Genomic DNA, 140,515 nt, shown 5'->3' with positions numbered 1-140,515 from the left:
GGTGTACATTCCCCTGTGATACTGTTTTTAAGATTTAGGGGAGGAGGAGATGATATTACTCCTAATATTGCAGGGGACGGAAACCCCCGTAATATTGTTGGTAATATTTGGCCCTAAATGTTATTAAAAGAGCTGGGCATGGTGGCTCACACCTGTCATCCCAGCACTTTGGGAGGCTGAGGTGGGAGGATAACTTGAGGTCAGGAGTTTGATACCAGCCTGGTCAACAAGGTGAAACCCCATCTCCACTAAAAATACAAAAATCGGTCAGGCGTGGAGGCTCACACCTGTAATCCCAGCACCTGGGAGGCCGAGGTGGGCGGATCACGAGGTCAGGAGATCGAGACCATCCTGGCTAACATAGTGAAACCCCGTCTCTACTAAAAATACAAAAAATTAGCCAGGCGTGGTGGTGGACTCCTGTGGTCTCAGCTACTCAGGAGGCTGAGGCAGGAGAATGGTGTGAACCCGGGAGGCGGAGCTTGCAGTGAGCTGAGATTTCCCAATTTCACTCCAGCCTGGGCGAGAGCGAGACTCTGTCTCAAGAAAAAAAAAAAAAATTCAAAAATTAGCTAGGCATGGTGACAGGCACCTGTAATCCCATCTACTCAGGAGGCCAAAGCAGGAGAATCACCTGAACCTGGGAGGCGGAGGTTGCAGTGAGCCAAGATCACACCACTGTACTCCAGCCTGGGTGACAAAGTGAGACTCCATCTCCCAAAAAAAAAAAAAGGCTATTAACGGAGATACTCCAAGGTAGGGCTTCCTCCAGTGGCACTTGAAGTTGGTCCTGCCTGCAGGAGAATCTGTAGGTGGTCCTCTGTCGAGGAAACAGGAAGTGACTGTGGAAGGACCCACATGTGGCTCTCTGGATCTCTTCACTCTCCCTGATGTGTTGAGTCAATGCTCCTGGCACAGCCATACTCCCAGGTGACCCTCCTTGTCAGGCCCTCTTACCCTCCCCTCTCAGCTGTCTCATGCCCACCCGTTAGGAACAATCTTTTGACCCTCTTGTTGGCAAGCTGTCCTAAAGGGTCCCATCGCTTCAAAAATCTCATACTTTGCAGGAAGTTTTCACTGAGTGTGTCAGTGGCTCTGTGCCCTCTCCTTCTCCCCGACACCTGGCCAGGACTTGGGTTTTTTGAGGTTTCCTCCCCCTTATCCACTTCCACCCACCTCTCCTGCTCTAGATGACACCAGGTGTCCCATGCCAATCTTCCTAGCTCTGACCTGCTCATCTGGACTTTCGGTTTCCTCACTGACCTGAAATGTTTATACTTCACTTTTGATTTCTCCAAGATATTCTCATATTTTAAAATATTGGCCGAGCATGGTCGTTCACGCCTGTAATCCCAGCACTTTGGGAGGCTGAGGCGAGTGGATCACGAGGTCAGGAGTTCGAGACCAGCCTGGCCAAGATGATGAAAACCTGTGTCTACTAAAAATACAAAAATTAGCCAAGAGTGGTGACATGCACCTGTAGTCCCAGCTACTTGGGAGGCTGAGACAGGAGAATCACTTGAACCCGGGAGGCGGAGGTTGCAGTGAGCCGTGATAGCGCCACTGCATTCCAGCCTGGGTGACAGAGTGAGACTCCGTCTCAAAAATAAATAAATAAATAAAATATTAATGGTTATATTTCTCTTTTTTTCTTCTTCTTATTTGGACCCTTCTGCTGTTTGAATGGCTTTCCCAAGAGAACGTGGATTTCATTTAGACAAAAGAAATAAATTTTCAGCTTCCATTTCCAAATTGGACCAAAGCGGAAAAAAATTTAACCTTCGGCCGGGCGAGGTGGCTCACGTCTGTAATTCCAGCACTTTAGGAGGCTGAGGTGGGCGCATCACAAGGTCAGGAGATCGAGACCATCCTGGCTAACATGGTGAAACCCCGTCTCTACTAAAAATACAAAAAATTAGCCTGGCGAGGTGGTGGGTGCCTGTAGTCCCAGCTACTCGGGAGGCTGAGGCAGGACAATGGTGTGAACCCGGGAGGCAGAGCTTGCAGTGAGCCAAGATCACGCCACTGCACTCCAGCCCGGGAGACAGAGCAAGACTCCACCTCAAAAAAAAAAAAACTAACCTTCAAATTTGGGCTTTCCTGAAAGATAAGATGATTAACCCAGAATTCTGCAGGCTGGGAATGACTGTTAAGGACCTCAGCTTGGAGGATGAATTTTGGAATAATAGAGAGTGGGAGGCTGAGCATAGGACATAAAGGAAGTTCTTGTCACACGGGAAGGAAAAGCACAGACACAGGCAGGTGAGACTTCATGAGAAGGTCAGGGTGAGAGCTCTGCTGTGTCTTTTGGGATTGAAACCTGTGCATGACAGTTGGTGACTCAGTTAAAGAAACTCACTCCCAGGGCCTCTACTCGGAAGGAGTCTGAGAACCTCAGGGTCAATTCCTGCTTCTTTGAGCTGTGCCCTGGGGAGCTGAGAGGTTTCAAATAAGCTCTGGCTATTTGGACCAAGACCAACATTGTGTGGAAATATGCAATAGCTTACGTGGAGGGCGAGGTCTCCCAGGAAGCCAAGGAGTATGGGGAAATTGAGGCACAGAAGAGGTTTGGGTTTGTGTGAAAGCTTGAAGAGTTCCAGCACCTCACAGCCAGAGAGGCCATGGCCACACCTATGTATGTCAGCACAGGACGCCTGAACAATCCCCAAGGGAAAGGGGGTTCAGACCACACTTGGGATTGCCCAGGTCAAAGTGCCCAGGAACTATGGCCTCCAGGGGAAACCAAGAGTTTCAGATGAACCCAGTGCTTGAGGGCAGAACCAATGAGAAAATCTAGTCACATTTCTACAGCACATCACCGTTAAAAATAGCATTCTCTGTTATGTTAGGCAAGGAGAGATGATTATTTATTAACTTCTACAGATTAGACAATGGGGTGGGGGTGGGCTCAAGGTGAGATGATTTTTTGGGTCCAGGTCTGCTCAGGACAGGGATCCCAGTCTTCGGTCTCCAAATCCACCTCCTGTCTGTCTCCCCACACTGCTCCTCAGGCCTTGTGGATCCATTGAGGGTGATTTCTGTGGTTCAGCTCCCATGTCAGGCAGGAAGGGCAGCTACTGGGGCTGAGATCCCACATTGCCTACAGCCCTTGCTTCCTACCTGGCCTCCCCGGGCACCACCAGGGGCTGGGCCAGGCTGCTGTGCTGCACATGGCAGGAGTAGGGGGCTGTGTCCTGCGGGGGCACGGCCACCACCACCCAGGACTGGTAAGTGCCATTTTCATTGTGAAGAACCTCTCCCCGTAGCTCAGGCTCCTGCACCTTGCCGTCCCGAGTCCAGTGCACATCAATTTTCCCTGGGTAGAAGTCGTAGGCCAGGCACTTGAGTTTCTTCTTTTCCCCTGGGGCCTGGTGGCTGGTGACTACCACAGAGGGAGGATCTGTGGAGGGAGAGAGCGTGACACCGCAGGCTTGAGGTCGACTTCTCCCGGCCCAGGTCTCTTCCCACCCCGACCCTTGGCTGTCAGCGATCAGCAGAGCTCTAAGCTCTGTTCCTGCCCACCCCACCCCACCCCCAGCCCCAGGACACGTTCCAGAATATCAGGGAAGGCTGACGCTTTCCCTCTTGCCCAGTCCCCCCCCCACCCGTGTATTGACTCTGACGGCAATAAGTTGTAAATGTTCCGTGCACTTCTCCACGTTTTCCCACTTCTCAGTGGGCTTTGGAGTTCTCCTCTCCCCCAGTCTCAGTCCAGCCGCACGGTTCAGCCCATGCCTCTATCCAGCAACCGCTTCCCTGCAGCACTGCACAATCCTGAGTCTCACTACGACTCCAATCCAAGTCTCAGCTTGCAGCCATCAGTCCCGCTCACACTGGCTCGCTCTTGTCCTTCCGGGGCTGACATTTTACACACCTCCCTTCTCTCCACCACCCAGATGGGAGGCATCATTGTAGAGAGAAACAACGATGGGATTTGGAATCTGAAATCTGGAATTTGAGTCCCAGCTCTGCCTCTTACAGTGTTAACCTCACCTCTCTGATCTCAAGCTCCTTGTCTGTCAATTGGAGATGATTTGGGGACACCCATCAAGAAAGAATAGCCTTCCTGACCCATTCTGAGTGAAATTTTGAGATGTTCTTTTTGGACCACAAATTACATCATCCCAGGGAAGGAATGAATCCTAAAAGATGAAAGCTGGGGGCCTGAGGGACATCCAGGAACAAATGAGACCAGACTAAGATGTTGCCTGAGCTCGTAGCCTGAGATCATCTTTTATTCTGGGCTCAGTACTGAGGAGCAGGAAGCAGTGAGTACCTTGCCGGTCCAGGATATTTTTGCTGTATTTCAGGTATTTCCGCAGAGTCGCAGGGCACTCCTCCTCCAGGTAAGCCTTGGCCCGCTGCACGTAAACTGGTTCTGCCTCCCACTTCTGCTTGGTGTTCTGGGCTGCTGGGTCCAAAGCAACCCAGGCTGGGATTTCTTTGTTGAATTCGATGTAGTCCTTTCCATCGTAATAATACTTCCAGAATGATCCACTGCTTCTGTTATTCTCAATCTCACAACCGAACCTTCCATGCAAGTTGTGAGACCCTGAAAACTCCCCCGACCCCACAGAGAGACAGTCAGCCTGGTGCGAAATTTATCGAAATAACTCTTGGTCCTGCACACTGGGCATCCCAAAAGAAATAAAAGTTTCTGCAATTCAAGCATGCAATCCCTTTATCAAGACAAATAGGTCATTACTCCAATATATACAGCAGACAGAGAGGGGCTAACTCAGTTTGGTTTGGCATTTCAGGTTTGTCTCAGATGAGATATGCTCCTGCTTAAGAGAACTACAGGCTGGGTGCTGTGGCTCATGCCTGTAATCCCAGCACTTCGAGAAGCTGAAGCAAGTGGATCGCTTGAGCAGGAGTTCAAGACCAGCCGGAGTGACATGGCAAAATTCCACCACTAAAAAAATTTTAAAATTAGCGCAGCATGGTGGTGCAATGCCTGTAGCCCCAGCTACTCAGGAGGCTGAGGTGGGAGGATCACGTCAACCTGGGAAGTCAAGGCTGCAATGAGTCAAAAATCACACTACTGCATTTCAGCCTGGGTGACAGAGTGAGACCCTATCTCAAAAAAAAAAAACCACTGGGCTCAGTGGCTCACACTTGTAATCCCAGCACTTTGCGAGGCTGAGGAGGACAGATCACCTTAGGTCATGAGTTCGAGACCAGCCCCACCAACATGGTGAAACCCCATCTCTACTAAAAATATAAAATTAGGCTGGGCACAGTGGCTCACGCCTGTAATCCCAACACTTCGAGAGGCTGAAGCCAGAGGATCACCTGAGGTTAGGAGTTTGAGACCAGCCTGGCCAACATGGTAAGACCTCGCCTCTACTAAAAATACAAAAATTTGCTGGGTGTGCTGGCACACACCTGTAATCCCAGCTACTCGGGAGGCTGAGGCAGGAGAATCACTTGAATCTGGGGGACAGAAGTTGTAATGAGTTGAGATGGTGCCATTGTACATCAGCCTGAATGACAGAACAAGACTCTGTCTCAAAAAAAAAAAAAAAGACAAAATTAACCAGGCGTAGTGGCACATGCCTGTAGCCTGTAGTCCCAGTTACTCAGGAGGCTGAGGCAGGAGAATCGCTTGAACCCAGGAGGCAAAGGTCGCAGTGAGCCGAGATCGCGTCATTGCACTTCAACCTGGGCAACAAGAGCAAAACTCCGTCTCAAAAAAAAAAAAAAAAAAAAGAGCTACAGAATATAGATAGATTTCTATCTCTTCTACAGCATCTCTTCTAAGGAGAATTAATTTGTTTTAATTTATGCTGAGTCCTGAGGAAGCTGTCACAACCACACCAAAGTGTACTTCCAAATTGGCTAGAAATTATTTGTGATTTCATATGAGAAAGGAAGACTCTCCTTTTCTCTCAGTTCTAGGAAGAGTTCATATCATCACCTAAATAACCCTAATCTGATCACTTCTTTCTTCCTTTCTGGTGTTTGATATCTTTTTTTTTTTTTTTTTTTTTGAGATGGAGTCTCGCTCTGTCGCCCAGGCTGGAGTGCAGTGGCCGGATCTCAGCTCACTGCAAGCTCCGCCTCCCAGGTTCATGCCATTCTCCTGCCTCAGCCTCCCGAGTAGCTGGGACTACAGGCACCCACCACCTCGCCTGGCTAGTTTTTTGTATTTTTTAGTAGAGACGGTGTTTGATATCTTTATTCCAAATCTCTAAAGTCCCAACCTTCTTGCCCATTAGCCACAACTCTCAGAAATGCATCTCCTTAGGGTGGGGGACACAGCCTCTTCATTCTGATTTTAAAAGCAGGTGTTTACCCAGCACTGGTTAGTGCTGTTGGCACAGACACTGACAGCTCTCAAGCTTTCTGGGCTCACGACCCGGGTCTCTCCCCGCCCCCACCTGGTGTGCTGCCTGAACCAGAGCCAGTCACCTCCCTGGGCCTCTATTTGCTCACCTCTGAAACGGCAATGCCAAGAGCACTGTTTCAGGGGACTATTCTGAGCATTATATATGCTCATAGATGGGCCTGGCACAAAGTAAGTGCTCAGTAAATGTCAGTTACTCTTATTTCCTTTTTTTGTTTTTTGTTTTTAGACAACATTTCGTTCTTGTCACCCCAGCTGGAGTGCAATGGTAGGATTTCAGCTCACTGTAACCTCTGCCTCCCGGGTTCAAGCAATTCTCCTGCCTCAGCCTCCTGAGTAGCTGGGACCACAGATGTGCGCCACCATGCCGGGCTATTTTTGTATTATTAGTAGAGATGGGGTATCACCATGTTGGCCAGGGTGGTCTCGAACTCCTGACCTCAGGTGATCCACCTGTCTCAGCCTCCCAAAGTGCTGGGATTACAGGTGTGAGGCACCGAGCCCTGCCTAATATTATTTTCTAATACCTTGTATTCATCTCTTCATCCTCCTTCCTCGTAATTATCCACTTTGACATTTCTATTCCTGTCCATCAAAGCTTCTCCCAGTGTCTTTTCTGGTCACCTGTGCCCCCTCCTCTCCTATTGCTGATACACAGCCCGGGCCATTTTCCTTACCAAGACCTCCCACCCCACATCCTTCAAACGTCTGCCTATCTCTTTCTTGCCTCCTTTTGGAAACCTTCAGATCCCATGTAGCACCTTGGGCATTTTTGTACTTAGTAGCCCACCTTTTGACACCCACTCTATGATAATTTAACACCAGCAGTTCACCAGGCCAGAGGTTGGCTGCCTTGGGGCTGGCAGTGTGGTTTAGCAGAAAAAGTGCTGGGCCAGGGGCACAGGGACCATCTCTGCGCGGGCTCTGCCACCAGCTCCTCCAGCCACAGTGCAGGTGGCCCTTCCTGGGTCTGCATCTCACGGTGAGGAGAAACTTTAGGGCTGCGGGAAACTCTAACAGCCCGCGGTTTTGAATCCAGCACTTCCTCAGCCCTCAGCATGGGCTACAGTCTGTGCTGGGTGCTTTTCTCTGTTCTTTCCACAAATTTCAATTGAGCCAATATTGGCTGCACCCTGTCCTAGGCAATGGAGCTGCAAGGGAGATTAGGACAGACTGTGACATCCTTCACAGAATAGATATAGTTAAATATTACAAACTTGTTTGGAGGTAGGTCTCAGTGCTCCAATGTTTGCAGATTGCGACCAGATATTTTGGGAACGTTTCATTGTCAACAGCTGGGACTGGCAGAGCCACCAGGTGAGCCCAGGTCTGAGTGACTTTGAGAGTGGCTCACTCTCCAGGCAACCTCCCTGGACAGGGGTGAGTCTGATGCCTTCTCACGGGGGGATCAGCCTCTGATGCATGAGGTGCGGAGGTGAGAGGTCAGAGGTGCCTGGATAGGAAGTGACTCTGCCATCACTTCCTGTGTGAGCTGAGGCTTGGGATGAGGATGGGGCAATCAATGGGAAAGTGGGGAGCACCTGTGCTGTGGTGTGGGCGGGATGTGGACATGTCTGCATTTCTGCTGTGTCTTCTGTTCCTTCTCTGGGATTGGGACTATTTCCATCCTGCTAACCCCTTGCCACTCACACTTGAGGGGCTGCCTCTTGGGTTAGACCTTCCTCCCCCGTGGTTTGTTGTTTACTGACCATTACTGTCGTTGTAATACTCCACGATGTCATTCAGGGTCTCCATAAAGATGTCCTCCCTGGCCTTCTGAAGTTGGCTGTCCTGCTTCCAATCCTCCATTCCTTCCACCTGTCTCCAGAGTCCCACAGGCTGAGACTTCCTGTCTTTACTGTTGTATCTAAAGAACTGGAGGTCATTGAGTGAGCCAAGGGCCTGAAACTGGGGGATGTCTTCAACAAGCTTGGACAGCCCAGTGTAGATATAGGTCAGAGAGTAATGACCTGCAAAAGAAAAGACAGTTGAGGTCCATGCAAGGGTCCCACTGTGGGGCTGCACAGGGCTAGGAGGGGAGGCCTGCCCACTGGCCTCTTCCTCCGTAGCTCTTTCTCCTGTCATTAACCTTACACCACTGGAGGCTCACTCAAGTGAATATGCTCTCCTTTCATGCTAAGGATGATATTTCAGAGACCATCCTGTGTCTTCACTACATTGTTTCCCCTGCTTGGCACATAAGAAGATAACATTACTCAGCCTCCTCGAAGATACATTGGGACCACGTGACTGAGTTTTGTCAAAAGAGAATGTGAGCAGAAGTGATGTCTTTCTTCTGGTCCAAGACCCTACCAGCTGGCTTGTCCTTTTTGTTTCTCATCCCTTGAGGTGACAACTTTGAAGGCCACAGGATAATATGAAAGAGTCTCAGTATGCAATTAGCCTGGATCCCTGAGTCACCCCATGGAGGAATAGAACCTTGCCCAATGTGCATGGAATCTGACGTGCGTTAGAAATTAACATTTCTAGGCTGGGCTCCATGGCTCATGCCTGTAATCCCAGGACTTTGGGAGGCCAAGGCAGGAGGATTACTTGAGATCGGGAGTTGAAGACCAGCCTGGCCAACATGGTGAAACCCCATCTCTACTGAAAATACAAAAATTAGCTGGGTGTGGTGGTGTGGGTCTGTAATCCCAGTTACGTGGGAGGCTGAGGCAGGAAAATCACTTGAACCGGAGAGGCAGAGGTTGCAGCAAGCAAAGATCATGCCACTGCGCTCCAGCCTGGACGACAGAGTGAGACTCTGTCTCAGAAAAACAAATTAACATTTCTAGCTTAACCTGACAAATACGTATAGTTACAAAGGGTAGAAAGGAGAATTTACTAGAAAATTCAAGAAATGACTCAGACTGAATTAGCACAGCGTAAAACTAGGATGGAGCTCAGAATTCCTGGGGTTATACCTTACATTTTGGTACAAGGTGGAATCTGGGAGAGAGGAACATTTCCATAATAGTTCCACAATTATTTTATGATACAATTTATATAGGTGCTAATAATGTTGGAGGTCATATGGCAGAATCCTAGTTCAATTACTAAAATTATTCTTGCTCATGAGTTTCTAAATGTGATTAACCTTTAAATCAGTAGACCTTACAATTGAATTCATAGACATAGAGAGTTAGGAGGCCGGGCGCGGTGGCTCACGCCTGTAATCCCAGCACTTTGGGAGGCCGAGGCGGGTGGATCACAAGGTCAGGAGATCGAGACCACGGTGAAACCCCGTCTCTACTAAAAATACAAAAAATGAGCCGGGCGCGGTGGCGGGCGCCTGTAGTCCCAGCTACTCGGGAGGCTGAGGCAGGAGAATGGCGTGAACCCAGGAGGCAGAGCTTGCAGTGAGCCGAGATCGCGCCACTGCACTCCAGCTTGGGCGAGAGAGCCAGACTCCGTCTCAAAAAAAAAAAAAAAAAAAAAAAAGAGAGTAGAAGGATGGTTACCAAAGGGTGGGAAGAGTAGTGGCAGGGGTGGGGGGAAATTGGGAGGATGGTTAATGGGTACAAAAAAAATAGTTAGAAAACTATGTGATAGCACAAGGTGACTCTAGTCAATAATGATTTAACTGGAGCCAGGTGTGGTGGCTCACGCCTATAATTCCAACACTTTGGGAGGCTGAGGGGGGTGGGTCACTTGAGGTCAGGAGTTTGAAAACAGCCTGGCCAATATGGTGAAACCCCATCTGTACTAAAAATACATAAATTAGCCGGGCGTGGTGGCAAACGCCTATAGTCCCAGTGACTCGGAAGGCTGAGGCAGGAGAATCGCTTAAACTCGGGAGGCAGAGGTTGTAGTGAGCTAAGATTGCACCATGGCATTCCAGCCTGGGCAACTCTGTCACCAAAAAAGAAAAAAAAGAATGAATAAGACCTACTATTTGATAGCACAACAGGGTGACTATAGTCAATAATAATTTAATTGGGGCCAGGTGCGGTGGCTCATGCCTGTAATTCCAGCACTCTGGGAGGCTGAAGTGAGTGGATCACTTGAGGTCAAGAGGTCAAGACCAGTCTGGCCAACATGGTGAAACCCCATCTCTATTAAAAATACATAAGTTAGCCATGTGGCAGTGCACACCCGAGGCAGGATAATTGCTTGAACCCAACAGGCGGAGGTTGCAGTGAGCCAAGACCACGCCACTGCACTCCAGCCTGGATGACAGAACAAGACTCCGTCTCAAAAAAATAATAATAATAATCGTAATTTAATTGTACACTTTAAAATAACCAAAAGAGAGGCCGGGTGCAGTGGCTCACGCCTGTAGTCTCAGCACTTAGGGAGACCAAGGCAGGCACATCACGAGGTCAGGAGATCAAGACCAGCCTGGCCAGCATGGTGAAACCTGTCTCTACTAAAAACACAAAAAAATTAGCCAGGCATGGTGGTGGGTGCCTGTAGTCCCAGCTACTCGGGAGGCTGAGGCAGGAAATAGCTTGAACCTGGGAGGCAGAGGTTGCAGTGAGCCAAGATCATGCCACTGCACTCCAGCCTGGGTGGCAGAGTGAGACTCTGTCTCAAAAATAAATAAATAAATAATCAAATAAATTTTTAAAATAAAATAAAATAACCAAAAGAGTATAACTGGATTGTCTGTAACACCAAAAATAAAAGCTTGAGGGGATGGATACCTCATTCTCAATGATGTGATTATTTCACACTGCATGCCTGAATCAAAACGTCTCATGTACCCCATAAATATATACGCATACTATGTACCCACAATTTTTTTTAATTTACAAAAAAATCAGTAGACCTTGAGTAAAGTGGATTATTCTCCATAGTGGTGGGCCTCGTCCAATCAGTTGAAGACCTTAAGAGAAAAAGCCTCGGAGGTCTCCTAAAGAAGAAAGAATTCTGCCTACAGTCTGCCCTCAGACTCAAGACTAAGACATCAGCTCTTGCCTGGGTCTCCAGTCTGCTGGCCTGCTCTGAAGATTTAGGACTTGTCACTCCTCCCAACAGTGTCAGTCAATTTCTTAAATAAATCTCTATTCTCACTCTCTCTCTTTTTTGCATATATATAATGTAAATCTCTTCCTGTGTGTGTGTATGCGTGTGTATACAGTGTATGTATGTATGTGTATGTACGTATATATGTATATGTGTACAACCTATTAGTTCTGTTTCTCTGGAGAACCTTGAATAATTCAGATTTTGGTGCAGAATGGGATTAACATTCCAAAGTGATTGTTATACAATGAACATGAAACACCTTTTCTGACAATTTGTAAATGTCACCAATTTTAAACTCACACAACTGAAAAGCCATTTGCTTCCATGTCTTTATCCTGCACATTCTCATGCCACAAACAGCCTCCTTCCCCTGTCCTAGAAGTGACTCTTGATCTCCCCAAGCTCCCACTGCCTTCTCTTCCGGCCACTCGCCTTCCAGACCTACTGCAGCTGTGTCTGAGTGTGGGTTGAGGGCACAGGTTTCCTTCTAGCACCATCCCTCCAGCCGACCTGCCTTCCCACTTTCCCCTTGGGGTTACTCTGTCTTTCCAACAGCATCAGGCAGGTGTACCCAGCCACCGGAAGGAGGGAAGGAACAGGAGCAGAAGCAGCTCCACGCGCGTGGTTCCTGCTCCGTCCTGGCTGTCTGATCCCGAGCAGGTGGCTTGGTCTTTGGAGTCTTTGTTTTCACTGTAAACTAAGGATTTTAGATTCAGATTCCTGAAGGTCTTATTTCGGGTGAGGGCAGAGGCTCCCTGAATGCTCCTGGAAGTGTGTGAGCTGAGTGAGTTGACAGCCTTGGGCACCCTTTCCTGCCATATGCCAGGGAATCCCAGCTGCATCTATCCCTTCTCCCAGCCAGGTGTGAGGAAGGTGTCCTGTTCCTCACCTTCTTCCAGTCCCCTCCAGCACCCATCCCTTGCTTTCTGCACTCACCATCTTGGGTCTCCTGAGGGACAGCAGGATCCAGAAGGAGCAGCAGAGACAGCAGGACAGGCACCATTCTTACCATCGTGTCTGCTTGGAGGGTTCTGGGCAGGAGGCACAGTATTATCCTGGGTCCTGGGGCCCTGCCCAGGGGAGGTGAATCTACAGGCCAATGGGAGTGCCAGGACAGGCTCCTCCCCTAATAGAGAAAAAAAAAAAAACATGATACATAAGCTAGGCTGGGCAGAGGTTGTGATGAATGAGTCTACACACACGTTATACAAATTCAGAGCTGAGACAGTTGATCTCTGGACTGAGGCTTTGTGTGTGCCTGGGGCGGAATGATGCCAGTGGATGGGAGGTGTGTGTGATGGGTGACAGGTGTCTGGGATGTGTCGCCCTTCCAGTCTATTATGACACCCTCTGGAATCACTTGGGTGTTGTCAAACCAGACTACATCCCTGCCTTCTGGAAAAACTCTCAACATGTCCAGGATACGGACCTGGTTAGTCCCAGCTGGGGCGGGACCCTCACTCTCCCTCACCCGATCCTGCCAGAGCTGTCTGGAGGACATTCCCATTCCCATCTCTCCCTCCTTCCTTTCGGTGCCTGTGGAACCCCAGCCTTCCATGATGGAAACAGAAATAGCCGCATCCTCCTTTTGCAGCCTCCCTGGCAATAGAACCAGCAAGTGTGCACGGGGTTTATGCTCAGCAAGTCGAAGCTACTACCGTGGACATCAGGTCAAGTGTCTGGGAAACAAAGAGGCGGGTGCAGTGGACAATGCCTTCTGGTGGTCTTGGCAGTGGTCGCAACTGCCAGCTCCTGGGGGCAGTGGGGCTGCAGTAGCTGTGGGGGCGTCTGGGTTCCAGTCCCAGGTGGTGTCTTCGGTCCACACTGGACCTCTAATGTCCCCTGCTGGCTGCTGTCGTGTGTTTACAGGGCTGGCTCCCACTGTGATTTTGACCGGTCTGCTTCTGCAAATTGCGAGCCTAGATTCCCAGTCTTGCGAAGGAAGCAAGGACTGGAGGCAGCATGGGGTCTCAGCCCCAGAAGCCATCCTTTATGCCTGACATGAGACAGATAAACCTCAGAAATCACCTTCACCAAGCTGGACGCAGTGGCTCACACCTGTAAGCCCAGTACTTTGGGAGTCCAAGGCAGGAGGATTGCTTGAGGCCAGGAGTTCAAGACCAGCCTGGGCAACAAAAGGAGACCCAGTCTTTACAAAAAAAAAAAAAAAAAAAAAAAAAAATTGTTTTAATTAGCCAGGCATGGTGGTGCACACCTGTAGTCCCAGCTACGTAAGAGGCTGGGGCAGGAAGATCGCTTGAGCCCAGGAGGTCAAAGCTGTGATGTGTTGGATTGCACTACTGCACTCCAGCCTGGGCAACAGATCCAGACCCTATCTCTAAACAACAAAGAAAGAAATTACCCTCAATGGCATCATCAAGGCTGGGGGAGCAGTGCATGAAGACAGACAGTGGTGGATTTGGAGACAGAAGTCTGGAATGCCTGCCCTCAGCTGACTGACACCCCAAAACTGCCTCTCCTTGAACACTTTCCTACTGTCTAAACTGTAGAGCCTTACAAGCAGTAACCTTCTTGCCTAGCACAACAGAGATCGTATTTTTTGTAATTTGATTTTTTCATTGGTTCTGCTCCCAAGCACAGGATTCATCTGAAACTCTTGGTTTTCCCTGGAGGCCATGGTTCCTGACACTCTGACCTGGGTAATCCCAAGCATGGCCTGGCCCCCTGGCCCTTGAGGTTGTTCAGACGTCCCCTGCTGTATATACATGATATACATAGGTGTGGCCATGGCCCCTCTGGCTGTGAGGTGCCAGAACTCTGGGAATGAGTTTCCTCAACTGAGTCACCAACCGCCATGCACAGGTTTCAACCCCAAAGGACACAGCAGAACTCTCACCTTGACCTTCTCATGAAGCCTCACCTGCCTATGCCCCTGCTTTTTCTTCCTGTGGGACAAGAGCTTCCTTTACATCCAAAGCTCAGCCATTCGTTCTGTATTACTCCAAAATCCATCTTTCAAGCCAGGTTCCTGAAGAAAATCATTTTCAGTTTTCAGAATTCTGAGCCAACCATCTCATCTTTCTTGAAAGCCCAAATTTGAAGGCTATACCTTTTTTTTTTTTTTTTTTTTGAGAGGGAGTATCACTCTGTCACCTAAGCTGGAGTGCAGTGGGACGATGTCAGCCGACTGCAACCTCTGCCTCCTGGGTTCAAGCGATTCTCCTGCCTCAACCTCCCGATTCACTGAGATTACAGGCGCCCACCACCACGCCTGGCTAATGTTTTATATTTTAGTAGAGATGAGGTTTCACCATGTTGGTCAGGCTGGTCTTGAAATCCTGACCTCAAAGGATCCACCCGCCTCTGCCTCCCAAAGGGCTGGGGTTACAGGCATGAGCCACCGCACTGGCGTTACCTTTTTTTTTTCTTTTTTTCTTTTTTTTTTCTCTGATGCTTTGACTTCCATTTGAAAATTAAACTTGATGCTGGGCTCAGTGGCTCATGACTGTAATCCCAGCACTTTGGGAGGCCGAGGCGGGCGGATAACAAGGTCAGGAGTTCAAGACCAGCCTGGCCAACATAGTGAAACCCCGTCTCTACTAAAAATACAAAAATTAGCTAGGTATGGTGGCAGGTGCCTGTAATCCTAGCTACTTGGGAGGCTGAGGCGGAGAATTGCTTGATCTGGGATCCAGGAGGCGGAGGTTGCAGTGAGCTGAGATTGCACCACTGTGCTCCAGCCTGGGCTACGGAGCCAGATTCCATCTCAAAAAAAAAAAAAAAAGAAAGAAAGAAAATTAAACTCGAAAAGTGACTCCTTTAGCCTATATGTAATTCACCTTCCCTTCTTCTGGGGTAAAAAGCTCTATCCGAATATAGAGAGTCCCAGGGAAGAAAAAAAACTGTCAAGAGAAGGAAATACAGAATCAATATTTTGATATATATGATGACAGCTTGGACAAATAAAATATAAAAGATAAACATTCCATATCAATGAGGAAATCAAAATCCATGTGAGCTGGGCAAGGCTAGCGAAGATTTGAATATGAGATCTGGCCTCATCTGTGACCAGAGAGAGGGATGGGGGTGGACAAGGTAGAGGAAACCCAGTTCAGGCCAGGTGTGGGAGAGGAGGAGAGGGGCTCAGAGCCATGAAGCAGTTGGAGAAAATGTCTTGCAAGAAGTCAGAGTTCAGAGGCAATGGGAAGGCCTAAGGCAGTTTGTCCAGAATATGTCGAAAGATTGTTCCTAACCAGGTGGGCATGGGACAGCTGAGAGGAGGAGGTCACAAAGGCCCAACAAGAGAGGCGACCTGGGAGTGAGGCTGTGCCAGGGGCATCAGCTCGGTACACCAGGGATGATAAAGGGGTCCAGGGAACCACAGGTGGGTCCTTCCACGGTCATTTCCTGTTTCCCCAACAGAGGACGACCCACAGGTTCTCCTACAGCCAAGACCAACTTCAAGTGCAATTGGAGGAAGCTCCAACCCAAAGAGTCCCATTACCATAAATTATCTCCTTCTTTAATAATGTCCCAGTCACTTTATTTTATTTTATTGAGACAGAGTCTTGCTCTGTCACCCAGACTGGAGTACAATGGCACAATCTCGGCTCACTACAACCTCTGCCTCCCAGGTTCAAGTGATTCTCCTGCCTCAGCTTCCCGAGGGCTAGGATTACAGGCACGTGCCACCACGCCCAGATAATTCTTGTATTTTTTCAGTAGAGATGAGGTTTCATCATGTTGCCCAGGCTGGTCTCGAACACCTGACGTCAAGTGATACAACCGCCTCAGCCTCCCAAAGTGCTGGGATTACAGGCGTGAGTCACCGCACCCGGTCCCCAGTCACTTTAGAATTTGGAGGGTCTCTCTGCAAATAGCCCATCAACCATGAGCGTACCTGGAAAGACCTGGTTTCCAAATAACTGGCTTCCTCTGTGTAAAACGAGTCTTATTGTATGCTTTAAAAATTAGCTTGGCTGGGTGCAGTGGCTCACGCCTGTAATCCCAGCACTTTGGGAGGCTGAGGTGAGTGGATCACGAGGTCAGGAGTTCAAAATCAGCCTGGCCAAGATGGTGAAACCCTGTCTCTACTCAAAATACAAAAAAATTAGCTGGGCGTGGTGGTGGGCACCTGTAATCCCAGCTACTAGGGAGGCTGAGGCAGAGAATTGCTTGAACCTGGGAGGCAGAGGTTGCAGTGAGCTGAGATTGCACCACTGCACTCCAGCCTGGGCAACAGAGCAAGACTTGGTCTCAAAAAATATATATATATATATATATATATATCTTGAGAAAAATTGGCAAAAGGGGAGATGGCACAGAAAGATGGAGAACCCCTGTCCGAGGGGAAAGGGGCAGTCAGAGAACACAGGCTGTGATGGAAAGGATACACTAATGGCCGTGCCCCATTCAGTGCATGGCATTGCATTGCCGGAGGGCTCAGGAGGGTCTCCAGATGCCAGTAAGACCCCAGCCTCAGCCAGTTTCCAGGTTCTTGACACCATCTAGAGAAAGAATTCAGGGACGAATCAGAATGAAGCGAAAGGCAAGAAGCTTTTATTGCAAAGTGAAAGTGCACACAGGCATACTCGTGAGAATAGTCACACACACAGTTAGTTTCTAATTTTACAGGTGTTTCTTTAATTAGGGAGTAGAATAAACATAGATATTCTGGCCGGGCACAGTGCCTCACGCCTGTAATCCCAGCACTTTTGGAGGCCGAGGTGGGTGGATCGCTTGAGCCCAGGAGTTTGAGACCAGCCTGGGCAACATAGTGAGACTCCATCTCTATAAAAAAATGAACAAAAATTAGTCACATGTCATGGAGAATGCCTGTAGTCCTAGCTACTTGGGAGGCTGAGCCAGAAGGATTGCTTGAGCCTGGGAGTTCAAGACTGCAGTAAGCCACGATTGCACTCCAGCCTGGGTGACAGAGGCAGGTGAGACCCTGTCTCAAAAAAATAAGAAAAATAATGAGATATTCTAGAAAAGGAGGGAAGTACAGGACACCACCCCCCCCATTACTACTCCCTTTCTCCCTTATTTAGGCTTGTCCAGAAGAGTCACGGACATGTCACCCTGGCCAGGATTTTGGCCATTTTCTCTCCATTATTTGCGGTTTTCTGTTATCCTGTGGTTTCTTTGCCTAGTTCTTATTTCAACTGTTGTTTGGGTTCTCCATCCTCCTGCACCCACCCAGTGCTATTCCTGTCTCAATTAGACACATCCACTGGACTAAAGCTCCCAGAACCTGATTTCAACCTCCCTTTCGCATTGATCGCCCCCACCTACTCCACACCTCAACTGTCTTCAGGAACTCTGTTTCCACCAGATTGGCTTCAATAACCCTCAAATATGTCTGGCACTGTTTCTTCTTGTCTTTGCTCATTCACCCGGAGATCTGTTTTTGGAAGTGTTCGTTGATTGTCTTCTTCCTGCCAAGAATTGGGCTAAGCCCTAGGGACAGAGAAAGGAGCAGGGGAAACCCCATCCCTGTCCTTATGAAACGTGTCCCTATCTGCCAGCAGAAATTCTATCCCTGTTCAAGCATCCTGCTCACCCACAACCCCTCCCGCAAAGCCCTTCCCAATTCCATTTCAGGTTTTCCTTCTTTCTCCAACAAAGCTCTTGGTAACACTGACCATCAGTACCAACAACAGGAATGTTGGAAGCCTAATTTGTTACTTGATTTATGAGGTTTTGGTAATTAGGTTACAAAACCCATTTTTTTGTTATTAGGTTTAATAATTAGGCATTATTACGGGTTTTGGTTTTTTTGTTTGTTGGTTTTTGTTTTGTTTTGAGACAGAGTCTCACTCTGTAACCCAGGCTGGAGTGCAGTACCACTATCTCGGCTCACTGCCACCTCCACCTCCCGGGTTCAAGCAATTCTCCTGCCTCAGCCTCCCAAGTAGCTGGGACTACAGGCACGCACCACCATGCCCGGGTAACTTTTGTATTTTTAGTAGAGAGGAGGTTTCACCATGTTGGCCAGGCTGATCTCTAACTGCTGACCTCAAGTGATCCACCTGCCTGGGCCTCCCGAAGTACTGGGATTACAGGCACGAGCCACCGCACCCAGTCTATTAAGGTTTATTTATTTATTTATTTATTTATTTATTTATTTATTTTGTCTGTTTTACCCTGGTAACTGCAAAAGATAAGGGAATTCTTTCTGCCCTATTACAGAAATTGCCTGATTTTCAGATGGTGCTTTGAGTCAATAATTTCTGCAATTGAGCTTATTCTCTTTTCTTTAAGCTTTCTACCACTTTTGAACTCAAACATTCCAGCCCTTGGTCCTGAAATTCCTCGTGCTCTTCACGCTATCCAGTCACTTGGGACATGAGGTGCTGCCTTTAAGTACCAAAATAAAAGTCCTAAACCCCTCAGACAGACTAACGAACCCTCGTGTGGGTAAAAGACCCCATAATTTTAAGTTCTGGCTATGATGAGACCGGAGACTGATCATGCCCCCATTAGACTTCAATGCCTTTCTCTTACTAATCATTACTAGATTTTCTCAAAAGCAAGCTTGAGAGAATGAAAGACCCAAAGACCCCTTTGCTTCCTTCATCCAACCACGCAGCACCTTCCTTCTATTTTCATGATTCCAACATGACAGTCTGGTCCAAAAAGAGTTTCCTCTTGATCAATGACTACCATATTCAGAGTAGTTTTGACCGGTTTCCCGAGAATGTACAGAAAGCAGATTTCTGCCAGGCATGGTGACTCACATCTGTAGTTCCAGCACCTTGGGAAGGCTGAAGCAGGAAGATTGCTTGAGCTCAGGAGTTCAAGACCAGCCTGGGCAACACAGTGATACTCCTATTTCAAAAAAGAAAGGAAAGAGAGAAAGAGAGAAAAGAAAGAAAGAAAGAAAGAAAGAAAAAGAAAGAAAGAAAGAAAGAAAGAAAGAAAGAAAGAAAGAAAGAAAGAAAGAAAGAAAGAAAGAAAGAAAGAAAGAAGAAAGAAAGAAAAAAAGAAAAAGAGAGAGAGAGAAAGAGAGAAAGAGAAAGAGGGAGGGAGGGAGGAAAGGAAAGGAGAGGAGAGGAGAGGAGGGGAGGGGAGGGGAGGGGAGGGGAGGGGAAGGGAAGGGAAGGGAAGGGAAGGGAAGGGAAGGGAAGGGAGGGAGGAAGAAAAAAGAAAGAAAGAGGACTTTTGCCCTACATTTTACCTTTTTACATATAGGACCTAATTAAAATGGATTTACATGTTCATTCTCCACCCTAAAGTGAACATGGGTTGTGTATTAGTCAGGATTCTCTAGAAGGACAGAACTAATAGGATAGCTGTATATGTAAAGGGGAGTTTATTAAGGAGTATTAACTCATACAATCACAAGGTCCCACAATAGGCCATCAGCAAGTTGAGGAGCAAGGAAGCCAGTCTGTGTCTTAAAGCTGAAGAACTTGAGTCTGATGTTCGAGGGCAGGAAGCATCCAGCTTGGGACAAGGAGGTAGGCTGGGAGGCTAGGTCAGTCTAGTCTTTTCAAATTCTTCTGCCTGCTTTGTATTTTGGCCACACTGGCAGCTGATTAGATGGTGCCCACCCACATTGAGGGTGGGTCTGTCTTTCCCAGTCCACTGACTCAAATGTTAATCTCCTTTGGCATCACCCTCACAGACACACCCAGGAACAATACTTTGCATCCTTGAATCCAATCAAGTTGACAGTTTTGTTTGAGACAGAACAATGGACTGCAACCTCTGCTTCCCACGTTCAAGCAATTCTCCTGCCTCAGCCTCCTGAGTAGTTGGGATTACAGGCCCCCACCACCATGCCTGGCTAATTTTTGTAGTTTTTTAGTAGAGACCGGGTTTTGCCATTTTGGCCAGGCTGGTCTCCAACTCCTGACCTCAGGTGATCTGGCCCTGGGATTACAAACATGAGCCACCATGCCTGGCTGACACTGAGGATTAACAATCACAGGTTGCATGTTTACTTGTATGCTTCATACATGTGAACCTAATTTGCATGCATGTGGGTCTCCTTCTTGAATATTCATAAATCCTCCTATCTTCTGTTTGACTATGAATACCCTACCACCACATCAGGCATACATACCAGCTGGGGACTACCCAGGTCCACGTCCTGGACATGTCGAGGCTTTTTCCAGAAGGCAGGGATGAAGTCTGGTTTGACAACACCCAAGTGACCCCAGAGGGTGTCATAATAGACTGGAAAGGTGACACATCCCAGACACCTTCCACCCATCACACACACCTCCCACCCATCACACACACCTCCCATCCACTGGCATCCTTCCGCCCCAGGCACACACAAAGCCTCAGTCCAGAGATCAACTGTCTTAGCTCTGAATTTGTATAACTTGTGTGTAGACTCACTGATTACAATCTCTGCCCAGCCTGGCTTGTGCATACTTCTTTCTTACTGTCAGGAGAGGAGCCCGTCCTGGCACTCCCATTGGCCTATAGATTCACCTCCCCTGGGCAGGGCCCCAGGACCCAGGATAACGCCTGTGCCTCTTGCCCAGAACCCTCCAAGCAGACACGATGGTAAGAATGGTGCCTGTCCTGCTGTCTCATTTACAAATTGTCAGAATAGTTGTTTCATGCTAGTTTTATAATAATCACATTTATAATATTAATCCCATTCTGCACTCAAATCTGAATTATTCAGGGTTCTCCAGAGAAACAAAACTAATATATATTGTATAAACATGCACATATGTATATATGAATATACAATGTATATTCATATACATTGGGCAACAGAGCAAGACTCCCTCTCAAAAATAAAAAAAAGACCGAGTCTCATTCTGTCACCCATGCTGCAATGCAGTGGCACCATCACAGCTGGGTTCCAGTGATCCTCCTGCCTCAGCCTCCTGCGTAACTGCAACTACAGGCAGATGTCACTATGCCTGGCTAAATTTTTATTCATATATGTATTCATATATACATTGTATATACCTATATACACTAAATATATGTATATATTTATACATAGATAATTTTTATACTTTTTATACATATATAAATATATACACTAAATATGTGTATATATGTATACATATATACGTGTATGTATATACAAAACAGAGAAAGGGAGGAGTTTTATTTAATATTTCTTGTGGCTCACACAATTCTGAGGGCTAAAAGTCCTAAATCAGCAAAGCAAGCCAGCAGGCTGGAGATCCAGGAGAGTTGGTGTTGCTGTCCTGAGTCCAAGGGTAGTCTCTGGAGGCAGAATTATTTCTTCACTGGGGTACCTCAGCCTTTTCTCTTGACGTCTTCCACCGATTGGATGAGACCCACTCACATTGTAGAGGGTAATCTGTTTTACTCAAGGTCTGATTTAAAGGCTAATCACATTCAGAAACTCATGAGCAATAATGACTTCAGTACTTAAATTAGAAATCTGCCATATGACCTCCAACATTGCTAACAATCACGTAAATTATATTCTAAATTGACTGTGGAACTAATTGTGGAAATGTCCCACTCTCTCAGCTTCCATCTTGTACCAAACTGCAAGGTACAATGCCAGGAATTCTGAGCGGTATCCTAGCCTTACCCTGTGCTGATCCATTCTGGGTCGCTTCTTGAATTGTTTAGTAAATTCGCCTTCCTACACTTTCTAACTGTATGTATTTGTCTGGTTAGACTAGAAATGTTTATTTCTTATGTCACATTCAATGCAGATTGGGCAAAGTTCCTCTCCTCCACAGGATGACTCAGGGATCCAGGCTGTTTGCATCTTGGGATTCTTCTGTTTCATCCTGTGGCCTCCACAGTCATCAACTAAAGGGATAAGAGACAGTAGGGGCAAACCAGGTGGTAGGGTCTTGGACCAGAAGAAAGACACCAGTCACTTCCACTCACATTCTTGTTTGACAAAACTCAGTCACATGGTTCCAAGGTATCTATAAGGAGGCTGAAAAACGTTATCTTCTTCTGTGCCAAGCAGATTAAACTCTGTAGTGAAGGCACAGAATGGTCTCTGAAATATCATCCCCAGCATGAAAGCAGAGTCTATTTCCTTGAAAGAGGCTTTGATGGTGTGAAGCTGAGAGCAGAGGAGAGAGCTGGGGAGGAAGAGGCTAGTGGCCAGTCCTCCCCTCCTGGCCCTCTGCAGCCCCACAATGGGACACCCTTGCATGGACCCCAGCCCTTAGAGTCTTTTCTTTTGCAGGTCATTACTCTCTGACCTATCTCTACACTGGGCTGTCCAGGCCTAGCAAAGACACCCACAGGCTGCAGGGCACTGTCTTCCTCAATCACCGTGCATTCTTCCACTACAACAGTGAAGATGGGAAGGCTGAGCCCTGGAACCATGAAGACACGTGGAAGGAGTAGAGGACTGGGAGAAGCAGAACCAACTTCAGAAGGCCAGGGAGGACATCTTTATGGAGACCCTGAATAACATCATGGAGTATTACAACAACAGTAGTGGTCAGTGAACAACAGACCGTGGGGGTGGAAGGTCTAACCCAAGAGGCAGCCCCTCAAGTGTGAGTCACAAGGGGTCAGCAGGATGGAAATAGTCCTAATCCCAGCAGAGGAACAGGAGGCACAGCAAAAATGCAGACATGTCCGCATCCCGCCCACCCCATAGCACAGGTGCTCCCCACTTCCCCATCGATTGTCTCATCCTCATCCCAGGCCTCAGCTCACACAGGAAGTGATGGCAGAGTCACTTCCTATCCAGGCAGCTCTGACCTCTCACCTCCACACCCCACCCGTCAGAAGCTGATCTCCCAGTGAGAAGGCATGAGACTCACCTCTGTTCAGAGAGGTTGCCTGGAGAGTGAGCCGCTCTCAAAGTCACTCACACCTGGGCTCACCTGGTGGCTCCGCCAGTCCTAGCTGTTGACAGTGAAACGTTCCCAAAATATCTGGTCGAAATTTGCAAACACTGGAGCATTGAGACCTACCTCCAAACAAGTTTGTAATATTTAACTATGTCTATTCTATGAAGGATGTCACAGTCTGTCCTAATCTCCCTTGCAGCTCCATCGCCTCAGACAGGGTCCAGCCAGTATTGGCTCAATTGAAATTTGTGGAATGAACAGAGAAAAGCACGCGGCACATACCGTTGCCCATGCTGAGAGCTGAGGAAGTGCTGGATTCAAAACCGCAGGCTGCTCCTAAAGTTCCTCCTGTCCATAAGATGCAGACCCAGGAAGGGCCACCTGCACTGTGGTTGGAGGAGCTGGTGGCAGAGCCCCCACAGAGACGGTCCCTGTGCCCCTGGCCCAGCACTCTTTCTGCTAAACCACACTGCCAGCCCCAAGGCAGCCAGCCCCAGGCCTGGTGAACTGCTGGTGTTAAATTATCATAGAGTGGGTGTCAAAAGATGGGCTTCTAAGTATAAAATTGCCCAAGGTGCTACATGGGATCTGAAGGTTTCCAAAAGGAGGCAAGAGATAAGCAGACATTTGAAGGATGAGGGATGGGAGGTCTTGGTAAGGAAAATGGCCCGGGCTGTGTGACAGCCATAGGAGAGGAGGGGGCACAGGTGATCAGGAAAGACACTGGGAGAAGCTTTGATGGACAGGAATAGAAATGTCAAAGTGGATAATTACGAGGAAGGAGGATGAAGAGATGAACACAGGGTATTAGGAAATAAGAGTAACTGACATTTACTGAGCATTTACTTTGTGCCAGGTCCATATATGAGCATATTTAATGCTCCAGAATAGCCCCCTGAAACCGTGCTCTTGGCATTGCTATTTCGGAGGTGAGGAAATAGAGGCCCAGGGAGGTGACTGGCTCCAGCTCATGCAACATGCCAGGTGGGGGCGAGAAGAGACCTGGGACATGAGCCCAGACAGCTTGAGAGCTGTCAGTGTCTGTGCCAACAGCACCAACCAGTGCTGGGTAAACACCTGCTTTTATAATCAGAATGAAGAGGATGTGTCCCCCACCCTATGAGGTCCATTTCTGAGAGTTGTTGCTAATGGGCAAGAAGGTTGGGACTTTAGAGATTTGAGATAAAGATATCAAACACCAAAAAGGAAGAAAGAAGCGATCAGGCCAGACGCAGTGGCTCATGCCTGTGATCCCAGCACTTTGGGGCACCGAGGCAGTCAGATCACCTGAGGTCAGGAGTTCGAGACCAGCCTGGCCAACACGGCAAAACCCCGTCTATACTAAATATACAAAAATCAGCTTGGCGTGGTATTGCATGCCTGGAATTCCAACTACTCAGCAGGCTGAGGCAGGAGAATTGCTTGAACCCGGGAGACGGAGGTTGCAGTGAGCCGAGATCATACCAGTGCACTCCAGCCTGGGCAACAGAATAAGACTTGTCTCAAAAAAAAAAAAAAAAAAAAAGATCAGATTAGGTTGATTTAGGTGACGATATAAACTCCACCTAAAACTGAAAGAAAAGGAGAGCCTTCCTTTCCTCGTATGAAATCACAAATAATTTCTATCAAATTCAGAAATGTACTTTGGTGTGGTTGTGACAGGTTCCTAAGCACTCCGTGTAAGTTCCAACATATAAAAAGAGATGCTACAGAAAAGATAGAAATCTGCCCACAGCCTGTAGCTCTCTCAACTTCCCTGGCTGGGAGGAACGCATATTTCGTCTCAAATTGGCCTGAAATGCCAATCCATATAGTCTTTGCCACTCTCTGCCAACTGTACATCCAGATAAAATCATATGCCGTGATTACGGAACTGCATGCTTAGATTGCAAAGCCTTTCCTCCTATTGAGGTGTGAAGAGTACAGGACTAAGAGTTATTCAGATGGAGTTGGCACCAGGCTGACTGGCTCCCTGTGGGGTCAGGGGTCATTTCAGGGTCTCATGCCTTGCAGGAAAGATTTGGTTGTGAGATCCAGAATAACAGAAGCACTGGAGCATTCTAGAAGAATGCCTGTGATGGAAAGGACTACGTTGAATTCAACAAAGAAATCCCAGCCTGGGTCCCCTTGGTCCCAGAAGCCCAGAACACCAAGCAGAAGTGGGAGGCAGAACCAGTCTATGTGCAGCAGGCTAACCTGAAGGAGGAGTGCCCTGCAACTCTGCAGAAATACCTGAAATACAGCAAAAATATCCTGGACCGGCAAGGTACTCACTGCTTCCTGCTCTCTAGTACTGAGCTGAGAAAAACCAACATGATCTCAGGCTGGGAGCTCAGAGAGCATCTCAGGCCAATCTCCTCCATCCATGTAAGTCATGCAGACCCCCAATTTTCAACTTCTAGGATTCATTTCTTTCCTGGGAGGACATCAAACTTTCAGGGAGAGCGGGCCAGGAAAGCCACCAATTCACTGGTAGGCTTCCCAAAATATCACTCACTGAGAGAAGAGGAGCTGGAGGTGAGAGAGGTGAGGGTAACACTGTGTGTAAGAGGCAGAGCTGGGGCCAGGCGTGCTAGCTCAGCTCTGCCTCTTACACACAGTAATCCCAACACTTTGGGAGTCCAAGGCAGGCATATCACTTGAGGTCAGGAGTTCGAGATCAGCCTGGCCAACATGATGAAACCTCATCTCTACAAAAATACAGAAATTAACCTGGCATGGTGGCAGGCACCTGTATTCCCAGCTATTCAGGAGGCTGAGGCATGAGAAACACTTGAACCCAGGAGACTGAGATTGCACTGAGCCAAGCTCATGCCATTGCACTCTAGCCTGGGCAATAGAGCAAGACTCCGTCTCAAAAAAAAAGAAAAAAAAAAAAAAAGAGGCAGAGCTAGGACTCAGATTCCAGATTTCAGATTCCAAATCCCATTGTTGTTTCTCTCTACAATGATGCCTCCCATCTGGGTGGCGGAGAGAAGGGAGGTGTGTAAAATGTCAGCCCCGGAAGGACAAGAGCGAGCCAGTGTGAGCGGGATTGATGGCTGCAAGCTGAGACTTGGATTGGAGACGTAGTGAGACTCAGGATTGTGCAGTGCTGCAGGGAAGCGGTTGCTGGATAGAGAGAGGCATGGGCTGAACTAAGCAGCTGGACTGAGACTGGGGGAGAGGAGAACTCCAAAGCCCACTGAGATGTGGGAAAACACTGGAAAGTGCACAGAGCATTCACAACTTACTGCTGTCAGAGTCAATACATGAGTGGGGTGGGGAATGGGCGAGAGGGGAGCCGGGACATTCCATGATCCAACAGAGAAGGATGAGGGAAAGCGTCAGCCTTCCCTGATCTTCTGGAAAGTGATGGGGTGGGGGGGGGGGAGGAGGGGAAGGGGGTGGCAGGAACAGAGCTTAGAGTTCTGCTGATCGCTGACAGCCAAGGGTGGGGGTGGGAAGAGACCTGGGCTGGGAGAAGTCGACCTCAAGCCTGCGGCGTCATGCTCTCTCCCTCCACAGATCCTCCCTCTGGGATGGACACCAGCCACCAGGCCCCAGGAGAAAACAGGACACTCAAGCCCCTGGCCTACAACTTCTACCCAGGAAAAATTGATGTGCACTGGACTCGGGCCGGCAAGGTGCAGGAGCCTGAGTTACGGGGAGATGTTCTTCACGGTGGAAACGGTACTTACCTGACCTGGTTGTTGGTGTGTACGGCCCGGTAGGACACAGCCCCCTACTCCTGCCATGTGCAGCACAGCAGCCTGGGCCAGCCCCTGGTGGGGTCCGGGGAGGCCAGGTAGGAAGCAAGGGCTGGAGGCAATATGGGATCTCAGCCCTAGTAGCTGCCCTTCCTGCCTGACATGGGAGCTGAACCACAGAAATCACCGTCAATGGATCCTCAAGGCCCAGGGAACAGTGTGGGGAGACAGACAGGAGGTGGATTTGGAGACCAAAGACTGGGATCCCTGCCCTGAGCCAACTCGGACCCAAAAATCATCTCGCCTCGAACCACCGCCTGCCATTGTCTAATCTATAGAAGCTAATAAATAATCATCTATCTTTGTCTAGCATGACAGAGAACAGTATTAACTGTAAAATCCTGTAGAAATGTGACTTGATTTTCTCACTGGTCCTGCTCCCAAGCACTGGATTCATCTGAAACTCTTGGTTTCCCCTGGAGGTCGTGGTTCCTGACACTCTGACTTGGGCAATTCCAACCATGGCCCGGACCCGCTGTCCCTTAGGGATTGTTCAGGTGTCCCCTGCTGACATCCACAGGCATGGCCATGGCCACTCTGGCTGTGAGGTGCTAGAACCCTGCAAGTTCTTTCACACAAACCCAAGCTTCTTCTGTGCCTCAGTTTCCCCACACTCCTTGGCTCTCTGGGAGACCCGGCCCTCCACTCCAGCTGCTCCACATCTCCACACCATGTTGGCCTTGGCCCACCAGCCAAAGCTTATTTGAAAGCCCTCAGCTCTCCAGGATACAGCTCAATGAAGCAGGAATTGGCCCTGAGGTTCTCAGACTCCGTCTGAGTCCCTGAGAGTGAGTGTCCTCAGATGAGTCACCAACCGCCACACACAGTTATCAACCCCAAACACACAGAAGAGCTCTCACCTCGACTTTCTCATGAAGTCTCACCTGTCTGTGTCTGTGCTTTTCCTTCCTGTGGGACAAAAACTTTCTTTTTTTTCTCTCTCTCTTTTTTTTTTTTTGAGATGGAGTCTTGCTCTGTTGCCCAGGCTGGACTGCAGTATCGCGATCTCAGCTCACTGCAAACTCCACCTCCCAGGTTCCAGCGATTCTCCTGCCTCAGCCTCCCAAATTGCTGGGATTACAGGCATCAGCCACTACACCCGGCTAATTTTTATATTTTCAGTAGAGACGGGGTTTCACCATGTTGGCCAGGCTGGTCTTGAACTCCTGACCTCAAGTGATCTGCCTGCCTCGGCCCCCCAAAGTGCTGGCATTACAGGCGTGAGCCACTGCATCTAGTGACAAGAACTTTCTTTATATTCTATACTCAGCCTCCCACTCCGGATTATTCCAAACCCCATCTTCCAAGTTGGGTTCCATAGAGGAGTCATTCCCAGCCTTCCCGGCCTTAAGATGATTCTGAGTTAATCATCTTATCTTTCACGAAAGCCTAAATTTGAAGGCTACAATTTTTTGTTTTAACACTTTGTCTCCAATTTGAAAATCAAAGCCGAGAAATTACTTTTTTTTTTTTTTTAAGTCTACATAAAATCCACCTTGTCCCATTCCGGGGCTAAAACATCCTATCTGAACAGTAGCCAAGTTCAGGAAAGAAAATACAAATAGTGGCCTGGCGCGGTGGCTGACGCCTGTAATCCCAGCACTTTGGAAGGCCCAGGAGGGCGGATCACAAGGTCAGGAGATCGAGACCAGTCTGGCCAGCATAGTGAAACCCCGTCTTTACTGAAAATACAAAAAATTAGCCGGGTGTGGTGGTGTGTGCCTGTAATTTCAGCTACTCGGGAGGCTGAGGCAGGAGAATAGCCAGGTTTGGTGATGTGTGCCTGTAATCCCAGCTACTCGGGAGGCTGAAGCAGGAGAATCACGTGAATTCAGGCGGTGGAGGTTGCAGTGAGCTGAGATCTCGCCACTGCATTCCAGCCTGGGCGACAGTGCAAGACTCTGTCTCAAAAAAGAAAATGCAAATAAGAGGGAAAAATACAGCATGTGGTGTATGAAAATATGAGGACACTTGGAGCAAATAAAAGATGAAAGTTAAACATTTCAGATCAATGAAGAAACCAAAATCCACATGATCAGACCAGGGCTAAGGAAAATTGGAATAGGAGATGTGACCTCATCTATAACAAGAAACATGGATGATGATGAAGGAAGAGCGAGAAGCTGCAGGATTCAAGTCCTGGTCAGGTGTGGGGCAGGAGGAGAGGGACACAGGGCTATTGAGATACCCAGGGAAAATTCCTGGAGCAATTCGGATTTCAGAGAGATGTGGAGGCCTAAGAGAGCTTGCCAAGTCGAGGTCAAAAGATTTCCATACAGAATGGGATTTTACATACCACGTTCTTTTGAGTCTCCATTGTCTACCAGAGAATCAAATATACAATAAGTCTGGGCACAGTGGCTCGTGCCTGTAATCTCAGCTCTTTGGGATGCCAAAGTGGGAGGACTGCTTGAGCCAGGAGTTCCAGATCAGTCTGGGCGACATAGCAAGATCCCGGCTCTACATTTAAAAAAATAAAAAATTATCCAGGCATGGTGGCACACACTTGTAGACCCAGCTACTTGGGAGGCTGAGGCAGGAAGATCACTTGAGCATGAGAGGTCAAGGCTGCTGTGAGCTATGATTGTACCATTGTACTCCAGCCTGAGCAACAGAGCAAGATCCTATCTCAAAAAATAAAAAATAAATAAATAAATAAATACACATATTAATACAATAGGTAATCAATACATAATTTCTGGATGAATCAATAAATGCATAAGCAAAGGCAATAGAAAACACTAAATATTTCTGATGAGCAAGAACAACCCCTTGGCTGGGACAGTGAATTCTACTGGGAAAGAAGGTTGAAAAAGCAAAGCTCAGAGAAATGGAAGAGGACCTTAACATATGTATACCTGGCTATACCTGATTGATGTATTTTGCCTGATTCAGTGTGCATCATTCTTCCAGGCTACCTGGGAACTATCCCCAGGAGAGTCTGCCAGGCAGAGACAAGATAGTCTGAGGCAGGGTCCCCAACCCCTGGGACCCATTCATGGCCTGTTAGGAGCTGAACCACACAGCAGAAGGTGAGCTGCAGGGTCGAAGCTTCATCTGTATTTACAGCCACCTCACCATTGCTCCCATTACCGCCTGAGCTCACCCCCTGTCAGATCAGCATCTGCATTAGATTCTCATGGGAGCACGAACCCTATTGGGAACTGTGCATGCGAGGGATGTAGGTTGCACGCTCCTTGTGAGAATCTAACGCCTGATGATCTGTCACTGTCTCCCATCAACCCCAGATGGGACTGTCTAGTCTCAGGAAAACAAGCTCAGGGCTCCCACTGATTCTACACCATGGCGAGTTGTAGAATTATTTCATTATACATTACAATGTAATAATAATAGAAATAAAATGCACAATAAACGAGATGCGCTGGAATCATCCCAAAACCATTCCCCTCCCTAATCCCTGGAAAAACTGTCTTCCACGGAGCCGGTCCCTGGTGCCAAAGAGATTGGGGACCGCCGACTTAAACAATAAGAGGTCATTTTCTCAGGCAGGTTCCAATCAGCTCTGGGCCGGATTCCCTATGGCTTTTGCCTGCCCCCTACTGGTCAAAGAAATAGTTGCAGCCAAGTGTTAGGATCCAGTCCTTGGGAATTTGGCTCAAAGCCTGGATGCAAAGGCCATGAGATAATGGTCATCCGGTCTTCCTCGCACAACTCTTACAATTCCCGCCTTCTTTTTTTTTCTTTTCTTTTCTTTTTTTTTTTTTTTCTTTTTTTTTTTTCTTTTTTTTGAGACGGAGTTTCACTCTTGTTGCCCAGGCTGGAGTGCAATGGCGTGATCTCGGCTCACTGCAACTTCCACTTCCCGGGTTCAAGCGATTCTCCTGCTTCAGCCTCCCGTGTAGCTGGGATTACAGGCACCCGCCACCACACTCAGCTAATTTTTTGTATTTTTAGTAGAGACGGGGTTTCATCATGCTGGCCAAAGTGGTCTTGAACTCCTGACCTCAGGTGATCCACCCGCCTCAGCCTCCCAAAGTGCTGGGATTACAGGCGTGAGCCACAGCGCCCGGCCAATTCCTGCCTTTTATTATGGAGAAAAACCTCCGCGGGATGACAGCACCCCCATTGGACGTCTGTTACCTCCACGAACTTGGGTCCGCCCACCGGGTGCTGCAAACACTGGATTCCAGTGAGAGAAACTGAGGCATTTATTGCAGGGTGCCAAGCAAGGAGAATCAGCCAGCTCAAGTGTAAGACCTGAACTCCCCAGTGGCTTGCAGGTAAGGGTTTTCAAAGGCAGAGAGGCGGAAGTTACAGGCAAAGTCATAAATCAATACATGGCCTTGTGCAGTGGCTCACACCTGTAATTCCAACACTTTGGGAGGCCAAGGCAGGTGGATCACCTGAGGTCAGGAGTTCAAGACCAGCCTGGCCAACATGGTGAAACCCCATCTCTACTAAAAATACAAAAAATTAGCCAGGTGTGGTGGCGCACGCCTATAATCCCAGCTACTCAGAAGGCTGAGGCGGGAAAATCGCCTGAAGCCAGGAGGCAGAGGTTGCAGTGAGCGAAGATGGTGACACTCTACTACATCCTAGGCAACACAGCAAGACTCTGTCAAGAAAAAAAAAAAAACCACTTGTAATCTGGTGCAACGGTTCACACCTGCAATCCCAGCACTTTGGGAGGCCGAGGCAGGAGAATTGCTTGAAGTCAGGAGTTTGAGACCAGACTGGGAAACATAGCAAGACCCCGTATCTATAAAAACATTAAAACTTAGCTGGGCGTGGTGTCATGCACCTGTAGTCCCAGCTACTCAGGAACCTGAGACAGGACAATTGCTTGAGCCCAAGAGTTGGAAGCTGCAGTGAGCTATGATCACACCATTGCACTCCAGCCTGGGGCAACAGAGGTCTTTAAAAACAAAAAATCAATAATGTATAATCACCTTTTTTTAAAGCTCCCTAACAGGATGTGTAGCAGGTTCCTGCGGCGGCTGCTGGCGGAGAAGAGCTGGCACTCTCCCCGCCCCCCCCCCGGGGGGCACCTCCTGCTTCTCCTGGGATTCTGCCTTGTGATGCTGGCTGCCAGTGGGCCTGGAGTCTATGGCGATGAGCAGAGTGAATTCGGGTGTCACACCCAGCAACCGGGCTGCAAGGCCGCCTGCTTTGATGCCTTCCACCCCTTCTCCCCGCTGCATTTCTGGGTCTTCCAGGTCATCTTGGTGGCTGTACCCAGTGTCCTCTACATGGGTTTCACTCTGTATCACGTGATCTGGCACTGGGAATTATCAGGAAAGGGGAAGGAGGAGGAGACCCTGATCCAGGGAGGGGAGAGCAGCAGAGATACCCCAGGGGCTGGAAGCCTCAGGCTGCTCTGGGCTTACGTGGCTCAGCTGGGAGCTCAGCTGGGAGCTCAGCCGGTCCTGGAGGGGACAGCGCCAGGGTTGCAGTACCACCAGTATGGGTTCCAGATGCCCAGTTCCTTTGCATGTGGCCAAGAGCCTTGCCCGTATAGATTAACCTGCACCTTTTCCCGCCCCTCGGAGAAGATCATCTTTCTAAAAGCCATTTTTAGAGTCAGTGGGTTCCGTCTCTTGTTCACACTTTTGGAGATTGTGCTTCTGGGTCTGGGAAGACTGTGTAAGCCCCTGCAGAACTTCCTGGGTGGGGCCTCTTCCTCCAGCCATGCCCTGGCCCTGAGCAGCAAAAGGAACCTCCAGCAGACACTGTGAGCCATCCATCGGTCTGGTCAGCCTTGTTCCATTTCAGAGACCATGTGCCCCACAGCCCCAGTGACTAGGGGTGACATCTCCTGACCTCCCTGACCTGTGGATATGGCCAAGTCAAGGTACCAGTTAACCAAAGGAGCTGAAGGGGTGAAGGACCTGCCATCCCCTAATACACAGGACAGTTATGTTGATTATGTCAATTGAAAACTTTGGAGAAATTGCTCTCTCAGAAAGCACTAACTGGGTCAGACACAGTGACTCACACCTGTAATCCCAGCATTTCGGGAAGCCTAGGCGGGTGGATCGCTTGAGATCAGGAGTTCAAGACCAGCCTGGCCAACATGGTGAAACCCCGTGTCTACTAAAACTACAAAAACTAGCTGGGCATGGTGGTGGGCATCCGTAATCCCAGCTACCTGAGAGACTGAGGCAGGAGAATTGCTTGAACCTGGGAGGTGGAGGTTGCAAAGAGCCAAGATGGTGCCACTGCACTCCAGCCTCGGTGACTCTGTCTCAAAAAAAAAAAAAATGCTGGTGTTCCTTAGGACTGTGTTGCGGTCCCTCTCTCTCCCCGTCCCACACCCTCACTCTCCCTGGATAACTTTCCCTCTATCTGTAGCTCCAGCCACCACGTCCTTGCAGATGACTTCCCAGTGCAGATCCCCAGTCTGCACTGCCTCTGAGTTCAGGCTTAAAATCCTGTTGTTCGGCCAGGCGCGGTTGCTCACGCTGTAATCCCAGCACTTTGGGAGGTCGAGGCAGGCAGATCACCTGAGGTCAGGTGTTTGAGACCGGTCTGGCCACCATGGTGAAACTCCGTCTCTACTAAAAATACAAAAAAGTACAGGCATGGTGCACAGCGCCTATAATCCCAACCCCTTAGGAAGCTGAGACAGGAGAATCGCTTGAACCCGGGAGGCAGAGCTTGCAGTGAGCCAAGATCGCACCACTGCACTCCAACCTGGGTGACAGAGACTCCGGTCAGAAGCCTCCTAGGCTCAGGCACTTGCTCTGGGAGCACTGGGCTTCTCTAGATCCTTGATCATTTAATCTTTATGGGCAGGATCCTAAAACACACTGTACGGATCAGTGTCAGATTTCCTTCTTAAGCTAATAGAACAGAAAGCAGCTTTCAGGATTCAGGAAAGATTTTTCTGCACAGGCAACTCAGTTGCAGTTGCATGTTATTGCCACCAGAGGACACTATGATCCTGCTAACATGATGAAAGGCTCTCCCCCGGATTTAATAACAATCTTAGCAATTATTTATTTATTTATTTATTTTTCTTGCTCTGTCGCCCAGGCTGGAGTGCAGTGGTGCCATCTCGGCTCAGTGTAACCCCCGCCTCCCGCCTCCTGGGTTCAAGCGATTCTCCTGCCTCAGTCTCCCAAGTAGCTGGGATTACAGGCGCGCACCACTATGCCGGGCTAATTTCTGTATTTTTAGTAGAGACGGGGTTTCAACATGTTGGCCAGGCTGGTGACCTCAGGTGATCCGCCCACTTTGGCCTCCCAAAGTGCTGGGATTACAGGGGTGAGACACAGCGCCTGGCCTTAATCGACTTTTTCCCTCTATGGTTTTGCCTTTTCTGGTCATTCCATTGAGGTTGAATAATACAAGACATGGCCTTCTGTGCAAGGGCAACTGGTTCTATGTTTAGTCCTACCGGATGAGAGATGTTAACCAATATTTACTGATAAGTGGGGGCCTCTCCAACAAGGAGACCAATGAGGCTGCCTCCCTTAAAAGCATCTCAGCTCTGTTTTGGGGCTTTGAGTTGAGTGAGTTTTTTTCGAGCCAGATTTTACGTTGTTCCCAGACACACTCACAAGCCCTTGCTGGACCAAAGAAAAAAAATAAGTTAGGCTGGGCACAGTGGCTCGCACCTGTAATCCCAACACTTTGGGAGGCCAAGATGGGTGGATGGCTTGATGCCAGGAGTTCGAGACCAGCCTGGTCAACATAGAGAGACTCCATCTCTAAAAATAAAATAAAGTACATATACCAGCAATGATGTATAACCAAGAAAATTAAATTAAAAAAAACAAGTTAACATTGAAATGTCATGTTCGCCCCCACCCCAAATAAGCACTATAACCTCTTGTTATTCACTTCTCATGCAACCAGTCTTCTGTTCTCTGTGAGTCTTTGAGAAATGAGGTGCATGATCTTCTAGCAGTAAAACACTTGTAGAGAGTCGCCCTATGTTTTTTGTTTGTTTATGTGTTTGTTTTGGTTCGGTTTTTTTGTTTTTTTTGTTTTGTTTTTGTTTTTGTTTTTGAGATGGAGTCTCGCCCTGTTGCCTAGGCTGGAGTGTAGTAGTGCAATCTCGGCTCACTGCAACCTCCACCTCCCTGGTTCAAGCAATTCCCGTCTCAGCCTCCCGAGTAGCTGGGATTACAGGCGCACACCACCATGCCCGGCTTTTTTTTTTTTTTTTTTTTTTTGTATTTTTAGTAGAGATGGGGTTTCACCATGTTGGCCAGACTGGTCTCGAACTTCTGACCTCAGACAATCCGCCTGCCTCAGCCTCCCAAAGTGCTGGAATTACAGGCATGAGCCACCACACCCAGCCTCCATGTTAATCACTCTTTCTGATTTCAAATAACTCATTATCTCCATGAACTTATGAATTTGTTTTTCCTCTTAATCCACAAAATTCTCTAGAGAAGTCTCCTTGTCATCTCTTGGCTGTACTTTCTATCTCACCAGTTATCTTTCTCCAAAGAGCTTCCTCTGCAAAGAAGCTTCGTGTATGAAGACCATGTGGGGGTTGAATCAAGACCAAGTTTCACAACCTAAAAGTAGTTCACAAAGCTTCCTTGCCTCTATTCTCTGCAAATCTGTAAACTCTTCAGCTGATCCAATTTCTCTCTTTAGCCTTCAGGTTTTTATTTTTATTTTATTTTATTTTATTTTATTTTGTGGGGGAGAGTCTAGCTCTGTCACCTAGGCTGGAGTGCAGTGGCACCATCTTGGCTCACTGCAACCTCCCCCCACAGGTTCAGGCAATTGTCCTGCCTCAGCCTCCTGAGTAGCTGGGATTACAGGCATGAGCCACCACGCCCATCTGATTTTTTTGTATTTTTAGTAGAGACAGGGTTTTGCCATGTTGGTCAGGCTGCTCTGGAACTCCTGATCTCAAATGATCTGCCTGCCTTCGCCTCCCAAAGTGCTGGGATTACAGACAGGAGCCATTGCACCGGCTGATTGTATTGTTAATTTTATTGAAGAAGCACTGTACTGTTTTCCACAGAAGAGGCGGGGTGCACCATGTTATGTTCTCACCAGCAGTGCACAAAGATTCCAATTTGTCCACATCCTCACCAAACACCTGCTATTTTGGTTTGTTTTGTTGGTGGTGGTGGGGTTTGTTTGTTTGTTTGTTTGTTTGTAGTGCAGGGAGAGTACCCCAATCCAAATAGCTGAACTCCGAAAGTTACAAAATCAGAACTTGAGGGCCATCATAGCGCTGAGAGAAAATGCTCATTGGAGCATTTCAGACTTAGGATTTTGAGATTAGGGCTGCTCAACCAGTAAAGCAAATATTCCAAAGAAAAAAATATATATATCTGAAATCTGAAACATTTCCGGTCCCAAGCATATCAGATAAGGGATATTTAAACTGTAGCCATCCCAACAAGTGTGAGGCGTCTTCTCGGAAGTCTTGCACACTCTATTTTGTCTGCTTTGATCTGTCACGTGTTTCCTACCATTTTGAAAGCATAACAAATTTTATCAGTGTTTATGTCTGATGAGAGGCAGTCCAGGCAGTGCAAAGGTCACAAACCACGGCCCCACAAATTCTGGCTTCTGAGCCAGGTCACGGTGAGACCCTGAGCAAGCAAGAACTTGCTCCAGGACTCAAGTTTCCTTGGTCTCTAGGGGAAGCCAGCATGATAATCAGCCATGCTCCAACCCCTCAGCTGAAACTCAGGCCTGGATGCATGGTAAATGGATTTCCTCTTCCCCATGTGAGCCGCTGAATTCGCTTCCTTCCTTTCTTCCTTCCTTCCTCCCTTCCTTCCTTCCTCTCTACCTTCCTTCCTTCCTCTCTTCCTTCCTTCCTTCCTCTCTTCCTTCCTCTCTTCCTTCCTTCTTTCCTTCCTTCCTTTTCTTCCTTTCTTCCTTCCCTCTCTCCCGCCCTCCCTCCGTCCTTCCTCCCTCTCTCCTTCCCTCCCTCCTTTCCTTTTTTTTCCTTTTTGAGACGTGTTTCCTTTTTGAGACTGTGTTTCTCAGGCTGGAGTGCAATGATGCAAGCACAGCTCACTGCAGCCTCTGACTCCAGAGGTCAAGTGATCCTTCCACTTAAGCCTCCCGAGTAGCTGAGACTACAGGTGCGCCCCCACGACACCCGGCTCATTTTATTAATTCTTGGTAGAGACCAGGTCTCGCTATGTTGCCCAGGCTGGTCTCAAACTCCTGGCCTCAAGCAATCCTCCCACCTCGGCCTCCCAAAGGACTGGGATTACAGGCATGAGTCACCGCGCCCAGGCTTTTCTCCCTTTTGCTTCATTTTGAGGCCCCTGTCGTAGGGTACACGCCGTGGGAGTCGGGGGTCTTCCAGTAAAGGGAACCACCGAGATGCTGGACCTCCGAAGTCCTAGAGAAGGCGCCTTGGCCGCAAACGCCAGCCGCACTTCCGGCCTTTGTGGGCCGCTGGGACGGCGGTCTGCGGCTGTCAGTGCTGTTTGTTCTTGCCAGCGGCTGGGTGTGTGGTCACTTGGCGTTTCCAGCACGAGGCCTCTGTCCCCAGGCACTCAGCGCCGGTCTCGGGCTGTTGCGCCCTGGGCGCCGCCTCTCTACAGCCCCACTTTGCTCCCCGAGCCAGCTGGGAAGACTAAAAGGGCGGGGGCTGGGAGCGGCCCATGGTTAGACCCCTCTTTTCAGGCGTCGTTGGAGCATGCAGGCTGCAGATTTCAGGCCGACCCCGCTCTCATCAAAATCCATGCCGCTGGCCGTGGCAGCTCCTTTCGAAAATGGCCTGGTAGAAAATCCAGGTTGTTGAACTGGAAAACGCACTCTGCATCTCTTGACTTGAAGTTTTCATTATTCTCCAATGTGCACTTACCCCCAGTAGAGGGCAAATGAAGATTCGGACAAGAAATTTTGCCTTTCCCAGAATGGCACACTCCAGCAAGGGTGCCAGTACTGACTTGGGTTCTCAGTTTACTCTGAGATAGCTTAAGAGAGAGATGCAGTTGAAAAGCTTGTCGGCAGGGATCAGGGAAGACTTCCACCAAATGGTGTGTATTCAAAGGAGAGGTAGGAATTGAGTAGGTGGACGACATGCTCCACCATCCAAGAACATTCTAGATGGAGCCCAGGCAAAAGCACAAAATTCGAAAAGTCAGAAGTGCAGGGGAAGTGGTAAATATTTCGACACCATCCAGATAAATGGTTGTTTTTTGTTTTTGGGGAGTGGGGACGGTGTCGCTCTGTTGCCCAGGCTGGAGTGCAGTGGCAGGATCTCGGCTCATTGCAACCTCTGCCTCCCGGGTTCAAGCGATTCTCCTGCCTCAGCCTCCCGAGTAGCTGGAATTACAGGCGCCTGCCACCATACCCAGCCAATTTTTGTATTTTTAGTAGAGACAGGGTTTCGCCATTTTGGCCAGGCTGGTCTCGAACTCCTGACCTCAGTGATCCTCCCACCTCGGCCTCCCAAATTGCTGGGATTACAGGCGTGAGTCATCGTGCCTGGCCTCATCCTGATAAATGTTTCTTCTCTGCCAGGGAGTGGTGATTAAGATCTGTGTGACCACAGATTCCTTCTGCTAAAAATAGCCAAGCCCCTTAAAAAATAAAGGTTAAGGCCGAGGCGGGCGGATCACGAGGTCAGGCGATCCGGATCATCCTGGCTAACACGGTGAAACCCCTCCTCTACTAAAAAATACAAAAATTTAGCCGGGTGTGGTGGGCGCCTGTAGTCCCAACTACTCAGAAGGTTGAGGCAGGAGAATGGCGTGAACCCAGGAGGCGGAGCTTGCAGCGAGCCAGGATCGAGCCACTGCACTCCAGCCTGGGCGACTGAGCCAGACTCCGTCTCAAAAAATAAATAAATAATTAAAAATAAAGGTTAAAACCTCTGGGTTTGTTTTCTAGAAATAGTATAGCAGAACTGACTGCCACTTACTGACCAATTTATTTAACCTTTCTGACTTTCAAATCCCTTGTTTCTAGGGGGATAGCAATGTTATCTGTAATAGAGAGGAATGGATGAGGTTAATTTGTGTAAAGCACCCACCACAGTGTGTATGGCAGGTAGTACTAATACTTCGGAGGTTTATCATTGTTTTTACTATTAATAATCATTTAAAATATGATAGTATCCCTTCCCATTATGGAGCCTCCTTCTCTGTACAGTAAGCAATGTGGAAAGAGGAAGAGAAGGAGTAAATTCCAGAAAGTGTTAAAAAGATGTATGCAGAAATGATAGTAACCTATTCAATTCTCACAAAATTTCAATGGGGCTTCATACTCTCTCTTATTATACCCATAAAATATCTTGTAGCATTTTTATCTGAGTGAAAGCAAGCATGACAATATATATTTTAAAAAATAATTATACTTTGCAAATCACTTTTTTTTTTTTTTTTTTTTGACACAGAGTCTGGCTGTTTTGCCCAGGCTGTAGTGCAGTGGCGTGATAGTCTCGGCTGACTGCAGCCTCGACCTCCTGGGCTCAAGCCTTGGCCTCCCAAAGTGCTGGGATTACAGGTGTGAGCCACCATGCCCAGCTCTCCCTTTCTTTTGTGTCTTCAGATTTATCTTTGTGGAGAGGGGACCAGTTAGGTCTTTTTTCCTCTGAGCAATTATTAAACCTCTGTTCTTTATGAACTGTATTTTTCTGTTTGAAAGCCCCTGCCTGGCACTCAAAACAAGACCAAAGCTAATAGAGTTGGGCAAACTACTCAAAATTATATATATTTGCAATCGAAACTTCAAGAAAAAGCAGTAACAATCCTCATTAAAGATGTTAGCACTGGCCAGGTGTTGTGGCTCACACCTGTAGTCCTAACACTTTGGTAGACCAGGGTAGGAGGATGGCTTGAGCCCAAGAGTTCCAGACCAGCCTGGGCAACATGGCAAAACTTCGTCCCTACCAAGAAAATATACAACAATTTGCTGGGCATAGTGGTACATGCCTGTAGTCCCAGCTACTCAGGAGGCTGAGATGGGAGGTTTGCTTGAGCCCAGGAGTTTGAGGCTGCAGTGAACTGTGACCACACCACTGCACTCCAGCCTGGGCAACAGAGGAAGACTCGGTCTTGAAAAAAAAAAAAAAAAAAAAAAAAAAGTCGGAGCTTTCCTCAAACATCTTCTCTGTCCATTCACATGTCTGTGTTGCTTGTGTTGTAACTGAATCCCAGGGTTCAGTCACTTGCCATTTGCAGAATCTGATTAACAAGAGCAAAATGTGGTATAAAGTGACTTTTTTTTTTTTTTTTTTTTTTTTTGAGACGGAGTCTTGCTCTGTCACCCAGGCTGGAGTGCAGTGTTGCGATCTCAGCTCACTGCAATCTTTGCCTCCCAGATTCAAGCCATTCTCCTGCTTCAGCCTCCCGAGGAGCTGGGATTACAGGCGCCTGCCACCACACCCGGCTGATTTTTGTATTTTTATTAGAGACAGGGTTTCACCATGTTGGCCAGGCTGGTCTCAAACTCCTGACCTCAGGTGATCCACCCGCCTTGGCCTCCCAGAGTCCTGTGATTTCAGGCATGAGTCACCACACCCAGTCAGTATCTGTAGCTCTTACCCCTGGGTCAGTTTCTCCAGAGGAACACCCTTCCGTCTCCTTCCTGAAAAGTCCAAGCCCAGCCACCACTCTGTACCAACAGAAGTAAGGACTTAACCACTGGATGTGGGAGGAGGAAGGCTAGGGCTGCCCATCCACGGTGGGTCTGAGATCCCACACCCCTCAGGCCAGCAATCAGACCCCACTGACCTGAGGAATACCGGACACAGTTAAGGATGTGGATGCTACAGAGAAAACAAGAGGATTAAATAGATATTTACCTCCTGAATGGTGAGACCCTCCCCGATCCTTGCTCAGGTGGCTACTTTTATCTAGAACAAGAGATGGCAAACTTTTTTCTGTAAAGGGCCAGATAGGCCAGGCGCAGTGTCTCACGCCTGTAATCCCAGTACTTTGGGAGGCCAAGGCAGGTGGATCACGAGGTCAAGAGATCGAGACCATCCTGGCCAACATGGTGAAACCCCATCTCTACTAAAATTACAAAAAATTAGCCGGGCCTTGTGGCATGCACCTGTAATCCCAGCTACTTAGCAGACTGAGGCAGGAGAATCGCTTGAACCCGGGAGGCAGAGGTTGCAGTGAGCCAACATCACACCACTGCACTCCAGCCTGGCGACAGAGTGAGACTCCATCTCAAATTTAAAAAGGCCAGATATAATGACTTAGGCCTCTTGGGCCACATGGCCAATGTTGCAGCCGCTCAATTCTGCTATTGTTTAAGTGCAGAAGCAACCATAGACAATATGTAAATGAACAAGTATAGCTGTGTTCCAAAAAACTTTATTTATGGACGCTGACATTTGAATATCATATAATTTTCATTTCATAAACAATTATTCTTTTAAATTTTTTTCAATATTTAAAGACGTAAAATTCTGGCAGGGCACAGTGGCTCACTCCTGTAATCCCAGCACTTTGGGAGGCCAAGGTGGGCGGATCACCTGAGGTCAGGAGAGCTTGAGACCAGCCTGGCTGATAAAGTGAAAACCCGTCTCTAGCAAAAATGCAACAATTAGTCGTGTGTGGTGGTGGGCGCCTGTAATTTCAGCTACTCAGGAGGCTGAAGCAGGAGACTCACTTGAACCTGAGAGGCAGAGGTTGCAGTGAGCCAAGACTGTGTCCCCGCACACCAGCCTGGGCAACAGAGCAAGACTCCGTCTCAAAAAATAAAAATATAAAAATTAACCTGGCATTGTGGCACACACCTGTAATTCCAGCTACCCAGGAGGCTGAGGTGGGAGGATCACTTGAACCCAGGAGGCAGAGGTTGCAGTGAGCCGAGATCATGCCACTGCCCTCTACCCCGGGTGACAGAGCAAGACCCCATCTCAAAAAAAAAAAAAAAAAGACAACTAATTTTTGTCTGTAGGCTTAAGGGTCGCTGGCTCTATCTCCCTCAGGCAGCCTCCAAGATGTACTGTGGAAATTTAGACATTTATGAATTGCCTTGCCATGGAAAAGGTAGTAACAGCAGCTCCGAGAGTTCCTGCCAAGCTCTGCCCCGAGTGGAACAAGTTGCTGATTCTTCCTTTCCCTGGATTTTAACCAAGGTGATAAATAAATACAGTGGGAGGTGGTATCTGGGAGAGGTAGAGGCTTTGACTCCAGACCTTGAGCTTACTTTTTTCTTTTTCTTCTTCTTTTTTTTTTTTTTTTTTTTGAGACTCACTCTGTCTTTTTGAGTCTCACTCTGTCTCCCAGGCTGGAGTGCAGTGGCACGATCTCGGCTCACTGCAACCTCCGCCTCCCCGGTTCAAGCAATTCTCCTGCCTCAGCCTCCCAAGTAGCTGGGATTACAGGCGCACGCCACCACTCCCAGCGAATTTTTGTATTTTTAGTAGAGATGGGGTTTTACTATGTTGGTTACGCTGGTCTCAAACTCCTGACCTCAAGTGATCTGCCTGCCTCGGCCTCCCAATGTGCTGAGATTACAGGCATGAGCCACCGCGCCCAGCTGATCTTGACCTTATCAAAGTCAGAAACTTTGTCCCTGAGCAATAAAACATAGTTTTTTGTTTTCCTTTTCTTCTTTTTTTTTTTTTTTTTCGCCTTTGGGTTCAAGTGATCCTCCCACCTCAGCCTCCCAAGTAGCTGGGACTACAGGTGCATGCTACCACACCCGGCTGATATCTTATATTTTGTAGAAACAGGGTCTTGCTGGCTGGGTGCAGTGGCTCATGCCTGTAAACCCAGCACTTTGGGAGGCCAAAGCAGGTGGATCACCTGAGGTCAGGAGTTCAAGACCAGCCTGACCAACATGGCGAAACCTCATCTCTACTAAAAAATACAAAAATTAGCCAGGCATGGTGGTACATGCCTGCAATCCCAGCTACTTAGGAGACTGAGGCAGGAGAATAGCCTGAACCCAGGAGGTAGGGCTCCAGTGAGCCAAAATTATGTGATTGCACTCCAGCCTGTGAGCAAAATTCTGCCTCAAAAAAAAAAAAAAAAGAAAGAAAAAGAAAAAGCAGGGTCTTGCTTTGTTGCCCAGGCTGGTCTTGAACTCCTGGCTCAAGCAATCCTCCCACCTCGACCTCCCAAAATGCTGGGATTACAGGCTTAAGCCACCACGCTGCCCCCACCTTTCTTAGTTGCCAGGGCAGAATGGGGATTTGGAATACAAAAGAGCTGTTGTTCCTGCTACTTACACATGCATATTTTTGAGCAAGTCAGTTCTCCTAGCTAAGCCTTAATGTCATTATCTCTAAAATGGGGATAATCCACCCTACCTCATTGGGTATTTGTGTAGATTAATAAAATAACACATAAAAAGTTCCTGTCACATCAAGGGTGTTCAAAAAATGGCAGATATTATCATTCTGATTTATCTAGGCAAAGAATCTCCGAGACATTAAGGCATCATCCAAAGGACACAGCTCATTAGGGGTAGGAGCAGGAATACCATTTGTCTTCTTGACTCTCCAGCTAGTATTCTTACTTCTACCCTGTACTACTTGAAGAGGAGGCTTTAGTTCTTTTTATTTTATTTATTTATTTTTTTATTTGAGACGGAGTTTTGCTGTTGTCGCTCAGGCTAGAGTGCAATGGCACCATCTGGGCTCACTGCAACCTCCACCTCCAGGGTTCAAGCATTCTCCTGCCTCAGCCTCCCGAGTAGCTGGATTACAGGTGCACACTAGCATACCTCTCTAATTTTTGTATTTTTAGCAGAGACAAGGTCTCACCATGTTGGCCAGGCTGGTCTCGCCTGACCTCAGGTGATCCACCTACCTCAGCCTCTCAAAGTGCTGGGATTACAGGCGTGAGCCACCCCACCTGGCCTAGTTTTTGTTGTTGTTGTTGTTTTGGGGTTTTTTTTTTTGTTTTTTTCTGGAGAAGGAATTTCATTCTTATTGCCCAGACTGGAGTGCAATGGCACAATCTCGAATCACTGCAACCTCCGCCTCCCGGCTCAAGTGATTCTCCTGCCTGAACCTCCAGAGTAGCTGGTATTACAGCACCCACCACCAGGTCTGGCTAATTTTTTGTATTTTTTCAGTAGAGACAGGGTTTCACCATGTAGGTGAGGCTTGTCTCAAACTCCTGACCTCAGGTGACCCACCTGCCTCAGCCTCCCAAAGTGCTGGGATTACAGGCGTGAGCCACCGTGCTCAGCCTCTTTTTTTTTTTTTTTTTTTTTAGCCACGTTTGAATTGCTAAGGTAAGAAAAGTGTCAGGGCTGTAGGATGTTAGGAAATGAAGGTTCTCCCCTTTTCTTTCTTTTTTTAGAGACAAAATCTTGCTCTGACACCCAGGATGGAGTGCAGTGGCATGATCACACCTCACTGTAGCCTCCAACTCTCGGCCTCAAGCGATCTTTCTGCTTCGGTCTCCCAAGTAGCTGGGACTATAGGCACATGCCACCATGCTCAGCTAATTTTTGTATTTTTTGTAGACACAGAATCTTCCCACGTTACTCAGGCTGATCTCAAACTCCTGGCCTCAAGCAATCCTCCCGCCTCAGCCTCCCAAATTGCTGGGATTACAGGTGTGAGCCACCATGCCCCACACCAGTTCTCCCCTTTTCTAACACCACCCTCCCTACCACTTTGGTTTCTGCTGCACACAACAGGCCCCTTCCTATCACGGCCAGACGTTGGGCAAAGGTGGCTTTTCTGTACGCATAGTACAGGAGGTACTGGCGAGCACCACTCCTGCTCCACCTTCACCCCTCCTCCCCACTCTTTCCCCATCCATCTCCTCCCCCAGTCTCACCCCCTCCGGATGCAGGCTCTCTTCGCCTGAGCAGAAGAGCTGCTCTGCCTGGGCAGTTACAAAGATTCTTTGTAATGTGTTTACAGGAGGAGGGGGTGAGAGCGGGGCCTGGCTGTACTGATGGGCCCACCAGCCCTGTTTACATAAGCAGAGAAGGAGCTGAAACAGATGACCCTGTAGCTCAGGGCCCTAGATTAAACACATAACCAAAGTCCAGAGCCCTCTGCCTCAGCTGCCCAGTTTCTAGGCTACACCACACAGAAGCAGCATGGAGGAACCTCTTGACCCAGGGAGGATTGTTGACTCGGCTGGGTGAGATGTTTGCACAGGGAGGGAGCTAGCAGGGCCATCTGGCTGTTCTGCTAAGCGCTGGGCATTTGCAGGTCAGGCACCCTCAGTGTTCCAGGGCCCCCGGGGAAGGCAGCCCCAGCCAATACTGTTTCTTCTTTGGGGAAATTTCTAAAACATTGTTATTTTTACATTTTTCGCCCAGTAATTACACCCAACCCAAATAAACTGTGAAGTTTTATTTTGCAAGGTGGTGAGAAATGCGGTTCTCCGCATTTAAAACATGGCGATGGCCAGCACCTAAAAGCCCTCTGCAGTTTACAAAGCATTGCCACCTCCACAATGTCATACCATCCTCAGAGTAGCTAAGTGGGTAGCTATTGCCCAAATCATCCCTATTTTACAGATGAGGGAGTCGAGACTTAGAGAGGTCAGGTCATTTGCACAAACCACACGCTGAACAAGAAGCAGAGGCTAGACAGTGACTCCAGATTTTACGCCCCTTCCACTCTGACACCTTCCTCTCCATTGGGCTGTAAAATAAGGTGAGAAAAGAGCTTCTTCCAATACATAATCGCCTTGCAGGTGGCCCCCAGGAGAGAGGGTCACATCTCATCTCAGACATGCTGGAAGCCAAAGTGGTCAGCCTCAGGGGGCACTGTTGAGGGCCCTGCGGTCCACCCAAGGACACCACCAGCGGGGCGTTCTCTGCATGCCACTCGAAGCCTTACATGGAGAGGCCAGGTGCGGTGGTGCACACCTGTAATCCCAGCACTTTAGGGAGGCTGAGGCGGGTGGATCACCTGAGGTCAGGAGTTCAAGAGCAGCCTGGCCAACATGGCGAAACCCCGTCTCTATTAAAAATATAAAAATTAGCCAAGTGTGGTGGCAGGCACCTGTAATCCCAGCTACTCAGGAGGCTGAGCAGGAGAATCGCTTGAATCTGAGAGGCGGATGTTGCAGTGAGCTGAGATCGCCCCATTGCACACCAGCCTGGGTGACAAGAATGAAACTCCGTCTCAAAAACAAACAAACAGAAAGACAAGAAAATAAATAAAAAACCTTACATGGGCCGGGCACGGTGGGTCACGCCTGTAATCCCAGCACTTTGGGAGGCTGAGGAGGGTGGATCACAAGGTCAGGAAATCAAGACCATCCTGGCTAACACGGTGAAACCCCATCTCTACTAAAAATATAAAAAATTAGCTAGGCTTGGTGGTGGGCGCCTGTAGTCCCAGCTACTCGGGAGGCTGAGGCAGGAGAATCACTTGAACCTGGGAGGCAGAGCTTGCAGTGAGTGGAGATTGCGCCACTGCACTCCAGCCTGGGCAACAGAGCGAGACTCTATCTCAAAAAAAAAAAAAAAAAAAAAGGCCGGGCGCGGTGGCTCAAGCCTGTAATCCCAGCACTTTGGGAGGCCGAGACGGGAGGATCACGAGGTCAGGAGATCGAGACCATCCTGGCTAACACGGTGAAACCCCGTCTCTACTAAAAATACAAAAAACTAGCCGGGCGAGGTGGCGGGCGCCTGTAGTCCCAGCTACTCCGGAGGCTGAGGCAGGAGAATGGCATAAACCCGGGAGGCGGAGCTTGCAGCGAGCTGAGATCCGGCCACTGCAGTCCAGCCCGGGCTACAGAGCAAGACTCCGTCTCAAAAAAAAAAAAAAAAAACTTTACATGGAGAGATTTAGCCCCTAACTGTGTGAAACTACATGAAACATACACAGAGCATCCAACCACTAGCTGAAATCATGGAGACAAGAAAGGGAACATGCTTAGAATCACAGAAACTTTCCTTCAAGTTTGTTTCCTCTTGTCTCCTCTTGGGCTTTGTCTCCCCACATTCAAACCTGCACAATTTACCTGAAGCCATTACCTGAGTCCCAGTTAGTGCTCCATCTACTTTCTCCCCATTCTTTATCCTCCCTTTTACAACCCAAAACACCAAACCTACCCGAAAGGCATCATCATTCCATCTTCTTTGCCGCCTTTGTCTCTCTGCCTTTTTGATTGTTGTTTTGTTTTGTTTTGTTTTGAGACAGGGTCTCACTCTGTGGCCTAGGCTGGAGTGCAGTGGCACGATCATGTCTCACTGCAGCCTCAATCTACTGGGCTCCAGCAATCCTCCCACCTCAGCCTCCTGAGTAGCTAGGACCACAGGCACGCACCAACACACCTGGCTAATTTTTTAGATTTTTCATAGAGACAAGGCCTCAGTATGTTACCCAGGCTGGTCTCCAACTCCTGGTCTCAATGATCCTCTCACACTGGCCTCCTAAAGTGCTGGGATTACACGTGTGAGCCACCACACCCGGCCTGTCTCTGTCTCTTAACCCCAACTCTACTGCACCATCCAAATAGCTTTGCTCAGTTTCACTGATTAGAACTTCTCTGACACCCAAAGTTCCCAGCTCTGCTCCCATCACCCTTAGTCTAGCCCCAGCATCTGGCTCAGCCACCAGGTCCTCCTGTGCTTTTCTTTCTTGTCACTGTCAAATCCGGGTTTCCCTGCCTTCTCCTCAATTTATGTATTTATTTTATATATATATACACACACACACACACACTCATATATATATATAAAATATATATATATTTTTTTTTGGAGACGGATCTCCTTCTGTCGCCAGGCTAGAGTGCAGTGGCACGATCTCAGCTCACTGCAACCTCTGCCTCCCAGATTCAAGTGATTCTCCTGCCTCAGCCTCCCAAGTAGCTGGGACTGCAGGCACGCGCCACCGCACCCTGCTAATTTTTGTATTTTTAGTAGAGACAGGGTTTCACCATGTTGGCCAGGATGATCTCAATCTCTTCACCTCATGATCCGCCCGCCCTAGCTTCTCAAAGTGCTGGGATTACAGGCATGAGGCACTGCGCCTGGCATTTTTTTTTTTTTTTTTTAGACAGAGTTTTTGCTCTTGTTGCCCAAGCTGGAGCAACCTCCACCTCCTGGGTTCAAGTGATCCTTCTGCCTCAGCCTCCCAAGTAACTGGGACTACAGGCCTGTGCCACCACACCTGGCTAATTTTTAAAATGTGATTAGTAGAGATGGGGTTTCATCATGTTAACCAGCCTGGTCTCGAACTCCTGACCTCAAGTGATCCACCCACCTCAGCCTCCCAAAGTCTGAGATTACAGGTATGGGCCACTGTGCCCAGCCTGTATTTATTTATTTATTTTGAGACAGAGTCTCACTCTGTCACCCAGGCTAAAGTGCAGTGGCACAAGCTCTCCTCCTCCCTGATTCAAGTGATTCTTGTGCCTCAGACTCCCAAGTAGCTGAAATTACAGGCATGTACCACCACGCCTGGCTTTTTTTTTTTTTTTTTTTTTTTTTTAGTAGAGACAGATGGGGTTTCGCCATGTTGGCCAGGCTGGTCTCGAACACCTGAACTGAAGCGAGCCACCTGCCTCAGCCTCTCAAAATGCTGGGATCACAGGTGTGAGCCACCATGCCTGGCCTCAATCCCAATTTATTCTTTAGTGATGACCTTTCTGTAACAACTGTGTGCTTGTGTTTTGCAGCTTTTAAAATAGTTTTACACACATGTATATAGAGATACCTTCATACAGAGTCTCGTTTACAAGTTAACTTCGCCTTCCCATAGGATCTGTGTTCATTTCCTGCCTTAATCGCTAAACGGGACTGTTTTGTTTTTTCCGTCTTCATCTTCAATGTGCCTGGATTCTTCCTGCTATCATGCTTTTAACCAACCAACATTCAGACCTTTCATTACCTTCCTGATAAAGTGCTACTTGTAAGTTTTCAGTACTCTTTCTACTTTGAAGCCCTAACTTCTCTTCCCCCCACCAAAACATTTTAAGTAGCCCTCTCCTTTATCCTTCTTTATTCTCTTTTTTTTTTTTTTTTTTTTTTTTGAGACGGAGTCTTGCTCTGTCGCCCAGGCTGGAGTGCAGTGGCCTGATCTTGGCTTACTGTACTCCAGTGAGCTCACAAGCTCCGCCTCCCGGGTTCATGCCATTCTCCTGCCTCAGCCTCCAGAGTAGCTGGGACTACAGGCGCCCGCCACCTTGCCCGGCTAATTTTTTTTTGTATTTTTAGTAGAGACAGGGTTTCACCGTGTTAGCCAGGATGGTCTCTATCTCCTGACCTCGTGATCCACCTGCGTGGGCCTCCTGAAGTGCTAGGATTACAGGCTTGAGCCACTGCACCCAGCCCCATATCCTTCTTTATTCTCTCTCTACAGTCACTGTTTTTTTGTTTTGTTTTTGTTTGTTCGTTTGTTTGTTTTTGAGATGGAGTCTCACTGTGTTGCCCAAGCTGTTCTCAAACTCCTGGGCTCAAGTCATCCTCCCACCTCGGCCTCCCGAGTAGCTCGGATTATAGACATGAACAACCACACTGGCTCTCTTCTCTCTCTACATTCAGTACCACCACGGATTGGTTTTTGCATTTTTTTTGGGGGGGGAGGGGAGTTGTTTTGGGTTTTTTTGGAGACAGAGTCTCTCTCTGTTGTCCAGGCTGGAGTACGGTGTACAGTGGCGCGATCTTGGCTCACTGCAACGTCTGCCTCCTGGGCTTAACCGATTCTCATTCCTCAGCCTCCGGAGTGGCTGGGAATACAGGCGTGCACCACCACACCTGGCTGATTTTTGTATTTTTAGTAGAGATGGGGTTTCACCATGTTGGCCAGGCTGGTCTCAAACTCCTGACCTCAAGTGATCAACCTGCCTCAACCTCCCAAAGTGCTGGGATGACAGGCATGAGCCACGCACCTGGTCCACCATAGATCATTAAAATCAGACCGTGACTCCTGGAACCAGATGCTGGAAGGATCATGTTGCAGGTAAATGACAGCTTACTTCCTGGCCACCGCCCTGGGCTGCCTGGATATGTTTGCACATCCACCCTGCGCTGCCGTATGCCATATGCCCTTTGGAGCAATGACAGTTCTTTTCCTTTATAAACTATTCAGATGTTTAGAGGAAGTTTCAAGTTGATCCAACTGCTGTCCAGATTCCAGCCCAACTCTGAGATGTGTCCCCACACTGTGTGTTCTCTGTGCTCTTACATTTGTCCTGTACCAATGGCAAAACTGGGGAGGCCCTGCTAGAAATGACCCAGTTTGCATGTGATGGAAACCCCAGGGATCAGAGAAGCTTGAGCATTGCATCCTAAATGGAATCCCAGGATTTCAGAGAGTCATGCAAAATGTATAGAGTATGGCCTTTTTTTTTTTTTTTTTTTTTTTTTTGAGAGAGAGAGTTTTTGCTCTTGTTGCCCAGGCTGGAGTGCAGTGGTGCTATGTCAGCTCACTGCAACCTCCACCTCCCAGGTTCTCCTGCCTCAGCCTCCTGGGTAGCTGGGACTACAGGTGCATGCCACCACACCGTGCTAATTTTTTTTTATATTTAGTAGAGACGGGGTTTCACCATGTTAGCCAGGACGGTCTCTATCTCCTGACCTCGTGATCCGCCTGCCTCAGCCTCCCAAGGTGCTGGGATTACAAGCATGAGCCACCGTGCCCGGCCTCATAAGTCAGGTTTATAAGCATAGGGTAATGAGAGTGATTGGCTGTTGAAATGAGGTGATGCCAGGAGGTGTGATTTGACTGTGTCCTGTCTTGGGATGATGCCAGCACTCAATCTGATTGGATCCTGGATCCTGCCATGTGATGTCCACTTCTTAATTCAGTCCCCTCTTCAGTTCGAGCACTTAGGTTCCGCCCTGTGGTTGCATGCTTGATTCATCTGGACATGCTCAGGTTACCTAACTTTCACCTAGGGATCCGTGGCAACTGAAAAACAAATCACAATTTTGTTACATAAAAGTCGAATCAGATTGATCTGATGCATTTACTTTGTGTACTGTAGACAGAGGATGCCCTCTTATTGGCCCTGATGAAAAGTAGGCGAGTCCCAAAATGGGACTTAGCCCACAAGGTTTCTTGGCTTTGCCCAGGAAAAAAATCCAAGGGCAAGCCAGAGGGGGAAGAAAATTGCTTTATGGAAGAGGCAGTGTTACAGCTTCGGGGGTGTTATAGCTCCGTGACTGCTCCTGCAGAGCAGGGAGTAGTATCTCAGGACAGTTTTGCAGTCATATTTATACCTACTTTTGTTTTTGTTTTTGAAACTGACTGTCACTCTGTCGCCCAGGCTGGAGTGCAGTGGCACCATCTCTACTCACTGCAACCTCCGCCTCCCAGGTGCAAGCGATTTTCCTGCCTCAGCCCCATTAGCAGCTGGGATTACAGGTGCACACCATCACACCTATCTAAGTTTTTGTATTTTTTTAGTAGAGATGAGCTTTTGCCATGTTGGCCAGGCTGGTCTCAAACTCCTGACCTCAACTGATCCACCTATCTCGGCCTCCCAAAGTGCTGGGATTACAGGTGTAAGCCACCACACCTGGCCTACCTACTTTTAATTACACGTAGATTAAGGAGCAGTTAGTGCAGAAATTACTAGGGAAGGGGTAGGAACTTCTAGGTTGTCAGCTCATTGCCATGGAAAGGGGTGGTAACCCCCGGGTGTTGCCATTGCAACAGTAAACTGACATGGCACACTGGTGGGCATGTCTTATGGAAAGCCGCTTCTACCCTGGCCCCATTTTAGCTAATCCTCAATTTGGTCCAGCGTCCAAGCCCCACCTGCAGAGTCAAGTCCCTCCTCCCACCTCAGCACTGCTGGAAAAGAGCTTCAGGATGGAGCCACACATACCACTCAAGCCCAAGGGTCAGTCAACAGCCCAGAGCCCTAACCTCATCTGTGTCCAATGCCAGGTTCTGCGACTGCTGATTTACATGAATTAACTCCATCATGCAAGCCTCATGACAACCCAATGAGGTAGGTGTTGTTTGAATCCTCATTTTACACACAGAGAAACTGAGGCTCCAAAAGTTCAAGTAACTAGACCAACAGTACACAGTACAGACAAGATGAGAACCAAGGCCATCTGAGTCCTGTACCCCACTACTACACACCATAGCTAGGAAGGATATGGCTTGGGCTGACTTGAGAATGAGGCCACAAGGCTGGGGGTGGGGGGGTTCTTTTGATTTTATTTGATTAGGCACGAAGGTTCTCATAAACATCCTTATTCAGATGCAGGTGCTTTTGCAGTCGTGTGACTGGACATGGGCTAGGACTCTGTTGTCCGTGGCTGGAGTCCAAAGCTGAGAACAAAGAAGGAAAAACTTCAGGAGGACACTCCCGGCCCACAGCACGGCACATCAAAGATCCCAGATGCCACCTACGTGACAGGCAGAAACGCTTGCGTGCTTTGCTTGCTCAGCCAGTTTTTCTGCTCCTTAAGTCTGGATGAAAGCAGCAAGAAGGAGAGACAGGACTTTGTAGAAGCCAAATGCCTTCTGCCTATTGGTGGGGGCTTCCCTCTCCTCCTCCATGACTGGTTCCCTCACCCCTCACCATGAAGACAAGTGAGAACGTCTTCAAAACCTAGGGACAGAGGCTGGGTGCGGTGGCTCTCGCCTGTAATCCCAGCACTTTGGGAGGCCAAGGTGGGCAGACCACTTGAGGCCAGGAGTTCAAGACCAGCCTGGCCAACATGGTGAAACCCCGTATCTACTGAAAATACAAAAAATTAGCTGGGCGTGGTGGTGGGCACCTGTAATCCCAGCTACTGGGGAGGCTGAGGCAGGAGAGTCATTTGAACCGGGAAGCAGAGGTTGGAGTGAGCCGAGATTGCACCACTGCACGCCGGCCTGCACAACAGAGGGAGACTCCATCTCAAAAAAAAAAAAAAAAAAAAAAAAAAGGCCTGGGGCAGGGTGGGCAGGAGTCCCAGTCACTAGGAAGACCCCATATCTACAAAAAACCTCATCCTCGACCGGGCACAGTGGCTCACACCAGTAATCCCAGAACTTTGGGAGGCCGAGGCAGGCAAATCACGAGGTCAGGAGATCAAGACCATCCTGGCCAACATAGTGAAACCCTATATCTACTAAAAATACAAAAATCAGCTAGGTGTGGTGGTGCACACCTGTAGTCCCAGCTACTCAGGAGGCTGAAGCAGGAGAATCACTTGAACCTAGGAGGCAAAGATTGCAGTGAGCCGAGATCACACCATTGCATTCCAGCCTGGTGACAGGGTGAGACTCTGGAAAAAATTAAATAAATAAATAAACTCAGCCTCTAGTTGAGCATTTTTTTAAATAGCAGACTCTCCCACCTAGGCAGGTGGTGGGTGATTCAACAATCCACTCAGAGGGGAAGGTGGCCAGGGAGGGGCAGCGGCACCGGAGGAGGTCCACGTTCCAGCCATTTGAGTGGCCAAAGGTGCCTGAGTTTCTCACAGATCAAATGGACGCAGAAGCAGGGAGCTGGGCTTGAGCAGTCCAACTGGTGCCCCCACCCAAGAATCCCCACAAAAGGAGGTTGTGCAGTGCCCTGCTGGGGTAGAAGACAGATCGACCGGGACAGGGGACTGAGTAGTAAGCAGGCCCCCAAGGCCCCCTGAGGGTTTCATCCCTGAACTCCACAAGCCAACGTTTGTGTGGCTGACGCACAGTAGCAGTAAGACTGTGTTTTCCAAAAGTGACCATGGCAGTGTTTTTGGTCTCACATGCAATTCCAGAACCACACCACTTCCCATCAAAAGGTGGCATCTGGCCGGGCACCGTGGTTCATGCCTGTAATCCCAGCACTTTAGGGAGGCCAAGGTGGGTGAATCACCTGAGGTCAGGAGTTCAAGACCAGCCTGGCCAACATGGCCGTCTCTACTAAAAATACAAAAATTAGCCGGGCATGGTGGCAGGCACCTGTAATCCCGGCTTCTCAGGAGGCTGAGGCAGGAGAATTGCTTGAACCCAGGAGGCAGAGGTTGCAGTGACCCGAGATCGTGTTACTGCACTCCAGCCTGGGTGACAAAAGTGAGACTCTGTCTCAAAAAAAAAAAAAAAGGTGGCATCACCAGGCATGGTGCCTGTAAAACCAGCACTTTGGGAGGCCAAGGCAGGAGTATCACTTTAGCCCAGGACTTTAAGAGCAGCCTAGGCAACATAGTGAGACCTCATCTCTACCAAAAGATAAAATAAAATTATCTGGGTGTGGTGGCATGCACCTGTACTCCCGGCTACTCAGGAGGCTGAGGTGGAAGGATTGCTTGAACACAGGAGTTTGAGGCCAGCCTGGGCAACATAGTGAAACTCCCATCTCTACAAAAAAAAAAAAAAAAAATTAAAAATTAACGGGGCATAGTTGCTCATGCCTGTAGTCCCAGCTACATGGGACGATGAGGTTGGAGGATCGCTTAAGCCCGGGAGGTCGAGGCTGCAGTGAACCATGACTGTCTGGGTGACAGAGTGAGACCCTGTGTCATAAGGAAAAGAGAAAAAAGGTGTGGGGGGGAACCTATTTTCCCTTCCCTTGAAACTAGGTGTGACTTTATGACTGCCTCAAGGAATTGAATACAGTGAAGGGGATGCTGGGTGCTTCTAAAATTAGGTTATAAAGGAGATGTGGCCTTCATTCACCTGTCCCTTCTGTCTCTCTCTGTCTCCCACTCCACTTCCTTCCTTCCCTTACCTCCTTCCTTCCCTCCCTTCCATTCCCTTCCCTCTCCTATCCTTCCTTCCTTCCTTCACTCCCTCCCTCCCTTTCTTTTCTTCTTTCGCTCCCTCCCTCCCTCCCTTCCTTTCCTCCCTCCGTCCCTCCCTCCCTGCCTTCCTTCCTTCCTTCCTTTCCTTCCTCCCTCCCTCGCCCTTCCTTCCTTCCTTCTTTCCTTCCTTCCTCCCTTACCCTTCCTTCCTTCCTTCCTTCTTTCCTTCCTTCCCTTTCTCCTCTCTCGCTGGATACTTGTCCTTGGATCCCAGCCACCATCCTGTGAGGAAGCCCAGACCACATGAAGAGACCACTTGCACGTGTTCGGATCCACAGCCCCAGCTAAGATCTCAGCTGACAGCCAGACCAATCACCAATCTTAGGAGCTGGCGAGCCTTCAGGTGGTCCAACCTTCGAGGCCCCCCAGAGGAGCCAGGTGGAGCGTAGATGAGCCATCCATGCGGATCCCTTCGCCAAATGGAAGATTTAGGAGCAAAATAAACAATGTTTTCATTGCTTTCACCCACAAAATTGTTGAATAATTTGTTTTGCAGCTTAAGTAGCTGGAACACTGTGTTACCGAGGGAAGAATAACAACCAACAGAGAGAATAGACTCACAGCCAGTTAAGAGATTTTTGACCTTTTCCCTGTCCGTCCACTTTGCTCAACACAACAGAGAAGCCACAGCTTCCAACAGGAAAATAGAGGGGGAAAGTGTCTCCGAGAGTCAGATCACTCACTCCTGCCACCCCAGGGAGAAGAAAGGAGAGGAGGAAAAGCACGGATCATAGTACCCTTCCCACAGCAGTTCCCCAGCCACAGCCCTAGCCGACAGTAAAGAAGAAAACTCAGGCCGGGCACAGTGACTCATGCCTGTAATCCCAGCACTTTGGGAGTCTGAGGCGGGTGGATCACTGGAGGTCAGGAGTTCGACACCAGCCTGGCTAACATGGTGAAATCCTGTCTCTACTAAAAATACAAAAACTAGCCAGGCGTGGTGGCACACACCTGTAATCCCAGCTACTTGGGAGGCTAAGGTAGGAGAATCGCTTGAACCTGGGAGGCAGAGGTTGCAGTGAGCCGAGATCATGCCATTGCATTCCAGCCTGGGCAACAAAAGCAAAAACTCTGTCTCAAAAAAAAAAAAAGAGGAAGGAGAAGGAGAAGAAGAAGAAGAAGAAAACTCAGCAAAATGGGACCTTGGGAATCAGATATAAGACTTGGGTTTTATTTTTATTTTTTTTATTTTTAGACAGAGTTTCGCTCTTATTGCCCAGGCTGGAGTGCAATGGTGCAATCTTGGCTCACTGCAACCTCCGCCTCCTGGGTTCAAGTGATTATCCTACCACAGCCTCCTGAGTAGCTGGGATTACAGGCATGTGCCACCACGCCCGGCTAATTTTGTATTTTTAGTAGAGACGGGATTTCTCCTTGTTGGTCAGGCTGGTCCTGAACTTCTGACCTCAGGTGATCCGCCCGCCTCAGCCTCCCAAAGTGCTGGGATTATAGGTGTGAGCCACCATGCCTGGCCTAAGACTTGGGTTTGAAACTGGGCAGAATCTTAACTAATAGTAGCTAGGAAATATGGAATGTTCTCCAGGTGTCATTTAAAAATCCATTACCTGGCGGGGCTCAATGGCTCACACCTGTAATCCCAGTACTTTGGGAGGCCGAGGCAGGTCGATCACCAATCTGAGGTCGGGAGTTCGAGACCAGCCTGACCAACATGGTGAAACCCCGTCTCTACTAAAAATACAAAAAAATTAGCCGGGAATGGTGGTGGGCGTCTGTCATCCCAGCTACTCAGGAGGCTGAGGCAGGAGGATTGCCTGAACTGGGAGGCAGAGGTTGCAGTGAGCTGAGATTGCATCATTGCACTCCAGCCTGGGTGACAAGAGTGAAATTCCGTCTCAAAAAAAAAATGCATTACCCAGGGAAATGGGAGATTCAACAATACAGAGGGGAGCAATCATGGGTGAAAAATAAAACTATTTCATGTATGAGCATCTCTGAATTGAGACTGCCCAATAAAGTGATTATATTTGTCATGTAATCAGATTTATTCCTACCCAACAACTAAGTATGGGCACCATGCTTAGGGGCAGTGGGAATGTTTATTTCAAAAGGTAGATTACGTAAGATCTGGCTGAAGGAGTGAGAGTTTGTGTTCTCTGTTCACCTGGATCTTCAAGCTATGTATATTTAGAGATTGTCAGCCAGGCACAGTGCCTCACACCTGTAATCTCAGCACATTGGGAGGTTGAGATGGGAGGATTGCTTGAGCCTAGGAGTTCAAAATTAGCCTGGGCAGCATAGCAAGACCCCGTATCTACAGAAAATCTTAAAATTAGCCAAGTGTAGTGGCGCATGGCTGTAGTCCCTGCTACTCAGGAGGCTGAGGCAGAAGGATCACTTGAGTCCAAAAGTTCAAGGCTGCAGTGAGCTGTGACCACTGCACTCCAGCCTGGGAGACAGAGTAAGACCCTGTCTCAAATATATATATATATCTGGAGAGAGAGAGAGAGTTAATATCCCTTCTTTCCTGAATCTTCTCTCTATTTTTTTTTTTTTTTTTTAAGACAGAGTCCTGCTCTGTTACCCAGACTGGAGTACAGTGGCATAATCTCAGCTCACTGCAGCCTCCACCTCCTGGGTTCAAGTGATTCTCCTGTCTCAGTGTCTCAAGTACCTGGGGTTACAGGTGCACACCACCATGCCCAGCTAATTTTTTGTATTTATAGTAGAGATGGGATTTCACTATGTTGGCCAGGTTGGTCTTGAACTCTTGAACTCAGGTGATCTCCCGACCTCGGCCTCCCAAAGTGCTGGGATTATAGACGTGAGCCACCACATCCAATCTGAATCTTCTCTCTTATTGATATTTTAAATTTTTTTTTTTTTTTTTTTTTTTTTTAGACGGAGTCTTGCTCTGTCGCCCAGGCTGGAGAGCAGTGGCGCAATCTTGGCTCACTACAAGCTCTGTCTCTCAGGTTCACGCCATTCTCCTGCCTCAGCCTCCTGAGTAGCTGGGACTACAGGCACCCGCCACCACGCCCGGCTAATATATATATATATTTTTGTATTTTTGGTAGAGACGGGATTTCACCGTGTTAGCCAGGATGGTCTCGATCTCCTGACCTCGTGATCCGCCCACCTCGGCCTCCCAAAGTGCAGGGATTACAGGCGTGAGCCACCACGCCCAGCAATATATTTTTAAATTCTTATTAGGCAACACTGAAATGTCCATGAAGATGGTTCACCTATGGGAATGAAGATTACAAGCTGTTATCTTTTGAGGATAAATGGAACATATTCCTTAGTTTCCTACAAAGGGCCCTTGTCTCTTACTGTGAGACTTTTTCAAATACGTATTTTGGACATTTCTCTTTCATTATCAGACTGTGGCAAGGAGGAAATTGCATGTGGAAATAACTCTCTAGGATAAGCAGAGCCTGCTCTATCCCTTTCCAAGCCTTCTGTGACCTCCCAACTGGAAGTGATAGCAGCAGCACCCCACCTGGAGTGGCCACTGCCACGATGCTGGCTGCAATGGGGGAGCCACAGCTGGGACCGCAGCACTCCACGGAGCTGGAGGGAGCTGGGAACACGTGGAAGCCCCCATTCCTTCCAAGTTGGGGGACAGGAGACCCTCCCTCCCAGGAGTAGCTGCAGCAACCCAGTCACAGCCACAAACCTGGGCTCCCCTTCAGCAGTGACTCCACCAGCTTTCACAACACGGAAGTCAAACTTAGGCACCCATAGTTTCTAGGGTGCCCTTCAGGAACTTTTATTTGTTCAGGGCAGCCAGCCAATTTTTAAGCGCAGTGTCTCTTTGTAATCATAAATCATTATGTTTCATGATTCTTTCAACACTTTCGTCTTTGAGTTCTTTCAAAACTCTTGGGTGGATACCACCTGATCTTGTTGGCTGAGCTTGTTTGCTGACAGGTCTAGAACCTTGGGGTTACCAACGTTATTGCCTACATTCCCTCTGACTATCTGTGGGACCAATAACCTCATTTCTTGGAATCCATCCTTAGGAAGTAATCAAAGATGTTGAGGCCAGGCGCAGTGACTCACACCTGTAATCCTAGCACTTTGAAAGGCCGAGGTGGGTGGATCACTTGAGGCCAGGAGTTCGAGACCAGCGTGGCCAACATGATAAAACCCTATCTCTACTAAAAATATAAAAATTAGCCAGGCATGGTGAGTGCACACCTGTAATCCCAGCTACTTGGGAGGCTGAGGCATGAGAATCGCTTGAGCCCAGAAAATGGAAGTTGCAGTGAGCTGAGATCATGCCATTGCACTCCAGCATGGCAACTGAGGGAAACTGTCTCAAAAAAAAAAAGAAGAAGAAGAAAAGAGGCCAGGTACAGGGGCTCACACCTGTAATCCTAGCACTTTGGGAGGCTGAGGCTGGCGGATCACTTGCTGCCTCTGCCACCCCTGAGACAGCACGAACAACCCTTCCTCTCCCTCAGCTTACTCAATGTGAAGACGGTGAGGATGAAGACCTTGATGATGATCTATTTCCACTTAATGAATAGTAAATATATTTTCTCTTCCTTAAAAAACAGTGTTCACATGAGATGAATGTAGCAGATACTTCCAGGATACCAACCTCCTTTTCAATACAACTACATCTATGGCTTTGAACAGTGTTTAAAATAATATCAATAAATATGTATTTGTATATGAAAACAGGAAAAAGGTAAACTAAAGCCGTGGGGGTTGTGTTAAGGTAGAGGGATTACAGGTAATTATTTTTCTCCATTTTGCAAATTTCCTTTAATGGTACTGTCGTTGCTTTTTTTATATATATACGGAGTCTAGTTGTGTATAAAAGAGCAGTGGCGCGATCTCGGCTCACTGCAACCTCTGCCTCTGGGGTTCAAGTGATTCTCCTGCCTCAGCCTCCCAAATAGCTGGGACTATAGGCATGCGCCACCATGCCCAGCTAATTTTGGTATGTTTAGTAGACACGGGGTTTTACCATATTGGCCAGGATGATCTCAATCTCTTGACTTTATGATCCACCCACCTTGGTCTCATAAACTGCTGGGATTACAGTCATGAGCCACCGTGCCCGGCCCTTTTTTTCTTTTTTGAGATGGCATCTCGCTCTGTGGCCCAGACTGAGGGGCAACAGCGCAATCATAGCTCACTGCAGCCTCAACTTCCTGGGCTCAATCCATCCGTCTACCTCAGCCTACCAAGCAGCTGGGACCACTGGCACATGCCATCATGCACCCAGCTAATTTTAGTATTTTTTGCAGAGACAGGGTCTCATTACGTTGCTTAGGCTGGTCTCCAACTCTTGGGCTCAAGAATCCTCCCGTCCCAGCCTCCCCAAGTGCTAAGATTACAAGCTTGAGTCATCATGTCTGGCCCTGTCATTGCTTTTTAGTTTTCAAACATTTTTTAAAAGGTAATTCTGGCCGGGCGCGGTGGCTCACACCTGTAATCCCAGCATTTTGGGAGGCTGAGGTGGGTGGATCACGAGGTCAGGAGATCAAGACCATCCTGGCAAATATGGTGAAACCCTGTTCTCTACTAAAAATACAAAAATTAGCCAGGCATGGTGGTGTGCGCCTGTAGTCCCAGCTACTCAGGAAAATCGCTTGAACCTGTGAGGTGGAGGTTGCAGTGAGCCAAGATCTTACCACTGCGCTCCAGCCTGGGTCACAGAGCGAGACTCCATCTAAAAAAAAAAGTAAATCTCTCCAAGCCGTAAGAGTCATGCAACCAAGCTACTGAGTTCAGTTTCTCCCATGAACTTGTCTCAGAACGTAGTGGAAGTCACAACCATTAAAGCCTGTAGTCCCCGCGACCCTTGCACAAGGTGGCCCCCTCTTATGCGTGCCTTACCCTGCAAGGCTGTAATTGTGGTAGGTTAGTTGTGAAAGCACTTTGAAGGTCAAAGTGTCTGTTGATACTCCGAAAACTGCTTTTAAACGGCTACAATAGCATATGCCACGTGAGCAAAGCACAGAACCTTGTAACTATGCTTGCTTGTGGAAAGACATCCCTTGTCCACAGACCAAGTATTTGAAACTACCACTCCATACAGCTCCAGGGCCCTGAGAGAAGCTACCGTGGCAGCTTTGGGAAACCAGCCACCCTTGGCTTCACTTTGATCTTCCTCTGTCTACAATCTTGTTTCATTTCCTCTGCCACAGACGTTCAATTACCAGGTACTATTATTGCTTGATAATAACTATAATTACTACAAGGACTGCCTGAGATGAAAAAGACAGGTGAAATCGAACTTTCACATGGACTCGTGTCTGAGCTGGGGAGTCGGTTTGAGTTTGAGTCAGGGAAAGCCTGAAACCCCCCACCACCCGCTCCCGTTGGTCCCCGCATTAACTGTGGGCGAACAAGGACCGGACCTTCCAAGCTGGAGGCTTGAAAACTCAAGGGCAAGCGCCTGGTCCAGCGATTCGGAAACCGAGATGCAAAGTCCTCCCGCGCTCCTAGAGAGGACCCGGAAGCGCAGCGCGGTCCCGGAAGACGAGTTGGTGACACACTTCCGGCCTTTGTGACTCATTGTGTCTGTGTCGAGGCGTCGGGAGGGCCTAAATCCGTGTGCGGTGCCCTTCGGCCGGCCTGAGCCCCAGAGTCAGCTCCCCTTTCTCGCCCAGCGCCCCCAGGCCGCTCCCGGGGCTCACGGTGAGACTTGGGGCCGGCCTCTGGGGTGGGCGGGCGGGGCCGCAAGGGTGTGTGCGCGAGGGTGGGCTCCGCAGCTGCGGCCCTGGGACCCCCTCCAGGCGGCCCCGGTGTTGTGAGAAGAGAGTCCATGCCCCTGCCTCCTGGCCGGGCCCGGCCGTAGGAAGCATCGCTGTCCTTGGGAGACGTCCCCGCCCCACCTCCGGGACCAGGCTGGGAGGGGGCGAGGGTTTCAGTGGCCGAGGGTGCCCGGAGACGTGGGGAGAAGCCGTCTGCGGGCCCCTCTCCCGCAGTGTCGTCATCGCCCTTTGACATTTCTGCAAAGGGGGTCGCGAGCGAACCGACCCCGGTCTTGATTTTTCTGCTCTCCTTTCGTCGCCATTTGCTTTGATTCCGGTGAGGTGTTTTTTTCCCCCCTGGTTCCTTCGGGACCTTGAGGTGAAATGAGCGGAAGGATGAGAGATGGACACATTTTGAGGTGCCGCATACGTTTCCAGACCTGCCTTTCCTCCTCCTACCCTCATCACTGAGCGGTGATTAAACAGTATTTGAAGCCTAGTCATAGTGGATAAAGAAGTGATTGGGATCTAGTAGAGATTATATACACCCCACTCCTTCAGCTTGATGGAATGCTTTGAAGTCTTTGGAAAAGATCTGTCCGGGACGTTGGGTGGATTTTTCAATTCTGGATAGTTGCTCTGTTTGACATGGAGTCGGGTGAGAAGTGCAGGGAATTTGTGGAAATTGCACTATGTCACTAGGAGACTGATTAGCTAAGTGACCTTGGATAAGACGAGACACACCAAGTCTTAATTTCGCCATCAATAAAACTAACTGGATTTTCTCAAAAGGCCCTTCCGACTTCGAAATGATTTGGTCAATGTAATTGAAAAATTAACTACAGTTTAGCTTGACACTCCTCCGTCCCTCCCCTCCCTTTCCTGCAGTGCCCCCGGTACACAATAAGATACTTTCATTATAGAGAGTGGCTGTTCCATGGCCTGCGACCAAAGAAAGCATTTATTGTACGGGCCAGTGCTAGGCGGATTGGAGGCGGTCAATAAATAGTTGTTGAATTGAATTGTGGAGAATTCATTGTAACCACATCAACAAAGCACTGTTAGTATATATGCTGAACAAATGTGGGGAAATCGCTGTGTTACATAGGTTACCATGGTGATTTGCCCCAGAATGTGTATCCAGGTTTGTATCTTCTCTAAATTACCATATAAGATTCTTGTTTCTTTCAGGCAGTTTTCACCACTCTTAAAATACTAACGGGGAAGCTGGCTACTTAGTCTTTTGCTCATTCTCGATTTAAAAGCATTTAAAATACAGATGAATAGCGTATTAAATCTAACATTTTCATTCTGTGGGAGTATCAATATTCTTTGAATAGCTACATGTCTTTTAAGGTAACTTTTTCATATTAAAACATTTGATAGCTCTTTTAAAAAAATGAATGTAAAGAGCAAAGAGCAATTTATTTAAACTTTTTTTTTTCTTTTTTTTTTTTTTTTTTTTTTTTTTTTTTTGAGACAGAGTCTTGCTCTGTCGCCCAGGCTAGAGTGCAGTGGTGCAGTCTCGGCTCACTGCAACCTCTGCCTCCCGAGTTCAAGCGATCCTCCTGCCTCAGCCTCCCGAATAGCTGGGACTACAGGCATGTGCTACAAGGCCTGGCTGATTTTTGTGTTTTTAGTAGAGATAGAGTTTCGCCATGTTGGCCAGGCTGGTCTCGAACTCCTGATCTCAGGCAATCCGCCCACCTTGGCTTCCCAAAGTGCCGGGATTACAGGCGTGACCCACCGTGTGCCCAGCCTTTATTTACACTTTCAACACTATGCCCTGGAAAAATACTGGGCTGTTTAGAAAACAGCCTTTGAACTTGTAACTTCAAGCCCTTGTTTAAGAAAATCGTTTCTGTTTATCCTAGATGAGAACTGAGGTATCCTTAGCTGCTGGGGGGAGTTTTATTTAAAGTGGATGGTATGTCAGTATGTTTTTCAGCGCATATTGACCCAGAGGTAGTTTCTTACTATCTAGAACCCCCACCCTACCCCCATTTGACTGATAAAAATACAAAATGCCAGAGAAGTTAAATACCTCACTCAGGGATGTGCCATTTATTTGTGGGAGACTAGAATTCAGTTGACGCCTGTGCAGCTTTCACTATTACCGGAGTTGTCCCATTGCTTAATCTTTTAAACAGGCTGAAAATTGGAATGTACAGTTACATCTTTTAAGCTTATTGAAAAAAATTAGGACATTTCTGTAGTGCCTAGTAAATGCCAGGCACTATTTTAAGTGCTTTATATCTGTTACCTCATTTAATCCTCACAGCAACTTTATGGGACAAATGCTGATTTTTACTCCCATTATATAGATGAGGAAACTGAGGCATAGAGAAGTTAACTTGTTGACTTGCCTAAGGTCGTCAACTAGTAAGGGGTGGAGCAGCTTTAATGCTAACCTGAAACTCATCCAGCTAGCCCATGGAACAAATTTGAGGGCAACATTGAATGTAGAATGAACGGGCTTTTAAAAAATAGTAACATTTGGCCAGGCACGGTGGCTCAAGCCTGTAATCACAGCACTTTGGGAGACTGAGGCGGGCAGATCACGAGGTCAGGAGATCAAGACCATCCTGGCTAATATGGTGAAACCCCGTCTCTACTAAAAATACAAAAAAAAAAAATGGCCAGGCGCAGTGGCTCACGCGTGTAATCCCAGCACTTTGGGAGGCACGAGGTCAGGAGATCGAGACCATCCTGGCTAACACGGTGAAACCTTGTCTCTACTAAAAATACAAAAAAATTAGCTGGGCATGGTGGCGGGCGCCTGTAGTCCCAGCTACTCAGGAGGCTGAGGCAGGAGAATGGCGTGAACCTGGGAGGCGGAGCTTGCAGTGAGCCGAGATCAGGCCACGGCACTCCAGCCTGGGTAACAGAGCAAGACTCCATCTCAAAAAAAAAAAAAAAAAAAAGTAACATTGTCAATTCAGTCAAGGGTATTTTTAAAACAGGCTTGCAAGGAATCATGCTAAGTGGTCTAAGAAGTACAGAGAGGCATGCTTTTGATAATCTAGTTGAGGAAGAAGGCAAGAAAAATTACAGAGAAAGAAACACCATGAGAAATTACCTAGCAAATGTTTAGTAAAGAGTATTAGGGCCTTTTAGAGACAGTAGAGAAGACTCTGTGCTCAGATCATCTGGCAAACCTAAAATAAAACCCAGCCTTTCCACTGCTGTGATGGGTCTTCCCTGGACCCCAGAGTAGGAGCAGAGTGATACTGAGGGTGAGGAGGACGACCTATCCCAGTTGGGGGCAGAGGGAATGTGCCAATATCTGTGTCTATTTCCCCCAGACTCATATCCTCCTTAGAGTTGTGTCCTATTGATTCCCACTGACCCAAGAAATGTTCTGCTCAATAGCTGAGGCAGGATAAAACTTGCACAGAAGTAGGGATTTCTGGTGGCTGGACTCGCTATCACACGAGTTCTGCTCAGTTACCATGTTTGAAGATTCCACCTGGTTATGTTGTAGACAGTCCCCACTTGAATCTTCTGCTGTGTCTCCTCCCTTTCCCAGGAAGGGCTTCAGTCACAAAGTGACCCTCCAGTGAAAACTGGGTGGTAGATGAGCCCCGTTCCTGAGTGATTTTTTATTTTTCTTCTTCGAGAAAGAGTCTGGCTCTGTCACCCAGGCTGGTGTGCAGTGGCACGGTCTCGGCTCACTGCAGCCTCCATCTCCCGGGTTCAAGTGATTCTCCTGCCTCAGCCTCCCGAGTAGCTGTGCTTAACAGGTATGATCCACGCACCCAGCTAATTTTTCTATTTTTAGTAGAGACGGGGTTTCACCATGTTGGCCAGGCTGGCCTCAAGCTCCTGAGCTCAGGTGATCCACTCTCCTGGGCCTCCCCAAGTGCTGGGATTACAGGCGTGAGCTACCGTGCCTGGCCCTGATTGATTCTTCATTGTCAGCTTCATAGGCCTTCATTTTAGGATCTCTATGCCCCACATGTTAGGTACAAGATAAATTTTGTATAATGGTTAAAGAGTTTAAATTGGGGAGTCACTTTTATTTCAAATTCTGCCTCTACTATGTACTTGCTGGGTGACCTTGGGTAGGTTATTTAATGGCAGTATACCTCGTTTATTTTTATTTTTATTTTTATTTTTGAGATGGAGTCTCGCTCTGTTGCCCAGGCTGGAGTGCAATGGTGCAATCTTGACTCAGTGCAGCCTCCGCTTCCCAGGTTCAAGCGACTCTCCTGCCTCAGCCTCCCAAGTAGCTGGGACTACAGGCGTGCACCACCACACCTGGCTAATTTTTATATTTTTAGGCGTGCACCACCACACCTGGCTAATTTTTATATTTTTAGTAAAGACAGGGTTTCACCATGTTTTCCAGGCTGGTCTTGAACTCCTGACCTCAGGTTATCTACCTGCCTTGGCCTCCCAAAGTGCTGGGATGACAGGCATGAGCCACTGCGTTGAGCCTCTCAGTTCTTTACATAGTGAGATAAGCGTAGCTAACTCCTAAGATTGTTATGTGGTCAAGTGAAAATGCTTAAATACCCGGTACCTAGAAAGCACTCAGGAAATGTTGGCTCTTACTGTTATACTTATGAGAGGGTTCTTGAACAGCGAGGAGAGGCAAGTGGTGTTTTAGCTTAGCTTTAAAGGATAAGCAGGATTTGAAAAGGCAGAGAGGACTCAGTGGGAAGTCCTAGGTGTGGAGTGTGATGTGAGGAAAGGATGGCCATCAAAATACAAGGCATATGTAGGAAATACTGATGAGAGTGCTTTTGTTGCATAGCGAAGGTTTGTGGGGGGATTGATGGGAAAAGAAGCTTGAGGGGAAGTTGGGACTGGGCACTGGAGAGTATTGACTACAAGGCCGTAGAGTTTTAGAAAGAGTAATCTGAGAGGTGGATCGTGGTAGAGAAGGGAGAAAATGAAGGCAGGGAGCCAAAGAAAGGAAGCTGGACTTCATGGAACTAGATTAAAAAAATAAATATGGCCTGTAATCCCAGCATTTTGGGAGGCCGAGGCAGGTGGATCACTTGAGGCCAGGAATTTGAGACCAGCCTGGCCAACATGATGAAACCCTGTCTCTACTAAAAGTACAAAGATTAGCCGGGCATGGTGGTTAGTGCGTGTAATCCCAGCTACTCGGGAGGCTGAGGCAGGAGAATCACTTGAACCCGAGAGGCGGAGGTTGCAGTGAGCTGAAATCATGCCATTGCACTCCAGCCTGGGCGATAAAGCAAGACTCCGTTTAAAAACAAAAAAAAAGATAACTTTTGTGCTGTTATATGTACACGATCCCCTTTTCACCAAAATTAAGAATATGGTTAGTGAGAGCCATATAACTAAAAATGCTTTTGCTAGTTTAAAACTCTTGGTTTAACTCATCATGATAAAGCAGTCGAATTGTCTGTTTCTGAAACTTCAATTTGATGCTTAGTTTTGATGGCTGTAGAGGTGAAAAAGATAAATTCAGAAAGATTTGTAGCTTCAGATGGAAGAATCACAGTGTCAGTTCTGCTTAGTAACTTGTGATTGATCCAACCCATCAACCATGCTAAATTTTTGTTGTTGAAATTCAAAGAGTATATTCTTACAAACTAATCATGTGGTGGCATTTTATATTTTTAACAAATAGGCTTAAGACCCACCTGAAATTCTTCATTTGAAAGATTTTTAAACAGGTTAGAAAATATTTCCGAGTCTCACTTTGTTGCCCAGGCTGGAGTGCAGTGGTGCGATCTCAGCTTACTGCAACCTCAACCTCCTGGGTTCAAGTGATTCTCCTGCCTCAGCCTCTCAGATAGCTGGGATTACAGGCACCTGCCACCATGCCCAGTTAATTTTTTGTGTTTTTAGTAGAGACAAGGTTTCACAATGATGGCCAGGCTGGTCTTAAACTCCTGACCACAGGTGACCCCCACTCCCCCACCTCAGCCTCCCAAAGTGCTGGGATTGTAGGCATGAGCCACCTCACCCAGCCCCAAGTTCCTAAAATGTGAACATAGATGGGTTTTTCCTGGATACTTGGTATCATTTTTGGCAATTAAATTGCATAACAATGGAACCATTTCATACAGCTGTTCTTGTAATTGCTCTTTCTTCACACTTTATTTGAAGAAGCTACTTTCTCACTCATTGGTGACTTTTTCTTTGATTTAGATTGATACTGGTTTTTACCTCCTAATGTGGCTAAAACGTTGCTCTAGATAGAAGCTTCATCTGTGCCATTTTCTTGTTGTTCACGTCTGTTTATATTACTAGTGTGTCCTGCAATTGCGGTTTCTCTACAAGAATCTTTTTTTTTTTCCTGATAGGGCCTTGCTGTGTCACCCAGGCTGGAATGCAGTGGCGTGATCATAGCTGACTGCAACCTCAAACTTCTGGTCTCACACAATCCTCCCATCTTAGCCTCCTGAGTAGCTGTGACTGCAGACACGGTCCCCATGCCCAGCTAATTTTTTTCTTTTTCATAGAGACAGGGTCTCGCTATGTTGCCCAGGCTGGTCTCAAACTCCTGGCCTCAAGCATCCTCCTGCCTCATCCTCCCAAAGGGCTGGAATTATAGGCATGAGCCACCATATCTGGCCACAAGAATCTTTAAAGCAGCTTGTCTCTTTTATAAGAGTAAGATTAGTTAAAGCTGGATTTTTTTTTTCTTTTTTCTTTTTTTGAGACAGAGTCTTGCTCTGTGGCCAGGACGGAGTGCAGTGGCACGATCTTGGCTCACTGCAACCTCAGCCTCCTGGGTTCAAGTGATTCTCCTTCCTCAGCCTCCCAAGTAGCTGGGACTACAGGTGTGTGCCACCACGCCCAGCTAATTTTTGTATTTTTAGTAGAGATAGGGTTTCACCATGTTGACCAGGATGGTCTCAATCTCCTGACCTTGTGATCCACCCGCCTTCGGCTCCCAAAGTGCTGGGATTACAGGCGTGAGCCACCGCACCCGGCCAAAGCTAGATTTAGAAATCCATTATTTCACATAACTGGTCTCAGATAAACCGGGCTACATCACAGTGTCTAAAATGAACACCTGTGACAGGTCAGCACAGACTAAGTAAGGGTATTAGTGTCAATTTGTATGTTAAATATGGCTTCATTTCTCTCACTTTTAAGATACAGATATTCTGATTATTTTCTTTCTGTATCCCTTGCAGATCATCTTGTTCTTTGGAAACCACAATTTAGACTGCCCAAGGCACCCATAAAAATAGCAACAGTAGCTGGATGGTACAAAAGTAGGTCCCAGGGCTTCAAATTTGGTTGAATATTGACTCCAGTAGGCAGCCACCTGCTACTGAGCAAACCTAACCCCAGTTATGTCACCTGTAAAACAGCACTTAACAGTTTGGCCGACCTGCTAGGGCTGTTGTGGGGACAAAAGAAGATGGTGCATGTACTGCTTTAAGCCTGGCACCTGGCACTCTGTTAACATTCAGCTCTCTGGGCTGGGCACTGTCAATGCTCCGTTTCATAACCTGCTGTCCACCTGCAGGTAAATCACTCTGACTCCAAGCAAACACCCTGAGGGTGGAGTTGGCCTGTTTGAGGTTTCTGTTTGCAAATCTTGTTATATGAAGTGACAGTGGAGACTGTAGTTTTTTCCTCTATTTTTTAGGATTTTTTTTTTTTTTTTTTTTTTTTTTTTTGACAGAGTTTAACTTCTTGTCTCGCAGGCAGGGAATACAGTGGCATAATCTCGGCTCACTACAACCTCCGCCTCCTGGGTTCAAGCAATTCTCCTGCCTCAGCTTCCCGAGTAGCTGGGATTACAGGCACCCGCCACCACACCGGCTAAGTTTTGTATTTTTAGTAGAGATGGAGTTTCACCATGTTGGCCAGGCTGGTCTCGAACTCCTGACCTCAGGCGATCCACCTGCCTCGGCCTCCCAAAGTGCTGGGATTACAGGCGTGAGCCACCGCCCCTGGCTTCAGGAGCGTTCTGATAGTGCTTCAATGTGCTGCCTCCTATGAAGTGTTAGCAGCACAGATCACTTTTTGTAAAGGTATGTACTAATGACTTTTTTTTTTTTATACTTCAGGAATAGTACAGAAACACATCATAAAACCTCCCAGGACATAAAGGTGAGCACAGACCCTGTTTGGATCAAGTCAGTTCCTGGAGCCTGAATGATGACTGCTGAATCACGGGAAGCCACGGGTCTATCCCCACAGGCTGCACAGGAGAAGGATGGTATCGTAATAGTGAAGGTGGAAGAGGAAGATGAGGAAGACCACGTGTGGGGGCAGGATTCTAGCCTACAGGACACGCCTCCTCCAGACCCGGAGATATTCCGTCAACGCTTCAGGCGCTTCTGTTACCAGAACACTTTTGGACCCCGAGAGGCTCTCAGTCGACTGAAGGAACTTTGTCATCAGTGGCTGCGGCCAGAAATCAATACCAAGGAGCAGATCCTGGAGCTGCTGGTGCTGGAGCAGTTTCTTTCCATCCTGCCCAAGGAGCTCCAGGTCTGGCTGCAGGAATACCGCCCCGATAGTGGAGAGGAGGCCGTGACCCTTCTAGAAGACTTGGAGCTTGATTTATCAGGACAACAGGTAAAAAGAGGTGAAACCTGTTATGTGTGAGCAGGGCACAGACGTTGAAAGTGGAGCCAAAAATATTGGCCGTCTTTAGGTCATTAGGTGGTTACTCTGTCTAAAAAATGTTCTGGCTTTCTCCCTGCATCCACTGGCATACTCATGGTCTGTTTTTAAATATTGTAGTTCCCATTTACAGAGTGATTTACCCACAAGCCCAACCTGTCTGTCTTCAGGTCCCAGGTCAAGTTCATGGACCTGAGATGCTCGCAAGGGGGATGGTGCCTCTGGATCCAGTTCAGGAGTCCTCGAGCTTTGACCTTCATCACGAGGCCACCCAGTCCCACTTCAAACATTCATCTCGGAAACCCCGCCTCTTACAGTCACGAGGTAAGAAGCAAGGTTTCATTTGGGGGAAGGGAAATGATTCAGGACGAGAATCTTCTTCGTGCTGCTGAGTGCCTGTGATGAAGAAGCATATTAGGCCTGGGCAACATAGTGAGACCCCATCTTTACAAAAAATAGAAAAATCGGCCAGGCACGGTGGCTCACGCCTGTAGTCTCAGCACTTTGAGAGGCCAAGGTGGGCGGATCACGAGGTCAGGAGATTGAGACCATCCTGGCCAACATGGCGAAACCCTGTCTCTACTAAAAATACAAAAAATTAGCCGGGCATGGTGGCGGACGCCTGTAATCCTCAGGAGGCTGAGGCAGGAGAATAGCATGAATCTGGAGGTGGAACTTGCAGTGAGCCAAGATCACACCACTGCACTCCAGCCTGGGTGACAGAGCGAGACTCCGTCTCAAAAAAAAAAAAACAAAAAAAACAAGAAAAATTAGGTGTGTATTGTGACACACACCTGTGATTCCAGCTACTCATGAGGCTGAGGTGGGACGATTGCTTGAGCCCAGGAGGTTGAGGCTGCAGTGAGCTGTGATCACACCACTATACTCCAACCTGGGCAACAGAGCAAGGACCCTGTCTCAAAAGCTACTTATAGAAAAGAATTAGGCTGGGCATGGTAGCTCACACCTGTAATCCCAGCACTTTGGGAGGCTGAGGCGGGCAGATTACTTGAGGTCAAGAGTTTGAGACCAGCCTGACCAACATGGTGAAACCCTGTCTCTACTAAAAATATGAAAATTAGCTGGGCATGTTGGTGCATGCCTATAATCCCAGCTACTCGGAGGCTGAGGCAGGAGAATCACTTGAACCCGGGAGGTAGAGGTTGCAGTGAGCCGAGAACCCACCACGGAGCTCTAGCCTGGGTGACAGAGCGAGACTCTGTCTTATTAATTAATTAATTAATTAATTAATTAAAAATTTTTTAAAAATGAAAAAAAGCTGCATGCTTGTTTTTTGTTGTTAGTTATTCTATATTGTTGTCATTATTCCCAAATATTGGGGAAAATACAACTTACAGACCAATCTCAGGAGTTAAGTGTTACTACGAAGGCAAATGAACTATGCATAATGAACCTAGTAGGCATTATTTATTGAATTATCAGCATTCCAGGTGTCCAGCACATTTTTAATAGGAAAGTTTTGGGAACAGATGTCATTATTTCCAGCCTAGGTTTTAAAACACTCTAGTATGTCATAAATTATCTTCAAAAGGTTCATAAATCTTGTTTAAAGATCTATTTTATTGCCGGGCGCGGTGGCTCAAGCCTGTAATCCCAGCACTTTGGGAGGCCGAGACGGGCAGATCACAAGGTCAGGAGATCGAGACCATCCTGGCTAACACGGTGAAACCCCGTCTCTACTAAAAAAATACAAAAAACTAGCCGGGCGAGGTGGCGGGCGCCTGTAGTCCCAGCTACACGGGAGGTTGAGGCAGGAGAATGGCGTGAACCCGGGAGGCGGAGCTTGCAGTGAGCTGAGATCCGGCCACTGCACTCCAGCCCCGGCGACAGAGCGAGACTCCGTCTCAAAAAAAAAAAAAAAAAAAAGATCTGTTTTATTTAAAATATATAAAAATAATCACTGCACTCCAGCCTGGGTGACAGAGTGACATTCTGTCTCAAAAAAAAAATATATATATATATAGCATCAGTCTTCTCTAGGTTATTTTCAGAAATTTCAAACAATGGGAAAAGAATGAACTTTTAAGGGGAGTTGAGGAACACGAAAAAAAGATCAGTTCACAGTCTTTTTTTTTTGAGACGGAGTCTCGCTCTGTCGCCTGGGCTGGAGTGCAGTGGCCGGATCTCAGCTCACTGCAAGCTCCGCCTCCCGGGTTTACGCCTTTCTCCTGCCTCAGCCTCCCGAGTGGCTGGGACTACAGGCGCCCGCCACCTCGCCTGGCTAGTTTTTTGTATTTTTTAGTAGAGACGAGATTTCACCGTGTTAGCCAGGATGGTCTCGATCTCATGACCTCGTGATCCACCTGCCTCGGCCTCCCAAAGTGCTGGGATTACAGGCTTGAGCCACCGCGCCCGGCCGGCCCACAGTATTATAAATAAAAAGTCATGTTGTTTTTTCCCTTTGATGGAAATATGTAATATCTTTATCCGATTTTAAAATCGAAGTGTGTGCATAGAATGTCTGTAAAAACAAGGAAATGCTAAAAGTACAGTCATTTATCACTTAATGGCAGGGATATGTTACAGTAAGTGCAATGTGAAGTGATTTTGTTATGCGAACATCATAAAGTATACTTACACAAACCTGGATGGTCTAGCCTACTGCACACCTAGGCTACAGACCTGTACAGTATGTTACTGTACTAAACGCTGTAGGGAATTGTAACACAGTGATAAGTGTTTGTGTATCTAAACATAGAAAAAGTAAAAACAGAGTATAAAAGATTTTTAGTCCAGGCACGGTGGCTCACGCTTGTAATCCCAGCACTTTGGGAGGCCGAGGTGGATGGATCACTTGAGGTTAGGAGTTTGTGACCAGCCTGGCCAACAGGGTAAAACCCGGTCTCTACTGAAAGTACAAAAATTGGCTGAGCACAGTGGCTCACACCTATAATCCCAGCGCTTTGGGAGGCCAAGACAGGTGGATCACCTGAGGTCAAGAGTTCGAGACCAGCCTGACCAACATGGAGAAACCCCATCTTTACTAAAAATACAAAATTAGCCAGGCATGGTGGCACATGCCTGTAATCCCAGCTACTCGGGAGGCTGAGGCAGGAGAATCACTTGAACCCGGGCAGCAGAGGTTGCAGTGAGCTGAGATTGCGCCATCATTACGCCATCGAACTCTAGCCTGAGCAACAAGAGCGAAACTAGTCTCAAAAAAAAAAAAAATATATATATATATATATATATATACACACACACCTGTATGGAACACTTATCCGTGAACAGAGCTTGCAGGACCGGAAGTTGCTCTGGATGAGTCAGTGAGTGAGTGGTGAGTGAATGTGAAAGCCTAGGACATTACACTACCGTAGACTCTAGAAACACTGTACACTTAGGCTACACTAAATTTATCTTAAAAATTTTTGTTTCTTCAATTTCTAAAAATAAAATCAGCCAGGTATGGTGGCTCATGGCTTAATCCCAGCACTTTGGGAGGCCAAGGCGGACGGATCACTTGTGACCAGGAGTCTGAGACTGGTCTGGCCAACATAGTGAAACTCCATCTCTACAAAATACAAAAAATTAGCCAGGCGTGGTGGTGCACGCCTGTAATTCCAGTTACTCAGGAGACTGAGGCACAAGAATCACTTGAACGTGGTAGGCATAGGTTGCGGTGAGCCGAGATTGCACCACTACACTGCAGCCCGGGTGACAGAGTGAGACTCTGTCTCAGAAAAATAAATAAATAAATAAATAAATAAATAAAAATTAGCTTACTGTAACTTTTTTACTTTATGAACTTTTTGGTTTTTTTTAACTTTTTGACTGTTGTAATAACACATAACTCAAAACACAAACATGTTGCACAGCTGTACAAAAACATTTTTTATTCTCCTATAAGGGTTTTTCTAGTTAAAAAAATTTTTATTTTATACTTTTTAAACTTTTTTGTTAAAAATTCATACACACTCCAATCTGGGCAACAGAGCAAAAGTCCATCTCAAAAAAGAAAAAAAAAAAGGCCAGGCGCAGTGGCTTATGCCTCTAATCCCAGCACTTTGGGAGGCCAAGGTAGGCGAATCACTTGAGGTTAGGAATTCGAGACTAGCCTGGCCAACATGGCGAAACTCTGTCTCTACTAAAAATACAAAAATTAGCTGGTTTTGGTGGCATACACCTATAATCACAGCTACTCAAGAGGCTGAGGCACAAGAACGCTTGAACCCGGGAGGCGGAGCTTGCAGTGAGCCGAGATTGCATCACTGCACTCCAGCCTGGGCGACGGAGTGAGACTCCGTCTCAAAAACAAAACAAAACAAAAAAACACGCACCGTGATGTTTAACTCCACCACTGTTGATGTCCTTATAAGTTTTCTCCACACTCCACAAGCAGAACTCACAGGGGGTGACCTCAGGAAACTGGAGAGGATATTCATGGTCTTAAGCACTTGATTATAGAGTTTAGGTTGCCAGAGTAACAATTTCAAAGACCCTGGCACACACAGTTACTCTTTAGTAAATAGTTCTTAAATGAACTGAGACATGTACATTTATTCTCAATTTCCTCTTTGTCTTGTTTTTCAGAGTGTTTCCTAACTCTCAGAAGGTTAAAAAATTAAGTACTTGGGACCAGGCACAGTGACTCATGCCTGTAGTCCCAGCACTTTGGGAGGCTGAGGCGGGCAGATCATAAGGTCAAGAGATGGAGACCATCCTGGCCAACATGGTGAAACCCCGTCTCTACTAAAAATACAAAAATTATCTGAGCATGGTGGCGGGTGCCTGTAGTCCCAGCTACTTGGGAGGCTGAGGCAGGAGAATCGCTTGAACCCAGGAGGTGGAGGTTGCAGTGAGCCAAGATCGCACCACTGCATGCCAGCCTGGGTGATAGAATGAAACTCTGTCTCAAAAAAAAAAAACTGTACTTGGTTGGGTGCAATGGCTCACATCTGTAATCCCAGCATTTTGGGAGGCCAAGGTGGGAGGATCACTTGAGCCCAGGAGGTCAAAGCTGCAGTGAGACATGTTTGAGCACTGCGTTCCAACCTGGGTGACAGAGAGCCCATTTTATTGTTGTATGGTTTGAAATAGGTACAAAGTTTGGTCATTCAGTTTCAAATTCATTTCTCAAATATACTTGTATCTCACTAACATCATCTGTCTACCAGTAACATTTCCAAATCTAATAGTACTTGGCAAGAGGTGGGGAGGGGGTTAAATTGTACAATTTAAAATTTTCCTAATTCTTACACATCACAGTTATTGTGATCATATGATAATGTTAAACTTTTGTCTCTCAGCATTTGAACCATGCATACATCTTATCAAAAAACAAAACAAACAAACAAAAAAAACAGTATTTATTGTGGCCAAGTGAGGGAGAAAAGTAGAGGGACAAAAAGTGGCAAAAACTTAGCCAGAGGTGGCCGGACGCAGTGGCTAACACTTGTAATCCCAGCACTTTGGGAGGCCGAGGCGGGCAGATCACCCAAGGTCAGGAGTTTGAGACCAGCCTGACCAACATGGAGGAACCCCGCCCCTACTAAAAATACAAAATTAGCCGGGCATGGTGGCGCATGCCTGTAGTCCCAGCTACTCTGGAGGCTGAGGCAGGAGAATCTCCTGAACCCGGGAGCCGAAGGTTGCGGTGAGCTGAGATCGCATAATTGCGTTCCAGCCTGGGCAACAAGGACAAAAGTCTGTCTCAAAAAAAAAAAGAAACCTAGAGCTAAGGAGACCTCCTTACTTCCCTCCTTTTCTGGATATTGCTACTAAAGTGTTTTTTTTGGCGGGGGATTTTCATTGAGTCATTGAGACGGGGTCTCACTGTCATCCAGGCTGGAGTGCGTGATCATAGCTCACTGCAGCCTCGACCCCTTGGACTCAAGCGATCCTCCCGCCTCAGCAGCTACTGAAGATTTTAAAGCTGTGTTGTGTTTTCTACAAGTGTAGACATAAATGGGATTCTCATATCCTAGTATCGTTCCTTGGACTGGAGGAAATTAGGAGCCAGACTTGAGTCATGGGCTGAAGGTACCCACTTTCATAGCTGAGAATAGGAACGTGGGTTCCCATCCTGGCTCTGCCACTGGGAATGTGACATTAGGGAAGTCATTTGCACTCTCAGAGACTCAGTTTCCCCTTCTTTAAAATAAAAGGGTTGGACCAGGTGATTAGGACCCTTTTATGACTCCTGGTCAGGAGTAGAGGTCTTGGGAAAACTGAGGCCCTGTGTTCTCTCATTTGTGTTGTCTGGAATTCTGTGTTTGGGACCTAAACGTTGAACAGTGGCTGGTGCAGGAAGGAACGTGCCCCGAGCCCTTCTTTGAGAAAGGCTCAGAGCAGAGCTGATTTACTCACAGCCCCTTTCTCCTCCCTCAGCTCTTCCTGCTGCCCACGTTCCTGCTCCCCCTCATGAGGGTAGTCCCAGAGACCAAGGGATGGCATCTGCACTATTCACAGCGGATTCCCAGGTGAGCTGTGGCCCCTCTGCTCTCCTGAGTCCCCAGCGTCTGCCTCTGTTCCTGAGCTCTCTTCGTGGACTCCACAGGCCACTCTGGATGCCTCTGCTCTCAAAGAAGCCCCAACCCTGTCCCCTCCTTTTAGCATCTTTCTACCACAAACTTCCCCCCACCCCCAGGTTCTGGCCACCCTTTTCTTCCCAGCATCCTGTAGCTTTGCAGCCACCTCTGTTCCTGACTCCAGGTTTGAGCAATGGGATTGTCCCTGAGTTTGGGGGGAAATGACTGTTTGTCTCCTGTTATTTCAGGCAATGGTGAAGATTGAGGACATGGCTGTGTCCCTCATTCTGGAGGAATGGGGATGTCAGAATCTGGCTCGGAGAAATCTCAGCAGGGACCACAGGCAGGAGAATTATGGGAGCACATTTCCCCAGGGTAAGACGGATGCAGGCTTACTGTCTGGTAAGATGGTTCTGTCTCTGTGTGTTAGCTGTGGAATCTCGGATGTGTTCAACTGGGTGTTGGTGAGGAGTTAGAGACTACCTACCTCCTCTTTTTTTATTTTTTTGAGACAGAGTCTCACTCTGCCGCCCAGGCTGGAATACAGTAGCCAGATCTCAACTCACTGCAAGCTCCGCCTCCCGGGTTTACGCCATTCTCCTGCCTCAGCCTCCCGAGTAGCTGGGACTACAGGCGCCCGCCACCTCGCCTGGCTAGTTTTTTGTATTTTTAGTAGAGACTGGGTTTCACTGTGTTAGCCAGGATAGTCTCGATCTCCTGACCTCGTGATCCGCCCATCTCGGCCTCCCAAAGTGCTGGGATTACAGGTTTGAGCCACCGTGCCTGGCCCCTACCCCCTTTTTTAGACCAGATGGAGAGTGAGAATGTTTGTGTTCATTTAACTCCAAAAGCATGGTACTGTGACCCTGATTCCAGGTGGGTTTTTTATCGCTAGGTAGTTTTCGCTCCTTAGAATCAGAAATAATTGCATTCCAAGTCCTCACCTCTTCAGCCACTCAGTTGCCTGGAAGGCAGTTCTGCTCCGTTCCCATGGATTACAGTTTAGGTGCCTCCGTCGGGGGAATATCTCTTTCCTAGCAGAGATGACCAGGCGAACTGATCATCCGTCTAATCCTAACCCATTGTCCTGGTACCACATTCCCGAAACTACCAAGCATCCTTCTGTTGGCTTTCTGTCTTCTTCCATCCTGTGTGATTAGTGTGATTCCAATACACTGCTTTGTATAATTCCACGAACTTGCACCTGGACTGTCCTTGTGATGAGGATTCCCAGCTTCCAAACTTAATGGTGATTTTCTATGAAGAGCTCTGGGTCCTGGATGTGTAGTAAGAACAAGGAAGTTCAAGGGGCATCAGCCAGATAAGACAAGGTGACACTGTTGGCAGACATTTCCATTTGTCTCTGCTGGATCTTAACCCCTCAGGACAGTGCTGCAAGGAAGCCCTCACCTGAGTACAGTAATAGGGAGGTCCGCAGCGAGCTCCTACCTGGAGAGGGCAAAGGGGGTGTGAATACAGCGTGAACATGAAAGATGTTACTAATGAAACATCAAGTTCTGTTTTTGGTCAGGCATACATGGGGCTTATAATTTCTCTTGGTACTTGCTCTTTGTACTAGATGAATTTTTGTTTGTTTGTTTTTGAGACAGGGTTTTGCTGTTTCCCAGGCTGGCATGCAGTGCTGTGATCACAGCTTGCTGCAGTCTTGACCTCCCAGGCTCAAGCAATCCTCCCACCTCAGCTTCCCAAGTAGCTGGGACTACAGGCATGCATCACCATGCCCAGCTAATTTTTGCCTTTTTTGTAGAGAAGAGGTTTCGCCATGTTGCCTAGGCTGGTCTGAAACCCTTGGGCTAAAGCGATCCACCTGTCTCCGCTTCCCGGAGTTCTGGGATTTAACAGGATCGAGCCACTGCACCTGGTCTCCAGCATTGTTTTCTGTTTCTTTTTCATTCTCAGTTATTCTGTGTCAGTCAGAGAAGGGTTTAATTATTTATGCTAATATTGTAACCACCCTTTTCACCTACTCCTCTGTTACTTGAGCACTGTCAGCTCTGTGCTCCTCTCCCTGGTGGCAAGAAACTATTCCATGTGTCTGAAGGTTCCTGTAGCCTGCCAGGTTCAAAACAAGTTCCTTGGCCAGGCACACCGGGTCACACCTGTAATCCCAATACTTGAGGAGGCTGTGGCAGGAGGATTGCTTGAAGCCGGGAGTTCAGGACCAGCATGGGCAATATAGCAAGACCACTGTCTCTACAAAAAATTTTAAAAATTAGCCAGGCAGGGTGGTGCAGGCCTGTAGTGCCAGCTGCTTGGGAGGCTGAGGCAGGAGGATCACTTGAGCCCAGGAGATTGAGGCTGCAGTGAGCTGTGCTCATGCCACTATACTCCAGCCTGGGTGACAGAACAAGATCCTGTCTGAAAAACAAAAACAAAACAAAACAAAGTTTCTTGACCGGGCGCGGTGGCTCAAGCCTGTAATCCCAGCACTTTGGGAGGCCGAGACGGGCGGATCACGAGGTCAGGAGATCAAGACCATCCTGGCTAACACGGTGAAACCCCGTCTCTATTAAAAAAATACAAAAAAACTAGCCGGGCGTGGTGGCGGGCACCTGTAGTCCCAGGTACTTGGGAGGCTGGGGCAGGAGAATGGCATAAACCCGGGAGGCGGAGCTTGCAGTGAGCTGAGATCTGGCCACTGCACTCCAGCCTGGGCGACAGAGTGAGACTCCGTCTCAAAAAAAAAAAAAACAAAGTTTCTTGTTTGCCTGTTAATCGTCAGCTTGTTGATAGAAAACTCACAGAATTGGAGAAATATTTACTTTTCCTTTTTAAACTGTATTCCTTTCTGTTAATACCATTAATCATTTTCTATGAAAGACCTGTTCTTTTTTTGAACTTACGAATACTTGTTAGAAATGGAACATGATGTTTTAAACGTATACATAAACCTTCCAGTTAATTATCAGGTGATCCAGTAGTAGACCTGTGACCTCTGAAGGCTCCTGCTTCTCATCCCTTCCCTCCTGCCATGACTTGTTCTCTTCCCTCTGCTCATTCACCTTGTGTCTGTTTCTTCCCGTCCTCTCCCCATGTTCCCTCTGTTGTCATTTCCCCTTACTCTCCACTCTTTACCTGCACTCTCATTTTCCAGATTTTTGTTGTTCCAAAACTAGGACAACAGATCTTCCTGTTGTCCCAGTTTTTCCCCTTGTTTTTCTCCTGTTTTACTCCAATTAACATGGTGAAGTCAGGCCGGGTGCAGTGGCTCACGCCTGTAATCCCATCACTTTGGGAGGCCAAAGCAGGCGGATCACCTGAGGTCAGCAGTTTGAGAGCAGCCTGGCCAACATGGTGAAACCCCGTGTCTACTAAAAAAATACAAAAGTTACCTGGGCGTGGTAGCATGCACCTGTAGTCTCAGCTACTTGGGAGGCTGAGGCAGGAGAATCGTTTGAACCTGGGAGGCGGAGGTTGCAGTGAACCGAGATCGCGCCACTGCACTCCAGCCTGGGCGACAGAGCGAGACTCTGTCTCAAAAGAAATAAACATAAAAATATTGCAAAGTCATTTTGCAGCCGTGTAGAAGCTTCCCGGGAAACTGTCACTTGATCCACCTGTATATTGAAAAGAAAAAGGTGCGATTTGAATTTTCTATGTATTGTGTCAGGTGGTGAAAACAGGAATGAGAACGAGGAGTCAACCTCAAAGGCTGAAACCACAGAAGATTCAGCATCACGCGGGGAGACAGCAGGAAGATTCCAGAAAGAGTTTGGAGAGAAACGTGACCAGGAAGGCAAAACAGGAGAAAGACAGCAGAAAATCCCTGAGGAGAAAACCGGGAAAGAGAAGAGAGATTCAGGGCCAGCCACAGGAAAGGACAAAAAAACCACCCCAGGAGAGAGAGGTCCAAGAGAGAAGGGGAAAGGATTGGGAAGAAGCTTCAGTCTGAGCTCCAACTTCACCACCCCTGAAGAAGTTCCCACAGGAGCAAAGTCTCACAGATGCGATGAATGTGGTAAATGCTTCACGCGAAGTTCAAGCCTTATCCGCCATAAAATCATCCACACTGGAGAAAAGCCCTATGAATGTAGTGAGTGTGGGAAAGCCTTCAGTCTTAACTCCAACCTTGTCCTGCATCAGAGGATCCACACAGGAGAGAAACCTCATGAATGTAACGAGTGTGGCAAGGCCTTCAGCCACAGTTCCAATCTCATCCTCCATCAGCGCATCCACTCTGGAGAGAAACCTTATGAATGTAATGAGTGCGGGAAGGCCTTCAGCCAGAGCTCAGACCTCACCAAGCATCAGAGAATCCACACGGGGGAGAAACCCTATGAATGTAGTGAATGTGGAAAAGCTTTCAACCGAAACTCGTACCTGATTTTGCATCGGAGAATTCACACTCGAGAAAAGCCCTACAAGTGCACTAAGTGTGGCAAGGCCTTCACCCGCAGCTCCACCCTCACTCTGCATCACAGAATCCATGCCAGAGAGAGAGCCTCTGAGTACAGCCCAGCCTCCCTTGATGCATTTGGCGCATTCCTGAAAAGTTGTGTGTAAAGGAAGAATTTGCCATCGAGCCATTTCCCCCTTTTGTTTCTAAAATTATTTCAGAGATGTGTGCCCTTGGAGGGAAAAAGAAATACAGCCTCCACGGATTAAAAAAGAAAAATCACACTTAAGGATCCTTCGAGTCACAGCAGCAGTGTTCTGCCTTTATGTAGTAGTTTGGCATATAATCCTTCCACACAGCCCCTGCAGGGGAGCGCTTATCTTATGGATAATCCACGTGAGATTTCCACACAAGATAAAAGCACACGCAGAGTGAAATGTCCAGCTTTTCAGTAATGAGGATACCTTTAAGGCACTCTTGGACTCTCGGCAACCACAACATAATAGTTCAAAGATCAAGATTGGCTCCACGAACATGATACGGAGGTTAGGATGCTACTTGCTGCAAACAAGCCCTACTTTGGCCAACATCCTGCTTATTCCTCAAAAAAGAAGGACAGTGAAAACAAAAACAACATTGGGACATGCTGCTCAAGCTAGTTATATATACAGTATGTTATATATATGATCACTGGTAGCCTACCAAAGCTGTAGAAATCTAGGACTGTGCTAATCAGTATCAAACCAAAGATTTCTATCTCTTCCCGAAAGAGAGGGTATGTGCACCAGTCTACAGTTCCAAAGGACTGCAACAAATGTAGATGGTTCTATCCTCATCCCTGAGATCAGTTCGATTGAAACGGCAACAACAACTCAAAATACACCTCTCCCTTCTTGAAATCCCTAAAGCACTGTCGCACTCCTAAATGCGTTTCTCCACAAGTTAGCACTTGATTGTATACTGCCTTTTAATCCTTCATTGTTTCATGTATGAAGTTTTTAACCACCCCCCCACCCCCAAAAAAGATTAAGTTGTCAAGGGATATATTTCTATCCCTGCCAGCACAGTGCTGGACATAGTGAGTGCTGAACACCTAAGAGGCACTCATTCAGACTGACTTCTACAGGACCTCTACGTCTGTGATAAAGGTCTGTGAATCATGAGTTCCTGAAATACGGTAGCCTGGCCCAGCTTCTAAAGAGGACCTTCATAGCCACAAGGCATGCTGAACCTCTAGGGTCTGATGCTGTTTTCGTTCCAAATATAAACGAAAGGCACTAGTCAGCCGCCTGCATAGACTTTCTAAACAGATCAGTGAGTAAATACCATGGAATGTCAGAAATGACTTTTATCATTGTCATCTTGAAGAAAAATATGAACACTGATGAAGTTCTTTTTTTTTTTTTTTACATCTTTCTGTGGCAAAGCTCTTAGAATTCTTTTCAGTTAGCCGCTGAACAGGATGATGACTTGGGGATTTTCTGAATCATTTGTAACTTAGATACTGGAGTTCAGAAGATGTGATTTTTGTTGCTTTTCAGAAAAAGGAACATGGTAGGGAGTGTTTTTTCCCACGCTTTTCCAGTAACTTTGCAAAAGCATTAGTTGTTTACTGGCAGTTACTAAATGTACATTGTTGCTCTGAGAAACTCAGCAGTGTACTGAGATGTGGCTGGTTGTGTCACCGTCATAGTGCACAGCGACTTTTCTGTTTCTTGTCACTAAAGACTGAGGTGAGGTTATGAGACTTTCACTGGTCCGTCGTCTGTGCGCAGGGTGCAACTGGCTACCTAGAAGCTGATGGCAGGAGACTGTTTCACACACAGGAGATTGTGAGCTGTGTAGGTAGTCATCGCCACTCGAGTAGGACAAGGGTCCTACCCAAGGCTAGGACAGCCCTGTGGAAACAAACGTAGACTGAGAACAAACCTCCAGACTATCAGTGTGACCTTCCCATAACAAGAGAACACCATTTATAGTTTGAGACTTTCCCTTGAGAAATTTATACTAAAACTATTACTCATCAATCATTCACCGATCAGCAGCTAAAGTCCATGAGACCAAATGGTTTTATATGGAACCAACGAAGTGGGAGCTAAAACTCTGCACAGTGGTCATTCTTTGGCCTCTCCTTGGCTTTATGACTTAAACCAACCACAACTTCCCCGTAGCTTCTAGGCAGTTTCGTCAGCATTACTTGGGGAAACGTTGCAAGTCAACCAGTCACCAGGATATTTCTACCCATGCAATGGAAGAAAAACCTGTTACTCCAGAAAAGTATATCTAAGTAACTTTTTATAGTAAAATGGAGGCAGAAAATATCTTAAGGATTTTCTTCAAAGAATAAGCCACAGCAGTGGTTATGTAGAAAACTGCTGGTGCTTTTGAGCAAGGACTTGTGCCCTCTAGAAAGCAACTGAGGCCAGGCGTGGTGGCTCACACCTGTAATCCCAGCACTTTGGGAGGCTGAGGCGGGTGGATCACCTGAGGTCAGGAGTTTTGAGACCAGCCTGGCCAACGTGGTGAAAGCCCGTCTCTACTAAAAATACAAAAATTAGCTGGGCGTGGTGGCGGGCGCCTGTAATCCCAGCTACTTGGGAGGCTGAGGCGGGAGAATCACTTGAACCCAGGAGGCAGAGGTTGCAGTGAGCCAAGATTTCGCCACTGCATTCCAGCTTGGGTGACGAGCAAAACTCCGTCTCAGAACAAAAGGAAAGAAACTGGAAGTGAGGTGTGGAACTCTGGGCAATGACCCAAGCACTTATTTTTTAAGAGAGAAAGGACTTTGGTCATGTTTACATTGGCCTTTTTTTTTTTTTTTTTTTTCTTCAGCCACAACTACATGCTGATATAATTCAGCCATCATTTTTGAGTTTTGTTTTTAAATGAAAGTTAAATGTGACCTGTGCCCTCACATTTAATTCTGTTTCATGGGGACATCTTCCTGACTTTATTGGATAGCTGCCACTAGGGTTGCTTTGAATCTTCAGCACATGCTCTCCTTGAAGCAGCTATTTGAAGATGTGTTTTCTGAGGAAAACAGGCTACAACTGTTGATTAAAACCACTTGCAGTGCATTCGTTTATCAGATGCTCAGTGCAAAGTGTAATTGGGTCATGGTCAAAAACGCTTGCAACATCTAATTGGCATTCAAGATAGTCATTCAAAAGTTCTTGGCCCACTGAAGTCTAATAACAGTTGAAACATTCTGCAGCTAACCATTAGCATGCTAGTTGTCCTAATGGAAATTTTTGAAGAGTTTTTTAGTATATAACCTACCTTTGCCAGGAAGATAAGTCAAATCCTCAGGTTGTTGGGTATTTGTTTCTACTCCAGCCTGGCAGGCAAGGCTAAAACCTTAGAATATCGATGTATGAGACATCTTGATATGTAAAGCACTTATTATTAAAGGCATAAAAGTCAAACTGCTAAATATGTGTAGAGAGATTGACATGTGGTACGTGGGACAGTTCACATAGACATCAGAGAATTTATTCCAGAAAGGAACCTCCTGAATGTGATGAATATGGCAAAGCCTTTAATCACATCTCAGCCCTTAGCATCAGAAAGCTCACACTGTAAATAAACGATGAATATTATATGTGAGGAAAATTTTCATGTATAGCACTCATTGCTTCAGACAGAAAATTCCGTCAGTATGTTCCAATAATCATGTGATGAATTTGAGAAATATTGCAAGAGGGAGCTCAATCTTGGCCGGGCACGGTGGCTCACCCCTGTAATCCCAGCACTTTGGGAGGCCGAGGCGTGCGGATCATGAAGTCAGTAGTTCGAGACCAGCCTGGTCAACATGGTGAAACCCTGTCTCTACTAAAAATACAAAAAAAATTAGCTGGGCGTGGTGGCACGTGCCTGTAGTCCCAGCTACTCGGGAGGCTGAGACAGGAGAATTGCTTGAACCTGGAAGGCAGAGGTTGCAGTGAGCCGAGATCGCGCCACTGCGCTCCAGCCTGGGTGACAGAGCGAGACTCCGTATCAAAAAAAAAAAAAAAAGGGAGCTCAATCTTAACTGCAGAGAATCTACAGATGAAAAAAAAATGTGGGGAAATGCTTTAAAAAAAAAAATAACAAAATGTGCAACTTCTTAGAAAAATTGTTAATGTTAGATACTTCTTTATATTTTATATGACCATAATGTCCGTGTGTGTTTTGTACCTTCAGTCCGTTATTGTTCTGTGTATTACCTGTAAGCAGATTCTGTATTTTATTTTAGCCTACTTGACAGAACACATCACTCAGAAAAAGTGAAGTTTCGGAGCAAACAGTGAAGAAATCAAGTGTGGTTGTAGACAAAATGTCGGTTCACAGAACAGAGCAGCAGGGAGATGAAGGGAAAAGCTTCATAGTTCGGTGCTTATCACATCAAGAGATTGGTAAATTTCTGAGGAAAGACAGGCTAATGGGGCACTGAAATGGAACAACTCCTTTAAACATGTGCATCCTTTTGAGTTTTTCCTCAAAACCAAGAAGTTGACCTCTGAGCTGTCAGGTGACCATTGTGTGCAAAGGGGATGGATTCTCTTGTCAGTAGAGGGTCTTCTCCATGAAGCGAGAGCAGGAAGTGTACTGGAATCACCAATTGGGACTGCTTCAGCTGACCAGGTTCTCTAAACCGTAGTCATGCTTTCCCACTAACTCACTCTTAAATCCTTGTGCTTAGAAAATTGGGGGAAAGGCGGGCGCAGTGGCTCAGGCCTGTAATCCCAGCACTTTGGAGGCTGAAGCGGGTGGATCACGAGGTCATGAAATCGGACTATCCTGGCTAACATGGTGAAACCTCGTCTCTACTAAAAGTACAAAAAATTAGCCGGGCATGGTGGCGGGCACCTGTAGTCCCAGCTACTTGGGAGGCTGAGGCAGGAGAATCGCTTGAACCCAGGAGGTAGAGGCTGCAGTGAGCCAGGACGGCACCACTGCACTCCAGCCTGGGCGACAGAGAGAGACTCTATCTCAAAAAAAAAAAAAAAGGTATAGAACTGGCCGGGCATGGTGGCTCACTCCTGTAATTTCAGCACTTTAGGAGGCCGAGGCAGGTGGATCACTTGAGGTCAGGAGTTTGAGACCAGCCTGGCCAACGTGGTGAAAGCCCATCTCTACTAAAAATACAAAAATTAGCCGGGAATGGTCGCGGGCACCTGTAGTCCCAGCTACTCGGGAGGCTGAGGCAGGAGAATCACCTGAATCTGGGAGGCAGAGTTTTCAGTGAGCCGAGATTGCACCACTGCACTCCAGCCTGGGTGACAGAGTGAGACACTCTGTCTCAAAAAAAAAAAAAAAAAACCAGAAAAGGAAAGACAATTGGGGATAGGAGAGCAGCAAGGTGGGCTTTGTCCAGAATTGTGTGCAGATGCATCCAGTCGCAGCATTGCAGGAAGTCTGTCTGATGAAGCTTGGGAAGCATTTTGCAATATTCCCTTTGTGTTCCTGTGTTCCCTGCTCCCACTTTTCTTCCCCTGGTCTGTGATTGTTAGGAGAGAGGTTTTGTGAAGACTCATTGCTGTGAAAGCATCTGTTTTTAAATTTTTATCCTAGAGTCAGTCACTTTTATTCCAGGTGGTCATGCTGACCTACTTATCCAAAACCAGCTAACCAGGTTCATCCTACCATCCTCATGGAAGACTTTGTGTATGAATTGGAATAACAGTGCTGAAATACACTCAAAACAGTGCCAGCAATACTTCCCGGGGGGGCCTACCATCCTCATGGAAGACTCTGTGTATGAATTGGAATAACAGTGCTGAAATACACTCAAACAGTGCCAGCAATACTTCCCGGGAAGGGTATATTTCTCTGTGTGCTACTCTGAGCGACTTCTCAGAAATAAGAGGGGGCTGAGGTTTTCCCATCTGGGAAATCGGGTGAAAGTCTGCAGATTGTTAAATATAGTATCAGAGAAAAAGAAAAGTCAGTGATAGAAATAGATCATTTCGTAGACGTTAGGGTAGATTTTTATTTCAACTACTACTGGAGAATTTAATAAAAAGCATTATTGTTTGAAAAGTTTTTCTAACATAGATTTAGGGTTTTTTTTTTTTTTTTTTAGAATGGACACACTACTGTACATTTAAAAGCAGTTATTTTGCTATTCAGATTAATTTTTTATTATCTGAAAATGAGATTTTCTGTTTTATTTTTCAAAGTTTTGTGAAACAAACTTGAAGTTATAGGGAGGTAAGCCATCTCCAAGTCTGCAGGCCAAACAAAAGTTTGGAAAATACTTTTGACATCCCACAATACAGAATGTCTTAACACAAGATTTGAATTTCACGATGTGTGGTTCCATCTAATAGCAGACACCACCCTGATCTCATGTTTTCCTATTACCCTAAAACAGTGGGAGGAAACTGGGTGTTTGGTAGACTTCTAAATCATGGTCTCCGACGGTTTGAATCTGAGATTCTCACCTCCATTTACTAAAGAATCATGACTTAACTCGAACTGCACAGTAATCAGTAAAGTGAATACGTCTTTAAAATGGAATTGTCTCCCTTCAGCAAGCACTCATTAAGGAGTGAGACTGAGTATTTTAAGATAGATCTGTGAGTGATTGAAAGGTGATATTTTAAAACTTGGATTTCATTCCAGTGTCAGGTTTTGAGTTTTAAGTTCCTTTGGTCTGGGGAAGGGTCCAGGCAGCCACAGTTGCCCTAAATCACCATCATGTAGTCTTCCAGCAAGGTTAAGTGCGGTGCGGAAGGAGAAGGGGGACGAGGACGGTAACAGCCTCGTACTCTGTGCTGAGAAAGAGTAATTAGGAGACCTGAAGAGGGGCCGAGGAAAGGCTGTTGGAGCGTGCCGGGGTTGGTACCCGAGCACCTTCCCCTCACCTCAACCAGGGAAGAGCATCTGGCTGCTTTTTAAAGTTTTTAGTCTGCCCTTGCAAGGACAAAGCATGTTAGATTAAAGATGCTTCTGCTGATTGCAGGGGTTCTTATTTGAGAACATATATGAGGGGGGTGGGGTGGGAGGAGACAGGTTGTGGTTATGCAGGAAAATCTTGTCCTAAAAATATATGAGTTTGGGGGTAAGGGGTGGGATAGCCAAGCAAAATCGGTATTTTAAAATTAGCATATGTATTTTTATTAACTTTTAGTTAAATACAGATTTTACAACGAGGTCAGCATAAGCCTACATCTATATAGAAAGTTAACTCAGGCATTGTCTTGTTTATTTGTAGACTGGATTAAAAACAACCTGTACTGTTTTGTCAGTTCCCAGCTTCTTCGTTTAGAATAAATTAGACCAAAAGAAGAAACGTACTTGTCTCTGTATAACCACAGAATGAAGTTACTGTTGTTAAAACTGGATTTTTCACTTTACTAGGTTCCGAAGAGTCCAGATGCTTGGTTAAATGTTCAATATGTGATTTTTTTTTAATTGAATTTGTTCATTTAAAATCCTCCTTAACATTTCTAGAAAGACTTCTTTCAATAAATAATGGAATCTTAGAGGAAAAGTGATTTTTTAAAAGCTAGGGAACTCCTCCACTAAAAGTAACCATTGGAAACCTCGATTGAGGGCTAAAGTTTTAATCGTAAGAGAAATGGCAGCATAACGAAATATGTACACATGCATAGTGGTCCATTTTAGGAGGCCAGTGGTGTCTGATAAAGAAATGTTAGAGTAGTGAAGTCGGGGAAGGAAATTGTGGGGATTTGTAATCTCTTTACGTTGTTTCTCTTCTGAGTCATGGTAAAACAATAAATTATCTTCTCTAGGTGGCAGTGCTTGTGCTGGTTTGTTTTTTGTTTTCGTCATCCTTGGTTGCATAAATACACATTGGGGGCGAAGAAAAAAAGTATTTCAAAGTTAAAAGACTGGAGCTGCAACCCACAGACAAAATTCTCATGCAAAACTATTTGTTTACTTTATAAACCAAAATTAAATTTCAAAGGCCTCCCAGTCACCTGAATGGACATCTCCTCTCAGCCAAAGGCATTCCAAAGTTAACCTGAAAAACTAGTTCAGGCCATGATGGGAAGGGGAAGCCAGACATGCCTCATTATACCCTCTCCTCTTATGGAATTACTGATACAACAGACCCTAAGACTGATAGACATGGCCGGGCATGGTGGCTCACACCTGCAATCCCAGCACTTTGGGAGGCTGAGGCGGGCAGATCACCTGAGGTCAGGAGTTCCAGACCAGCCTGGCCAACATGGTGAAACCCCCTCTATACTAAAAATACAAAAATTAGCTGGGCGTGGTGGCAGGCGCCTATAGTCCCAGCTGCTCAGAAGCCTGAGCCAGGAGAATTGTTTGAACCCAGGAGGTGGAGGTTGCAGTGAGCCGAGATCACGCCACTGCACTCCAGCTTGGGCAACAGAGTGAGACTTCAAAGAAAAAGGGTGAACTAGGAGGATGTGAGATTGTGTCCAGGAGGCATCCAAACACATCTGTGAACTGTTTTTACTCACACTTCTGGCACAATGTGTGATTTTTTTGATACACCTACCAATTATCTAACTCTCTGGACACCAACTGGGTGCCCTGTGATTCAGTTCAATTCTGACACTACCTATGGCTGGTGCAGGCTCCAGCTACACACACACACATTTTTTGAGATGGGGTCTTACTGTCACCCAGGCTGGAGGGCAGTGGTGCGATCATAGCTCACTTCAGCCTGAACTCCTGGATTCAAGGAATCCTGCTGCCTCAGCCTCCTGAGTAGCTGGGACCACAGGGAGACACCATCACGCCCAGGTAATTTTTTGTGTGTATTTTTTGTAGAGACTGTCTGGCTATTTCCCAGGCTGGTCTTGAACTCTTGGGCTCAAGTGATCTGCCTGACTTGCTCACAGGTGTGAGCCACCACACCCAGCCCTATTTATTTATTTATTTTTTTGTAATTATTTTCTTTTATAGAGATGGGGTCCCTCTGTGTTGCCCAGGCTGGTCTCAAACGCCTGTCCTCAAGCAATCCTCCCACCTTGGCCTCCCAAAGTGCTGGAATTACAGGCGTGAGCCAGTGTCCGACCCAGAACTGGATTTTATTTTTCTTTATTTTTGTAAGACAGGGTCTCGTTCTGTTGCTCAGGCTGGAGCGCAGTGGCAGGATCACGGCTCACTGCAGCCTCAACCACCTAGACTCAAGCAATCCTCCTGTCTCAGCCTCAGCTGGGACTACAGGCATGCACCACTACACCTAGAATTTTTTTTTTTTTTTTTTTTTTTTTTTTTTTTTTTTCAGAGACAGGGTCTTGCTCTGTTGCCCAAACTGGTCTCAAATTCCTGGGCCTCAAGCAATCCTCCCACCTCAACTTCCTGAAGTGCTGGGATTACAGTCATGAGCCACCATGCAAGGGCCTAAAATCCAGTTTTAGCAAGAACCCTGCTAAGTCAGTTTAGCAAAAACCTCCCACCCTCCATATCTAATTACTCTTTTTTCTTTTTCTTTTCTTTCTTGATTTTTTTTTTTTTTTTTTAAGACAATCTCTCTCTGTTGCCCAAGCTGGAGGGCACGGTCTTGGCTCACTGCAGCCTCCACCTCCTGGGTTCAAGTGATTCTCCTGACTCAGCCTCCCGAGTAGCTGGGACTACAGGCGCACACCACCACACCCAGCTAATTTTTATATTTTTTTTAGAGTCAGGGTTTCACCACGTTAGCCAGGCTGGTCTCGAACTCCTGACCTCAAGTGATCCACCTGCCTCAGCCTCCCAGAGTGCTGGGGTGACAGGCGTGAGCCACTGCTCCCAGCCCATATCTAATTACTCTTGATATTTATCTGATCGGGTTCCTTGTCTTCCACCATCTCCCAGGCAATGTCTGATCAGCCTGGCCTGTCTTCAGCAAGAATACCCCTTCCCTCTGATGTTTCCTCTTGGTCATTTTCCATCCACTGACTCCCATCCTACTCCTTGGCTATACATTGCCACTTGTCCATGCTGTGTTCAGAGCTGAGCCCAATCTCTCTCCCCTCACTGCAAGACCCCACTGCAGTGGTTCCTGTGTTTATTAGGATGGTCCTGAATAAAGTCTTCCTTACCATACTTTAACAAGTAGCGTTGAATAATTTTTTTTTCATTACGTTTAACTCCACCATTCCACTTTCATTCCTTTTTTCTTTCAATTTCTTTAGCAAATGTCTTCGCAGCTTTCCAACATGCTGTACATGTCTTCTGCTTCCTGGAAGAAAAAGGACATGTTCAGAGTTGTCATGGGCCAGAGGCTTGCCCAGCCTGCTCTAACGGAAGTCAAGGTTTGGTTAAACTCTACTGGCCAGCTGATGGCAGCAAAAATAGGTGATGATGAGAATGAGCGAGGAAGATCCAGAAAGGCGCGTTTTTAGAGAGAACCATGAACACCTTCCTGGAAATGGAAAGAAGGCGCCAGAGACAACACTAAACGCTGGAATCTTTTCCTCTCCTGGATTTCTGCTGTAAAGGGCACTGGAATTATTTTTCTTTTGTCATGCCAATAATCTGCGAGGCATAGTGGTGTGCATCCGATCCCAGCTACTTGGGAGGCTGAGGCAGGAGTATTGCTTGAGCACAGGAGTTCTCGACCAGCCTGGGCAACATGGCGAAACCCCGACAAAACATTTTTTCAAAAAATAGCCTGGCCAGCCGGGTACAGTGGCTTATGCCTGTAGTCCCAGCACTTTGGGAGGCCGAAGTGGGCAGATCCTGAGGTGAGGAAATCCAGATCATCCTGGCCAATGTGGTGAAACCCCATCTCTACTAAAAATACAAAAATTAGCTGGGTGTAGTGGCTCGTGCCTGTAATCCCAGCTACTTGGGAGGCTAAGGCAGGAGAATTGCTTCAACCAGGGAGTTGGAGGTTGCAGTGAGCCGAGATGGCGCCACTGCACTCTAGCCTTGCGACAGAGCAAGACTCTGTCTCACAAAAACAAATAGCCCAGCATGGTGGCGTGCATGGGAATTATTTTTCTTTTGTGGTCCTAGCTACTTGGGAGGCTGAGGCAGCAGGATTGCTTGAGCTCAGGAGTTCTCTACCAGCCTGGGCAACATGGTAAAACCCCTACAAATAATTTTTTTTAAAATAGCCGGCCGGGCGCGATGGCTCAAGCCTGTAATCCCAGCACTCTGGGAGGCCAAGACGGGCGGATCACGAGGTCAGGAGATTGAGACCATCCTGGCTAACACGGCTAACCCCGTCTCTATTAAAAAATACAAAAAACTAGCCAGGCGAGGTGGCGGACGCCTGTAGTCCCAGCTACTTGGGAGGCTGAGGCAGGAGAATGGCATAAACCTGGGAGGTGGAGCTTGCAGTGAGCTGAGATCTGGCCACTGCACTCCAGCCTGGGCGACAGAGCAAGACTCCATCTCAAAAAAAAAAAACAAAAAAATAGCCAGGCATGGTAGCATGTGCCTACTTGGGAGGCTGAGGTGGGAGGATCACTTGAGTCCAGGAGTTGGAGGCTGCAGTGAGCTATGATCACACCACTGCACTCCAGCCTGGGCAACAGAGTGAGGCCCTGCCTCAAATAAATAAATAAAAATAAAAAATCTCTTGAGACATAGCAGGCACACAGGATTGGAGAATCTGGCTTGTGCTCTCAGCTTTGATACTAATTAGCTAACTAGTGTACCTTGGATCTGACTTCTTCAGGCACTGGTTTCTTCATCTGAAAACAAGAGTTTAACCAGATTGTCCTTAAGGTCTCTTTTGACATTAATATTTTACAGCATCTCAGCCCTGGAAAGGACAATGGGTTTGGAAATAGACGGATTTTCTTCAAGCCCCAACATAACCACTTAATGGTTTCATAACTAGACAAAGACCTGTTGACCAAGAGGCTGGATGGAGCCCTGCCAAAGCATCAACACAGGTGTGGCTCTTGGAATGTGTGCAGATTTCCTGGCTCTTCCCTCTGTCCTGGTGATTCTGTTTCCATTTCCCATCTCTTTCTTCCCCGTCTAACTGACAGGCAGTAGAGCACAGGCTTTGGAGAAAGGGGGCCAAGTTTCACTTCTGACACTCCCACATATCAGTTGTGTTATATTGGAAAAGTGACTTTTCTGAGCCTGTTTCCTGATCTATAAAATGGAGATTTTAGGGCCAGGCACAGTGGCTCACGGTGGCTCCCAGCACTTTGGGAAGCTAAGGCAGGTTGATCACTTGAGGTCAGGAGTTCAAGACCATGGGGGAATGAATTACAAGGACTAACCATGTGATAATTGTTAAAGCTGGCCAATGGGTAGGTACATAAAGGCTGTTTTTGGTTTTTTGTGAGACAGAGTCTCGCTCTGTCACCAGGCTGGAGTGCAGTGGTGCAATCTCAGCTCACTGCAACCTCTGCCTCCCAGGTTCAAGCAATTCTTCTGCCTCAACCACCCAAGTAGCTGGGATTACAGGCGCGCGCCACCACACCCAGCTAATTTTTGTATTTTTAATAGAGACGGGGTTTTCAGGATGGTTTCAATCTCTTGACCTCGTGATCTGCCTGCCTCAGCCTCTTAAAGTGCTGGGATTACAGGCGTGAGCCACTGCGCCCTGCCAAGGCTCTTTTTTTTTTCTTCTTTTTAAGAGAAAGCAAGTTTGTTAGAGAAGTAAAGAAACAGCCTGGCGCGGTGGCTCACGCCTGTAATCCCAGCACTTTGGGAGGCTGAGGCAGGCAGATCATAAGGTCAGGAGATCAAGACCATTCTGGCCAACATGGTGAAACCCCATGTCTACTAAAATACAATAAACAAACAAACAAAATTAGCCGGGCGTGGTGGTGTGCACCTGTAGTCCCAGCTACTCGGGATGCTGAGGCAGGGGAATCACTTGAACCTGGGAGGCGGAGGTTGCAGTGAGCCAAGATTGCGCCACTGCACTCCAGCCTGGTGACAGAGCAAGATTCCTCAAAAAGAAAAAAAAAAAAAGAGAAAAGAAAAAGAAACAAAAGAATGTACATGGAGGCTCATTTTCTCTAATTTTGCATGTCTTTAAACATAAAAAAATTTTAAATTATCCTGGAAAACATCAGGGAAGAATTATGTTGAGTATCTATGAATTCATGACTCGTTTGGACAGGGAATTCCACGTGCAGGCAGCCATGTTGGTGCTACTCAACACATGTGAGTTTTGCAGGACCAGACAAAAGTCAACTCACTGGGGGCCAGACGGAGTCGTGCTGGGGTCGAAAATACAGAATCTTCAGTCCAGAAACCTGCAGCTGAGCCGGAGCAGCAGGAGGAAAAGACGGGCAAAGACATCTTCATCAAGTTCTGCAGCATCGGAAGGAGTTCAGCCCCTAGGTCTTCGGCTCCGAAAGTTTAGGACCCACAGAAGGGCAAGGCTACTTCTGATTGATGTCACCGTGACTCTGGTCTACAAAGTTGAGGACTAAACTCTGACCGTTTTCTTCTTTTGTCCAAATTCCTATCTAAGGATCCTGGAGAGTCACCCCCTTCAAACCATAAAGCCTCATCAGATGGGTTTTATTTAACCTTACATAACCTGGCTGACTTTCCAACCAGGCTCTGGCGTAACATCACATGGCAGATAAAGGAAACCAAAATATTTCCACCCCAAATTTTTTTTTTTTTTTTTTTTTTTTTTTTGCCATATCTTGAAATAGCCCTGCAAAGCTGTCTCTTGTGGGAAAAATCTACACTCGGTAAAGAATCCCCTTCCCTTTCCAGCCAGCCTTTTTCCAGATCCAGGAGAGAATCAGCTGGGCAATTGGCACTTTTTAAAGTCTGTTAAGAAATATTTGCAGTCTGTTCTCTTTGAAGCCTGCTGCCTGGAGGCTCCATCTGCATAATGAGAATCCTGGTCTCCACAACCCCTTAGTTCAGTGGTCCCCAACCTTTTTTGACACCAGGAACCAGTTTTGTGGAAGACAATTTTTTCCACAGATGGCAGGAGGGGAATGGATGGTTTCACGGTTTCAGGATGATTCAAGTGCATTACATTTATTGTGCACTTTATTTCTATTATTACGTTGTAATATATAGTGAAATAATCATACAACTCATCATAATGTAGAATTAGTGGGGGCCCTGAGTTTATTTTCCTGTAATTAGAGGGTCCCATTGAGGAATTACATGATACAGCGACAGATTATCAGGTATTAGATTCTCATAAAGAGTGCACAACCAGGCCGGGCGCGGTGGCTCAAGCCTGTAATCCCAGCACTTTGGGAGGCTGAGACGGGCGGATCACGAGGTCAGGAGATCGAGACCATCCTGGCTAACACGGTGAAACCCCGTCTCTACTAAAAATACCAAAAACATTAGCCGGGCGTAGTGGCGGGCGCCTGTAGTCCCAGCTATTCCGGAGGCTGAGGGGAGAATGGCGTGAACCTGGGAGGCAGAACTTGCAGTGAGCCAAGATCCGGCCAGTGCACTCCAGCCTGGGTGACAGAGTGAGACTCCGTCTCAAAAAAAAAAAAAAGAAAAAAGAAAAAAGAAAAAAGAGTGCACAACCTAGGTTCCTCTCATGCACTGTCCGCAATAGGGGTTTGTGCTCCTGTGAGAATCTAATGCTATGGCTGATCTGACAGCAGGCGGAGCTCAGGGGTAATTGGAGCAATGGGGAGTGGCTGTAGATATAGGTGAAGCTTCGCTCCTGCAGCTCATCTCCTGCAGTAGGGCCCAGTTCCTAACAGGCCATGGACTGGTACCTGTCTGTGCCCCAAGGGTTGGGGACCCCTGCCTTAGGTAACGCAGACATTCCTTTCTATTGATTATAGGTCTTTAGACAATAACTTTGAGCCAGTTGCCAATTAGAAAATCATTGAGTCCACCTATGACTTGGAACATCCCCGCCTGGAATTGTCCTGCCTTTCCCACAGAACCAATGTTCATCTTACATGTATTGATTGGTGTCTTATGTCTCCCTAAATTGTATAAACCCAAGCTGTAGCCCGACCATCATAGGCACGTGTTCTTAGGACCTCTTGAGACTGTGCCTCAGGCCACTGGTCACTCATATTTGGCTCAAAATAAATGTCTTCAAATATTTTACAGTTTGACTATTTTCATCAACGAAGTATTAACTCAATCTCTGACTTCACGGGCCAAGCACGGAGTTCCATGTCCATAAACCTGGACCGAGGTGCTGGGCCCAAGGGTACCCAGTGACCTCGGTCCAAGTTTATGGACAAGGAACTCTGTGCTTGTCCCAAGGGTACTCAGGGACCTTGGGCTCTGAAGTCCACGAGGGTGACCAAGGTGGCTGCCTCAGCCCATGCCCTCCCTGCCCCGGGGCATCGGGGTTGGGTGGGAGAACCGCCGAAGCCTTCATCTGGTCTGACTGTCTTTGGTAAAAACAGAAAGAGTCCGTGGCTTTTCATTTTGGGGGTCGACTCAGCGCCTCCCTGATGTCTCAAGGGCCAGAGACACAGAGAGGACCTCCCGAATTTCTAGAGGGACCGCTACGGCCTCGCACGACTTTCCCGTGGGGCGGGGCTATGACGCACTTCCGGCTGCGCGTCCGGAGGTGCGCAGTGCGGTTTCCCGGTGTCCGGAGCTGCTCTGATTCACGGTGAGCCTGTTCGTCGCGGTTTAGCGAGGCGGACAAGAAAGGGAGCGTTGGCTGAGTGGTTTGGGGAGGGAGAAGTGGATTTAGCAGCTGTGGCTTCCGAGGACCCCACCTAGACCGGTCCTAGCAGAGCTGTGGGGAGGAGCTCCCCGTCCCCGCCCAGCCCCAGCTAGTGGAGGCGCTGGCTCCCTGGAAAGCCTTTCTTCCACTTGGGGCTTCAACAAATGAAAAGCTGGAAGAACAGATGTTCTGGAAGTTCTTTCGCATTCCAGAATAGTTTTTTTGTGCGCTCCCCAAGCCAAGCAGTCTGTCAGTCTGACCGTGGCCGCCTTTTTTCACTTTCTGTGAACTGGAGGTCGGAACGCAAGGCTCATTGATGGGAATACGCCCAAGGGGTTGGAAACCTGTGGGAAGCCGAACGTCATTAGAAGTCTTGGGTAGAATCCAGTCCAAGGGAAGAAATAGTCCCCTCGGGCTTTGTTCGGGCTGGAACGCACACACAGAATAGGGATCTGCTCAGGTTTAGAAAAACTTTCTTAAAGAACCATGTATAAATAAGAGTATCAAGACAAAGTTGATTTGGGCCGGGCGCGGTGGCTCACGCCTGTAATCCCAGCACTTTGGGAGGCCGAGGCTGGCGGATCACTTGAGATCAGGAGTTCGACCAGCCTGGCCAAACCCCGTCCCCACTAAAAATACAAAAATTAGCTGTGTGTGGTGGCGCGCACCTGTAATTCCAGCTACTTAGGAGGCTAAGGCAGGAGAATCGCTTGAACTCAGTAGGCGGAGGTTGCAGTGAGCCGAGATCATGCCACTGCACTCCGGCCTGGGCGACAGAGCGACACTTGGTTCCCCCACTCCCCAAAAAAAAAGGAAAGTTGATTTGGTGGGTGAGGTACTTGGAAACCCACGAAATCTAAGGAACGGTTGAGCTGTGGCAAGGAAAAGAGTTAAGAGGCAAGACAATTGTTTTCAACTATTGGAAGGCTGCTATAGAGAAAGTGAGTATTGGTTTTGGACCAACCTAGGATTTTTGAAATGATGCAGAATATGGTTCGGGTTAAAGAAGAACTCGTGTGGCCGGGCACGGTGACTCATGCGTGTAATCCCAGCACTTTGGGAGGCCGAGGCAGGCGGATCACGTGAGGTCGGGAGTTCGAGACCAGCCTGACCAACATGGAGAAACCCCGTCTACCAAAAATACAAAATTAGCTGGGTGTGGTGGCACATGCCTATAATCCCAGCTATTAGGGAGGCTGAGGCAGGAGAATCGCTTGAACCTGGGAGGCAGAGGTTGCGGTGAGCCGAGATCGTGCCATTGCACTCCAGCCTGAACAAGAGTGAAACTCCGTCTCAAAAAAAAAAAAAAGAAGAAGAACTTGTAACAATTAGTGGAATTCTGTGGCTCAAGAATTATCTAATTTGCCTGCCTAGGGATTTTCTTTGTTTTTGTTTTGTTTTGTTTTGTTTTGAGATGGAGCCTCACTCTGTCTCCCAGGCTGGAGTGCAGTGGCGTGATCTCTGCTCACTGCAAGCTCCACCTCCCGGGTTCACGCCGTTCTCCTCCCTCAGCCTCCCAAGTAGCTGGGACTACAGGCCCCTGCCACAATGCCCGGCTAATTTTTTGTATTTTTTAGTAGAGACGGGATTTCACCATGTTAGCCAGGATGGTCTCGATCTCCTGACCTCGTGATCCACCTTCCTCCGCCTCCCAAAGTGCTGGGATTACAGGCGTGAGCCACCGTGCCCGGCTGCCTAGGGATTTTCAGGTACGGGCTGAGTGTGAAGCATTTTAGCACAAGTTGGTAAATGCTGTTCTGCTTTTAGAATCTATGGTAATTTGATTTTTTTTATGCCTCGTCTTGTTACAGAATGGACTTGGGGCCCTTTCATAAGAGCATATAAGCTTTGGGAGATTGGCATAGAGGAGGAGGGAAAATGGACACAGAACAAAGGCCTTCTGTTTATGATAGACCATGAAATTTTGCTTGATGGGCTTCTTGAGATAAACAGTCTAGATAGCTTTTAAAAAGTCACTGTGATTGTAGACAATGTGAGTTAGTAATGAAGCATCTGATTTCTAGCCTCATGCTTTATTTTTTAAGAGACAAGGTATTCCTTTGTCACCCAGGCTGGAACACAGTGCCACAACTCTGCAGCCCCGAACTCTTGAGCTCAAGTTATACCTCAGCCTGGGCAACAAAGCAAGACTTCGTTTCTACAAATAAATAAATGAATATTTTTAATTAGCCAGATATAGTGACACACACCCGTAGTCCTGGCTACTTCGGAGGCTGAGGCAAGAGGATTGCTTGAGGCCAGGTGTTCAAGGCTGCAGTGAGCTATCATGGCACCACTACACTCCAACCTGGGCAACAAAGCGAGACCCTGCCTCTGTAATTTAAAAACAATAAAATAAAGACCTGGTGAAGTGGTTCACGCCTGTAAACCCAGAACTTTGGGAGACCAAGGCAGGAAGATGGCTTGAGACCAGGAGTTCGAGGCGTCCATGAGCTGTGTTTGCACCACTGCACTCCAGTCTAGGCAACAGACCAAGACACTGTCTCTAAAAAAGAAATATTTTAAATTTAAAAAAAATGTGAAAGAGGAGTCAAGGGATGACCCCAGGTTTTTCGGTCTAAGTAAAAAGAACAATGAGATTTGCCATTATCTGAGACGAGCAGCTTTTGAGGTAGAGATGGGAATTCGGTTTTGGACACGTTAAACTTGAGATGTCTTACTGGACATCCAGGTGGTAATGGCAAGTGGATAGTTGGTTGTATGAGTCTGGAGGTCAGAAGGGAGGTCTAAGTTGGAGGTACAGTTTGGGCAGTTGTGAGTATGTAATTGGTAATTACAACCATGCAACTGGTGAAATCACCAAGGAGAGAGTGCAGGAAGGAGGAAGGGCACCCAGCCATCTACTCATTTGTAGTCTTTGTGCGTTGTGCATTTGAGTTGTGTGCACCGCAAAACTGATGTGCCACTGGGTGTGGTAGCTCACCCGTGTAATCCCAGCACTTTGGGAGACTGAGGTGGGCAGATCACTTGAGGTCAGGAGTTCAAGACCAGCCTGGTGAACATGGTGAAACCCCATCTCTACTAAAAATACAAAAATTAGCCGGGCATGGTGGCATGCACATGTAATCGCAGTTACTCAGCAGGCTGAGGCATGAGAATCGCTTGAACTCCAGAGGCAGAGGTTGCAGTGACCTGAGCTCATGCCACTGCACTCCAGCCTGGGTGACAGAGCAAGACTCCATCTCAAAAAAAAATAAAACCACAAAACTGATGTGCCTAGAATAGATCGCTTAGCTAGTGAGCTTACCCAGCCAACTGCCCAGCAGCAACGTCCAAGGAAACTTTTTTTTTCTGTAATTTGCAGAGGCAGTCATGTGATCCAGTGGCATGTGTGAATTTGGATTCACCAAGTTCTCAGAATGTATCCCACATGAATGCTCCGTTACCACATGACGCTCCCTGTGTGGTGCCAGCAGGTGCTGCATGACTCCCTGCTGACTTGCCATGTTTCACAGGCCAGATCACAGAAGCTGAACAGCCCAAACACCGGTTTCTTTCCTGGTCTTAGGGTGCCCTCCTCTGGATAGAGTATGAAATTTTCTAACAGTTATGTGAAGTTAATCTACCACTGAGGAGGTCTCCTCTGTTGCCCAGGTTGGAGTGTAGTGATACGATCTTGGCTCACTACAACCTCCACCTCCCAGGTTCAAGTGATTCCCTGCCTCAGCCTCCCAAGTAGCTGGGATTACAGGTGCCCCCCACCACTCCCAACTAACTTTTGTATTTTTAGTAGAGACAGTAACTTGTAATTTTATGGTAACTATATTTTCTTCTTCTTCTTTTTTTTTTTTTTTTTTTTGAGACGGAGTTTCACTCTTGTTGCCCAGGCTGGAATGCAATGATGTGATCTCGGCTCACAGCAACCTCTGCCTCCCAGGTTCAAGTGAATCTCCTGCGTCAGCCTGCCGATTAGCTGAGATTACAGGCATGAACCACCATGCCTGGCTAATTTTGTATTTTTAGGAGAGACGGGGTTTCTCCATGTTGGTCAGGCTGCTCTTGAACTCCCAACCTCAGGTGATCCGCCTGCCTCGGCCTCCCAAAGTGCTGGGATTACAGGCATGAGCCACCGCGCCCAGCTCGGTAACTGTATTTTCTTAGGTTTAACAAGTGGCCCTAAAGAACCAGAAACCAAAAGGAACCAATATTCCTACCCCACAGAGTCCCATCTTTAGTGAGGCTGTTTCTGGAGTTTATATGATGACCAAGGTACTAGGCATGGCCCCAGTTCACCATGTTGGCCAGGCTGGTCTCAACTCGGCCTCAAGTGATCTGCTTGCCTTGGTCTCCGGAAGTGCTGGGATTACTGCCGTTAGCCACCACACCTGGCCACTCCTTTTAAGTATTCTAAAGAATGCTCTCCAGCGCAGCTACCTCATTGTTTCTTGTTTATTTTAGCCTTTGGTGCTCAGGCCTTTGTTTTAGGAGGTGAGATGGCGTTGCACCTCCCCTGGCTCAATTTTTAAGTAGTCCTAAACTTGGGCACTCCAGTGGTATATGCTGGGTACATACAGACTTATTTGACCAAAGAATCCTTTATTCAATTTATTGGTTATAATGCTTTTGTTGTTGTTTTTTGTTTTGTTTTTGTTTTTGTTTTTGAGACGGAGTCTCGCTCTGTTGCCCAGGCTGGAGTGCAGTGGCGCCATCTCGGCTCACTGCAACCTCCGCCTCCGGGGTTCAAGCTATTCTCATGTCTCAGCCTCCCGAGTAGCTGGGATCACAGGCGCCCGCCACCGCGCCTGGCTAATTTTTGTATTTTTAGTAGAGACAGGGTTTCGCCATGTTGGTCAGGTTGGTCTTGAACTCCTGACTTCAGGTGATCCACCCGCCTTGGCCTCCCAAAGTGCTGGGATTACAGGCGTGAGTCACCACGCCCCGCCTTAGTTATAGTGCTTTTGAACACGTTTTGGGAAATAATTCTGATGCATTTTTTTCTGTGCCTTGCCTTACAGTTTCCCTTTTCATGCTTTGGGTTGCTTCCTGATGTCTTAATTCCACTGCTAAATACTCCACCAACAATGGTTTCCTTTTTTTATTTTAATTTTTTAAAGACTAATCAAAAGCCTTAATTTCATAAATATGAACTGTGTTTACAGAATGTTAGCACTAAAGTTAACACATCCGTGTTAGCCAGGATGGTCTCAATCTCCTGACCTCGTGATCCGCCTGCCTCAGCCTCCCAAAGTGCTGGGATTACAGGCATGAGCCACCGTGCTTGGCCGACTTTTTTTTTTTTTTTTTTTTTTGAGACGGAGTCTCGCTCTGTCACCCAGGCTGGAGTGCAGTGGCACGATCTCCGCTCACTGCCAGCTCCACCGCCTCCCGGGTTAACGCCATTCTCCTGCCTCAGCCTCCCTAGAAACTGGGACTACAGGCCTACCACCACGCCCGGCTAATTTTTTTGTATTTTCAGTAAAGACGGAGTTTCGCCGTGTTCGCCAGGATGGTCTCGATCTCCTGACCTCGTGATCTGCCCACCTCGCCCTCCCAAAGTGCTGAGATTACAGGCGTGAGCCACCGCACCCAGCCTCGGCCGACTTTTAATATTTTTTAAGTGCTGTCAAGCCAGATCCATGGAGATTGTCATGTGTTTGAAATTAGCATAATTGGTTGTTTTGGGGTGGTTTGTTTGTTTTGTTTTTTTGTTCTGTGATTTTGATTTTGATTTTGGTTTTGTTTTTGTTTTTTGAGGCAGGGTCTTGCTGTGTCACCCAGGCTGGAGTTCAATAGTGCAGTCACAGCTGCAGGTCAGTGCAGCCTCGACCTCCTGAGCTTAAGTGATCCTCCCACCTCAGCCTCCTGAGTAACTGGGACCACAGGTGCGTGCCACCACACTTGGCTAATCTTTGTATTTTTTGTGGAGACGGGGTTTCACCAGGTTGGCCAGGCTGGTCTCAAACTCCTGACCTCAAGTGATCCACCCGCCTCAGCCTCTCAGAGTTCTGGGATTACAGATGTGAGCCATTGCACCTGGCACTTCGGTTTGTTTTGTTTTTATTTTTTGAGACAGAGTCTTGCTCTGTCACCCAGGCTGGAGTGCAGTGGCAAGATCTCGGCTCATTGCAACCTCTGCCTCCCATGTTCAAGCAATTCTCATACCTCAGCCTCGCAAAGAGCTGGGATTACAGGTGTGTGGCACCATGCCCGGCCAATTTTTGTATTTAGTAGAGACAGGATTTCACCATGTTGGTCAGGCTGGTCTCAAGTCCAGGCCCGCCTCGTACTCCCAGAGTGCTGGGATTACAGGCATGAGCCACTGCACCCGACCTCAGTTATTTTTAAGGTACTGTTAATTACACCCTTCGAGCATGACCCAGGTCATACTGACAGGCCCAGGCATTTGACTAGTGAATTTTCCTTTTTTTTTTTGAGACGGAGTTTCGCTCTTGTTGGCCAGGCTGTAGTGCAGTGGCGCGATCTCCGCTCACTGCAAGCGCCGCTTCCAGGGTTCATGCATTCTCTTGCCTCAGCCTCCCGAGTAGCTGGGACTACAGGTGCCCACCACCACGCCTGGCTAATTTTTTGTATTTTTAGTAGAGATGGGGTTTCACCATGTTAGCCCGGATGGTGTCGATCTCTTGACTTCACGATCCGCCCGCCTCAGCCTCCCAAAGTGCTGGGATTACAGGGGTTAGCCACCACGCCTGACCTTGACTAGTGAATTTTCATTGCTCAAGCTGAATGTCTTAGGTTTAAACAGATGGCATCTAGCCAGTAGATAGCTTGATAAAATCTCAGAAACTATAATATCTATAATGGTGAAATTCTGAACTAGTTTTGGAGCAAAGTTAATTTTAAAATTGTGCCACATTGCACTTTTTAGGAGAGTGGAGACCACTGAAATCAAAGTAGGATATCCTGAACTGATTGCAGAAAGACTTTTTTTTTTAGAGATGGAATCTCACTCTTGCCCAGGCTGGAATGCAGTGGCGCAGTCTTGGCTCATTGTATCCTCTACCTCCTGGGTTGAAGCAATTCTCCTGTCTCAGCCTCCCAAGTAGCTGGGATTACAGGTGTCCACCACCACGCCTGGCTAATTTTGTATTTTTAGTAGAGACAGGGTTTCACCATGTTGGCCAGGCTGGTCTCAAACGCCTCGGCCTCCCAGAGTGCATCACCCAGCTCATTCCAGAAAGATTTTGAGCAGTTGTTTTTATATGGTAGTTTTATGGTGGACATAATTTCCACAATTTCTTGTGCTAAAGGTATGGCTGTAAAGACCCAAAAACACTTCAGTTTGATTATTTTATGGTAACTATATTTTCTTAGGTTTAACGTGTGACCCTAAAGAACTGGAAACCCAGAGGAACCAATATTCCTGCCCCACAGAGTCCCATCTTTAGTGAGGCTGTTTCTGGAGTTTATATGATGACCAAGGTACTAGGCATGGCCCCAGTTCTGGGCCCTAGGCCTCCACAGGAGCAGGTGGGCCCTCTGATGGTAAAAGTCGAGGAGAAAGAAGAGAAAGGCAAGTGCCTTCCTAGCCTGGAGATGTTCCGCCAGCGGTTCAGGCAGTTTGGGTACCATGACACCCCCGGGCCCCGAGAGGCCCTGAGCCAGCTCCGGGTGCTCTGCTGTGAGTGGCTGAGGCCCGAGATCCACACCAAGGAGCAGATTCTGGAGCTACTGGTGCTGGAGCAGTTCCTGACCATCCTGCCCCAGGAGCTCCAGGCCTGGGTGCAGGAACACTGCCCGGAGAGCGCTGAAGAGGCTGTCACTCTCCTCGAAGATCTGGAGCGGGAACTGGATGAGCCAGGACACCAGGTAGGCAGGAAGACCTTTGTTATTCTAGGAGATTGGGAGCCAAACATTCTAGGCAGGAACAAGGGTTTGTCCATACAGTAAGCTTCGCTGAATGGAAATTTCTACTGAATTAGACCTTGTTTCCTCCTGTTTTTCTCTGTCATCCAAAACTAACTAACAGCCTTGGGAATGGAATGGGATGGGTATTTTCCTTTTCTCTTTCCTAGAGGTTCTGTATAGCTCTCCTGGGATTTTCATTCTTGTTCTTAAAGTGAGCCATGCACAAACCCAGCCATTCCTAATTGTCTTTAGGTCTCAACTCCTCCAAATGAACAGAAGCCGGTATGGGAAAAGATATCCTCCTCGGGAACTGCAAAGGAATCCCCGAGCAGCGTGCAGCCACAGCCCTTGGAGACCAGTCACAAATACGAGTCTTGGGGACCCCTGTACATCCAAGAGACTGGTGAGGAGCAGGAGTTCACTCAAGATCCGAGAAAGGCCCGAGGTGAGGACCAGCCATTAGACTCCTGTTCAGTGCCCCAGGCCTCTGTGGTTGGAGAAGCAGAATAATTTGTAATTCTTTGTTGTGAGGTGATTTCATAGATTGACTTGATTGGTTGGGCTGACTGGGTGGACATAGTCCCCTTTCCTCCGCCAAGTAAGCCTGTCTTAGCCTGGACCCTAGCATGGGGATGGGTCACTCTTAAAGGATCAGTTTCTCTTTGAAGTTTCGGTATTACAAATAATTTTTTTTTAAAGGGTCGATTGAAGTGAGTTTAATAAAGAAACTGTTAACAGAGGTGTAGACAGTTCGAATGAACCAGTAAGGAATAGTGTTGCACCCGACAACAGTGAAAAGCTGTTACTCCCTGTGAGCCTAAAGGGACGGGCAGAGGCGGGGCCCTGTTACCAGAACCAGGAAAGACCTATAGTCATGGAGGAGGGGGTCACTCGATAGAAGTTGTGGCTGCAGGCCCTGCCATGGGGTGAGGAGAAAACGGAATAAATACCCAACTGCACCCTCCTTCTGCCCTTAAATCTCCTGCTTTTGTTCCCCAGTGGCAAACCCAGTTGGCAGCCAGAGGGCAGGAAAGACAAGACAGTGTGGCCCTTAGGGTCAGCTTACTGGGGCACAGGCGGGGGCAGAGAATGGATCTGGGAAGGGCAAATGGAAAATAATTGGCGGCCTCCTTTCTGAAGCTATGGAAAGAGATGGGGCGTTTTTCACACGTCAAAGATACATTAGGTGACTACTCCTGAGCTCAAATCTCCATATATTACGGTTTATAGAATAATCTCAGGCCATAAATGGTCATCCCCTGTCAGGGTGTTTTTGTGTGTTTTTCTGAGACAGGGATTCCATCTGTCACCCAGGCTGGACGGCAGCCTCAATCTCTGGGGCTCAGGTGATCCTCCCGCCTCAGCCTCCCAAGTAGCTGGGACCACCATGTCTGGCTAACTTTTTATTGTTTTTGTAGAGACAGGGTCTCACTATGTTGCCCAGGCTGGCCCTATGTTATTTTGTTATTTTGTAGTTTCTACTCTTAAGTACCTTCATTTACCTGAAGGATTAGAACTAAATTTTTGAAACAGAGTTAATGTTTAATTATATGTTTGCAAAAATATGGCATGTTATTCCAAATCCTAATAGTTTCAAACCAGGACTTTGCTTACGTGTTGGTGGTGTAGGCCACTATTTATGTGTGTGGTGTGATTTCATGACAAGAGTCCATGACCCTCAGAAATCTCCCTCCAGGCCGGGCGCGGTGGCTCAAGCCTGTAATCCCAGCACTTTGGGAGGCCGAGACGGGCGGATCACGAGGTCAGGAGATCGAGACCATCCTGGCTAACACGGTGAAACCCCGTCTCTACTAAAAATACAAAAAACTAGCCGGGCGAGGCGGCGGGCGCCTGTAGTCCCAGCTACTCGGGAGGCTGAGACAGGAGAATGGCGGGAACCCGGGAGGCGGAGCTTGCAGTGAGCTGAGATCCGGCCACTGTACTCCAGCCTGGGCGGCAGACCGAGACTCCGTCTCAAAAAAAAAAAAAAAAAGAAATCTCCCTCCATGCTTGCTGTGTCTCAAACGTGAAACTCCCTCATGGAAATAGAGTTTTGAGCCGTGTTAAAAATCACATTTTCTAGGAAAAGTAAGAAATTAAACTCTTAACTAAATTCTTCAGTTTATGGTGAACACAGTAGACCTCTCCAGGCAATTGGGGTCTCCCCAGAGTTGCCACAGTAATTAGAGATAAGAATAGCCAGAGACCTATCTGGTCAGTTTTATTTTCCATATCTCTTGGTGTAGCCCCTTGGCAGTATTACACAAAGAAGAGGGTGGAGTGGAAGGATTATCAGAGCCAGGAACAGGCTTAGGTTTTAGTACCCAGATGGGACAGAAGACAAAGCTGCTGGGCCCTCCTAAGGAAAGGGAAGTTGACTCTGAAAGCTTTAGAAAGCATGAAGTCGGCCGGGCGCGGTGGCTCACGCCTATAATCCCTGCACTTTGGGAGGCCGAGGCGGGCGGATCACGAGGTCAGGAGATCGAGACCATCCTGGCTAACACAGTGAAACCCCGTCTCTACTAAAATACAAAAAATTAGCCGGGCGCAGTGGCGGGTGCCTGTAGTCCCAGCTACTCGGGAGGCTGAGGCAGGAGAATGGCGCTAACCCGGGAGGCGGAGCTTGCAGTGAGCCGAGATCGAGCCACTGCACTTCAGCCTGGGTGACAGAGTGAAGACTCCGCCTCAAAAAAAAAAAAAAAAAAAAAGAAAGCATGAAGTCTTTTTTTTTTTTTTGAGATGGAGTCTGCCTCTGTCTCCAGGCTGGAGTGCAGTGACGCAATCTCAGCTCAGTGCAACCTCTGCCTCCCAGGTTCAAGAGATTCTCCTGCCTCAGCCTCCCGAGTAGCTGGAACTACAGGCACGTACCACCACGCCCAGCTCTTTTTTTTTTTTTTTGAAACAGTTTCGCTCTTGTTGCCCAGGCTGGAATACAGTGGCGCCATCTTGGCTCACTGCAACCTCCACCTTCTGGTTTCAAGTGATTCTCCTGCCTCAGCCTCCCAAGTAGCTGGGATTACAGGCGCCCGCCACCATGCTCAGCGAATTTTTGTATTTTTAGTAGAGATGGGTTTCACCACATTGTCCAGACTGGTCTCGAACTCCTGACCTCACGATCCACCCTTCTCGGTCTCCCAAAGTGCTGGGATTACAGGCGTGAGCCACTGCGCCCAACCAACAAATTGTTAATAAAAACACAAACAGGCACCTTTGATAAAAACAAAATAGAATTTCTAAAAGTGAAAACTGTAGTCATTAAAATTAAGAATGCAGTGGCTGTTTTAAATAATCAAGGACATGGTTAGCAAACAGGTAGATGCGAGGAAGTCATCTGAAATACTGCTTAGAAAGATGAAGGTGGCAGGCGTTGGACATCAGTATGGGATCAGATGAGGATGTCCGTCCAGCGTATGTTTAATAGCTGTTCCAAAGGAGGAGGACAGAGTTGGAGAGGACAGACGTGGTGGCTCACACCAGTCATCCCAGCACTTTGGAAGGCCTAGGCTGGCAGATCTCTTGGGGCCAGGAGTTCAATATAGCCAATATAGCGAAACCCTGCCTCTACTAAAAGTAAAAAAATTGACTGGGCATGGTGGCACTTGCCTGGAATCCCAGCTATTCAGGAGGCTGAGACATGAGAATCACTTAAACCTGGGAGGCAGAGGTTGCAGTGAGCGGAGATCATGCCACTGCATTCCAGCCTGGGCAACAGAGCTAGACCCTGTCTCAAAAAAAAAAAAGGGAGAGAGACTAGTGACCAAGAGAAAATGCTAAGTTGTCCAGAGTGATGAAATATATAAATCCTAAGATTCAGGAAACAATCCCAAGTAAGATAAATAAAATATAAATAAGGAGTTAAACTGCAGAATGTCTAAATTTATAGAATGTCTTAAAAGTAAGCTGGGCGTAGTGGCTCACACCTGTAATCCCAACACTTTGGGAGGCCGAGGTGGGCGGATCACGGGGTCAGGAGATCAAGATCATCCTGGCCAATGTGGTGAAACCCCGTCTCTACTAAAAATACAAAAATTAGCTGGTCGTGGTGGCATGCACCTGTAGTCCCAGCTACTCGGGAGGCTGAGGCAGGAGAATCACTTGAAGCCAGGAGGCGGAGGTTGCAGTGAGCCGAGATCGCGCCATTACACTCCAGCCTGGCGACAGAGCGAGGCTCCATCTCAAAAAAAACCAAAAAACCATAAAACAGTAACCCAGACTGGCTGGACATGGTGGTTCACACCTGTAATCCCAGCAGTTTGGGAGACTGAGGCAGGTGGATCACCTGAGGTCAGGAGTTCAAGACCAGCGTGGCCAACATAGAGAAACCCCATATCAGCTGGGCATGGTGGCACGCGCCTGTAGTCCCAGCTACTCCAGAGGTTGAGGTGGGGAATTGCTTGAACCTGGGAGGCGGAGGTTGCAGTAAGTCAAGATCGCGTCACTGCGCTCTGGCCTGGTGCGACAGACTTAAGACTCCATCAAAAAGAGAAAGAAAAAAAAAAAATCTCTACTAAAAATACAAAAATTAGTTGAGTGTGTTGGTGCATGCCTGTAGTCCCAGCTACTTGGGAGGCTGAGGCGGGAGAATCACCTGAACCTAGGAGGTGGAGGTTGTGGTGGAGGCAGTGACCCGAGATTGCGCCACTGCACTCCAGCCTGGGTGACAGAGTGAGACCCTGTCTCAAAAGTAACCAAGACATAAGAAACAGGTTACCACCTCAAAGGAATGCTGATTAGACTGATAGCAAACTACCCAGCAGTAACAGTGCAGCTTGGAAGACAATGACATAAATAGTCCTGGTAAATTCTTTTTTAATTTTTGCCTCATTCAGCTGTTTTTTAAAATGTTAACTTTTGGCTGGGCATGGTGGCTCACACCTGTAATCCTAGCATTTTGGGAGGCCAAGGCAGATGGATCACTTGAGGCCAGGGGTTCGATGCCAGCCTGAGCAACATGGCAAAACCCCATCTGTACAAAAAATATAAAAATTAGCCAGGTGTGGTGACTAGTGCCTGGGGTCCCAGCTACTTGGGAAGCTGAGGCAGGAGGATCATTTGAGCCTGGGAGGTGGAGGTTGCAGCAAGCTAAGATCATGCCACTGTACTCCCACCTGGGCAACAGAGCTAGACCCTGTCTCAAAACAAAACAAAAATAAAGTTTTATGAAGTTACTTCTTTCCCACACATGTAGTCCATGGCTGTGCAGTGACTCGAAGAGAAGTCTGCGTGTAGGCAAGCGATTGCTAATTATGGAGAGTGAAAAGGACTTTAGCTGCTGAAGCTCTGACCCCCAGCAGATGGGGAGGAGAGGGTGAGCCTGGAAGCAGCTGATAGTCACTGTCAGCAAAGGAAGGAGACAGACAGCTGGGCAGAGAGAGAGAAGCTGTCGGGGCAGTTCCTAGGGAAGGGGAAAGGGCTTTGGAGGAAGGTAGCTTGCTGACAGGCTTCTGTACCCTCAGAGGACTAACAGTTCTCAAAGGGGGCCCATTTTTCAGAGCGAATTTCTCTTACTCCCCTTTTCCCTGATGTGGATGACCAGGTGGACTTTGAAGAGGTGAGGCGTTCTAAAAAGATAAACTGGTTCTATCTGGTTTCAACAGTGAGCGTCACTTTATAACTAAATGACAAGACGTAGCCAGTGTGAGTGAAATGATGAGGTTTAGCCCTCCTGGAGATCCCGCGCTTTCGTTCCGATTGATACGGATCTGGGGCTGGAATGATTGTAAATGGTCAGAATGTCCTGATTGCTTTTATGTTCAACTGCTGTGGGGACATGGGTTTTTGTGTTTGCCACTCAGCCTCTTCCTTAATTGTCCTTGTCATTTTCCTTAACTATGGCCCTGCAGCAATCATTCTCCCTTGTTTTTATCTGCGTGAGGCTCAGCTGTTCTTTTTTTTTTTTTTTTTTTTTAAATTAAAAAGGGCTGGGCGTGGTGGCTCATGCCTGTAATTCCAGCACTTTGGGAGGCCGAGGCGGGTGGATCACCTGAGGTCAGGAGTTCTAGACCAGCCTGACTATGGTCTAGAACATGGAGAAACCCCGTCTCTACTAAAAATACAAAATAAGCCAGGCGTGGTGGCACATGCCTATACTGCCAGCTACTCAGGAGGCTGAGGCAGGAGAGTCGCTTGAACCTGGGACGCGGAGGTTGTGGTAAGTCAAGATTGCACCATTGCACTCCAGCCTGGACAACAGGAGCAAAACTCCGTCTCAAAAAAAAAAAAAAAAAGCTGGGCGCGGTAGCTCACGTCTGTAATCCAGCAGGTGGATCACCTGATGTCAGGAGTTTGACACCAGCCTGGCCAACATGGTGAACCCCATCTCTGTTAAAAATATAAAAATTAGCTGGGCGTGGTGCTAGGTGCTTCTGGTCCCAGCTATTCAGGAGACTGAGTCAGGAGAATCACTTGAACCCAGGCATGGAGGCTGCGGTGAGCCAACATAACACCACTGCACTCCAGCCTGGGCAACAGAATGAGACTCCGTCTCAAAATAAATAAATAAAATAAATATTTTTTAAAAGATAGGGTCTTACTCTGTTGCCCAGGCTGGCACAGTCATGGCTCACTGCCGCCTTGACCCACTGCAGCCTTGACTTTCCAGGCTTAAGTGATCTTCTCACCTCAGTATCCCAAGTAGCTGGAACCACAAGGGCACACCATGCCTGCCTAATTTTTTTATTTTTACTTTTTGTGGAAATAGGGTCTCCCTATGTTGCCCCAGCTGGTCTTGAACTCCCAGACTCAAGCCATCCTCCCACCTCAGCTCCCAAAGTGCTGGGATTACAGGCGTAAGCTCCTGTGCCCGGCTACCACTCTCCTATATGCTGCATTTTGCCTTCTGTATGTGAAGTTGTTTTTCTGGCAGAAAAAGCCATGTTCTCTTCACATCCTAATGCTTCGGGTCGGGGCTTGTGTGAAAGTGTGGTATGGAGGCCGGGCCTGGTGGCTGACGCCTGTAATCCCAACACTTTGGGAGGCTGAGGTGGGCGGATCACAAGGTCAGGAGATCAAGACCATCCTGGCCAACGTGTCGAAACCCCATCTATACTAAAAAAAAAATACAAAAAATAGTGGGTGTGGTGGCATGTGCCTGTAATTCCAGCTACTCTGGAGGCTGAGGCAGGAGAATCGCTTGAATCAGGGAGTTGGAGGTTGCAGTGAGCGAAGGTCACCTGTGTTCCAGCCTGCTGACAGCGAGACTCTGTCTCAAATAAAGAAGTGCAGCATTGTAAACTAGATTGGATGCTGATTTACTTGTATCTGTGCGCTATTTAAGTCACCCTTCAGTATCAGTCTCACCTGATGGTTCTATTTCTCTGGTAAACAGTTTCTTCCTCAGAACAAGAAACAACTGAAGTATCCTTAATCTGCTTATTGTTTCAGATTGCAGATTGAGTACCCAGCATGAGGAATCAGCAGATGAGCAGAAAGGTTCTGAAGCAGATGGGCTCAAAGGGGATATAATTTCTGTGATTATCGCCAATAAACCTGAGGCCAGGTTAGAGAGGCAGTGCGTAAAACTTGAAAATGAAAAAGGAGCAAAACCCCCTCTTCAAGAGTCAGGCTCCAAGAAAGGTAGAGAATCAGTTCCTACTAAACCTACCCCAGGAGAGAGACGTTATATATGTGCTGAGTGTGGCAAAGCCTTTAGTAATAGCTCAAATCTCACCAAACACCGGAGAACACACACTGGGGAGAAACCTTACGTGTGCACCAAGTGTGGGAAAGCTTTCAGCCACAGCTCAAACCTCACCCTCCATTACAGAACACACTTGGTGGACCGGCCCTACGACTGTAAGTGTGGAAAAGCCTTTGGGCAGAGCTCAGACCTTCTTAAACATCAGAGAATGCACACCGAGGAGGCGCCATATCAGTGCAAAGATTGTGGCAAGGCTTTCAGTGGGAAAGGCAGCCTCATTCGTCACTATCGGATCCACACTGGGGAGAAACCTTATCAGTGTAATGAATGTGGGAAGAGCTTCAGTCAGCACGCGGGCCTCAGCTCCCACCAGAGACTCCACACCGGAGAGAAGCCATATAAGTGTAAGGAGTGTGGGAAAGCCTTCAACCACAGCTCCAACTTCAATAAACACCACAGAATCCACACTGGGGAAAAGCCCTACTGGTGTCATCACTGTGGAAAGACCTTCTGTAGCAAGTCCAATCTTTCCAAACATCAGCGAGTCCACACTGGAGAGGGAGAAGCACTGTAACTGCCACATGCGTTGTTGTCGTGGTTGTTTTAAACTTTAGCATCTGAACACCAGGAAGAGGTCTTGTCGTTGCAGCAGCATTGATTCCGGTGATAGAGTTTGTGTCGCTCAACATCAGGGGATGCCTGAGGAGTGAGAGCTCCACAGCAACACGACAGGCAGGAGGTCCTCAGAAGGTGTCAGAAGGTTCCACACTCGCCAGTTCACTGGAGCCAGAGTCCCTTCCCCACAAATAGGGTCCCAGCAAACCATGCCAGCATTACCTTTTGCATAGTTAAACTGATGTGTATCCAGTCTAGTTAAGGAAGAAACATTAAGACTGTTTAATTTTTAACATATATTCAAGAATTTTAATTTGTAAAGAATTGAGCCACATTGAACATAATTGAATGAGATTCAGAATAAACTTATAACATCTTATAATGCCTCAGGACTGTTAAAACAAATGATGTGTTAGTTATTGAATACTTACAGATGGAGAAAACTATGCCTACTGGTTTCGCTTTTAGAAAATTTGGATTTGGGGTCAGGCACAGTGACTCATGCCTGTAATCCCAGCACTTTGGAAGGCTGAGGCGGTCGGATCACCTGAGGTCAGGAGTTCGAGACCAGCCTGGCCAAAATGGCAAAACACTGTCTCTACTAAAGATACAATTAGCTGGGTGTGATGGCAGGTGCCTGTAGTCCAAGCTACTTGGGAGGCTGAGGTGGGAGAGTCGCTTGAACCCGGGAGGCAGAAGTCGCAGTGAGCCGACATTGCGCCACTCTACTCCAGCCTGGGTGACAGAGCGAGACTCCGTCTCAAAAAAAAAAGTAAAGTGAATGCTTTCACTAGATAATAACTGCATACCAAGAGCCAGGGGCCATGTTGAACTGTCCCAGCACAGCTGTTGTGGATGGGTTTGTGGCAGACAACCATTATCAGCCACAACTCATCTGTTTTTTACAGAAGCCATACGGAAGGAGTGTCTTTTGCATCTTTGAGGGCAGCAATAATCACTTCAGTTCCATTCAGGGTGTGGTATTGTTTCTTTTTTTTTTTTTTTTTGAGATGGAGTTTCGCTCTTGTTTTCCAGGCTGGAGTGCAATGGCGCAATCTTGGCTCACCGCAACCTCCGCCTCCGGGGTTCAAGCGATTCTCCTGCCTCAGCCTCCCTAGTAGCTGGGATTACAGGCATGTGCCACCATGCCCAGCTAATTTTGTATTTTTAGTAGAGATGGGGTTTCTCCATGTTGGTCAGGCTGGTCTCGAACTCCCGACCTCAGCTGATCCACTTGCCTCAGCCTCCCAGAGTGCTGGGATTACAGGCGTGAGCCACTGCGCCTGGCCAGGGTGTGGTATTTCTTGCCACTTTGATTGGCTGGGGAAGGGCAGGGTGTGCAGGAGTTTCCACTTGACCCTTTTTCCTATGACCTACCTATGCTACAGGTTAAGTAACCAATGTGCTGGGCATCTATCCCCCTGCTAAACATATCCCAATTGTTTTCTCAGGGACATGGCCATAGGGTGAGTCTGTCCCCACTGGGCCCACTGAGATGGATTTGGGCCAGGACTCCATTTATCAGCTGACCTCTGTCTGGAGGGCAATGGTAAGTTTTAGATTTGTGTCATCTTAGATCCTATATCAAAAAGCCTCAAAAGGCCTGGGCATTCTGTTTTCCTAATACATTAGTGAACAGCCACAGGTCCTTTGGGGAAATATTTATTGTATATACTTGTGGTACAGTTGGAAGGTCTTCAAAAAAACCCAAACTCCCCTTGAGTTGATGGATTCCGAATCTCAGAACTGGCTCAGATCTGGAAAGTAGCGGAAGGATTGCAATTTCCCATTGTTAACAGCTGGTATCAGTCTTCTCATCCACTCTTGGGATTTTTTTGTTTATACAAATCAAAGCCTCACCCTGTTGGCTGAAAGTTTTTGCTAAGAACACCAAGGGTTATTAGTCAATGCCACAGATTCCTGTGGGTCAAGACACCCTAGTGGGCCAGGAGTGGCTCCTGCCTGTAATCCCAGCACTTTGGGAGGCTGATGCAGGAGGATTGTTTGAGCCCGGGAGTTCGAGACCAGCCTGGGCAACATAGTGAGATCCCATCTCTCTTGTTTTTTTTAAATTCATATTTAAACAAAAATAAGGCCGGGTGTGGTGGCTTACGCCTCTAATCCCAGCACTTTGGGAGGCCAAGACAGGCGGATGACGAGGTCAGGAGATCGAGACCATCCTGGCTCAGTGAAACCCCATCTTTACTAAAAATACAAAAAAAAAAAAAAAAAGAAAAGAAAAATTAGCCAGGCGTGGTGGTGGGTGCCTGTAGTCTCAGCTACTCAGGAGGCTGAGGCAGGAGAATGGCATGAACCTGCGAGGTGGAGCTTGCAGTGAGCCGAGATCGCACCGCTGCACTCCAGTCTGGGTGACAGAGCAAGACTCTGTCTCAAAAAATAAATAACAGGCCGGGTGTGGTGGCTCACACCTGTAATCCCAGCACTTTGGGAGGCTGAGGCAGGTGGATCACCTGAAGTCAGGAGTTCAAGACCAGCCTGGCCAACATGGTGAAACCTTGTCTCTACTAAAAATACAAAAAATCAGCTGGGCGTGGTGGCGGGTGCCTGTAGTCCCATCTTCTTGGGAGGCTGAGGCAGGAGAATGGCATGAACCTGGGAGGCGGAGCTTGCAGTGAGCCGAGATTGTGCCACTGCACTCCAGCCTGGACGACAGAGCAAGACTCCGTCTCAAAAAGAAAAAAAAATACAAAAATTAGCCGGGTGTGGTGGCATGCGCCTGTAGTCCCAGCTACTCAGGAGGCTGAGGCAGGAGAATTGCTTGAACCCGGGAGGCAGAGGTTGCAGTGAGCCGAGACTGCGCCGTTGCACTCCAGCCTGGGTGACAAAGCGAAACTCCATCTCAAAAAAAAATCACCCTAGTTGCCACTCTGGCCTTGTTGCCCATCATGGAAATTGCGTCCACTTTACCTGTGAGAGCTCAGTGCCACTGCCTGGCCTCTGCTGACCAGTCATCCCAGTAACAACAGGGAACTCTGTTCTGTGGCAGAATCTCCTACTGTTAACCCTGCTGAGGCAGCTGTCACTGAACAATCCCGGTGTTGCCCTCAGTTCATCCTTTATCGTCTGAGTGAACGGGAAGCTATTTAGGCCCTCTGAGATAACATAGGTGTTTGGTTCTCAGGACTCATGGAAGAAATTCATTTTAACACACACTGAGTCTGCTGACACCCTTTCTCTGCTCATCATTTCAGCAACTCTACCTCATTTACTGTAGGCCATCATTCCTCACCAAGTATTGGATTGTGTGTTTTTTTTTTCTTTTCATAGAGACGGAGTCTCATTATATTGCCTAGCCTAGTTCTGAACTCCTGGGCTCAAGCAGTCCTACCATCTCAGCTTCTTGAGTAGCTGAAACGACAGATGTGTGCCACCACGCCCAGCTAATTTTTATTTTTTGTAGAGACCGGGTCTCACTATGTTGCCAAGGTGGTCTTGAACTCCTGAGTTCAAGCAGTTCTCCTACCTCAGCCTCCCAGAGTGTTGACACTACAGGCGTGACCCACTGCACCCAGCTGATGATTTAATACATGAAAACCACTTGGAAAAGAGCCAGGCAATGCTGACACAGAGTATATGCCATGTATCAGCTGCTGCTACCATCACTTGCAAATCCCATCTCCTCTATAACCTCAACTCTGAAAACCTCTGAAAACAGTATCTTTCCACTCCAGCTTTACTGAATCTGCCCAGGGCTTGATGCTGGTTAGATGGAGAAGGATGAGGAGTATAATCAAAGAAAACTTATAAAATTTTGACCCTGACAGGTTTACAGAAATTTTAAGAGAAGGCAATAAATGGGGAAGTGGGATCTGGTTTGAAACATACTATGAAACTGTAGACTGCTCTGCAGTCTACTGGAGACCCACAACTGAGGCTTGGGAGAGCCATCAGGACAACATGAGCAGATTTTTTTTTCTTCTTTGAGACAGAGTCTCGCTCTGTTGCCCAGGCTGGAGTGCAGTGGCCTGATCTCAGCTCCCTGTAGCCTCTACCTCCTGGGTTCAAGTGATTCTCCTGCCTCAGCATCCCGAGTAGCTGGGCTTACAGGCACATGCCACCATGCCTGGCTAATTTTTGTATTTTTAGTAGAGACAGGGTTTCACCATGTTGGCCAGGCTGGTCTCGAACTCCTGACCTCATGATCCACCCACCTTGGTCTCCCAAAGTGCTGGGATTACAGCCTTGAGAACACAGGCAGATTTAAAACTTATTTGCATGGGCTGGGCGTAGTGGCACATGCCTGTAATCCCAGCACTTTGGGAGGCTGAGGCAGGCAGATCATGAGGTCAGGAGTTTGAGACCAGCCTGGCCAACATGGTGAAACCCTGTATCTACTAAAAATACAAAAATTAGCTGGGCGTGGTGGTGGGCGCCTATAATCTCAGCTGCTACGGAGCCTGAGGTTGCAGTAAGCCAAGATTGCTCAACTGCACTCCAGCCTGGGCAAGAGCAAGACTCTGTCTCAAAAAAAAAAACGGTAATCTATAAAATAATTTTTATTTTTGAGACCGTCTTGCTCTGTCATCATGTGGTGGTGCAATCACAGGGGCTCACTGCAGCCTCAACTTCTGGGCTCAAGCAATCCTCTTAACCTCAGCCTCCCGAGTAGCTGGGACCACAAGCGTGCACCACCACACCCAGCTAATTTTTTTTTTTTTTTTTTTTTTTTTTGGAGACGGAGTCTCACTCTGTCCCCTAGACTGGAGTACAATGGTGCGATCTCGTGTGTAAGTGATTCTCCTCCCTCAGTCTCCTGAGTAGCTGGGATTACAGGCACACGCCACCACACCCAGCTGATTTTTTGTTTGCTTTTAGGAGACGGCGTTTCACCACGTTGGTCAGGCTGGTCTCAAACTCCTGGCCTTGTGACCTGCCCACCTTAGCCTCCCAAAGTGCTAGGATTACAAGTGTGAGCCACGGCACCCAGCCCTAATTTTTTTAAAATTTTGTTGTAGAGATAGGGTCTTGCCACATTGCCTAGGCTGGTCTGAAGAGATTCTACTGCCTTGGCCTCCCAAAGTACTGGGATTATAAGCATGAGCCACTGCACCTAGCCTATAAAGAAATTTTAGTGTTGGGCACAGTGGCTCACACCTATAATCCCAGCACTTTGGGAGGCTGAGGCCGGCAGATTGCTAGAGCTCAGTTTAAGACCAGCCTGGGCAACATGGTGAAACCCCGTCTCTACTAAAAATACAAAAATTAGCTGGGGCATGGTGGCGCACACCTGTAGTCCCAGCTACTCTGGAGACTGAGGCACAAGAATTGCTTGAACCCGGGAGGCAGAGGCAGCAGTGAGCCAAGATGGCACCACTGCATTCTAGCCTGGGCAACAGAGCGAGACACTGCCTCAAACAAAAAAAGAAAAATTTAAGTCAACTTTCAGATTCCATTTATAGTCACCAACATGTCGTCTTTTTTTTTTTTTTTTGAGATGGAGTTTCGCTTTTGTTGCCCAGGCTGGAGTTCAATGGCGCGATCTCAGCTCACTGCAACCTGCAACTATTGGGTTCAAGCAATTCTCCTAGCTTAGCCTCCCGAGTAGCTGGGATTACAGGCATGTGCCACCACACCCAGCTAATTTTGTTTTTAGTAGAGATGGGGTTTCTCCATGTTGGTCAGTATGGTCTAGAACTCCTGACCTCGGGTGATCTGCCAGCCTTGGCCTCCCAAAGTGCTGGCATTACAGGTGTGAGCCACCATACCCAAGGCAACATGTCTTGTTTTAACTGAAATGTATGGTCCAAACTGCACAAAACCACACTCAATCTCTTCTGAAAAACTATTCTGTTTAATAGTGCACTTCATTTATGCTACAGGATGAGCAGGGTTAGGAAAACACAATGGAAGGTCATCCCGTCGGTTGGGAATACTTGGAGAACGCCATCCTCACCCAGCAACGAGCTCTGCCATCAGGCTCAGGCACAGCCTGCCTTCTCTGGGCTTCGCTTTTTTTCCCCCTCCTTTTGGGCTTTGCTCTTTATCTGCATTAATCTTCAGCTGCTGAAGAGTCAGAGGTGGAGGCAGGAGCGGTCAGAGGTGAGAGGGCAGGGTAGGCAGGCCGAGTGAGCTCCTTGAAAGCATCCTTACCCATTGAAAGCATCCTTACCCAGGCATTTAGAGAAAAATCATTTTCATCACTGGAGTGGGAAGAGGACGAGAGGACAGGAATCAGAGGCCAACGCTAAGTGCTTCTGACCCTCTCCCTCACAGCTGGTTACTAGCTGTTTGGATAGATTTGCCCATTCAGCCCCAGGACAACTGGGGAGGGCGGGGGTCTGCCAGCAGTATCACCGGGTTTCTCTTGGAAACATGGTCTGGCTGCTCCAAGAGCCCTAAAGGACATCATCGTCACAGATGATGTTTCTGGAATCTCTTCCACCCTCAATAAAATAATCCCTCAATGCCAAATTTCCATAATTAATAAAATCATGAAACAAAACAGCATGTTCCTTATCGAAACTTAAAGCTGGACTAGGAACAGTAACTTTGAAATAGTCTCCGTTTCCCCTCCCTAGCAAATAACAGGACCCAGAGCGTCCTTTCCACTGCTGTCTGTGCTGACTACGTGGACTCCAACTAAAGGAATCCATCAAATTCTGTCCCGACTGTGCTTCCGTCCCCACCTTGGAAAGGTTCCTCTGCTGTGAGAAAAACGGTTTAGTGCAAACTCCTTTCCTAAATGGGGTGACTGGTCCCAGAGCTGCTTTCTGTTCCCAGCACACCATCCGCTTGCCTTGTCGCTTTCCAAGGCTGGTGCGGTTTCTGGTAAAATTCACTGATTTGCCCAATCTGCCCCATTCTCTAAAATGAAAGGTCTGAGTTGGAAGGGACACATCCTAAGCTGTTGAGATTTATAGAGTAAGGCAAGAGCTCTTGAGACTCAGGGGAAGTGAGGAAAATGGGTGTGTGGCTCTTTCACGTGGACTCTCTGATATTTAACTCGGTCGTAACTCTGAGGGAGCTTTTGCTCATGCCCATCCCATTCAAAGGCTTCTCTCCAGTGTGAATTCTCTGATGGCGAACAAGAGCCGAGCTGTACCTGAAGGCTTTCCCACACTCGCTACATTCATAGGGGTTCTCCCCGGTGTGGATTCTTTGATGCTGAATAAGGCCTGAACTGTAGGTAAACTTTCCTCCGCATTCCATACATTCGTAGGGCTTCTCTCCAGTGTGGATTCTCTGGTGCTGATAGAGGTGTGAGCTCTGGCTGAAGGCCTTCCCACACTCATTACATTCATAGGGTTTTTCTCCAGTGTGGATTCTCTGGTGGTGAATAAGGGTGGAGCTCCTGCTGAAGGCCTTCCCACATTCATTGCAGGCGTAGGGTTTCTCACCAGTGTGGATTCTCTGATGGTGGGTGAGGGTGGAGCTCCAGCTGAAGGTCTTCCCACACTCATTACATTCATAGGGTTTCTCCCCTGTGTGGATCCTCCGATGCAGAATGAGGGCAGAGCTACAGCTGAAGGTTTTCCCACAATCACTACATTCATAAGGTTTCTCCCCAGTGTGGATTCTCTGATGCTGAATAAGGTGTGAGCTCTGGCTGAAGGCCTTCCCACACTCATTACATTCATAGGGCTTTTCCCCGGTGTGGATTCTCTGATGTTGAATAAGGTCTGAAGTTCGATTAAAGCTCTTGCTACATTCATCACACTTATGGGGTCTGTCTCCCACGGGGAGTCTCTGATGTGAGATAAGGTTGGAATTCACAGTGAAGCTGTTCCCAAAGTCATTATATTTCTCGCTTCTCTCTCCTATGGGGCTTATCTTCTCCTCAACTGTCACTTGACCAAAATCTTGCATTTTCCTGGTCAATCTTTCTCCGGGGGAGTTCCCCAGTGGCCTCTTTAGACTGACTTCTCGTTCATAGGCTTCTTTAAACTTGAGACCCTGAGAAATATCCTTCTGAAATCTTCCCAGTAGGACCCCATGTGATCTTGTGTCTTCAGAAATTTCTTGATCATTTTCAGTTCTGGTCTCACGATCTGACACAAAAAAAAATGCAAATGTCACTTGTTCCTTGGGGAAGAAAGAGTGAAAATCACAGGACAGGATCATCATAATGAATACTTACAGTGCCAAGAGCACATGCCTGCAAAAAGGCCTGCCCCATATGTGTGCAGCTAAGGCAAAATGAGACAACCAGGCTAAGGAGACAGGGAAGGGGCAGGGCAGAGAGCAAAACCAAGGAGAACAGAGCTGGAAGTGGAGAGACAGCTGAGTGTGTGTGGAGGGGAGGACGGATCAGGCAGAGAGGTAGGGAACCAATATTAGAAGAGGAAGGTCATATTGCTTAATGAAGTGACAAAGCGTTTAGAGAGATCAGGGCAGTGGATATAACTGGGGACACACTGACTGCAAGAAGGGAAAGCAAGTACAGTACAGTTGGTGAGAAAAAGGGGGAAGGGTGAGGAGAGACAGCAGCAGCACAGGAAGGAGCAAGGGGGAGGATGCTAGCGGCCAACATGGCCCCATAAGAAGAGCAATCATGGCACTCGTCACGCCACAAATGCCAAGCCCATGGAAACGGCAAGACAGCTGAGTCCACCTCTGGGCCCTATGCATAAAAGGCTACGCTCGCACGTGAGGCTATGCAAAGAATCTCAGTGTGTGACATCTCTTCACTCCTTTGGAGTTTCTAAAGGCAACTCTGCGCACAGAGGATAAATGTAAAGGGTCCAGAGAGTTTGCATTTTTAGCTTAATTGGTATTTTAAAAAGTAAAGACAGGGTAATGTGTGTTAGGGACAGGAACAGCTGTTTCTCCTTCACCTGAACAGGTACCTCTTTAGGACCTCTCTGCTCTCAGTTCCCTTTAAACCCAGGCCCCTTGACTCTTCCTCTCACTCTAGCAGAGAGATGGTGGCAGGATTCAGAAATGGGAATTCTGCTCATGGGAAGAGTTTATCTGCTCACCCTGAGAATCCCAGAGCTCAATTCCAGACCCCGGATCTGCCAGGAAGAGAAGGGAAATGTACAGGGAGGTCTCAAATGAGACTCAGGAACGTCTCCTGGCTCTGTTCGGGAAAATGCCCACTAAGAGTGGTGTGAGAGACAAGGAATTCTACATCCTAAAGGTTAAGAAACTAATTTCTTAATTTTTCTTGTTTTTTTTTGTTTGTTTGTTTTTGAGACAGGGTCGGTCTCTGGCACCCAGGTTGGAGTGTAGTGGCGCGTTCTTGGCTTACTGCAACCTCCACTCCCAGGTTCAAGCAATTCTCCTGCCTCAGCCTCCCAAGTAGCTGGGATTACAGGCACATGCCACCACCCCCAGCTAATTTTGTTGTATTTTTAGTAGAGACGGCATTTCAACATGTTGGCCAGGCTGGTCTGAAACTCCTGACCTCAGTATCTGCCCGCCTCAGTCTCCCAAAGTGCTGGGATTACAGGCATGAGCCACCACACCTGGCCTAATTTCTTAACCTTTCTAAGTTTCTACAGAGCAGCAGGGGCACCAGGTCCTGAACAAAGCAACAGGTCCCTAGAGGTTACAGAAGGGGAGTGGAGAAGCAGAGAAGGGGAGGACAGAGACATGGGCACAGAGCAGCACCTCATGTGTTCGGGGATCACAACACAATAATCCTTCAGAAAACTCTCTGGATTATATATTAAGTCCTGAGAATAACATGGAAAAAGTACCAGATTTGGTCAGGCGCGGTGGGGCTCACACCTGTAATCCCAGCACTTTGGGAGGCCGAGGCAAGCAGATCACCAGAGGTTGGGAGTTCGAGAGCAGCCTGACCAACATGGAGAAACTCTGTCTCTACTAAAAATACAAAATTAGCCAGGCGTGGTGGCATATGCCTGTCATCCCAGCTACTCAGGAGGCTGTGGCAGGAGAATTGCTTGAAAGCAGGAGGCGGAGGTTGCGGTGAGCCAAGATCACGCCATTGCACTCCAGCCTGGCAACAAGAGCGAAACTCCATCTCAAAAAAAAAAAAAGGTACCAGATTTGGAGTTAAAGACTAGGCCCCAAGTTTTACCACTCATCAGCGCAATCGATGACCATGCATGCACAAAGCATTGAGACCTCTACCCTCACCTCCACTTTATTTACTTACTTATTTTTTGAGACAGGGTCTCTCTGTCACCCAGGCTGGAGTGCAGCGGTGCCATCTCAGCTCACTGCAACCTCAGCTTCCCAGGCTCAAGTGATCCTCCAACCTCAGCCTCCCAAGTAGCTGGGACTACAGGAATGTGCCACCATGCCTCGCTAATTTTTTGGATACTTGATAGAGACAGGCTCTCGCCATGTTGCCCAGGCTGGTCTTGAACTCTTGACCTCAAGTGATCCTCCTGCCTCGGCCTCTCAGAGTGTTGGGATTACAGGTGTGAGCCACCTCACCAGGTGAGGTGGCTATCACTTTCCTTACCTGTAAAATGAGGAATAATACTAGCTGCCTCAATTAATGTGTTACTGTGAAGATTAAATGAAAGAATATATATGAGAACGCTTTATAAGTTGCAAACTACTGTATAAATGAGTTAAGATTATCGTTCTTACAATTTCCCAAGACTAAGTCAATCCTTAGCCAGGCTGGGCACGGTGGCTCATGCCTGTAATCCCAGCACTTTGGGAGGCCAAGGCAGGTGGATCACTTGAAGTCAGGAGTTTGAGACCAACCTGGTCAACATGGTGAAACCCTGTCTCTACTAAAACAAAACAAAACAAAAAAATGCAAAATGTAGCCCGGTGTGGTGGTGCATGCCTGTAGTCCCACCTACTTGGGAGGCAGTGAGAACGCTTGAACCTGGGAAGTGGATGTTGCACTGAGCAAAGGTTGTGCCATTGCACCTCAAAAAAAAAAAAAATCTGCTGAAACAGTCAGCTCTTTTCAGTGACTAGATTGTTACTAACAAACAAACAAGCAAAGAAACACCAGTGAGTTTTGTAGAGAAGGCACAACTCCTTACCCAGTGAGAACACATTCCCGTAATTCTCCAGCATCACATCTCTATAGAGGTCCCTCTGAGCAGGTTCCAAACGCTTCCACTCCTTCCGGATGAAGTACACAGCTACATCCTCAAAGGTTACCAGCTCCTGAAACAACACATGCTGGCATGCAATTTCAGGGTGAGGAATGTGAATGGCAGCACCAAAAAAATAACTGAGGATGGGGTAAAAAATGCACATTTGGGAAGAGAGGAAAGGAGAGCAGGGTGGAGGAAGAGAGACAAGAGTCCAAGATGGAAGGTGAGAGTCCATGATTCAGCAGGACAGAACCATGGGCCTGATGGAGGCGATCAGGGTTTAAAGCTCTGAATGGGATGTCATTGCACAGAAAATGGAAAGGAAAAGGATGAAGGGAACCACAGCTTACCTGGGACTTGGCCTTTAGGAGTGCAGCTGCCAACATCTCATCCCCCAGGCTGTCCTTGTCGGAAAAGGCAGGAACTTTTGAAGGAAGAGCTGAAGGGCAATAAAAGGGCCCAGGAATGAGTCCATCTGCTCTGTGACCTCCCAACCTGCTGACTTCCCAACCCACAGAAAGCTCCCAGAGTCCTGGGACAACACAGGACCCTCTCTCTCACATAGTTTGCTTCCTCTGCAGCTAGCTCAAGGGTGTCCAACAAAGGCACACTCGGAGCGGGTCCATCCTGCCTGAGCAGATGGCCACAGGCCTAGTCATTCTAGGCCTCCAGTCTGCCCCAGGCCCCCTCTTCTCTCTCCAGTCACTCTTCTCTCAATGAAGCCGCCCAGTCCTATCTTAGTGATGACTGCATTCTTGTCCATTCACCCAAGTTTGGCCAGAAACATACGATCCTGCTCTTGCATGGTCTATTTTTTTTTTTTTTTTTGAGGTGGGTTTTGCTATGCTGCCCAGGCTGGTCTCAAACTGCTGGGCTCAAGTGATCCTCCCGCCTCAGCCTCCCAAGTAGCTGGGATTAGGGATTACAGGCATGCACCACTGCACCCAGCATGAAGTTCTTAGAACAGAGAAAAACCAGCAGCTCCACCCCAACCCTAACTGGAAACACAATGCCCACAGTTCCTTTATCTCCACCCCAGATCAAATCTGTACACTAAAAATGTTTCCTGTTTCTATGTTGGATCTCTTATCGTTTTCTGCAATTCTTTTTTTTTTTTTTTTTTTTTTTGAGACAGCATCTCGCTCTGTTGCCCAGGCTGGAGTGCAGTGGCACGATCTTGGCTCGCTGCAACCTCCGCCTCCCGGATTCAAGCAATTCTCCTGCCTCAGCCTCTGGAGTAGCTGGGACTACAAGCGTATGCCACCGTGCCCAGCTAATTTTTTGTATTTTTAGTAGAGATGGCCACTGTGTTGGCCAGGATGGTCTTGATTTCCTGACCTTGTGATCTGCCCACCTCAGCCTCCTAAAGTGCTGGGATTACAGGAGTGAGCCACCGCGCCTGGCTGCAAAATATATTTTAGTGGCTTCCTATTCACTCTTATATTTTTGCCTGTGACCCACAAAATGATTCCCAAGCGCTTCCTCTAAAAGCATGCTCCTAAAAAGCACAAACTATGCCTATGAAGTCAGCTGCATAGAATGCCCAAAAAATGAAATGACTGACACGGTTTCCTTAGTCTCACGTGAGGTACTCACAACCCTTCAAAACTGCCTCAGTGGCCAGGTGCGATGGCTCACACCTGTAATTTCAACACTTTGGGAGGCCAAGGTGGGCACTGAGCTCAGGAGTTCAAGACCAGCCAGACCAACATGGCAAAAACCCCGTCTCTACAAAAATTAGCTGGGCATGGTAGTGGGTGCCTGTAGTCCCAGCTACATGGGAGGCTGAGGCAGGAGAATCACTTGAACCCAGGAGGCAGAGGTTGCAGTAAGCCAAGACTGTGCCACTGCACTCTAGCCTGAGCAACAAGCAAGACTCCGTCTCAAAAAAAAAAAAAAAAAAAAAAAAAATCTGCCTCAATTATCAAACCTATCAAGCTGTCATTGATTACTGTTTGGTCAGCTTCCCCACTAGGCTGTGAGTTACTGAATGATGAAGAGTGTGTCTTATTCACGTCTGGATTCTAGTAGTTAGCCTAGTACCTGGTGAATGAGCGATTTCAATGGATGACTGCTGAATGACTGAGTAATAGAATGAATAAGTCCTTATTCCTCACCACTCTCAAGCAGGGCCTGAGGTTCCTGAGATACGAGATCGGCCTGAGTTTCCATGGAAGGGCAAGGTGCTCTCTGGCCTCCTACGTGCAGACTCAGTGGGAAGCAGGTTTTGAAGGAGAATGAGGAAGCACTGCAGAAGCAAAAGTTCAAGGTTCAAAGATAATTCAAAAAAACCTCCTGGATACAGAAAGATGGGAGCTAGCATTTCAGCGACTACCCAGGAACAGTGAGAAGAAATGTGGCAACTGGGACTAGTCTTTTATTTATTTATTTTTTTAAACAGAGTTTCACTCTTGTCACCCAGGCTGGAGTGCAATGGCGCAATCTTGGCTCACTGCCACCTCTGCCTCCCGGGTTCAACTGATTCTCCTGCCTCAGCCTCCCAAGTAGCTGGGATTACAGGCTCGCGCCACCACGTCTGGCTAATTTTTGTATTTTTTGTAGAGACAGGATTTCACCATGTTGGCCAGGGTGGTCTCGAACTCCTGACCTCAGGTGATCCACCCACCCCAGCCTCCCCAAGTGCTACAATTACAGGCGTGAGCCACCACGCCCAGCCTGGGACTAGTCTTTTAGATCCTGGTAAATATACTCCCTGAAATGAGACTACCACAAGGACCACAAAAAGGGCCCAAGTTCCTCAACAATATCCCACCGTTGGCTGCCCCCACCACTTTGAGTAATATTTATAACAAAATGCAGGAGCGGGTATATACATTTACTGGCATAAAAAGACTACTCCCAGGCTGGGCATGGTGGCTCATGCCTGTAATCCCAGCACTTTGGGAGGCCGAGGTGGGCAAATCATGAGGTCAGGAGTTCAAGACCAGCCTGGCCAGCATGATGAAACCCTGTCTCTACTAAAAATCCAAAAAATTAGCTGGGCATGGTGGTGCGCACCTATAATCCCAGGTACTCGGGAAGCTGAGGCAGGAAAATCACTTGAACCCAGGAGGCGGAGGTTGCAGTGAGCCGAGATCACGCCACTGCACTCCAGCCTGGGCAATAGAGCGAGACTCTGTCTCAAAAAAAAAAAAAAAAAAGGAAAAAATACAAAAATCAGATGGGCATGGTATTACATGCACCCGTAATCCCAGCTACTTGGGAGGCTGAGGCAGGAGAATCGCTTGAACCCAGGAGGCAGAGGTGGCAGTGACCCGAGATCACGCCACTGTACTCCAGCCTGGGCAACAGAGTGCAACTTCGTCTCAAAAAAAAAAAAAAAAAAAAAAAACCCTGGATTTTATCCACTTCTCATTATCTCTTTACTCATTTCCTCACATACCAAATGTTTGCTGAGTGCTAACTCTATCGCAACTCACAAATGCAAGCAGTAAAAAAAAAATCAGGAATGCAAAAAGTATGTGCTTCATAATTAGACTGTTACACTCACATAAGGCATCAAAGGAAGAGGGTTAGATAAAAGAATGTTTGAGAGAATAAAAGAAAAAAAAAGAACAAAGGAAGAGGAGTCCTGTTTGAAAGTCAATTACAAGTTTGGACAACTCTGGTCTTCGGGTAGCATGGGATACAGAATGTCCAATACCAGTGCCCTTACACAGTGGAAAGCACTGACTCAGGCACAAGCCAGGCCACTGGCAATCAAGGTGACACACCTTATCGCCCTCCCAGCAGGGTCCCTTCAACAGTGTCTCAGAGCCAACCATCATATCCTCTTATCAACCACCTTTACAATCTCCAGGGCTATTTATGAGCTGACACCCTCAACAAGTCAGCTTTCAGTACAAACTCCTAGAAAGGCAGGTCAAAGGTCTGACTCCAGAGAAAAAGGCAATGCTCCCTCTCACAGCTGGGTTAAGCAAAGCTGGAACTCAAAGGCATATTGTTGAGAACAAGCACCCAGTGTCTGGAGCAGTACACAGTGTTTCTCACAGAAAGAAAACTCTCCATTGTGCCCCCATGGCTTCAGGTCCAGGCGGGGCCCTTCCCCTGCTCTGTTGCCAGCCTCACTCCCTGGTGCTGCCCCTGGGGACCGAGATAGATGGTCTGGCAGTGAGAACGAGACACGGAAAGCTTTACCTGCCTGATTATTTCCTTCCTTCTTTGAAGTCAGTCCCTAGAAGGCCAAAGGAACAATTACTGGGAATTTAGCAGCCTCTCTTCAAGTTCCCGGGAATTCTGACCTTTGTCGATGCCAATGCTGTGTGATTAAGGGGAAAAAAAGGAATTTAAAATATTCATGCAAATGTCTTTTTTTTTTTTTTTTTTTTTTCCATGTGAGACAGGGTCTGACTTTGCTGCTCAGGCTGGGGTGCAGTGAGTTTAAGCTCACTCCAGCCTCAAACTCCTGAGTTCAAGTGATCCTCCCAGCTCAGCCTCCCAAGGAGCTGGGACTGAAGGTGTGCACTGCCACATCTGGCTGAGTTTTTAAAAATTTTTTTTGTAGAAATGCAGGCTCACTATGTTGCTCAGGCTGGTCTCAATCTCCTGGCCTCAAGTGATCCTTTCGCCTCAGCCTCCCAAAGCGCTGGGATTACAGGTGTGAGCCACCGAGTCCACCCTAAACTTCATTTCTAATCAAGATATTTAGAGAAAAGGAAAAAAAGAGGGAATACTTATTATATGCTAATAAATACCAATTAAGACCACCACCACAACTAGTAGTATTTGTGTTGCACCCGTGGAGAGATGAAAGGGAATGGTAGGTTCTCAGGTCCACCTCCACCCAGGGAAAGTTCTAACGTTCTGTCAGCTAACTTGCTAGATACTGTCCTCCCAACTACTTCAGCAGGGGATCCACACTGCACAGCTGAGCCATTAGAAGTCTTCAGGTGATTCGCTGAAAATCTATCTCCTTGGACCTTCACCTCACAGAGACCTACTGCATCACAGAAATTCAATGACTGGCCACATGCAGTGGCTCACGCCTGTAACCCCAGCACTTTAGGAGGCTGAGGTGGGAGGAGTTCCAGGCTACAGTGACCCATGATGGCACCACTGCACTCCAGCCAGGGGCAACAGAGCAAGACCCTAATACACACAAAAATTTTAAAAGGAAAAAAAAAAGTGCCGGGAGTGGTGGCTAACGCCTCTAATCCCAACACTTTGGGAGGCCGAGGCGAGTGGGATCTCAAGGTTGGGATCACTTGAGGCCAGGAGTTGGAGACCAACCTGGCCAAAAGGGCGGAACCCCGTCTCTACTAAAAATACAAAAAAATTCGCCGGGTGTGGTGGCGGGCGCCTGTAGTCCCAACCACTCGGGAGGCTGAAGCAGGAGAAGCGCTTGAACCGGGAAGCGGAGATTGCAGTGAGCCGCGATCGCGCCACTGCACTCCAGAGAGACTGTCTCAAAAATAAATAAAAATTAATTGTTTTAAAAACAAAAGAGCTTCAACAACAGGATCCTCTTCTTCCACCTGACTGTCCATCAAACACGTATAATCAAATAATGCCCAGTCTCCACAGATGTCTTTTCTGGAGAAAATAATACGCTTAGTTCCTCTAATTAGTCCATCGGTTTCAGGTTCATCACTCTGCTATCCCTCCTGGAGTTTACACAAGCCCTTCAAAGTGTAAACACCGACGTGGATTCAATCCCACTTCCAGAGAGAGGATCAAACCAGGAATCTAATACAACTGAAAACGGAGCCTGAGCCGGGTGTATCCCTCGATGCACTGGGCTCCAGCAGGATTACCCCTGGGATCGGAGTCTGCACCCACTCCCAGCCCTCGTGCTAACTGCGTAAGCTTCGCAGATCTCTGATCCTTGGACCCAGCTCCGTAAAAATAAACTTCCTCTCCTGTCACGGGCGCGAATTACTGTGTTAACATCAAATTAAAAAGTCTGGGAGAAGTACCAAGTTAGGGTCGCTGTCATTAGCTGCTTTCAAGAGAGAGGCGCCCCTACCACTCTGCTGAAACTTTTAAACGCTCCAGCTGGGGCGCCGTTTAAGTCACAAAACCAGAACCGGAGCCCCATTACTAACCCCTACGCAGGGTCCCGCTAGGCTAGGGGGATCCCTGGGGAAGCGGAGTAGAGGACGGGCTGCAAGGGACGGAGGGGCGCCTCCCCGCACCCTGCTCGGGGCCGGCCGGGGAACCCTAAGGGCCGCAGCGGCACAGACACCACCCCCTTCCCCGGCGACCACAGCCTCCGTCTCACCGCGAGACCCGGGGACGCGTGGACTCACCCTAGGGGACAGGGACGACAGATTTGGGGGACCGGACACGGAACAGGCCCTGTTGGACCCTGTCACAGACCCACACACCGGGGACAGAACAAAGAACGGAAGTTCCCCCTCGTTTCGCTTCCGGGTCGGTTGTTCTTGACACTCACCCGTGCCCCCAACGCCCACTTGTTCTGTCTAGGAAAATGGGAGGTCCTCGCCTCTCTGTGGTTTGCTGACTCAGGGCAGCTGGCAGGCGGCGAGGGCCAGGAGCCCAATCGCTGACGCGGCACTCGGTGATCTTTCGCTGCGGGGTTGGCCGGCTGCGCCCTCTGCTGGCCACGCACGTGCGAAAGCGGCCGACCACGGTCCTGGGCCTCAGGACATGTGCTCCGGCGTCGCCTGCCTTGGGGGCCGGCGGCTGGGGCGCCCGGAGATATCGAGCCCGCGCTTCTCAGACTTGCTCGCGAAGGGCAGCAGTAAATATACAATTCTTGAAGGATTCATCAATATTAAAAAATGGACCCTGATTTAAAATTTGCCTCTGAACAAACCGATTTTTTGTTGGTGTCTTGCAAAAATGTCCCCTTTAAATTACCCACATCTGGGCCGGGCGCGGTGGCTCAAGCCTGTAATCCCAGCACTTTGGGAGGCCGAGACGGGTGGATCACAAGGTCAGGAGATCGAGACCATCCTGGCTAGCATGGTGAAACCCCGTCTCTACTAAAAAAATACAAAAAACTAGCCGGGCGCCGTGGCGGGCGCCTGTAGTCCCAGCTACTCGGGAGGCTGAGGCAGGAGAATGGCGTGAACCCGGGAGGCGGAGCTTGCAGTGAGCTGAGATCCGGCCACAGCACTCCAACCTGGGCGACAGAGCGAGACTCCGTCTCAAAAAAAAAAAAAAAAAAAAAAAAAAATTACCCACATCTGAAGAAAACATTCCAGCCCATCACAGAGTTGACATGAGGAAAAAACCCGTGTACAGGTGATGAGAGCAGAGCAGAGGAAGGTACCGACCGGGCGCAGAGGCTCACGCCTGTAATCCCAGCACTTTAGGAGGCCGAGGCGGGCGGATCACCTGAGGTCAGGAGTTCGAGACCAGCCTGGCCAACATGGCGAAACCCTGTCTCTACTAAAAATACAAAAAAATTACCCGGGCGTGGTGGCGGACGCCTGTAATCCCAGCTACTCTGGAGGCTGAGACAGGAGAATCGCTTGAACCCAGGAGGCGGAGGTTGTAGTGAGTCGACATCAAACCACTGCACTCCAGCCTGGGCCACAGAGTGAGACTCTGTCTCAAAAAAAAAAAAAAAAGGAAGCTACAGGTGGAAGTGAGGCGGGATAGGTAGTCAAAGAAGTGACCGTGTCCTGGAGACGCGGCAACCATGGTGACCACACAGTCAACACAGTAAGCCCCAGCATTTGCATTGTAATTGAACTCATTCAAGCAGAGCTCTCTCCAGTAGGGACTGTCGCCTGTAGGGAGCATGCGCATTTTGATTTCACCTGTCCCTTTGCTCATTATCATAGTAAAAAACACGCCCGGCCGGGCTCGGTGGCTCAAGCCTGTAATCCCAGCACTTTGGGAGGCCGAGACGGGCGGATCACGAGGTCAGGAGATCGAGACCATCCTGGCTAACACGGTGAAACCCCGTCTCTACTAAAAAATACAAAAAAACTAGCCGGGCGAGGTGGCGGGCGCCTGTAGTCCCAGCTACTTGGGAGGCTGAGGCAGAAGAATGGCATAAACCCGGGAGGCGGAGCTTGCAGTGAGCTGAGATCCGGCCACTGCACTCCAGCCTGGGCGACAGAGCCAGACTCTGTCTCAAAAAAAAAAAAAAAAAAAAAAAAAACACGCCCCTGGGTGGAGATTTAAGATGCTAATGAAACATGCAATGTATCAACAAGCCTGTACAGCCACTGCGCATGTGCACCTAGAGGACCACCCAGAACATGCTTACTAGTAACACCTCTCCCACCCCCTTATGAATAATTGTGTAAGACCCCCCCCCCACAAAGGGGGTCTCTCTAGAGCCAGCCTTTGCTGTTTCATCCTTAGGAGCAGCCCTCCCTGAACTAACTCTCTCTCTGTCTCTCTCAGGGTGTACGGTCTACTCTGCACTTAACTTTCAAGATATTATTTTCCTTTTGCAATAAATTACTCTATGCTGGATTTCCTTTGACATGTGTTTCTTTTTTTCTTTTTCTTTTTCTTTTTCTTTTTTTTTTTTTTTTTGTTGTTGTTGTTGTTGTTGTTGAGACAGAGTCTCGCTCTTGTCACCTAGGCTGGAGTGGAGTGGTGCGATCTTGGCTCACTGCAACCTCCGCCTCCTGGGTTCAAGCGATTCTCACGCCTCAGCCTCCCAAGTAGCTGGGACTAGAGGCATGTGACACCACATCCAGCTAATTTGTTTGTATTTTTAGTAGAGACAAGGTTTCACCGTGTTTGTCAGGCTTGTCTCACACTCCTGACCTCAAATGATCTGCCCGCCTCAGCCTCCCAAAGTGCTGGGGTTACAGGTGTGAGCCATCGCACCCAGCCTCCTGTGTGTTTCTTTAAATGTTTTATTTTCTTTTGAGATGGGGGTCTTACTCTGTCACCCAGGCTGGAGTGCAGTGTTGTGATTTTGGCTCACTGCAACCTCCACCTCACAGGGTCAAGCAATCCTCCCACCTCAGCCTCCCGAGTAGCTGGAACCCCAGATGCATGCCAACACGCCCGGCTAATTTTGTAGAGACAGGGTTTCACCATGTTGCCCAGACTGGTCTCAAACTCCTGAGCTCAAGGGATCTGCCCACCTCCGCCTCCTAAAGTGTTGGGATTACAGGTGTGAGCCACTGCACCTGGCCTTAAATTATTTGAAACTAAGAAGATAAGAACTGAGGTATCACAACAGCTGTCAATAGAAGGAAAGCACCTCATCATGTTCATACTTTCCTGTTCATGCTTTCCTCTGCCTTCTTCAACATATGAAGTCTTTTTTTTTTTTTTTTTTTTCTTAGAGACAGGGTCTCACTCTGTCACCCAGGCTGAAGTGCAGTAACATGATCCTACCTCACTACAGCTTCAACCTCCTGGACTCAAGCGATCCTCCCTTCTCAGCCTCCAGAGTAGCTGGGACCACAGGCACGCACCATCACACCTGGCTTCCTTTCTGTTTTGTAGACTGGGTGCTGCCAGTTCGTGAATCCCTAATAAAGCCAACTCAATCTTTAAAATTCAATTTGTTGGCCGGGCGCACTGCCTCACGCCTGTAATCCCAGCACTTTGGGAGGCTGAGGCAGATGGATCACCTGAGGTCAGGAGTTTGAGACCAGCCTGGCCAGCATGGTGAAACCCCGCCTCTACTAAAAATATAAAAACAAAAATTAGCTGGGAGTGGTGGTGGGCACCTGTAATCCCACCTACTTGGGAGACTGAGGTGGCAAAATAGCTTGAACCCGGGAGGTGGAGGTTGCAGTGAGTTGAGATTACACCACTGCACTCCAGCCTGGGAGCGACAAAGCTATACTCCATCTCTCTCTCTCTCTCTCACTCTCTCTCTCTCTGTCTCTCTCTCTATATATATATATATATATACACACACATATATAAGTATGTTTATGATCTGTTTCCCACAACTAGAGTATAAGCTCCATGAGGTCAGGACTTTGTTTTGTTCAGTGATGTACCTGCTGCCTGGTAGGCACTCCCAAATATTTGTTAAATTCATGACTGACAGGTGGATAGATAACCACTGACCCATACCAAAAAGGGGCACTTGCTTTTTGTTCGTTTTTCGTTTTGGGGTGGGGACATTTTTTTGGTTTGTTTGTTTTGACACAAACAAACATGGCGAAACTCTGTCTCTACAAAAAATACAAAATTTATCCTGGCGTGGTGGCACGCGTTTGTAGTACCAACTACTCAAGAGGCTGAGATGGGACAGTCACTTGAGTTCAGGAGGTTGAGGCTGCACTGAACTGTGATTGTAACACTGCACTCCAGCCTGGGTGACAGAGCAAGACTCTGTCTCAAAAACAACAATAACAAACACAAAACAAAACAAAAACAAAAAAAAGAAACGTTTAGCGAACTCAGTTCTGAAAAGCACACAATCAACTGATTCGATGTCAGAGTCATCTTTAAATTCCACAATACTGGCTGTTTTATGAGCTGTATAATTATCTGAACAATGTTTCAAAAGCAGTAGAAACAACAAGGCAAAGGAGAGCAGTGCAAACTATCAACTTTACTAACCCTAGAATAATTCTCATCTTGTTTTTATTTTAACCTTTAATCTAGCCGAAAAGCACTATGCTCCTTGGAAGCTGCCTAGCATTCTTTAAAGAGATACATTTTTCTGGCCAGGCATGGTGGCTCACGCCTGTAATCCTAGCACTTTAGGAGGCCCAGGCAGGCAGATCAGTTAAGGCCAGGAGTCTGAGAACAGACTAGCCAACATGCCAAAAACGTGTCTCTACTAAAAATACAAAAATTGGCCAGGTGTGGTGGCGCAAGCCTGATATCTCAGCTACTTGGGAGGCTGAGGCACGAGAATCATCGCTTGAACCCAGGAGGTGGAGGTTGCAGTGAGCCAACATCTCGTGAAAAAGATACATTTTTCTGACCTCATTTTTCCAAACAGAAACGAGGCCTTAGGTACTTTTCTTTGACAACCCTCTCAGTTTGTCCAGACCTGGTTGGTTTATCGCTTGGGACTAGAATAAGATAAATTCTTTTTTAACTTCCCTTTGGCCAGAAGACCCCTCTTCCTGCAGGATTTCTCAAGTCTGTTCCACTGAGGGTTGCCGGCCCCTTCAACTTTCCTTCATCCGGGCTCCTAAATGGAGAGATTGCATAATTCCCCTGTAAGTTACAACTATCACCATACGGGGCTGTTCAGGGTCATAACACAGTTCTCCACCTGCTTTCTAGGAGCTTACACTGTGGGTGGGGATACAGACATCTAGAGCCAGAGTCTGTCTGGCTCTTTCTACATGTCTGTACCCCTTTTTGTAGGGAAGGCAGGAGGAGCAGTGTGTGCAACTTGCTTAGGCTTAGGGGTAAGGAGGGGGGTGGAGCAGCCTAGGCTTGCCAGATGTGAATTTTGGGGTTTTTGCTCTGTCTTGCTCTGTCACCCAGGCTGGAGTGTGGTGGCGCGATCTCAGCTCACTGCAACCTCTGCCTAGCGGGTTCAAGTGATTCTCCTGCCTCAGCCTCTCGAGTAGCTGGGATTACAGGCATGCACCACTATGCCTGGCTAATTTTTGCATTTTTAGTAGAGATGGGGTTTCACCATCTCTACTGGTCGAAACCAGGCTGGTCTTGAACTCCTGACTTCAGGTGATTCACCAACCTTGGCCTCCCAAAGTGCTGAGATTACAGGCACGAGCCACTGCGCCTGGCCAGGAACTCAGTATTTAAGGGAAGAAAGCATGCAAGAGGAAAATAAAGCAGAAGGAGAGGCAGTGAGGCAAATGTTTTTGGTTTTGTTTTGTTTTGTTTTTCTTGAGACAGGGTCTCGCTCTGTCGCCAGGCTGGAGTGCAGTGGCGCGATCTCGGCTCACTGCAACCTCTGCCTCCCAGGTTCAAGCGATTCTCATGCCTCAGCCTCCCAAGTAGCTGGTACTACAGGTGCGTGCCACCACTCTCAACTAATATTTTGTATTTTCGGTAGAGACGGAGTTTCACCGTGTTAGCCAGGACAGTCTCGATCTCCTGATCTCGTGATTTGTCCACTTTGGCCTCACAAAGTGCTGAGATTACAGGCATAAGCCACTGAGCCCAGTCCAGCAAATGGTTATTTTACTTTATTTTTTGAAATAGAGTCTCACTGTGTTGCCCAGGCTGGAGTCCAGTGGGTCCATCTCAGCTCACTGCAATCTCCACCTCCCAGGCTCAGGCGATTCTCCCACCTCAACCTCCTGAGTAGCTGAGATTACAGGTGAGCACCACCACACCCGGCTAATTTTTGTATTTTTACTAGAGATGGGGTTTCACCATGTTGGCCAGGCTGGTCTTGAACTCCTGGCCTCAAGTGATGCACTCACCTCCCAAAGTGCTGGGATTACAGGCATGAGCCACCGCACCCTGCTGCAAATGGTTACTTTTTTGTGAGGTTCTCATTAGTGTTTGGTAAATCTACATTTTATGTAAGATACAATAAACATTTGAAAAGAGGGAGTGGAGGAAAAAGTCAATTATGCATCTGTCTCATGATAGGTGGAGGGATGATTCCTGGTCTCTTCCTTGTTCTATAATTGGGAAGATGAGCTTGTGTCAGTATGAGATTTCACAGAACTCGGATTAGGGCTGGTTTATAGGGGGAGTGTTTATGCTGAAAGATTTAGAGGCTAATGAGGAATTTCCTGGCAAGCAATTTGTGAGGGAGACCATCTAGGGAGGTATATGCCCTTTGCCATTGTAGGAACCTGGCTTATGTATGAGGCTATGACACAGGGTTGTGGAATTACAGCTATCTGGGAACAAAAAGGAAGGGAGTTCTGCCTCAGTTCCCAAGCATAAATTTCTTCAGCATGCCCCCACCATACCCAGCTAATTTTGTTTTCATTTTTTGTAGAAACAAGGTCTCACCATGTTGCCAAGGCCGGTCTCAAACTCCTGGGTTCAAGTGATCCTCCCACCTTGGCCTCCCAACGTGCTGGGATTACAGGTGTGAGTCACCATGCCTGGCCTTGTGGAGTTATTTTATTTATTTATTTATTTATTTATTTATTTATTTATTTATTTATTTTTGAGACGGAGTCTCGCTCTGTCTCGCCCAGGCTGGAGTGCAGTGGTGCGATCTCAGCTCACTGCAGCCTCTCCCTCCTGGGTTCAAGCAATTCTTCTGCCTCAGTCTCCCGAGTAGCTGGGACTACAGGCACATGCCACCACGTCCGGCTAATTTTTGTATTTTCAGTAGAGACAGGGTTTCACCATGTTGGCCAGGCTGGTCTCAAACTCCTGACCTCAAGTGATTGGCCAGCCTCGGCCTCCCAAAGTGCTTGGATTACAGGTGTGAGCCACCATGCCTGGCCTTGTGGGGTTATTTTCGAAAGTCCTTGAGACAGTCCCTATATCAGACATGAAAGCATGAGCCCTTCTCCTTGGTGTTCTCATGACTCCAATTTGTTTGGACTTGACAATGTGATTTTTGTCCTGGTATCTGCAACTTTCACAAGATGGAGCAACTCAACACCAGATTCCATCCCAAATTATTCCTTCATTCACTCAAAAAGTATCTAGGCACCAATGTGTTAGGTACCGTGTTGGTCACAGGGGATACCACGATGAACAAGAGAAGGAACCACAGGCTCCTGAATGCGAGAGTGAGGCATGTGGAAAGCAGACACGGAGAGCTGGGTGTGGTGGCTCATGCCTGTAATCCCAGTGCTTTGGGAGGCCAAGGATGGAGGATCGCTTCTGTCCGGGAGTTGGAGACCAGCCTGGACAACCTAGAGACTCCTGTCTCTATCAAAATAAAAAAAAAAATAATAAAATTAGCTGGGTGTGGTGGGGTGCACCTGTAGTCCCAGCTACTCGGGAGGCTGAAATGGGAAGATCACTTGAGTCCGAGAGTTTGAGGGTGCAGTGAGCTGATATCAGGCCACTGCACTTCAGCCTGGGCGACAGAGCGAGACCCTGTCTCAAACAAAACAAAACAAACCACCACCACCAGACATGAGGGCCAGTGCAGCTGTAGCCTGAAGATCAAGGGCTAGAAAAGTAGAGGCCAGACCGGGGCCAGATCAGGCAGGGCCTTGCAGGCTGTGGTTAGTTGTCTGGATTTTATTGTGAGGGAAATAACACGACATGTCATTCATTCTGCAACAGCCTTGAGAACTAGGAGTTCTTATCCCAATTTTACAGACGAGGACGATCAATCAAGTCGTTAACTAATTTGTCAAAGGTCACCCGCAGGCGACAGGCTGGGACAGGGTCTGGGAAAACCGGCTGGCACCGAGGCCCAGAGGGCGTCGGGCTTCCCCGCACCGAGTGCCGCCCGCCGCGACCCGGGAACTGCCTGCTACGCGGACGCCAGGCCCGCCGCTTGCCGCGGAGACACAGAACATGCGCCGCTCGCCTTACGGAAGCCGGGAAGGAAGGGGGCGGGGCCGAGGCTGGCGGGCGCGGGGAAAATGGCGGCGGCGGCGGCTGCAGCTACAAACGGGACCGGAGGGAGCAGCGGGATGGAGGTGGATGCAGCAGGTAACGGGCCGTGCGCGGGCGGCTTCCGGAGACCTCCTTCAGGGGTGCGTTGAGGCCTCGCTGTGCTCCCGGGAGAAGGGAGGAGGGCGGAGCAGCAACATCTTTCCCTGGGATAAGTTGCGGGAGGAAAAGTGTGGCCCGGGCTCCGTCGTCCCCCACTGCTATCTGCAGGGAAGAACGTGGGGCCCGGACTCTCACCCTCTCTCTTTCCCTCCACCCTTAGTAGTTCCCAGCGTGATGGCCTCTGGAGTGACTGGGAGTGTTTCCGTCGCTCTCCATCCCCTTGTCATTCTCAACATCTCTGACCACTGGATCCGCATGCGCTCCCAGGAGGGGCGGCCTGTGCAGGGTGAGTGTTGGGCATAGACTCCAGTCTCCTCTCCTTGCTCACCTCCCCCAGACAGTAGTCTTTTCCCCTTCCTTTACTGGATCCAATTCCCTTCCCCCAAATCATCGTTTCCCCAATACTTGGTTCCCACTCATCTCAGACCCTCGGGTCATAGAAGTCTCTTTAACGTCACCTTTTCCATGTCATTCTCTTTCCCAGTGATTGGGGCTTTGATTGGCAAGCAGGAGGGCCGAAATATCGAGGTGATGAACTCCTTTGAGCTGCTGTCCCACACCGTGGAAGAGAAGATTATAATTGACAAGGAATATTATTACACCAAGGAGGAGCAGTGTGAGAGTGGAATAGATGTGGGGAAGAGGAGTGGGAGTTAAAAAAAATGTGCAAGGTGGGGAAGATGGAGAGGGTTGGAAAGAAACCCGAGAGGACGCCAAGAACAGAGGAGAAAAAGTGAAGAGAGTAGCTGGAGAGATCTCAGAAACAGAACATGTTCAGAGTTCTTTCTCAAAAAAAAAGTAAAGGATGAGAGAAGACAGGATAGAAGGGAGTAATTATTCTAAACTGAGCCAGGATTTGAGGAGGGAGGAGAAGCTGGTGAAAATACACCAGGAGTTTCACATTGAGGAAGGTTGGTTTAAAGAGTTACTATGTCAGGCCGGACGCAGTGAATCAGGCCTATAATCCCAGCACTTTGGGAGGCTGAGGCGGGTGGATCATGAGGTCAGAAGTTACAGACCAGCCTGGCAAACATAGTGAAACCCCATCTCTACTGAAAATACAAAAATTAGCCTGGCATGGTGGTGCGTGCCTGAAGTCCCAGCTACTCGGGAGGCTGAGGCAGGATTGCTTGAACCTGGGAGGCAGAGATTGTGGTGAGCCAAGATCGTGCCACTGCACTCTAGCCTAGGCAACAGAGCAAGACTCTATCTCAAAAAAAAAAAAAAAAGAATTACTGTGTGTTCTGTCCCCTTCCCCTCCAGTTAAACAGGTGTTCAAGGAGCTGGAGTTTCTGGGTTGGTATACCACAGGGGGGCCACCTGACCCCTCGGACATCCACGTCCATAAGCAGGTATACATGCTCACACCTGTGCATGCTGGGGCAGAGAATGGAGAATGAGGGGAAGGAGAAAGGTGGGGGTCACTGACTTCTGTGCATTGTCCCTCTCTTCCAGGTGTGTGAGATCATTGAGAGCCCCCTCTTTCTGAAGTTGAACCCTATGACCAAGCACACAGATGTGAGTAATACCCTATACTCTGTCATGATTGTCACTGTTGCCTTTTACTGTGTGATACTCTTCTATTGGGGAATTCCAGGTGCCACTTACCAGCTGTGACTCTGTCTTAGTCATTTCATCTCCAAACTGTGAAGGGAGGTAATCCCTACTTCACTGGTTTCTTGGGAAGATGAGATGAGAGGAAACGGGTGAAAGCAGCTCGTCCAAATGTTGGCATATAGTGTTCAGGTTTCTCCATCTCCTTCACAGCTTCCTGTCAGCGTTTTTGAGTCTGTCATCGATATAATCAATGGAGAGGTAATACCCTACCCTTCAACCCTCAGATCCTGCTCTTGGCCTCTTTCCTGCTTTTGATTCTCCCTTTGTGGGTTACCTTGCCTTGTAGGCCACAATGCTGTTTGCTGAGCTGACCTACACTCTGGCCACAGAGGAAGCGGAACGCATTGGTGTAGACCACGTAGCCCGAATGACAGCAACAGGCAGTGGAGAGAACTCCACTGGTAATGGAGGGGATTACTTGGAAGTAGGGTTGGAAGGCGTGGCCACATCCCGTCTCAACCTCCTCCTGTCCTCGTCCCTTTGCAGTGGCTGAACACCTGATAGCACAGCACAGCGCCATCAAGATGCTGCACAGCCGCGTCAAGCTCATCTTGGAGTACGTCAAGGCCTCTGAAGCGGGTAGGACAGGGGCTTCCTTGGGCACCTCCCTGGCATTCTTCCTCTCCCTCCTGGGGAAGTGACAGCATCCAAACTAATGCAGCCTCTTTTTGTGCCTTTAGGAGAGGTCCCCTTTAATCATGAGATCCTGCGGGAGGCCTATGCTCTGTGTCACTGCCTCCCGGTGCTCAGCACAGACAAGTTCAAGACAGATTTTTATGATGTGAGTTTAAAACCTAGATGGGGAGGTGGGGCTCATGCTGTCACTTTCACGTGGAGGACCGGGGACTGTTGTTCCCTGGGCATGCCACGAGGGATCCCCTGAGGAACTTGTCCTTTCTGTTCCCTCCCAGCAATGCAACGACGTGGGGCTCATGGCCTACCTTGGCACCATCACCAAAACGTGCAACACCATGAACCAGTTTGTGAACAAGTTCAACGTCCTCTATGACCGACAAGGCATCGGCAGGCGAATGCGCGGGCTCTTCTTCTGATGAGGGTACTTGAAGGGCTGATGGACAGGGGTCAGGCAACTGTCGCAAAGGGGAGGGCGCTACACTTCATTGAGAGAAACCGCTGTCATTAATAATAAAGGGGAGCAGCCCCCGAGCACCCCTGCTGGTGGCTCTGTCCTCTCTGTTAGGCACCACACTGGTTTGTCAACTTGGATGTTCATCGAGGTGCATCGTGAGCCTTGCTCACAAGCCCTTCTGATGCTTTTCCATGAGGGAGGCACTGCCATTTCAAGTGACCCCGTGTCAGTCACATGGACTGTCGTTAGCATCCAAGGCTGCCTGCTTCCACCTAAG

General features: G+C 47.9%; 6 protein-coding genes, 1 long non-coding RNA gene and 1 pseudogene across 16 annotated transcripts; 6 read left to right on the top strand and 2 right to left on the bottom strand.

Annotated features, from left to right (window-relative positions):
* Positions 1-2,843: 2,843 nt before the first annotated feature.
* On the bottom strand, positions 2,844-12,367 carry AZGP1 (alpha-2-glycoprotein 1, zinc-binding). Its single transcript, XM_008018605.3, has 4 exons — positions 12,257-12,367; positions 8,059-8,319; positions 4,277-4,552; positions 2,844-3,400 (listed from the first exon to the last, which is right to left on the bottom strand). The coding sequence occupies exons 1-4, from the start codon at positions 12,330-12,332 to the stop codon at positions 3,117-3,119; spliced, it is 897 nt and encodes a 298-aa protein (XP_008016796.1). The 5' UTR covers positions 12,333-12,367; the 3' UTR covers positions 2,844-3,116.
* An 8,017-nt stretch (positions 12,368-20,384) lies between these two features.
* Positions 20,385-26,852, top strand: LOC119621342 (zinc-alpha-2-glycoprotein-like; annotated as a pseudogene).
* Positions 26,853-31,744: 4,892 nt separating this feature from the next.
* Positions 31,745-32,506, top strand: LOC103246760 (gap junction gamma-3 protein-like). Its single transcript, XM_008018603.3, has one exon. It carries the CDS (start codon positions 31,745-31,747, stop codon positions 32,504-32,506), a length of 762 nt encoding a protein of 253 aa, XP_008016794.3.
* A 4,631-nt stretch (positions 32,507-37,137) lies between these two features.
* On the top strand, positions 37,138-55,160 carry LOC140710597 (uncharacterized). The gene is made up of 4 exons (XR_012091667.1): positions 37,138-37,215; positions 39,112-39,221; positions 51,370-51,571; positions 54,559-55,160. It is a non-coding gene; the product is annotated as an uncharacterized lncRNA (long non-coding RNA).
* Positions 55,161-60,824: 5,664 nt separating this feature from the next.
* On the top strand, positions 60,825-88,182 carry ZKSCAN1 (zinc finger with KRAB and SCAN domains 1). Its single transcript, XM_008018596.3, has 6 exons — positions 60,825-60,962; positions 69,031-69,544; positions 69,763-69,916; positions 75,941-76,032; positions 76,329-76,455; positions 79,712-88,182. Exons 2-6 carry the CDS (start codon positions 69,119-69,121, stop codon positions 80,602-80,604), a joined length of 1,692 nt encoding a protein of 563 aa, XP_008016787.2. The 5' UTR covers positions 60,825-60,962; positions 69,031-69,118; the 3' UTR covers positions 80,605-88,182.
* Positions 88,183-95,829: 7,647 nt separating this feature from the next.
* ZSCAN21 (zinc finger and SCAN domain containing 21) lies at positions 95,830-112,440 on the top strand. Of its 6 annotated transcripts, none has more exons than XM_037990371.2 (4): positions 95,830-95,897; positions 103,248-103,742; positions 104,034-104,226; positions 111,165-112,440. In XM_037990371.2, exons 2-4 carry the CDS (start codon positions 103,344-103,346, stop codon positions 111,992-111,994), a joined length of 1,422 nt encoding a protein of 473 aa, XP_037846299.1. In that variant the 5' UTR covers positions 95,830-95,897; positions 103,248-103,343; the 3' UTR covers positions 111,995-112,440. The 6 variants fall into 6 exon arrangements, with proteins under 6 accessions (XP_037846299.1, XP_072868875.1, XP_037846304.1 ...); XM_073012774.1 differs by having other exon boundaries at positions 95,866-95,897; positions 101,674-103,742; XM_037990376.2 differs by lacking the exon at positions 95,830-95,897 and adding an exon at positions 96,921-97,663.
* Positions 112,441-117,826: 5,386 nt separating this feature from the next.
* ZNF3 (zinc finger protein 3) lies at positions 117,827-129,415 on the bottom strand. 5 transcript variants are annotated; one of them, XM_008018598.3, is made up of 6 exons: positions 129,299-129,415; positions 127,188-127,308; positions 125,147-125,277; positions 123,380-123,468; positions 122,973-123,099; positions 117,827-120,044 (listed from the first exon to the last, which is right to left on the bottom strand). In XM_008018598.3, exons 3-6 carry the CDS (start codon positions 125,199-125,201, stop codon positions 118,975-118,977), a joined length of 1,341 nt encoding a protein of 446 aa, XP_008016789.3. In that variant the 5' UTR covers positions 125,202-125,277; positions 127,188-127,308; positions 129,299-129,415; the 3' UTR covers positions 117,827-118,974. The 5 variants fall into 5 exon arrangements, with proteins under 5 accessions (XP_008016789.3, XP_072868876.1, XP_072868878.1 ...); XM_073012775.1 differs by having other exon boundaries at positions 127,192-127,308; XM_073012777.1 differs by lacking the exon at positions 125,147-125,277.
* Positions 129,416-137,346: 7,931 nt separating this feature from the next.
* On the top strand, positions 137,347-140,324 carry COPS6 (COP9 signalosome subunit 6). The gene is made up of 10 exons (XM_008018593.3): positions 137,347-137,468; positions 137,692-137,817; positions 138,016-138,147; positions 138,795-138,883; positions 138,987-139,049; positions 139,299-139,346; positions 139,435-139,549; positions 139,635-139,727; positions 139,829-139,929; positions 140,060-140,324. Exons 1-10 carry the CDS (start codon positions 137,399-137,401, stop codon positions 140,198-140,200), a joined length of 978 nt encoding a protein of 325 aa, XP_008016784.1. The 5' UTR covers positions 137,347-137,398; the 3' UTR covers positions 140,201-140,324.
* The last annotated feature ends 191 nt before the right edge of the window (positions 140,325-140,515 follow it).

This window comes from Chlorocebus sabaeus, chromosome 28 (genome assembly GCF_047675955.1).
Source record: "Chlorocebus sabaeus isolate Y175 chromosome 28, mChlSab1.0.hap1, whole genome shotgun sequence".
In the NCBI taxonomy this organism is placed as follows: domain Eukaryota; kingdom Metazoa; phylum Chordata; class Mammalia; order Primates; family Cercopithecidae; genus Chlorocebus; species Chlorocebus sabaeus.
This window is presented reverse-complemented; position numbering and strand designations above follow the sequence as displayed.

Coding starts and splice junctions, on each gene's coding strand:
- AZGP1 (XM_008018605.3), bottom strand. CDS start 12,332: ATGGTAAGAATGGTGCCTGTCCTGCTGTCTCTGCTGCTCCTTCTGGAT. Junction 8,320..12,256: donor CCCTCAGGAGACCCAAGATG/GTGAGTGCAGAA, acceptor TTTCTTTTGCAG/GTCATTACTCTCTGACCTAT. Junction 4,553..8,058: donor GTATTACAACGACAGTAATG/GTCAGTAAACAA, acceptor GGGAGTTTTCAG/GGTCTCACAACTTGCATGGA.
- LOC103246760 (XM_008018603.3), top strand. CDS start 31,745: ATGTGTAGCAGGTTCCTGCGGCGGCTGCTGGCGGAGAAGAGCTGGCAC.
- ZKSCAN1 (XM_008018596.3), top strand. CDS start 69,119: ATGATGACTGCTGAATCACGGGAAGCCACGGGTCTATCCCCACAGGCT. Junction 76,033..76,328: donor TATTCACAGCGGATTCCCAG/GTGAGCTGTGGC, acceptor CTGTTATTTCAG/GCAATGGTGAAGATTGAGGA. Junction 76,456..79,711: donor TGGGAGCACATTTCCCCAGG/GTAAGACGGATG, acceptor GTATTGTGTCAG/GTGGTGAAAACAGGAATGAG.
- ZSCAN21 (XM_037990371.2), top strand. CDS start 103,344: ATGATGACCAAGGTACTAGGCATGGCCCCAGTTCTGGGCCCTAGGCCT. Junction 103,743..104,033: donor TGGATGAGCCAGGACACCAG/GTAGGCAGGAAG, acceptor AATTGTCTTTAG/GTCTCAACTCCTCCAAATGA. Junction 104,227..111,164: donor AGATCCGAGAAAGGCCCGAG/GTGAGGACCAGC, acceptor TTATTGTTTCAG/ATTGCAGATTGAGTACCCAG.
- ZNF3 (XM_008018598.3), bottom strand. CDS start 125,201: ATGGAAACTCAGGCCGATCTCGTATCTCAGGAACCTCAGGCCCTGCTT. Junction 123,100..123,379: donor TCCTAAAGGCCAAGTCCCAG/GTAAGCTGTGGT, acceptor GTGTTGTTTCAG/GAGCTGGTAACCTTTGAGGA. Junction 120,045..122,972: donor CGGGAATGTGTTCTCACTGG/GTAAGGAGTTGT, acceptor TTTTTGTGTCAG/ATCGTGAGACCAGAACTGAA.
- COPS6 (XM_008018593.3), top strand. CDS start 137,399: ATGGCGGCGGCGGCGGCTGCAGCTACAAACGGGACCGGAGGGAGCAGC. Junction 137,469..137,691: donor GATGGAGGTGGATGCAGCAG/GTAACGGGCCGT, acceptor CTCCACCCTTAG/TAGTTCCCAGCGTGATGGCC. Junction 138,884..138,986: donor ACATCCACGTCCATAAGCAG/GTATACATGCTC, acceptor CCTCTCTTCCAG/GTGTGTGAGATCATTGAGAG.